The sequence below is a fragment of the Silurus aristotelis genome, assembly GCF_946808225.1.
Source record: "Silurus aristotelis genome assembly, chromosome: 24".
NCBI classification, from domain to species: Eukaryota; Metazoa; Chordata; class Actinopteri; order Siluriformes; family Siluridae; genus Silurus; species Silurus aristotelis.
Genome location: NC_139597.1, coordinates 10,605,819 through 10,749,997, shown reverse-complemented (window position 1 = coordinate 10,749,997; position 144,179 = coordinate 10,605,819). Strand labels below are relative to the sequence as shown.

Here is a 144,179-nt window from a genome sequence, read left to right as displayed (position 1 = left end):
TCAATAACCAAATTACAAGAGTTAGTGAGCACATTACGCTGTTTTCCTGAATGAAGTTTCTTTAAATAATGTGTGTCTCAGTGTGCATTTATGCAGTAAAAAGTGGCACACTTGGCTTAATCAGTATAAGTGAGAGTCAGTGTGGGCAAAAATGTGTGTTTGTTCTGGAGTTGAAGGCAGCCATTTTTGAAGGCTGCGGTTTCTGTTGGATATTTAAGATCAGTGAACTGCTGGTGAGGTCTTCTAGTATTTTGCGGGTTAAAATATAAAAATACAGAGTAACTCAACAACACAACATGATTTTTCATGTGAAGCCTATTATTATTATTATTATTATTATTATTATTATTATTATTATTATTATTATTATTATTATTATTATTATTATTATTATTTCCCTGGTTGTCTAGTGATTAGGATTCGGCGCTCTCACCGCTGCGGCCCGGGTTCGATTCCCGGTCAGGGAACCGACCCCAGCCATTAGGGTTGCACAAGCCAGTGCACTCTTAGTGCCGGTCCCAAGCCCGGATAAATGGGGAGGGTTGCGTTAGGAAGGGCATCCAGCGTAAAACATGTGCCAAATCAAACATGCTGATGATCCGCTGTGGCGACCACTAATGGGAGAAGCCGAAAGAAAGTTTTATTATTATTATTATTATTATTATTATTATTATTATTATTATTATTATTATTATTATATATCTTATTATTATTATTATTATTATTATTATTATTATTATTATTATTATTATTATTAAGTCATTTATTTGTTATCAAGCTAAAAGAAAAATTATGAATAATTGTCAGCATCACCATTATGGTCACCAAGTAACAAGTAAAGCAAATTGAATTAACTAATTAAAATAACAAAACTAATACAGCTAAGCTTTGGGCACAAAGCCAAAAATTTTACAGGAAGAAGGACAGCACATTACCTATTCGCCCTTATGCACCTTGCTATCAAGGACTTGATCATTTTGCCATGGCCATTCCAACACTTCCAAGATAAATGAGGCCATTTTTCAGAGTGGAATTTTCAGAGAGGAGGAGGACAGTGAAGGCATTAGGAGACTGATGATAGCACATCTGAGCCGAGGCCCAGATAATGGGCTGATGATCCTCTACTCAACAATTCCCAAAATGACTTCTTTGTCACAAAGTCATCCAAATTTCATCCCTAGGAAAAGGACTTTTTGGCACAGATTTTGCATTTGATTGCTGTGTATCAGAACCAAGTCACTTTTAATTATTGGTCATTCTTGTGCTGTAAATCTCTGCGCATATTCCAATATCTTTAATTGAAACTGTAGGAACTGAAAGATAGGTGCTACTTTTAAAATAAATTTCTCATTTCTCAAGATTTAAAAATATCAATGTGTGAGATTTGAATGTGTGAAGCCTTTTTCTGCAGTGACAACTCAAACTGTGTCAAGCTAGAACTCACAATATGCTCATTTATTATTAAAGATGAATACTGTTTAGGGAAAAAAGATTGAAATGATTCATTAATTAAAAAATAAACTTGAAAAACTAACTTCTTGTATTTATCTCGTCAAACTCTAAAGATCTTGCCATGAGTTAAGCCTGTTTTCGTCACTCTTGTAATTAAAATATTAAGAGAAATATCAAAAGCACAATGCTGTTATCACCTTTCACATCAGGTTCCCAGAATTTGAAAATTTTCTGAATTTCATTTATTTGGTTAGCATTAAATCTTCTCACTGACATATTGCAACTTTGTATTTTAGATCTTGTTTCTTTATGTCTCCGGCTGCTAAAGTGTATACTAATTGTATTATATTTAAGTGTTACATTTATGGCGTTTGGCAGACCCCCTTATTTAGTGCGACTTACAACTAAGCAGTTGAGGGTTAAGGGCCCTGCTCAGAGACCAAGCAGTGGGAGATTGGTTATGCTTTGATTTGAATTTGAACCTTCCAATTCAGAGTCCACTGAGCTATTTTTTCTGTCTTGGGGTGTATTCACACGAGTTTAGATAAAGCATGATAAGTATTTTAAAAAGTAATAATAAAAAAAAAAAAGAATGAAAACTATACAAACCATGCATCAAAGCTTTATCTGTAGTGATAGTAATTGTTGCTTTCTGTCAACTAATTCTGCATAGTCATCAGGCAAAATCCAATATACACTGAACAGCTTTAATAGCGCTGATGCTGTTAGATATTATTGGTCTTAGAAGCAAGGGACCTTTAACTTTCTCCCAAACCAAGCAATTAAGCAAAACACACTCGAGGACTTTTGCAGGTAAACAAGATTAAACTAGAAGAACATTATGACAGCTAAACTCTCACAATGAGTTAGTCTGAAGTTTTTAGAAAAACCCATTACTATAAAGCCATTTTTAAACGTCTGAAGTATAGGTGTTGTGGAAATGTTCCCATGTCCTGTCTCAGTGGTCCACTGCTGCCATTAATCACACACCAGTTGTGGATCTGCAGCACAGCCAGACTAACACTCACCTGCTGGTCTACAAGGTCACTCTACTTCATTAAGCAGGAGGGACCAAGAAGGGCACTTATATTGACAAGCAGTCTGTCACTATTTCTCATTTTGCAAAAATACAATAAGCCAAACTCTAAAACAGCTTGAAAGGTTAATATTCAAGTCACTTCATAAAAAAAATAGCAGTACATCACCTCTTAACTAAATTGGTGTGAAAACGCCCTTTATTTGCTGTTCATTCAAGTATTAGTGCTGAAGCGCTGATTTCTGAATTGTGCATTATGAAAAAGGATTGCATCTGTCCATATAAAATCACAGCTACTATTGTGACTGATTGTCCCCATCAGGTTTATTCATCGATGGAATACAGCCTCACTTGCTTCCTGTGGTATGTACAGTGGCTGCAAGGCTACATTTTCTCTCCACACACAACTTTGCTTACTCAGTATCTCAATATTACTTGATTATTAGTTGGGTTTTTGGAAGCAAGGGATATTAGAAATGAAATATTATGACTCACCCCTCTGGGTAATAGAGGTGATAGAAAAGATGGACTGGCTTCAATTTATTGTATTGGACAGTTGGGTGGCATTAATGCAGAGCGTCTCTGAGGAAGCTTGTTTGTTATTTTGAATAATCTAAGGCTTTATTTTGCTCAAGGTTATAAATGCATATGTATGTACCAGATGTATAATTACTGTTTAGGTCAGTGACACAGCATTCAGAGCCTATGACTAAACTGCTAAAAGATTTATCACATACTGAATATGTAAAAATAGGAACAGGAGTTGGTATGACTCTTAATGAACTCTGAGGAGAATGTTTAGAGACTGGGTTGACGTTAAGAACATTGAAATATACCCTGGAGGAATATACTGCAAGCCATCCAATCGGAATTGAATAAACTTAACTTGTGTGTACTTTAAAAAAAGATTTATTATAGAAAGTAAAAATAATTTGCTGCTTGTGTGCTCAGATCTCTGCAGGACCGGACTAAAAGCCCTTTAGTACTTCAACCAAACTCTTACATAGATACTTCTATAAATCCCCCCCCCCCGCCACAATTAAATAACTTCACGGTGATCGTCCAGGTTGTACAATACATTAAAGCCTGGCTAGGATATTAGATGGAAGGGCTGCAATCTAATCTCTCAACAGCTTACAATTGGGTATAACTAATAACTGAGCTACATTAAAACCAAACATGGAAAGAATTTTTTTTTAAATAAATAAAAAAAATTATTTTATTCAAACAATAAAAATAACAATAAGCATGTTTCTGTTTTCTGTTTTAGTCAATATGTGCTTATATGGGTTTTATTTTTATTTTTTATTTTTATTTTTTTTTACAAAAGCTTTTGTGGAAAATGTATCATAGACTTCAAGGTCTACTTTGTTCATGTTTATTAACACTGAAACTGTATTTTACACTCCTTGATCTAAATTTATAACATGTTACAGATGTATCAACAAAGTGGGCTGTAAATATTATGTAAAAGCCCAAACCAACAAATTTATACTAGCCTCCCCTGAGCATAATTCAATCTAAGTCTAAAAGGCTATTAAGATGTCTTCAGGGTGTGTTTTGGCACCAGGTCAACATGAATTCGCACATTTATTTTTTATAAAGCACCTTCTGGGGAGTGAAACCTCAGTCTAATGTCCAAAACGAGAAACATTTCTGCTTTGTGGTACGTATGGCTGGAATTGCTAGAGACCCTAGCACTGAATTACTGACTATTAAAGCTGTAGGTAGATTTATAATCAGTTATTTAGGAACTAGATGTAATTTTGGCACCAGTGCTGTTTTTTTTTTCCATATATATATATATATATATATATATATATATATATATATATATATATATATATATATATATATATATATACAGTGAGGAAAATAAGTATTTGAACACCCTGCTATTTTGCAAGTTCTCCCACTTAGAAATCATGGAGGGGTCTGAAATTGTCATCGTAGGTGCATGTCCACTGTGAGAGACATAATCTAAAAAAAAAAAATCCAGAAATCACAATATATGATTTTTTTACTATTTATTTGTATGATACAGCTGCAAATAAGTATTTGAACACCTGTCTATCAGCTAGAATTCTGACCCTCAAAGACCTGTTAGTCTGCCTTTAAAATGTCCACCTCCACTACATTTATTATCCTAAATTAGATGGACCTGTTTGAGGTCGTTAGCTGCATAAAGACACCTGTCCACCCCATACAATCAGTAAGAATCCAACTACTAACATGGCCAAGACCAAAGAGCTGTCCAAAGACACTAGAGACAAAATTGTACGCCTCCACAAGGCTGGAAAGGGCTACAGGGAAATTGCCAAGCAGCTTGGTGAAAAAAGGTCCACTGTTGGAGCAATCATTAGAAAATGGAAGAAGCTAAACATGACTGTCAATCCCCCTCGGACTGGGGCTCCATGCAAGATCTCACTTCGTGGGGTCTCAATGATCCTAGGGAAGGTGAGAAATAAGCCCAGAACTACACGGGAGGAGCTGGTCATTGACCTGAAAAGAGCTGGGACCACCGTTTCCAAGGTTACTGTTGGTAATACACTAAGACGTCATGGTTTAAAATCATTCATGGCACGGAAGGTTCCCCTGCTTAAACCAGCACATGTCCAGGCACGTCTTAAGTTTGCCAATGACCATTTGGATGATCCAGAGGAGTCATGGGAGAAAGTCATGTGGTCAGATGAGACCAAAATAGAACTTTTGGGTCATAATTCCACTAAACGTGTTTGGAGGAAGAAGAATGATGAGTACCATCCCAAGAACACCATCCCTACTGTGAAGCATGGGGGTGGTAGCATCATGCTTTGGGGGGGTTTTTCTGCACATGGGACAGGGCGACTGCACTGTATTAAGGAGAGGATGACCGGGGCCATGTATTACGAGATTTTGGGGAACAACCTCCTTCCCTCAGTTAGAGCATTGAAGATGGGTCGAGGCTGGGTCTTCCAACATGACAATGACCCGAAGCACACAGCCAGGATAACCAAGGAGTGGCTCTGTAAGAAGCATATCAAGGTTCTGGCGTGGCCTAGCCAGTCTCCAGACCTAAACCCAATAGAGAATCTTTGGGGGGAGCTCAAACTCCGTGTTTCTCAGCGACAGGCCAGAAACCTGACTGATCTAGAGAAGATCTGTGTGGAGGAGTGGGCCAAAATCCCTCCTGCAGTGTGTGCACACCTGGTGAAAAACTACAGGAAATGTTTGACCTCTGTAATTGCAAACAAAGGCTACTGTACCAAATATTAACATTGACTTTCTCAGGTGTTCAAATACTTATTTGCAGCTGTATCATACAAATAAATAGTTTAAAAATCATATATTTTGATTTCTGGATTTTTTTTTTTAGATTATGTCTCTCACAGTGGACATGCACCTACGATGACAATTTCAGACCCCTCCATGATTTCTAAGTGGGAGAACTTGCAAAATAGCAGGGTGTTCAAATACTTATTTTCCTCACTGTATATATATATATATAAACACTTTCATATTATGAATAGGTGCTTTTACTGTAAAATAACATGTACACTGTATATGTGGAGTGAATATATTTCTTTAGTAGATACAATGGGAAAATCTGATTTGTTTCTGGCAGGACACCAAAGAATGAAACATAGTTGTCTGTGCACAGCTGTGCTGAAGCCTTGGAGCTGTTATCATCAGACGGAGATAAGTTAGAGTCAAATATATTGCACCAACTGAGCCTTTTTAGTGCTAACATAAAACCTGGCTCATGTTCACAGGTGTCCTTGTCCACTTTATGAAGGGCATTACATAAAGCGTCTGCAGGAGCAGGCCTGTAGCTTTGAAACAGGCCTCCTGAACAGGAATTTTGTGCAGCATACAGATTGATTTTAAACACAGTTACAGAATAGATTCGTAATGAAAGTCATGGTACAATCTACATTCATATTCCATTTCTTCATCTTTAATAAAGTCTTGCCACGGATGATGAGGAGGTGATGAGGGCCCCTGCCTAAATTAAAATGCAATTAAATGAAAAGCAGCAATAATGAGAAAGTAATTATCATGTTTTTTTATATTGGGGTATGAAGAAATATTCCCCAGCTTCCTCAAAGACAAGTTACCACACACAGCACAGTCGAAATAAGCAGATCAGTGATTCTAATGAAGTCATTCATGATGGATAATCTAATCATGCTATTCATCAGTAGCCAGATATGCAGCTGATGGAATGAACCATTGCTACAGTAGATGTGCTTCCCAGTTGGTGGATTTACACCAAAGCTCACCGGTGGAATTATGTTTGGCAATCAGCACATCAGGTATGTAACCGATAGGATTAATTATTTGGATTTATATATATATATATATATATATATATATATATATATATATATATATATATATATATATATATATATATATATATATATATATATCTATATATATATATATATATAGATATATAGATATAGATATAGATATAGATATAGATATAAATATATTCGTGTACACACAAATATATATATACACAAAGAAGAGTTAAAAGCAGTATCTACTCTAGCTTCATCTCTTCATCTTGTATAGTTAAAATTTCTTCCACAGCAGAAAAAAAGAAAGTAATATACCTAGCAAGAAGGTTCCTAAGCTATATTTGCAGGTAAGTTGACACTAACTACACTCAATGATCTTTGCATCAATGAGTCACTGAGTAAAGGAGCCCAATGGGAAATAAATTGACAGACACTAAGTGGATGAATCCAGCCACACACTTAGCCGATTAGACACCATGAAGGGACCATCAGTGTACGATTTAAGTAATAGTACTGATTTAGTTCATGCTTCATATATGATTCCCTGCAGTACAATACAATAAGTGAAGACATATGACAAATTAAGTCAGGGATGCTCATTTGTTTCCACTGTCTCAGATATTGCTGCCAATGACAAGCATTTACACTAGTAGTATAGACTTTGTGAAGTGTTTCTGGGTTTCCCTTCGATTGGTGCACCTATTTAAATTTTGCTTGTTCTATCCGTTATCTGTTGTAAGCTTCAGGATATTTTCTTCATGTGTGTTTGTGTAATGTATTTTTTTGTGGTTACTTAAAATGTAACTTATAATTATGACTATTATTTTCTTGTTGGATGTTACCTCACAAAGGATAATATCTTTTGGCAAAATTAATAAATATAAATCTAGCAAAAAGCCACCATGTATTACAGCAGAGTTCGAGCTATAAATCATAATGAATGGGTAAAGTAGAAGTCCTCGTTTTAGCATATTTGTGAATCAATTCTAGATGACTCTGCAGTTTGACAGGCCAGATATGAAATCTGGATAATGTCCATCAGTCACTTAACACTATGAGCTTCTTATCCAGCAGTATAACCAAATTTCTGTTGGCTGTTTAATTTCCAGGAGTACTTATGTTTATGAGATCTGTCAAAATCCACTCTATAAAAATGTGAAGTCATCTGTATCCAAAAAAACCGCTGGAAAAGTGCGACTCCACTATAGTGTGTTGGCATGTATCTTGTGGTGGGCTATTAAGATTTCAATGCCACTCAAACAATGCAGTGATGAAACCCATCTACAAGGAACATTTGAAGTGTGATTGTGCATAATAGCCATTCAGGGTCAAAAGCATTTACTGTAAATGGTCGAAGTAGTTCAATGTGGGTGCCTCGTATATAGTGTATATTTCATATTGTCTGTTCTATTGTATACTATTCAGTGACAGTGTTGCATACTTGAGCTCCTGATCTTACCATAAATAGTAAAACTCATCGAAACCTAATTTTTCTAAACTTTTTCTTTTCAGAATTTCCCACAGACCATGAACATATGAATGGAAATGGAAAATGTGTTCATTCCTGTTTTAGCACCACAGATCAGTACAGTGACTATAATACTGCTTTCATGAACCTAGTTCACTTGTCAGTCATACAATTCTTTTTCCATCACTTGAGACTGAGATCCAAAGGTACCTGAATTCCACCAGGGTTAAATGCTTTTCTCTTACCTCAAGCACCCAGCACTGGACACCTGTGGCCTTTTCAGATTGATGCAGTTTCTGCAGTATTATATTACCAAACCACCAGATTGTTGAAAATGAAGCAATGATACTATTTATTTTCCCATTTAAGTATATTTGCCATTGCAGTATCACGTCTCTAATTTATAGATTTTATAATGCAGAATTAAATGTAAAGAATGGAATCAAAGCAATAAGAAGCCCTAAAACGATATTTGAAATATTTATGTCATATTAGCATGTTTTACGAGCTCATATATCATGCATGACAGTGTTCCAATACATTTCTGCCTCCACAAATTAATTTGTGATAGATGAATATTTTAAATGCTATTTAGTCATTTGTCATCACAAGGTGAAAAGCATATTATAAAGATGGATATAAAACAATGATACTACACTGTAGCGATTGAATAGAAAGCCTGACAGCTTTTATTTGTCAATGAAGAAGCTAGAAATGTATTCAGCAGTTTAGTTAGTAGACAGGAACTCTAAAGTAAACAGAAAACTCTTATGGGGCTTGTGTGGAACAGATGCATGAATCAAGTCTTGATGCTCTTCTAGAATGATATCTTGGCATTGATCACATCAAAGAACGAGATATCAGAGGAGATCAGAATCTGGCAGTATCTCTCTCTAATTGTTCTTACCTCTTGAGGCTGTAAGTGATGTGAAGGAACATGACTTAAGAAAAAGTGTCTTCTGTAATGTTCCTCTGAGGACCTGGTGGCTGATGGAGATGTTAAGCAGAAGGGCAGTGGAATATTCCCATTTCTCTTGCAGAAGCAAACAATAAATATTTTTTTATAATAATTTATAATTTTTAATAATATTTTATCATTTTATTGCTATATTTAAGGGCTAAGCAGATATAATGAACAAGGACTTTTCTAGCTTCCATTCAGTACTGTGGTTGGTGTTTGTGAAACAGAACTTGTCTAGTTATCTCTGATCATAGCACACATCTGAAGCAGATTAGAACGATTGATCCTCTTTCACTTTCATGTCACCATCACCACAGTTTGTAACAATCTAATGCCATATTACTGTCACCTCCAGCTCTATTTACTGCGATATCCCACTGTGAAGCAACATCAGATCGCTTCAAATCAAATAACATTCCTATTGCCACTGATGTGGCCATTCATCCAGTGGCATCTGCCACAGCACCTCATTTTGACTACTATAAACTGCCTCAGTTTATAGATTGGTACATAATGTTGTAAATTAATCATGTTCACGATCATATAGACATAGTCAAATACTAAAGGCTATTCAAATTGTACAAGTAAATGATGTAGATTATCATCCCCAATCAGTTTCCTTCTCAAAGCAAAGCTAAGTTACAATTCAGACTTGCATAGATCTTAAATGATTAAATATAAAAAACTTTGTTTGAAAAATTTAACTGATTTATCATTTAGCAAAACCTGTAGAATAAACTGTTGTGTTCTTAGTTATTAAGATACCTAATTACATTTATACCATATGGCATTTGCATTACTTCAGAAAGGTTCTAAATTCTGGCATAATTTTTGACATGATCTTGCTTTTAGTTTTTTGTGTCATGGACAATTTGCATGTGAATCAAATGGTGGACTGTGTGTGAAATTGCACAGTGTGAGAGGGAATCATATAATCTAAATAGTGGTCAGATAGTAAGTGATTTCTGCAGTGCATTAGAATATCATAAAACTAAACCCCTGCTTGAGAGAAAATGTGTAATTTAAGCAGAATTGCTCCATTTATGTTTTTAAATATCTATGTCATGTCATGCAAGAGAGTTCAAAAGTAAAACACAAATCTCAACTCAGTAAAAGTACACAGCATATACGAAAACACTATTTCTTAATGATCACAATAGTACTATTAATTGTTTCTAACCATAAGTAACACTTTAATGGGTATATGCACTTACATCAGCTTCATAAAAATGATACTGTAAAAACTTTCATAATACAAAAGTCGTAAGCCTCAAAGCCAACATTATACACTGAAAACAAACCTCTGAAAGTGTAATCGGTTTTAAGATCTACAAATAAATATGCAAACTGAGTTTAAAATCCCTTAACCCCTGTAGTGTGTAATTAGATCAAGTAACCCTTTCTGCCTGTTGATACCAGATAAGGGAGGAACCTGCAAAAATAACTACGAATCCATACAGCTGGACAAGTACTGCAGAGAACACCTGATGGATTAATTAAAACCAGGAGTATTTATCTTCTCCTCAATAGGATTGTGTATTTGCTTACAACTAAACAGGAACCACACCCAGGGTTGGGCAAAGAGACAGTGTTTAAAAATAAACTACAAAATACAACAGCCACATCATGTATGAAAATTAACTACTGTATTTTTCTATTATTAATAAAATACTAAAAAATACTTTTACAAGGAAGCATGAAATTTCTTCACACCTTCCATCAATTGTCCTATTTGATCTGTTCCTTCACCATTCCACTGACTCAAGCGATTAAGTAAAAAAGTTTGAAAGCAACAACTTTTCTCTGGACAAGTCACGCAATAAATCTGACATATGCAACAAATGAACAAATCAAATGTTCACATTCATAATCCCTGTGATCTCCCAGATCTTAAAGCAGGCAACAGGTTAATGTTTAACAGTTTGCGAATGACTCGATTATATACTAATTTAGTTACTTGGTGTTTTTTTGGTAATGAGGGGCTACTTCGCATCGGCAAAACTGACTCAATGACAAAATAATTATTATAAATTATAAATAATTACTCAAAAAAGTAATTCATAAGAAAACAACTGATGGCACCTGTATTCACAGCTACTATGATTATGCTGATCATAAATATAATAATATGCATGCAATGGTAGGCAAAATCATGATTTTACTTCACAGCTACTTCAATTAGGGTACAATATTCGGCAATCAAATATTTATTTATCAATCGTTAGACATCTATTTGAAAGCTGCATATTTCTTACCTTTACCATATGGATCATTTATACATGTCATCATGTAGACTTCTTACAAAGTATTTTACAGTATTTTTACACTACAAAAATAAAAAACACTAAGGTATTTTAATACAAAATATGAAACCATTTTCATTTACCTTATCAAATACAAATAACAAAATCCTGTATATTAAATTAAAGTATTATAAATACTGCTTCTCCCTGAGCACACCTATTTCCACTAGTTAATTAACTGGTTTTTCAATCAGCTATTACGTATGCTTTCTAACTGAGTTGAACAAAAGCCTGCAACCACAGTGGCTCTTTGTAGATAAGACTGAAAACCTTTAATCTAACCTAACATGATGGGTTGTTCATTTAACCTAGTATATTGTTTAACCCATCAAATGATGGTTATTATTATTATTTCTTTGCCAGGGTGGCTTTTATTAAATAGAAATGTATATACTGGCAGGTAAAGAAAACATATTTATATATATATATATATATAGTCCTACACTAAATTTAATATTAAATAATGCACATAATAAATGAACACTTGCCCAGAATTTAAAAGTGTGTAACTGACCATGATGTCTAGGTCAGAGGAGGATGCATCTCCAGGGATACACAGTTCTCTTGCTGAAATATAGTATCTGGTGATGAGCTGCTATAAAAAACATAGTCAATCAGACATGTTGAACTCCATGCAAAAACATGAGTATCTGGTAAAGGAAAGGTGAAAATGAGTAGTGTGTCATCAGTAGACACAAGCAGTGTCATTAAATGCAGTATGAGGGCATGATCTTACTAAGAGACTAGGTATAAAGATAAATAGTAGAAGACCAAGCCTTGTAAGACTAAAATGGAGTGTCTGCATGGAGCAGATGTGGGCGCCCTCTATCTCACCTGACAGGACCATCAACCACAAACAAACCACTACCATTTATCTTATTAATTCTCTCTTCAAAGGAAGTGGAAAAGACATCAGGTCATCAGCAGTTAGCGAGGACTTTGGGTGAGAAGAAGTAGTTTGGAAGTGTAGAAATCATTTTATGGAGCTTGCATCAGATACAGATGTTATTAGCTTTCACCAGAACAGTCCACACCAGTCAGGGAAGGTCTTTGATTAAAGAAGTGATATGGAAGAACAGCATCAAGTTGTGAGTTTTTCCTCTTTCTCTCAGCACCCTTTACTTTTCTCTGATTGCTGTGCACATCTGGCAGGTAGGTGGGGCAAGGTTACATCAATGTCTAAAGCTAAGAAAGGTCAGTTGATGGTAAGGTGCAAAGAGTTTCCTTCTATATGTTTCGAGGGCATTTGTTGAAGGTTATGTCGAAAGAATACTAGAGTTAAAATTTCTTGTATGAAGAACTTGAATGCGTAAAGCAAAAGTATAACATTTTATTCCTAAAAGTTTTATATAATTCATTTGGTTTTCTTATGAGTTTCTCATCTAATATGGATTTTCCTCTACAGTTTTAATATACAGTAGAAACACTTGGTTTAAAAAAAGAAAAAATCCATTTGGTTTTCTCTGCTCTCTCTATCATTGGGCACCGACAGCTTTCAAGCTAAAAGCATCAAATTCTGCAGCTGTACATGCATTACCACCACCACCACTCTCTTCATCACATAGATATTTAAATTAATATTTAAGAGCTTTGCTTTAGTGCCTTCAATAGCTTACAATTTAGTAATCACAGTGGGCATACAACCAAGTTTTGCTACTTTCTAAAGTGTATTATCATTCTTGTTTATACCTAATCTATATCTCACGCATAAAACCAAACCATGCTCCATCCACCCACATGCAGAGTCTGCAAATCTAGTCAAACATAATACATTTATAAAACAACTCTAATTTTCCATGACCATGTGTGGGCTGTGTTGTGCGGAGGCCTATTTTGTTCATATATCTTTTTAAGTTCAGTTACAAGTATTGTTTGAATAACCTTTGCATGTACTGCATTAACAGTAAGGAAAAATTATTATTTAGACAATTTGTTTTTGTATTCTTTTACTGCATTTCTTTGCAAAATGTCTTTTTACATTAAAAAAAACAAACGTTAGTGAAAAAGTATTCTAACACCATAGATTAACAAAACATTAGTACTTCCCCTCAAAGCTGTTTGTTGCCAATTACAGCTTTGAGATGTCTATTGTAAGAAGTAATTAGTTCTTTTCAGTGCTTTGATTTTGTGCCCATTCCTCCGAGCAAATTGACCCAACCCCCCCCCCCCCCCCCTTTTCACAGTATTGATTATGCTCATAGCATAATTGTTTGGTTCTTATTTACATATTACAACAGCCCACTTTAGCTTTAGATTTTTAAAGGTTAATTCAAAACCATATCTGTTCTCATTTAAAATGCAGGAGATGTTTGTAAAATAAAAAAAAAGTTAATAGATTTTGACATTTAAGAATGCACAATAATGCCACATAAATAAAAAGAGGAGGTAGAGACAAAGACTGGTGTATCCTAAAATTTCACCCAATAAGAATAAATTAACAAACAAAAATGTGTGCAGTACAACATCAATTATATCATTGTACAGAGACATTAATTTAAATTATCTGACACACTTGAACATAAGAAAACAGAAACAGTTAGAGAAATGCAAATGCAAAAGTGGTTTCTTGATAAAGCACATCTGAGATACTGGGTTAAATGAAAGTGAACTCTTGATTAAGATTGATCCATTTCCACTGGGCTGAGGAGAAAAAAAAATCTGTTTTCTGACCTAAGCTTGCTTTAAGCAATTGTTTTCTTTTGTCAGATTCTCTGTTGCAGCCTCTGGATTCTTGGAGTCTGCTCAAACTGACTGCTGGCTACATGTTATGTCACAGTTTTTCTTACTGTATGTTCTTTGTAAAGTCTTGTAAAGACTTAATCACAAAGAACACTGTTATTTAATTGAATTCGTTATTAAAACTGTCATTTTCTGTTATATTTTTACTTTAATGTACTGTTTTTTAGTTAAGATTGTAGCAATTGGATGTAGCAATAATACCACTGCCTGCATAGGTCTTGTTTTGCCTGTTCAAAACAACATCCATCTATCCAACAGAGCCCAACCAACCACCTCCAGATTCTATTGATTTCACACCTGTTCTTTTCAGTCCTGCTGTTCAAAAAGCTGTCCTAACAACAAGAAACTTGTTTTAGGTGCTTTTCAGTTTATACTTTGTTTTTAGAATACTATGCTTTCCAGACACATGTATACAGGAGTGTATACATCTGCTGGTAATGGGCTAAAATAATGTAGGGTTCAAAACCTACAAAACAAAAATCCTATATGGCAGATAAATGGAATACCCCAAAACTACAAATTGTATTTTCCATTAATGTAGCAGTAATATAAACCTTATAGTGATAAGAAACCTATGGCTCAAATACATTAATATAACTGGAATGAAATATGCTTTAAGGCATCATGAAGGTGTTCTTAGTAAAATCATATCAACTTACTTGATAGTCATTAAATATTTACTGTAACAATCTTTACAATTAGTCAACGCATTTTAATAACGGTGTGTTCTTCACTCTTCTTGTAGACTACACAAAAAACTGCTTTTTGCAATGTGTATTAATGTCTTATAAACATCCAATGTTGCAAAAATCAATGATTAACAGGAACTCTTTAATATCTTTGTAATGTAAGTCTGGGGTGTAATCACTCCAGGTTTTCCAACTCAGAATTCAGTACATTGATTTGATCTCATTTGATCTCATTAGTCCAGATTAATGAGCACAAATGTACACCCCACCCTGTGAAAGACTCAGCAAAATAAAACCCTCCATCACAACACATCTACATTTTCTACTATCTAATAGTATTCTATCCTGACAGACACATTCAACAAAGTCACAGATTAGCAGTCCAATATACCTTTCTACAGCTAGGACTGCAGACCCTGCTACACTATTTCCGTTGAGTGTATGGAAGTTCCAAAAGACCCTAGGGTCAAAAAAAGTCATTCTCCCTTGGTGTCATCTAAAACATGCCTGCAGTCTGCTTAATAGTTTGCATAGACTCTTACTATCATCCAACAGCAGTGTAAATGCCAATTTGTTAGAAGAATACTTTTTTTTAATGACCTATAATGCAAAAATGTTTTTAGTCTATGTTTGCTTGGGTGGAAATGTTTGCTTTCCAAATCACAAAATATCAGTTTATTTCAGTGTTTAGTACATAGTCGGGACAACAACAAAAAATTAAGCAGCTTAATAGCCAGCAATTTTTATTTCCACTGTGAGACGCTTTTCAACATTGTTGTGGTGAGTTGTCAAGGCCAATGTGGCTGGCGAGTGATTTCCAATTAGCAGTCAGTACAGCGTGGTAGTGCACTGCATGCCTTGAAGAACACAAATGTTATTCAATCAATTTCCTGAGCCCTGAAAAGCTCAGAGTGGTTATCCCAACTGAGGCACTAATCTGAAGGAAAGGTTTGCCCTGAGCTTTACAAATGTCTGAAACCATGAGAAAATGCTTGAGAAAGGAGAATAGGCTCTCATCGAATATACTCTTACAACTCTCATAGGGACATAGGAAGGACAAGGTGGTCTTTTTTAACAAAACATTTCTGATTACCCCCCGCCTTTACAAATTAGAAACAAAAGCAGTGGCTGAATAATAATGACACACTGAGAGTCAATGAATGTCTTTTACCAGCTTAAGCTTCAGTATATCTTACAGAATCAAGCAACAGTTACATGTGATTTGTTTTTCCAAGCAACACTCTCCAGCTTTCAGATTCTGGACACGTTTGCTTATTTCTTGAACACAAATGTAATCTTTCAAGGGATAAAATGGCAACCGACAGATTCTGCAAAATATTTTCAGTCACATAGGGGTCCTTGGGTCTGTCATCAGCTGTGCAGCTGTTTGCAGAACTTTAGGGTAAATTTGAATGATTAAATTGCTTTACACTTTGTATATATGTGTGGCACTGTTTTTGTCCAAACTCTGCAAGTGTCAAATAGAAACAGATTCATCAGTACAGTGTATTTTCATGTTTCTCTTCTAAAAGTGTGTGATTTTTTTTCCAAATAAAACCTGAAAATGAATTTCACACTACATTGTTTTACACATAGAATTTAGCTCAAGCAACCCAAATACAATTTTTAGGGTTGAGGCTACATTTAAGTAGACCCAAATGTTTTAGAAGATAAAGCAGGGGTCACCAACATGGTTTCCGCGGGCACCAGGTAGCCTCCAAAGACCACATGAGTAGCCTGCGGGCCTTTTCTAAAAATAGCTGTTTCCTACTTTGTTAAATCATTGTTGATATTTATTGTGAGAAATCATAAACATGATCGGTGTCTTCACATAGATGAAGATCATTAATTATTAATATTAACATATAATAAAAGGTAAATTTAGCAAATTTGTTATTTCAGATCAAACTGAAAACTGTGTGTATCAAACTGGTAGCCCTTCACATTAATCGGTACCCAAGAAGTATCTCTCAGTTTTAAAAAGATTGGTGACCCCCTGGGATAAAGTATGTTTATTCAAACTGAAAGGAATAATGTCAACTCACCTGCAAAGGTACATTAGAATTTAAAATTTTCCTTTGAGTAACTTAAACTCACATTTTAGTATTTCTGTATCCTCCTCACACCCATTTTCCACTTATTTCTCTCCTATTCTTTCTCATCCGTCTCTGTGATCTGTTTATCTTCTTCCTGTTGACATTGGAGCTTGTGGCAGTTACTTTCCAGATTGTCTTATATCTCTACCTCTGATGCTGAAAGTGATTCCACCCCCTCACATCACCTATGATTAATGACTCTCACTAGGATTCTGCCACTGTGGATTTATCAGGGTGTTTTTATTCTTTCATTCTTTTTTTGGTTATGTAAATTCACTATTGACATACTGTATAACAAGCACTTTCAATAGTTTATCAGACACTATAAATCAATATCCAGTTTAAAAGTAGACATTCTTTGTCTTGTCTTTTCTTTTAATGGAGAGAATGCCAAAGAGACTTATTTTACAATCTTTCTTATAATGTAAAGCAGTCATGCACAGCCAGAGTATTGGAGAGAACAGTGGACTCATCTAAAACTTGGTTCCAGCTCTAATTCAGATAACTTTATATGGTTGTGTGAATTGATGCAGTCTGATCTGAGAGCTGTTTATCACTATCTGAAAAACACAAAGTCAAAGCAAATAGGAAGTCAATAAAGCATGCTTATGCATTCAAAAAACAGCATAGTACTCTAGAACCCTAGACATTTAGATATGGATTTAATGCATTATAAATAAGCATAAATTGATATTTACACTCACTTTCATGTATCAGTGCAGTGATCTAAAATTAAAGTATAATGTAGAGAAAGTCTCTTTATATTATTATCTTTACTTATTTATTAAGTGTAAACATAGAATTTTAGTGATGAAAGAAAAATGATTAACTATATAAATATACAATGTTTTGCTTGGTTTTGGGGTAAATTCTTAATCTGAGAGGGTTTTATAAGAATATTGTGGCAGCGGGGGCGTGGCCGAGCGTCGGTTTGTGAATGGAGGGCGGGGCCGGGAGCAGGTAGGCAGGGGATTGCCTCACCTGAAGCTAATGTGACCTAATAAGTTGTGGCAGCGGGGGCGGGGCCGAGCGCCGGTTTGTGAATGAAGGGCAGGGCCGAGAGAAGATAGGTATGGAATTGCCTCACCTGAAGTCTATCTAACCTCATGTGTTCTGTATTTCAGTGATCAAAGGAGGCATTGCGTGCGGCATGAGCACAGTGCAGAAAAGCAAAACTTTGTGTAAAAGAAAATAAAGACGGCTGAATAGCCTTTACCCCTGACCTGTTGTGGTGTTCCTCCTTTCCCACCGACAAGCTCTCCCACAGTGGTGCCGAAACCCAGGAACCACCTTCAGATAAATGGGAAAAGGGACCCAGGTCAGGAAAATGACGGAGCCTTCTCCACTGGCCGAGCTCGTGAAAGCGATCGCTGAGCTCCAGCAGACGCAGCACCAGGCCCTCCTTCAGGTACGGGCCGAGCAGGAACAGCGGTTTGAGGCCGTGGTTCAAGCACAGGCGGAGGACCGAGCTGCGTTCCGCAGCGCCCTGAGTTCGAAAGAGGCACCGGAAAGCCCCCCCCCCCTCGCTCCCCGCCGGTCATCCCGCTGACAAAGATGGGCCCGCAGGACGATGCGGAGGCCTTTTTGGAGCTGTTTGAGCGGGTGGCGGCCGCCGGAGAATGGACCGGGATGGAACGAGCTCTCCGCCTGTTGCCGCTGCTTTCCGGGGAGGCCCAGCTCGCGGCCCAGCAGCTGCCGGCTGATCAGATGCTGGAGTACGAAGAGCTGAAGCGAGCTATCCTCCGAGTCGGGCGGACGCCAGAGCAGCACCGGCAGCGGTTTCGCGCGTTGACTCTGCGCGAGGTCGGACGGCCGTTCGCCTTCGCCCACCAGCTGAGATGGCTGCGAGACGGGGGCCGGAGCACGGAAGAGGTGGTGGATTGCATGGTGTTGAAGCAGTTCATCGCCCGTCTTCCGCCGCGGACGGCGGAGTGGGTGCAGTGCCAGCAACCGGAAACTGTGGAGAAGGCGGTACAGCTGGCAGAGGACCACCTGGCGGCGTATGCCGGGGCGGATGGATTCCTCGGATATCCTTCCGACTCTCCTCCTACCCGAACACCTGGTTCTTTCTCCGCTCCTCCCATTCCCTTACCCCGGAAACGGGGGCTGATTTCCCCGAAGCCAGTGCCTCGGGCGCGAGCTCCTCCCTCTTCCTTCTCTGCTTCTCCTCCTTCTGTTCGCTCGAATAACTCTTTGCCTCTGAATCCACAGGAGGCTGAGACGACCCGTGCGGGGGCGGAGCGGGCGCTATGTTCTCGGGGGAGGCGGCAGCGGGGGCGCCCGTTACGCGGCAGACAGACCCCGCCCCCCGGGGATTTCCCCCTCGAGCAATCGCGGGACGAAACGCTCCGACACGCTTTCAACCAGTTGAGAGCAATCGATGGTCGACAAATCCAACCAGATTGCGCGCTTTCCTATCCCTACTTCGCCGTGATTAATTAACCGGAGAGGAAACGACCCAGTTGTTGGTCCCGAAGAGCCGCAGGGAACTTCTCTTCCATGCGGCTCATCATAATCCGATGGCAGGGCACCTGGGCTGTATAAAAACACTAGACCGCTTAATGGACCGTTTTTATTGGCCGGGCATTCACGGCGATGTGCGTAGATGGTGTGCGGCATGTCGGGAATGTCAGCTGGTGAATCCGCCGGCCATCCCAAAAGCACCGTTGCGCCCTTTACCACTAATCGAGGTTCCCTTCGAAAGAATCGGCATGGACCTCGTCGGGCCATTAGAGCGAACCACATGCGGACATCGCTTCGTATTAGTCATCGTGGATTATGCAACACGATATCCGGAAGCAGTGCCCCTTCGCAACATCTCCGCACGTAGTGTTGCGGAAGCGCTCTTCAGCATTATCTCCCGAGTTGGGATCCCGAAAGAGATCCTGACTGATCAAGGCACGACGTTTATGTCACGAACACTTCGCGAACTGTACAAATTGTTGGGGATTAAATCGATCCACACCAGTGTCTACCATCCACAAACTGACGGCCTGGTAGAGCGTTTTAATCGAACCCTGAAAAACATGATTCAGAAGTTCGTACACGGGGACACACGTAATTGGGATAAATGGCTCGAGCCCTTGTTGTTTGCAGTACGAGAGGTCCCGCAAGCCTCCACGGGGTTCTCCCTGTTTGAATTATTATACGGCCGTAAGCCGCGCGGAGTGCTGGATGTCCTCCGGTAAAAATTGGGAGGAGGGACCTTCGAACGCAAAAAATGAAATTCAGTATGTTCTGGATCTGAGAGCAAAACTCCACACACTGGGACAGCTAACAATGGAGAATTTGCTACAGGCACAGGAACGGCAATCCCGGCTGTATGACAAGGGCGCGCGGCTTAGGCAGTTTTCACTGGGAGATAAAGTCCTCGTTCTACTGCCCACATCAAGCTCGAAATTACTCGCCAGGTGGCAAGGGCCGTTTGAGGTTACACGGCGGGTGGGAGATGTCGACTATGAGGTGCGGCGCACGGACAGGGGCGGGGCGCTCCAAGTATATCACCTGAATCTCCTAAAATTATGGAGCGAGGTGGTGCCGGTGTCTCTAGCGACGGTGATTTCAGAGAGGGAGGAGCTGGGACCGGAGGTACGACTAAAAAACGCGTCAGAATCCGCCTCGGTTCCCTGTGGAGACCACCTCTCACCATCGCAGAGAGCACAGGTCGGTAAATTACAGCAGAAGTTTGCGGACGTGTTTTCTCCCCTGCCCGGGCGAACAAACCTTATAGAACACCATATCGAGACATCTCCCGGTATTGTGGTGCGCAGTGGCCCGTACCGGCTGCCCGAACACAAAAAGAATGTGGTTCGGGAGGAACTTCAGGCGATGCTTGACATGGGGGTGGTCGAGGAGTCCCACAGTGACTGGAGCAGCCCGTGGTCTTGGTTCCCAAGAGCGACGGGTCGGTCCGGTTCTGTGTGGATTACCGAAAGGTCAACGCGGTTAGGCGTGGCTCGCTTTTATTCGACACTGGACTTAATCAAAGGATATTGGCAAATCCCCTTGACGCCAATGTCCCGGGAAAAAAAAATGCTTTTTCGACTCCGTTAGGTTTACACCAATTCGTTACACTTCCGTTCGGTTTGTTAAGGGGCCCCGCGACGTTTTAACGTCTAATGGACCGGATTCTCCGTCCTCATAACGGGTACGCCGCTGCCTATCTGGATGACATAGTCATTTATAGCAATGATTGGCAGCGGCATCTACAGCATCCCAGGGCGGTCCTGCGGACCTTGAGACGGGCAGGGCTCACGGCGAACCCGAAGAAGTGTGCGGTTGGGCGGGTGGAAGTACGGTATCTGGGTTTCCACTTGGGTCACGGGCAGGTGCGTCCCCAAATCGATAAGATGGCAGCGATTGCAGCCTGTCCGAGACCCAAGACCAAAAAGGAGGTGAGGCAGTTCCTGGGGCTGGCTGGCTATTATAGGAGGTTCATCCCTATGTTTTCGGACGTCACCAGTCCGCTGACCGACCTCACTAAAAAGGGAGCGCCAGATCCGGTCCAGTAGTCGGAGCCGTGCCAGCAGGCTTTTACGCGTGTCAAAGCCGCACTCTGCGGTGGTCTGCTTTTACATGCTCCTGACTTCTCTCTTCCTTTTGTTTTACAGACTGATGCGTCGGACAGAGGGTTGGGGGCCGCGTTGTCCCAGGTGGTGGAGGGGGAGGAACGGCCGGTGCTGTTCATCAGCCGTAAGCTGTCAGTGCGGGAAAGCCGGTACAGCACCATCGAAAGGGAGTGCCTGGCTATCAAGTGGGCGGTCCTTACCCTCCGGTACTATCTGTTGGGATGGGCCTTCACCCTCTGTTCGGACCACACCCCGCTCCAGTGGCTCCATCGCATGAAGGATACCAACGCGCGGATCACTCGGTGGTATCTAGCGCTTCAACCATTCAAGTTCGAGGTGGTCCACAGACCGGGGGCAGGGATGGTCATGGCTGACTTCCTCTCGCGCCGGGGGGGGAGTCGGTTGTGGGCCGGACGGCTCCTGGGCCTGAGTCGGGCGGTGGGGGTATGTGGCAGCGGGGGCGTGGCCGAGCGTCGGTTTGTGAATGGAGGGCGGGGCCGGGAGCAGGTAGGCAGGGGATTGCCTCACCTGAAGCTAATGTGACCTAATAAGTGTTCTCTATTTTCCAGTGATCGGGGGGTGCATTTAAGGAGGAGAGAGTGTGTGTGAGACGGGTGGTGTGTGTACGCACGTGAGCCAAAAGACGTACTGCCTGAGACACGAAAATCAGAAATAAAAGTGGCTGTGAAGCCTTTACACCTGACCTGTTGTGGCGTTCCTTCTTCCCGCACTTTTACGCTCTCCCACAAATATATTTCCAACACATTGACCCATGGTTAGCTGATGATTAGAATAGACATGTGGATATGGAGAGTTTTATGATATAATCTATAAAGCACAGATGGGTGTACATTCTCTTAGCTGAATCCATTAAGATTAAGATCTATTAAGAAATAAAATAATTGTCTTCCATATCAGTCACAACGACATTAGCATCCCTGAGGCTGAATGACCAAAAAATAGTGGTCAACTTGCTATACAGTTCTCGTTCCAGTCTCAATTCCAATCTTGGTTTTTGCAAAGACATTTAAATAATTTCACTGGGGAACTGAAGCTAAAACACAATTTATTCTGACTAGGATTGTTAAACAATGGAATTAAAAGTCAAATGCATTGGCAGATATGCAATTTAGCATTGGCAGATATTTCTGTTTTAGATTAACCATCTATCTATCTATCTATCTATCTATCTATCTATCTATCTATCTATCTATCTATCTATCTATCTATCTATCTATCTATCTATCTATCTATCTATCTATCTGTCTGTCTGTCTGTCTGTCTGTCTGTCTGTCTGTCTGTCTGTCTGTCTGTCTGTCTGTCTGTCTGTCTGTCTATTTATTTATTCAGCCAGAGTTTTGGCTGGAGAAAGTTAGACTAAACTTTCAGAGTACTGATAACGGCTTAAGCATGCTTACTCTTGGACCTCTTCTGCCTTGAGCCTTTGACACCTTGACTACAAAATGTGCATTCAACAAATACACATTGTTGCATTTTATATGTACTCTAAATGGTTCTTGGAGGACACAGGTTCACCCCCTCACTCCAATGTCCTGCAACTATGGCTTTGAAATGCAAGTACAAAGCAAGTGTTTTACCCTCTGGTTCCTTACCAAATGCATAACTGCATAAAAGCATACAGTATCCATGCAAGCAGATGTATTTGCAAGGGACTGTTTAATTCATGCCTAAAATGTTGTCCTAGATCCAGAGTACCTAATTAGATCCTGAGTTCAGGTTATCATCTGTGAAGTGTCTGTGCATGTCCTCTGTCTGAAACATGAGTCTCCTTTATGTGCTCTGGTTTCCTTTCTCTTCCCAAAAGCTTTGGACTGACTACTATAAATTACTCCTTGGTGTGAACAACTCTGAATATGTGGGCACCAAAGTGGTATAGAGTGGTATAGAGTGGCATCCAATGAGATTCATTCAGACGTGTTCAGAGAAAGAAAGAAAGAAAGAAAGAAAGAAAGAAAGAAAGAAAGAAAGAAAGAAAGAAAGAAAGAAAGAAAGAAAGAAAGAAAGAAAGAAAGAATTAATGTAGTTAGGTGAATGAGGCAATAAAACCTTTAAAAAACATTAATGGAATGGTAAAACAAAACATAAATACTACTACTACTACTACTACTACTACTACTACTACTACTACTACTACTACTACTAATAAATTAATAAGTAATAAATAAAAAAATTACAAATAATGATAATAATCTTCAGTAAATATTTGGAACATAGCTTTTAAGCATACCCAGGGTATTAAAGAAAAACACATATCAGTGTTATGGTAAAGAGGGTCCTGTGTTATAAAGAGAGATGCTCACAGAGCTCAGGCACATTTTTGGAGGATGTGAGGGGCATCTTGAAAGGTTATAAGTCTTGGCATTAAAACCCATTTCTTCCTTTCATCTGTTCCTCTCCTAACTTGGGTGTGTTGACACATGCCCTACATTTGCTTTAGTATGACTCTGAAGTCTCGGCTGATTATTTTCACCTATAAGCGGCCTCTGGTGGAATAAACAAAAATCACTTAATAGTAATGTGGCTTAAAAAAAGCCAATGTGTCACACCCAACTGGTTCCCATCTGTTGGATCTAATATCAGGTTAGTCTTTATTTTGTGTAATATTTCTAAGGGATAATTAATTATTAATACCTAATTAGGGCTTCAGGTGAGGGTACCACTGCACTTATAGCATTCTATAAGTATAATAAATTATACTAAAATTATTACAATTTAGGATAGACTGAACTATGGACACATTTGCGATTTGCCAGACTTTATGAAGATTAATCTATGTTTGAAAGTGAATTTAAGTGTCCAAAACAGAAAGCTAAGTCAAAAATTAATCTCAAAGGAAGACATTCATGCAGCCAATGGGAATTGCAAGGAAAAGTGCAAGGTTATCTGTGTTTAAGTCTCTTGTTTATACCTGCAATTAATCAGCGAGATACTGTCTATCAGTAGCATAGCAGCACTCAGATCGTCCTGCTGATTTGCAAGGTCACCCTGCTGCCTTGCTGTCACCATACACCTCATGTCACTAAAATTATATACTTTTTAATTATTCGACCTGCTATGCAAAAAATAGATTCACATGCTAATTAGCATTTCTGTGATTTGTAGAAGCATTCTAAACATTGTCAGGGCATTACCAGCATTACTAGCCGAGTGGGAGGAGACTTTAATATAGCTAGAAAACCAGCAAAGGGAGAACATGTGAAATTCCATAAAGACTGTAACAAGATTTTCTAATCACACCATAGGCCCTGAAGCTGTGAGACACAATATTTTTTTAGCAGAATCACAGCAGGTTCACAGGCATCCCTGTTGGTTCTAAAGTAAAAAAATTATGTTTGACATTTGAGACGCATTTTTTCCACCTGCTCAAGAATGCACTAAAATGTTTACTGCTTTCATATATCACATGTAAGTCAAAAAACTGACATTTTAGATATTCAATTCAATTAAATTTTTATACTGTTACTGTTTTATTTATTAACTCACTAAAGATGACACCTGACAGAAGATGTAGAAGTGTGAAAGAGCAAGTCAGACTTTTGTATTGTGGGAATGAGCACTACCATATACTTCACCTAAAAACATAGCTCTGCACACACTGCTGGAGGCCCCACATCATATGGTCATAAGTCAGAGAAAGCTGTTAGGAATAGGAGATATGAAATAGTGTGATTTATTACTCTGGACACCAGGACAGCTTGTGTTCCAAAAGCATGAGTGGTAATTGAGAGAGAGAGGCCTTGGCCCCTCTAAAATACGGATTTACTACAGCGAAAGCTCAGCTGTCTTAGGGAACATGCAAGGGACCACAATAAAATATGTCTGTGCCATAAGCATATATGCTGTAAATCAGTCTTAAATCTTAAGTATAAAATGTCTAGAAATCACACTGCAGTGCATGTTTTACTTTATTTGAGAGCATGTTCCTTCAAAAAAACGTTCATGTTTGAAATCTTGCTAACAATTTTTATTTGATCTAATACATGCACATTTAGGTATGCAGTGAAAGTGATTCCTAAGTAGTACTTGTGGAAATTGCTTCATTTAGCATGAACATTTTTTTCAGCTCACATTATGTCTAAAGGAGGCTTACACTACTCATTCAGTGGGTTATTAAGTGGGTTTGTAGTTATCAGCCGCAGTGGGCTGTTTGCTTAAAACTTTAGGGCAACTCACCTGTGCAGCAGAAGTGCTATTAAGACTGAGATGTGGTGTCCCAGATCAAGCAAAAAAGTTAATAAAGCACATATAACCCCTTAGCCGAATCCAAATGAAGTTTTTGTTGACTGTGTTTTTCCCTGATGGACCAAGACAGCCTGGAACAGGACCGGATGCACTGGCTTACAACTAGCCTGTCCATTTTCTAAGTGGGTAAATATTTATCTGAAATAAAGGCGTACAGGTATGTGTTGACCCTTCCCACATACCAAACAACCACTGATAGCATCTCATTGAGGGCTTATAACCTTATTTCAGACTATTGGAATATAACATGTTCAGCATAGCATGGCAGTTAACATTGCCTTGCTCTATTTAAGCTGACTTTTTGCTCATGATTACAACAACTGTACTGGAAGTACTGGAAGAAAGTATATGCCTTAGCAGTAAATTTGTATTGCATACTTTATGTTGGTGGCCAGACAAGGTGACCTTGTGAGCAAACCCTGTATGTCACTTACATTATATGAACAGAAGTATTGGAACTTCTAAACTTTACTGCCAAATGTGGTTCTTCTCCAAACAGTTACCACAAAGCTGGAGGCACACAATTGTATAGGATGTCTTTGGGTGTGGTATAATAAGATTTTGCATTCATTTGAACTAGGAGACCAAAACCTGCTCCAGTATCGCAATGCCCCTGTGCACAAAGCAAGCTCCGAGAAGATATGCTTTACATGGATTGGAAGGAGGAAGATTGTGAGTGGCCTGTTTTAGAGCTTTGATCTCATCCCTACTGAACACCTTTGGGATGATTTGGAACTGCACCCCATGACTCCTCATCCTCTATCAGTACCTGAATATACTAACCCCCTTGTGGCTGATGAACACAAATGTCCACAAGCACATTTCAAATTCTAGTTGAACATCGTCCCAGAAGAGAGGAGGGAATTATGTGAAAGGCAATGCTCGAAAAACACATACCATTCTTATGACCAGGTGCCCGCAAACTGTTGTCAATTTAGTGTATCACCATTTACTGTATCAGTTTGACTGACCCTGTAGTGTTCTATAAGTTGAACATATTTTCAGTTGGTGATTTTGTTTGAATGTCTCAGCATGTGACTGCTTTCTCACAAAAGAGTGTCCAGGTGATTCCATCTGGCAGTTATCTAGTATATAAAGTATATTAAATAAATAGAAAATGTTTTAATTCGTCCTGTTTTTATAATACCTGGATAATGTAGAATTGTGAGAGTTTAAAATGTGTAAAATTGTAATTGTGCCAAGTGTGTTGGAACGAAACGAACTTCTAAGTCAGATGGTTGAGAACACAACAATGGCATAAGTGCACAACAATACTGGAATAAGCATATTACTGTTGATATCTTTAGATACTGAGGTATAAACCAACTACAGCACCATTTATCAGTGTTGTGAGATACTTTTATGACTCTTTTGCAAGTGTATCTACTTTTAAGATGTATTAATTTGCAGATGCAATCTCTGTCCCTGTAGTGACTTTCAGGGTGCAGTAAATCTCCCTCTAGGTACTAAATTAATCTACTTACACTGATGCTGTTTTTTTTTTATTATAAACATGTTAGCAGAATTGACCTAAATTGGATCTTCATTAAGGTAAATAAGAGAAATGACATGCTACTTAGCTAATATGAAAGACTTAATCCTCCACAGAGCCTGTTTGTAAATTAGCTTCACATTGTGAGGGAGATTTTTCTTATGTTTTATTTAACCAGACTTTATGTAAATCAGTCACATTAACTAGGCACATGTTTTTTTGTTTCTTTTATTTGTTGATTTGTCATTTCCAGCCACTAAAATATTAGTGATCCAAATGTGAAGATTTCAACATAGTATAATTCAAATCAAAAGCTTAATTTTTACTGAAGTAACATACATTTTTCCTGAAATAGCACAGAGCGTAATTATGCCATCATCACTTAGGAGTTACCAAGCAACAGAAACCAGCCATCTGATTTTGGTGCTAGTATAAGGCCCTTAAACTCTACACGTTTTGTGTCTGGAACTATTAACTGTCTGAATTAAGCCACACTGGATTTAAAAATGTAAATGATGTTAAGGCAAGTGAGTACATGGTGTTTACGGTGACAAGTGAACAAAAATTTACTCACTTTTGTGTTTTGAATTGCATGTAGTAATTAATAGTGTTAGATGAGTGTATTGAACGTTGTGGGCTGCTTTGTGTGGCTAAGGATTTTCATTGCAACTCTGATCCCCAACAACCATTTTCACTAATTAAAGTTTCTCTGTTGTTAAGGAGCTCATTAGTCAAACTGGTGAAGCACAAGGTTGGAACAAATCTTTGCAGCCCAGTTTATCTGAGTTTCAATTTCACAGTGCTCTTTACTATTGTGTGTGGTTTAGCAGCATTCTTTCTTTCTTTCTTTCTTTCTTTCTTTCTTTCTTTCTTTCTTTCTTTCTTTCTTTCTTTCTTTCTTTCTGTCTGTCTGTCTGTCTGTCTGTCTGTCTGTCTGTCTGTCTGTCTGTCTGTCTGTCTGTCTGTCTGTCTGTCTGTCTGTCTATCTATCTGTCTATCTATCTATCTATCTATCTATCTATCTATGCTTGCTGCTTTAGCAACTACTTAATACTTTAAAACGAATGTGAATTCTATGTAGTCATACTTAAATAAATGAGACCCAATACAGGGTTCAGTTTTGTTTGGACCAAATAAAAGAAAGATCAAAAGATACAGATTTCCGCCCTTCATACAAAGCTAGAAATTCAGTATTAGACACAAGCAAACCCATTAGAACTCTTAATTATGAAGCAGGTGTTAATAAAATTTTAATCCAAAAAGAATGTAACAATTTTACACCTCAATGGCTCAACATGTAGATATAATTACAACCTGAATTCCAGACATGTTGGGACGTTTTTTAAATTAGAATAAAATAAAAACTAAAAAACTTTAAAACCCAAATGAGCCAATTTTCTATTCACAATAGACATTACAAATGTTTAAACTGAGAAATTGTAAACTTTTATGCACAAAATAAGCTCATTTCAAATTTTATGTCTGCTACAGGTCTCAAAAAAGTTGGCACGGGTCATGTTTACCATTGTGTAGCATCTCCTCTTCCTTTCAAAACAGTTTGAAGACGTCTGGGCATTGAGGTTATGAGTTTCTGGAGTTTTGCTGTTGGAATTTGGTCCCTTTTTTGCCTGATCTAGGTTTCCACCTACTAAAGAGTACATGGTCATCTTTTTTGTTTAATGATGCGAACACTGAACCAAACGCTGATAACACGCTAGAAGGTCTCCCTCTTTTTTAGCCTGGAGGACATGCCCTCTGTGATTTCCAACAAGAATGTCACATTTTGACTCGTCTGACCATATAACACTTTTCCATTATGAAACAGTCCATTTTAAATGAGCCTTAGACCACAGGACACAACGGCGCTTCTGGACAATGTTCACATATGGCTCCCTTTAAGCATGATAGAGCTTTAGTTGGCATCTGCAGATGGCACAGTGGATTGTGTTTACAGACAGTGGTTTCTGGAAGTATTCCTGGGCCTATTTAGTAATGTCAATGACACCATCATGCCGATGGTTTGATGCAGTGTCGTCTGAGGGCCCGAAGACCACAAGCATCCAACAAAGGTCTTCAGCCTTCCCCTTACGCACCAAGATTTCTCCAGTCTCTCTGAATCTTTTAATGATTTTATGTACTGTAGATAATGAGATTTGCAAAGCCTTTGCAATTTAACAATGTTTTTAAAATATTCCACAATTTTTTTATGCACTTATTCACAGATTGGAGAGCCTCTGCCCATCTATACTTTTGAGAGTCTCTGCCTCTCTAAGACCCCTTTTATAGCTAATCATGTTACAGACCTGATGTCAGTTAACTTGATTAGTTGCTAGATGTTCTTCCAGCTGAATATTTTCAAAATCTCTTTTCAGCCCTTTGTTGCCCCTGTTCCAGAGTGAGACCTGTAAAAGGCATCAAATTTGAAATGAGCTCATTTTGTGGAAAAATTTGTCTAATTTCTCAGTTTAAATTTACGTTGTATTGCAAATTAAATATTGTCTCATGTGATTTGAAAGTCTTTTAGTTTTTATTTTATTCAAATGAAAAAAAATGTCCCAACATTTTTGGAATTCGGGTTGTATATTGCCCAAAAATAATGACATTTATTTGAGAGCCATCAGCAATGCCAAAGAGCCATCAAAATCTTTTTATTCTTGTACATCTGAGTTCAATTGAAAAATTTGTAACTAAATGCAGGCAACTAAAGATAAAAAGCTTTTTAAATTTACATATTAAATATTAACCTTTCACAAACTTTTTAATTCCAACAAATAGAGATCCACTAACTGGGTGATTAAGCAAGCCATACTTTAGCTTCATCCACACACGCAAATATACTTTCACTAAAAGTCACTAAAATCTTCCAGCAAAACACCATACGATTACCTCCTCAAAATAGCTTAAATCAGTACTCTCCCAGAACTACTCGATGGGATGTTAAAATTGAGTTATATGTAATATCTAATTAATAGTAGTTGTTATGCTTTATTGTTAGGCTTTCGAGACCTAGACATTAATAGAACCATAAACCATGATCTCCAGGGGAAGAGGTCCAGCTGCAGGTTAAGGACTGTCTTTCTGTGCTCCAGGTGCAAGATAGTAAACATACTGTAGACTCTGATATCTGGTGTCTTCATAAAAAATATCTCTACACAACCAGTCTTATCTGAAGCAAACACATACATACAAGTTACTTCATTTATAACTCTTCATAACATTGACTCTGAGATCTGTAGCTTATAGTTTAAAACACTGAACGCATATACTGTTTATTACACAAAGTATGTGTCAATCGGAACATGTTTTCTTGCATTCATTGATACTAATTCTGAAAATAAAAAGAAAATCTTGGATTATAATTAAAAATATAATTTTGACTGTTTATTACTTCTTTATAACATTACATAGTTGATTTTAAATTCATTTCATTAGGTACTCTGGTTCGATCAATGAAGAAAAGCAGGCTGTGTTGTATTTCTGTACAGCTGTTACATATACCTCATTGTTTTCATTCTGTCAGAATCTCTCATTTTCAAAGATCACCAGTGGCTAAACATCAGAAAGAATCCAATGAGTAAGAGCTGTTATTTTTTTATTTAACTATTCTTGTTAATAGCTTGTTGCAGTGTTTCCTGGTGTCATGTGTTGCCAAAAACAATTTATGCCAAATTATTAAATATTATATTATGATAATATGGCATTGATGTTAATTGTTCCTTGACTCATTAACAAAGTGTAGACCCTGGAAGGAAGCTCACATGCCTCATCGGTTCTCATGATACTGATGTCCTCTTGCGTTTGACAGTCTTTCTGCATGTTAACTTTACTGCTGATATCAGGGTTGACGTTGAGAAATCCTTTGCCCTTTATTTGTGAGCCTATTAGGAGATGCGACAGTGGGTGAAATGGGTGGTTTGGGTTGCAGTTGGGTGTTAATAAGCCTTTTTCATGCAAATGCATGAGGTCTAAATAGCATATGGGAAGCCCTTTAGATTGGGTTAATTAGTCTATGTTTTTTTTTATTTAATCTTAAATGCTGAATAGACTAAACATTTTAGGCCAAAAGACACATGACAATTTCGAAAAACTTCCTTAAATCTGTATAACACAAGTAAGATTTCTAATAAAGCTTTACAATAACTAGCCAACACATAGAATCTCCTGTTCTGAAGGCACATGCATAGGCACGATCTACAGTATAGTACAAACTCCCATTTTGACATATGTTCCAGTTCTCTCACTGAGTATCTCTCACTGAGTGTGACATTAAGGGAGATGGGGACTTGCACACATACATTATGTATGCACAGACTGCAACAGTTGCAACACCCTGTATGCAAGCAAAATATGTATGCAAACAAAAAATGGTAAACTATACAAAACTAAATCAAAACCAGATTGTTAATCAGACAGTAAAACTGTATGACTGAGACTTGTGAAGCTCTCTTAGGAGTAACGGTTATTTACAGTGTATGTGTGATTGTGAAAGGGTATACTCAATCAAAAGTCGAGTGAACACTTAATGTGTGGCCTACACATTTTTAGAAAGCTAAGAATCTTGAATAGATCTTGAATAGAGGAGTCTGTGTTATTGCCTAATGTGGGAATTGTTAAGTTGCTACGGATATTAGGAGATAAGAATGCAAACAAGCTAAGTTTGCACAAGAACACTGGGCTTTTATCAAGAAAAGCCTGACTAGCAGTTCCAGATGATCATGATTCCAGAATCACATTTTATTAATGTGCTCATACAAAGGTCAGAAAAGACAATAGACGCTAAATGCCATCAACAGCTACAGCCCTAATAAGCCTCATTTAGAGCAATCTCTCGGCAAAAAAGTTGTACTTCACCACTCAGGAGCTATATGCTGACTCTCAGTACTCAGCAACAGCCAGAAATTACAGATTGAATAAAATACTGCATACATACTAGCACCATGGATAGTGACTTGCCGTCCTTTTATCATGGAATCTCACAACAATAAAATGGTAATTGGGTTGCCATGACTACAAACATACAATTCAATAATATACTGAAAAAATCACAGCCAGGTGATATATTTATTGTGCAATAACCACTGCCATACATCTCTTTAATGAATCACAGTGGGCCTGAGTTTTTGTGGAGCTTTGGAAGGCATTTGGAAAAGCCAAAGGATGTGCTAATTTACAACCAGTAAGGACAAACATAAACATTAAAAGCAAGGCAGTGGGACAATAAACGGTTATAGCATCAAACCAATGATGTAATATGCATTCCATATGTCCTGGATGATTGCTGCAGGTTTTTTGTTTTTAAACAAAAAAGGGCTAAGGCCTCAGACTGTGTATTGATTTTTGTGGCCACAGTCACAGTGAAGTAGAATTTTTCAGTCTCTCCCATGTCCTCAATTCTTAAACAGCTGATATATAATATATATATATATATATATATATATATATACATACATACATACATACATATACACACACACACACACACACACACACACACACACACACACACACACACACACACACACACACACACACACACACACACATATATATATATATATATATATATATGTATATACACATTATAGTTAATTCATTACAATAAATTGGTGATCAGGCATTACAAAAAATTATCAAGCAAATCAGTCTCTCCCATGTCCTCAGAACCTTGTCCAAACATGTCTAAAGATGGTTTTACTATGTCACACATTCGAAAATATTTTAGCAATAATTTTAACTTTATAATTGATGTAGATGTCTCACACCTTGCCCTGACAACCTCTAGGCTTAGATCACAGATTGGCACAATTGCCTTTTCCATCTTATAACCAGCCAACACAAGTAACTCCATGTCCTAATTAAATAATTACTGTCATTCAGCTTCCAACTGTCAAATTGTAAGTGGTAATGTAGTAATGTTATTCAGTCCAGGTGCTGAATAGCTTTTGTCAGCTTTTCCTGTTATAAAATTCATTAATAATAAAAATATATCAGTGTGCATTCTTTACATCCTACAGTTTACAGAGTCATGCATTATGAAAAGTATTGATTGAAATTCAAAGGTTAAGATTTGAAGTATTTTTTTCTCTTCTGTTTAGTCTGTTCAAAGGTAGTCAATGGGTTTTCCATTTATTATCAGCCATTTAAACCACAGACCACCGTCCTAAATTCACTTAGATTCAAACAATTAGTACATAAATCAGTATAGGCATGGACCAGATTGCATTATTGTATGACCATCAGATCAAGAACATAAAGACACATTATTAAGATTATTTTATTATCAAAATAGACATATTCATTTTAACAACATTGTTCTGTGGTATTTACCAATTCAGAAGAACCGCTTGCAGCTCTTCACTGGTGCCATAACATTGTTTTCATTATAGTATACAACACTATAGCATGATATTATGGGAGAAAACATTTGATTATCTTCATTAGTCTTAACTATCAAAAAGGTGTATGAAGATCAGCCTGTTTCTGATCTATTTGTTGAATGTATGAACACTGGCTTTTTTGTAGTAACTTTGTTCAGTGGTATCCTTCAATTAATTGAGGAATGATTTGTCCATATTAGGGTCAATCTGAATTTCTTTAATCTCTTAGGAACTGGGATGTTGAAATCTATATCCTATGGACTTACCTTGAAGCCTATACTTTTTTACATATTCCAGTCTTACACATACTTAGACTAATTGTACATAATCGCATTTTTTATTTTAACCCCGGAAAATATATATTTATCTATTAATATGATATTTAGAAAATAACAGTGTAATTAAATCTTTCAACAACCTAAAAGGTAAAGTTTGAAGTAGTTTTGTTACCATAATTCGTGCTAAAACAAAAATAGGAAGTAACCTAGAAAAAATATACAGTAATCCCCCACTTTACCGCAGTTTGAATCTCGGGCCCCCAGTTTATCCCAGAATTGCATTTGCCACATAACTAATTTGTTTAGCTGATTTTTTCGATCTCTCGCAGATAGCGCGATAGACCAAAAATGTTTGAATTTGAAATGTTTTATGTTGAAATAATAAAATTTATTAATAAAAATATCATAATTAATTGCAAAATGAAGTAAAATGGTAATACAGTACAGTACAGTATAAATAAAATTGCATTTTTGGGGTGGCGTCCAGAGGTGGTTTTGGAACATAATCACCGCAGTAAACAGGGGGTTACTGTATATCAAATGTTTAAATTTGCAGTTTGAAGTTCCATACAGATTCATTTAGCCAGATTGGGATTAATGGACATAAAATTTATTTACTTAAGTCATTTTCATGAGCGTACCAGCCGCTCTATGTTTTGAAGACTCCATCGTTCACTGCCCAGTTTTGCCGCTATTTTATGACCTGCTAAAGCAGTTCTGTCCATCACACATGCAGAATTTCAGTATGGCAAAGGTGCTAGCTGTTATTTTCTGCAGTCATGTATTTAAGTGCAGCGAATCCATAGCGGCGGGACATGTTTTGCTGAAACTCCTCTTTAAGGGTCTTGAGGCAAACGCGGTACTGCTCATTTGAGCGAAACTTGGTGATGTCAAAGCTAGGCGCATGAGGCATGTGGATCATATAGGCATTGGGTAGAACCACAAACTCGTACTCCTGCAAACATAAACACAACAAACATATTTAACAATAAAATATGTTTAAAGACACTATGCTGTCACACAACGTTAATATATTCTGTATATGTCATGGAAAAAGGAATATTTTTTATTGTAGACAGCCAGTTTGCTTAGTTCATGAGAGTGAATTTAAGGACGTACATTGGATTTAAAATAGAGTAAAAAACTGATGTGAAATGATGGATGATTGATTCATATGTTATCTTAATTTCTTATTTTTTTATTTTTTTAAACACAGGCAGTTAAAGTTAGAAATCAAATCAACTGAAATTACATTTTTTTTTAAGTTTAATTAAAAATATTAAGTTAATAGTTAAATAAATTAGAAATTAAAGCAAGTGGTATTGTAGTTATTGATCCCTATATATGATAATAATAATAATAATAATAATAATAATAATAATAATAATAATAATAATAATAATAATAATGCCTATTCATTGGAAAAGCATTAAAACACTTTTTTTTTCTTAATCTATATCACTTAATTAACCCACATGCGTTCTTAATAATGTAATTCTTTTAGTGGAGAAGCCTATTTTTTGGTCATTCATTTTATGTGGGCTTTATATACAGGTAAATGAAATAATGGGTTTATTAATATTTAATATCTTTTAAGTACAATATTAAATGTGGTTGAAAAAAAGTATAAGATCTTTTAAATCATTAAATGCAGCTCATTAATCTGCTTACCTGTGCATCGAGCTCCATTATGTGAGCTACTTTGTTCCAACCGAATCCCACAAATCTGCGGTCATATTCTGGACTTTCCCTCCTAACCATCACATACGGCTCGAAGTCGGCTTCCCACTGCACTCTGTATGGCGTCGTGGCTGTCCGCCATTTTGCAAAGTTGGTTGGAGCGTGTCCTTTTGTCCATACGTGATATCTGAAGTGTTAAAAGACATTACAACAGACTTGATAAAAAACTGACTTGAGACAGAATTGACCTTTTAAGAAGAGATTAAAAATCACACTTCTGTACACATAAGAGATGATATTCTGAGCCTTCAAGGACTTGCCCTAGATATAAAACTATAGATGGCTACAAAATACATTATGCATCCACCATGTTATTCTTAGTTCAGAAAACAGGGCACAAACAGTATAGACTATTTGCACAGTCTTGGGATAAGCATGGAGAGTAATTAAAAGTAATAAATCTATAGTCCATTAGTGACTTATTGACTCAACTAATATTTTAACATTGTGACATACAAGTGTCATATTTTATGTTTTTAATACATTCTGCCAGACCTGTTGCTGAGACAATATTCATCAAGAGACTTATTCATAGTTAGTTAATATAGAAACTGCAGAGCTCATCTATGTGTATATTTGTCTGGGAGTTATATATATGCAGAACAGTGTTTAAAGAAAAAAGTAGCACTATGTGTCATGTACATCACATGCTGACCTTGAAGAGAAATACATTTTTCATTGGCTTAGGCTGGATTCAGTGTTAATTCCAGGGCCTCTGTCTGATTGATTGTTGAAACCACAATATATAGCCATTAAATGCTTTAGGCTGTAAATACACGGAAAAAACTATTTAATCACATTATTTACCCACTGAAGATAAGATGTTATACTGTGTCTTATGCATAGTATAAGGGACGGACAGTAACAAAGTAAATCTAATTTGTTACTGTATTTAAGAATTGTTTTTCGCGTATATGTACTTTACTCAAGTATTTCCGTTTGGGGAGATTTTACTTTACCTTCATTACATTTCAAAGTCAAATATCACACTTTTTTTTCTCAACTACATTTTGTGAAATCAGGTGTTCCTTTTTATTTATAAGTGGCTAAAAAAAAGTTTTAAACTTGTTTTGATTGCTGCTCGGCAGTGGCTGATTGGGGGGCTGAATGGGGGGGGGGGGGTCCACACAAAAAAAACCCCCCACAGATTTTTACTTTCGGTAATGGCAGCCTTGTGTTAACCATGGACAATAAACTAATCTTTTATATAACACTGTTAAACTGGCATGCCTCTGTTGATTTTAGATATCAGAATATTATAGCCATATCTATTAACAAAGGAATAGGTGCTTCGTCAGTACATTGTCATTAGCAACCCTAGTGGAACTGCAATCATGGCAGGTCTACCTGTAAGCTCCATTAAACCTCTACAATAGATAAAAAATGATCTATTGCTAATGTATGACTTGTTTGCAACCTTTACATGTTCTCCAAAGCCACCGCAATGCTTTCCCCACTGGATTCCTTTAGCTGCCTGCATCAAATTTAGAACATTGATGCTTGCCTGGTAAGTGAAAAGTAGGCCAACACCTATCTACCTCTGAGTGCTTATCACACCCTGCACAGGATCTCACTCCTGACCCTCTAGCACTGCTTCTGTGGACTCACCATCACTCAGCATACATGACAGGCATGCATCTTTGTTATTTTCTGTTCTGGCACCTAGGTGGTGAAATTAAATTCCCCTACTCGTCAAAACAGCTGAGTCACTGGCTGTCTTCAAATGACAACTAAAGACCTACCTCTTTATGAAGCATTTTAAATATACTATATTAACCTCTCTAACATGAATTTTGGACCTAGTGAACAAAAAGGACATATTTATAGACCTCAGAGTACTTCTGTAGGTCACTTTAGATAAGGGTATCTGCCAAATGCCATAAATGTGAATGTTATTTAAGGTGCGCTGGCACCACAGCAGATGAATGCTTGGTCAGTTTATCTTTTAAATTGTGGAACATTTTTTAAAATAGAAAAGCACTTTAAGAATTAAACATTAACTAAAATAAATAAAACATGTACAGATGGGTTTTGCCCATATTTTTCTGTTGTTTTTTTCTTCTTTGTCAAAGGAGTAATGCAATATTTGGCAGAGTGAATTATAAAAAACTTTTATGAGATCCATTAAGAACAGCAAATACAGCGAAACCCAATTAGAGTCTCATTCTTAATTCTGCTCGCATGCACTTGGCATGCATCCATAATCTGACACTACACTAGCTCACAGTCACATCTTACATGGTCCAATTCACAGCCCAGTAAAACAAAGGATTTATTTTTAATGCCAGCATAATACTGTGTACCTGATTATAGAAATTAATTAATTTAGTTTAAAATATTTTCAGATGGCCAAAGTAATACACTTGTCTGCCTTTTTTTTTTTGTCATTTCACTGCTTTTTTCCCTTTTAGTAGGCTAGTCTATGCAACCCCTAGCATATTCTGATTTTATGGCCGGTCCTGTTTCTACTTGCAACAGCAAACAATGAATACAGAATTCTTCACACCTTTTCAAGCTTTACAATTTTTGCTGCTGTGTTGCTATTGCAAAAAATGCATGTGCTGGATCAAGTGCTATTTTATAAAACTACCAAAAGCTAACAATGAAAGCCTTAGAAAATTCCTTAGCTGTTAAAGTAATAATTATGTGTGTTTATTACTAGGATTGTTTAGACAGCACTTTATTAGCAATATACTATTATACTATTAGTTGTTTATATGAGTTTTACCTATTTTCCCAGTTATACACTATAAGGGTTGTGGACACCTGACCATCACACCCATATGTGGCTCTTCCCCAAACCAGCAAACAATTGTATAGAATGTTATTGTATACATTAACATTGAGATTTCCTTTCACACACTGAATCTGTTCCAGCATGGAAATTCTTCTGTAAAAAAAAAGTGAGGACCATAAAGACATACTGTAATTTACCAAGGCTTGTGTGGAAGAACTAAAATGTTCTTCACAGAGCACACTGGACACCTTTGGAATAAACTGAAGTGCAAACTGGGTCAGAGTCCTTAATGCCTAAAATAAGCAAATTCACACAAAATCTGTGTTTGCAAAATCTATTGGAAAACATTCCAGCAAAGGGAGGTTACATTTGGTATCGGTTGTTAAAAAAACATATACAGTACTGGAGTGATGATGCTCAAAAACGTTTTTCCATAGTGTGTATATTGTAATACTTTCTCTCTTTTTATTGATTTTTGGTGAATGTACTGTTGCTTTAAAACCTTATTAGCATCATCAATAAAAATATCGTAAAAGCTGCCAACTAAGAATGCATTTTCTCTCATTTGATTAAAGGCAGGTGCTTTAAGACTGTAAGGGCAGATGTCTTTAACAACATTAAAAAAACCTCATCTCAGCCAACGTATGCAATAAAACCAGGCAATTTTGTAGACATAACCAGGCATTTTTTGTAATCTGTATAGACTATACCAAAACTATCATAAGGCACTTGCATAAGATGAATCTGTAAAACCTTTTTTGAACTTGATTTAGGCTGTCAATTTTGAATATCACGCAAAAAAAGACACAATTTTTTTCATTTTCTTTCTTGAACAAGGACTAAACCTTTTTTACCTAAAAGTGAAGAGCGTGCCCATGTCCAACTGGGACAGAAGCTCAGCCTTGGATTTGGGGAAGGACAGCCGGTAACGCAGCGTTTCAAATGCAGGCACCACCAGAGCCTTTTTAGTGTGTGCCATGTCCAACTGTACAACAGATTTCCTGCAAGACAAACATGTTACCTGGCTTAGACTCTATAAAGCTCACAAATGAGTCCAATTCATATCATCTGTATGTCTATAATATTACATTTATGCAATGCATTTATTAATGTACACACTCCTAAGCCTGCTATCCACATCATCGTTTTATTTGTTAGGTTCTGAGTCCAGTGATCCAAAGAACTTTAGGTTTGATCTAGCTCATATCACACATATACTTTAATAAGGTGAGTGTAAATCTGGATCATATTGAACATGAATATGGATAGAGTTTTAAGGATAGTACGTTGAAGATTTGGAGCGTATCTTACCTGAGGTATTCGTAAAGTCCATACATTGGCAGGAAGTCAATGTCAGACAGGAACATGTAGGGTGTGTTGACTTGTTTCATGGCAACGTTGCGCAGCAGGTTGACTGGGTAGAACTGGCCCTCTTTGTAGACGATATGGTATCCCACGTTGCTCCTGCTCATGAGCACCTCAGAACCCTGAGCATAGCGCAGAAACTGCTGTGCCTCAGCATCAGACAGGTAGAGAGCCAGACTGATGGGTCCTTCCCAGTGTTTACAGATGGCCTCCAGCATCTGCAGCCTGAGGCATGCAAACAGCAAAAGAAAACACTTGTGTTAATGATCTACTCTGCCAAAGGGGGTTACTTTTTAAGATACAGATAAGTTACTCTGCAAACTTTTAGTTGGCTTCTGCTTTCCTAAAATAAAACAACTGTTTTAACAATAAACTCTTTAAAAAGTATTAAGACAGTATATATGAACAATAAGGGTCCATTTTATTGAATGGCATTAGGTTTGGAGGACTAAAAAGTCAATTAAGTATTAAAGCCGCATATTTTCTAATGGCATATTTTAAAAAATTAAAAAAACTTACTATGACCTACTATGAATGTAGGAAGGACATTACTCATCACACATTCCAGTGTCCATGAAATTAGCTATCACTCTCTAGTGTTCTGTATTGTTTAAAGATTTATAATCACACTCTTGATATCAACCAAATGGGGATGGGTTCCCCTTTTGAGTCTGGTTCCTTTCTCATAACATCAAGGCAGTTTTTCCTTGCCACATTCGCCATGGCTGCTCATCAGGGATAAATACACATCGTTCACCTTAATTGTAAAATTCTGTAAAGCTGCTTTTAGACTGTTGTGAAAAGCGCTATAGAAATAAACTTTTCAACTGGGCTCACATGAGGTCCAATAATTCAGTATATTTCTGAGACAGGAAAAAAAGATACCCTCAGAGCACCAAATCCACTCTATTCTCTCTATAAAGTGAGAGCAAAAGCAAAGGGCCCCACACACCCGTGTTTTTAAGATGTATGCAGGTGGCCCGGTCTTGCCTCATGTCCAGGAATGTGAGGACGCTTCCATATTTATATATATATTCCAAGGTGCACATAATTAATGACATGTCATCCTTTCTGGCCAATATTACTTTTCTCTGTGTTATGGTAAACTCTAAAAGCAGCTTGATTCATTGAGAATGAGACCTACTCTCACCCCAACATGCAGTGGACATTATTTCAGTCACCAGCTGTATACAACCAAGCCAGCATGTGTGATATCATCTTAGACTGCAGATTCTAGAGCTGGTTATGGCACCCACAGTGGTAAGTCCCTTGGGTTTGCTGAAACTAAAAGACAGAAATGTGTTTGCAGCCTGCAGTTGGACTTTAAATAAGGTACCAGAGACAAATCCTAGTCTTTTGGAGAAGGGCACAGGCTGACTAAATTGCTGCTAGTGCAAGACCTCCCTTACAATTGTTCCTTAACAAGATGGTCCTTAAGGCTTTGTTCCCACTGCTACTTTCACAAGTGGGTGGTACACCCTGCTGTTTCTTTCCTTAATAGAATCTGCTATCTCAGAAAGATGTTCCATGAATACATCAGAAAAAAAACGTGGAAGTACTGCATCTTTTGAAGCTGTCTCGAATCTTTGCATCCTGCACCTTTCAGGTGAGTCATAAGGTGGTTTACTTATTCATGCCACTGTTATCTATCCAGCTATATTATAAAAGTATCCAGATTAAAAGATGTAATTCCTGTATTTGGCATAGGTAATTAATAAAAAAAAAGACTACCAAACATGTTTACAAAGTAAAAACATTTACGATGTTTGAAATATAAATATCTTGCTCATGCCTGTCCATGGAGAGCTGGGCCACAAGTGTAACATCAGTCTGGTCTGTACTGGGCTCATACTCATAGTGTAGAAAGTAGAGGTGTGTGCGATGCACAGTAAAACGCTCCCTCCGGAACTCGTAACATGGGTCATCCTCATCAAGCTCCAGTAGAGTCTTTTGGAGCTGGAACACCACATACATGTCAGCAAGACAGCACCTGTAGTATATACTAAATACTATAAAATACACTTTATTAATTCCCAATGCTTAAAGTATTCCAAATCCTGTTCATACAAGCAATGTGTATCTCTTACTCTAGCTCTTGTGCTTAATTATATATCTACCTACGTTCTCACTATTGTGGTCAGTTTCACTTGGACACCCAAAGAGCTCCCTCCTCAGCAGGTTGCCATCATACTCCAGGAAGGTCAGATAAAGGTTCCTGAAAAACTCCACATGCTTGTTCTTTACCCGCAGCTTCTTAGGAGAGTTCCAATGGATCACCTGGACATTTAGCCAGCAACAAATATATTAGTTAGCAGGCAACATGTTTAGGCTTAGACGTTACACATTTTCTTGCGGGCTAAAATTACACCAGTGCCTGATCCTGATACATTTCTACTTCTGTATACTGTATCCTCTCACCCTCAAGACCTGCCTGATTCATCCTGACACTACTACTTCTTGGATCCTCTGCACATGTGACTCATCATCTGCTGTTGTGAATCATACCACATACAGTAAATACCCAAAAGATTTGCACTTTCCTAAAACAGTTTTCCAAGTCTCACCGTTGCTTCAGTGGATATTTTCACATGAATCCTTACAGATTTATATCTTTTAGGGACTGCTGCTGTAATTAAAAAGCTCATCCAAGGATTCTAATTACAACAATATACATTATTCTTTCAGCACACTTCGTATTGTATGCCTTTACTCATTTCCAACCAAATACTGTAATGATACATAATCTCACTATTACTTTCACCCAGAATTGAAATTATAAAAAAAAATTTGAGTAAAGAACTAATGTTTTTGCAAAGGATTTTAATTGCATGAACAGCTTGTAAAAAGTTTCTTTTTGAAATCGATACACAATTAACCATTAAATTATCTGTAAACAGTTAACAGTGTAAACTGTTGGAAATGTTAGTTGTTGCATTTATTCATTTCCTGCACATGCTTTCATTGTTGATCTCACTTGCCCCTCACCTTGAGGTCAGACACATCTCTGTAGCACTTCTCGGATCGTGTGTGATCAGACAGCTGAACATTCCAGAAACAGGGCAGCTGGTGCACTAGGAAAGGGTTTTGTTTGATCACAGCATTGAAGATATCCTGCAAAATCACAAAACACACTTAACATTCCATCAGCTACAAACAGCCCCAGACATCTGTGGACACTACTGAAGAACTCGTCTCTTTCAGTATGAAAAGCTGTTGCACAAAAGGCCTCCCAGACACCATATCACTTTGACTCACTCATTCAATTGGCTACATTAAGGACTATAATCCAGATAATGCAGCAAATGATAAAAGAGTGATGAATGGAAACAGTGAATGGCAATCCAATGAGACTTTGAACGAACATAGCGGAAGACTGAAAGAACTTAATATAGGCTTTTAGCATTTTTTTAGTATTAAGTTGTAGAATATTGTTTCTTTTTATCTCATGAAAAGAATTTGAAAGCTTTATTAGCAAAAACTTAATTGATGTGTCTTGGCATCATGAACATCCAAACAGGGGACAGCAGGAAACTGACTCAATAAATACCAGCTCATGATGAAAAAAAAGCAGCTCTAAGTGTGTGTGTGTGTGTGTGTGTGTGTGTGTGTGTGTGTGTGTGTGTGTGTGTGTGTGTGTGTGTGTGTGTGTGTGTGTGTGTGTGTGTGTGTGTGCATACCTGATCTGCTAGTGATGTAGATAGCATGCTCATCAGCTCTCTCTCTGCTGTCAGTCTCCACATCTGCTCCCATCTGAGCTTCCTCAAACGATCTAACAGCAGGAGAATCACACCTGTAGCACACACACACACACACACACACACACACACACACACACACACACACACACACACACACACACACACACACATTCTAAATGTGAATAAAATGTCTCTATGTTGAACACAAATGTTTAGTGATTAAAAATTATTTTTTAGGGCAGTTAATTTTTTTAGTATCTGAGTAAAGAAAGGACGTCATGAATAAATTACGTCCATTGTGATAATACAGCCATTTTTTATTGAGGGATCAAACTAATCTTTGTAGTAAGAATTCATTTAAATGACCTCAGACCATTGTTTATTGAAGGGGAATGAATTTGACTGTGCAACAATCTAGAAAGATTGTGGTGTAGCTTAATGTTGCAAGCCAAACCGCTGAGATTGTAGGATCTGTGAATAATTTTTTTATATTAATTATCTAATTGTCACTGCATTTAAAGGTTTATTTTCTTTTTGGAATCCATCCATGCAAAAAAGTATTTACCAGTGTTGAAGCCTCTGCCTAGAGCTGGCCATGGTCGATGGTTCTTCCATAGGTTTCCTAAATACCAATCACTCTGGTTCTCTACCAGTCCAAGGACCTGCTGACCTGAGAAATATACACACAAAAAGAGGGAAAAACTTGAATCATTATAGCTCTTGTGGCATTCTATAAAACCCAATAAGAATCAGATTTTTTAAAATCATTGTCTTGCCTCAATGAAATTCTCTTCCATTGATATATATGTATATATTAGGGCTTTAAAATGAATGCTTTGATAATGTGTTAAAGCAAATAAATTTTATGGCACATATTTTGAATTCCTGTTTGACAATTTTTATTTAAAATATAAATAAATATAAAAGAGGCAAAATGAAAACCTGCAAAACAACACACATTTATTCACAACGTACTTTCTTTACTCAGATATATAAAAAAAAAACCTAATAAAAAACTGTGCTGTGCCAAGTCTCAGATCAAGCACCAAAATTTGCCATGATGCACACATGCCGCAATTAAAACCGTCCATGTAGAAACATAGCAAAAGTTCTGTGAAGTTTTCTGATGATTTATGTCATTTAAAACACCATAACTACTTTAAAACATTTACAAGAATATTTTTTTTCATGTTGTATGTTGAGTTTGGTTTCACTAATAATAAACATTCGTTTGCATAAATCATCCATATTTGTCCATGTTGATTAGAGTTTAAAAAAATTGACAAATATTCATTATAGGTACATTAGGAACATTGCTGTGATGTGTTATCACGTTGCAAATAATCACATGTTAACTGACAATCGTGATAAAATAATTTATCATTAACACTTGACATTAGGGTTTCTATCTACCAGGAAATATATACAGTACAATTATAGGCCCAATTTACAGCTTGCACTGACAATATTATTGTATTTTAGCTATGATCCTTTAGGAGAGCTAAAACTGTTTTTAAGCACATTGCATTTTTAGACTTATTTGTGAAAAAAAAATGTTTTAAAAATGCAATGCAATATCTTACTTCGATATATTTTGATACATTTTATATATTACATTCTCCATTTACCCTGACAGAGAACTTGGGTGCCACATCAGCCCATCATTCAAGCAGGAAAATTGAGAGGAGAGGGACAGTTCAAAACGCCTACTGAACTGTCAATCATTCCAGATTTACATCTAGATTGACTTATTTGGCTTTTTTTATGAAAAGGGTGGAGGAAGATGTCTCTTTCTTCTTTTTGAGTGATAATTTATAGCAGCATACTCTAATATTAAAATAGAGAGCTCCTACACAGAATTTTATAAATGTCCACATTTTTTGCATTTTGCTTCTTGAGTTTTGCTATGAACTAAAATACATAAAATACTTTGAAGGCTTCATTTAACTGATTCACCTCTACTGTGTTTGGCAAGAGTTTGAAAAAAACTTGCTCAAAGGCATTTCCTCAGACTGACAGACAGACACATTTTGAAAGGGGATTAAATAAATTGCTCACAAAATTCAATATGAATTATTAACTAGTTTATTTTATTATAACACATTATTATAACACATTAATATAACGCTTTTATTTACTATGTAGATTTGTTGATTTTTTTATTGATTTTAAATTTCTGTTGTGAGTTGGCACATTACTGTAATTGTGTATTTTAGTCACATGCACTGTAAATGCAGAACATTTGCTGATGTTAAATGTCCATAGCTGTTAGACAGAAATCTATAGAAGTTTTCAGATTTGCAATACAGATTGCATACCTGAAGGATGCCAAGGAGACATACACTTATTTTTCAGGGCTTTTTCTATATTGTTTATCTCCTTTTTTTTCTGCATGTCTGTATGTGGAAGATTGTTATTCAATAACCATCCTAACACAATTTGGCAAATATATTAATGACACATCTATGGTATGTGTACAGGCTGTATTAAATAGAAAATTTTTGAATTGACTAGATAAGACTAGACTTATTTATTTTCAAGGACAGGACAATAAATGGTTTCAAGGACATAAGGCAGGATTTTTTAACCTCATAAAACTCATCATCATTAGTTTCTGTCTGCTTCATTTTTAAACAGCAAGGACAAAATGTGGTATGTTCAAAGGCAGAATTCTATATCCCTTTATTTTTTCAAGGCATGGCAAGAATATATCCTTACAAGATAAGGCAAATCTGCTGACTGTATAAATCTTAAACGGAAATCTTCAGTGACAGTTAGATGTAAGTGTTTGACTTTCTATAATGACCAAGTTATTGATCATTAATGTATGTCAGTGGCAGATATTCTGTATTACAGTGGCAGATTGATAGATCTCTCCTCGGGCTCAGGCCCTGATAATTATATTCATAGAATACAGTATAGTCCATCTCTACATACAGATATAAATAGCTGTTCCTAACAGGCAGTTGACTTTGCTAAAACCTAAATTTGGGTACAGGTTTTATGTGCCTGTAAGGCAGTGTCAATGGTGCATGGAATGTTTTACTGTTTTGTAACTGTTATAAATCTCCAAATTGCCTGTATTGGCTTTTGTCTGAGAGGCCAGACCTCTAGTGAATACAACGTTGATTTGAGGATCAATAAGAAGAAAAGCTAACAGAGAAAGTTAATTAGCCATTTCAAGGTCAGGGAGGTTACTGTTTGAGGCAGAATAGAGGACTCGGGTTTGGGTTGAATAGGCACAAAGGCATTTCAAATAAAGGTACTGTGGCTTTTCAACAAATTATGACATCTGAAATACATTACACAGAACATTCACCACACAGTGCATAACAGTACTGTTATGATCAAATATACATATTTATATACATATGCATAAATCTTTTTCCTCAATGAGTCTTACCAAATACATATTTGTCTATGTGTGGTGAGAGAATATCACTTGTTTTTAGTACCCTGTTAATAGTTATAGTTAATAGTTAATAGTTCCTCTGGAAAAATACTTATACACACTCATGAGCTGGTTACTCTACCAACAGCTAAAATGAAAAGGAGTGGATCTTGTGCTTAGCACCTAACTCCTAGGTTTCTTAGTAGAAACAATAATTTACACTCTGATGTACATTATTGAACTGTCCCTTTTTTAAGCATTAGGAATGGCATCTTTTGTACCTTTAATATGTGTATTTCACCTGCAAAGGTTGATGCAGTGAACCTTTTAAAAAGATGAGAATTTACATTGTTGGGTCAAAGTTTTAAGTAAAGTTTTTTATTTAGTGTATATTATTTTTACTGTCAATACTAAACACGTAGCAATAGTTACTGATAAAACACGTAAATGTGAATTATTAAATAATAAAATAAGAGTTTAACAGTATAATATAGGCTGATTTAGATTCCATAAAACAATATTGCTCTTAAACAATGATCTCATGCATTCCCTTTCTTTAATTTCCATCATTTTTATCATCATCATCATTATTATCTTTTTTTTTTTTAAATACACTGACCTGTTAAACCTTTTTTAATAGTAAAGGAAAAGATTTTGCAGAATAAAGTGCTGTAAGTTTTCTCCATGCTGTATGGGGATGTAAATGCAAATAGCCAAGGGTGTAATAGCATTAAAGAAATGTTTGAAGAACTGCCAGGCTGATCCCAGTTTCTCTCCATGATTTCCCTCCATAATCCTGCCAGTCTCTACATGGTTTCCTGAATGCTAGCTTAACCCTCCAAGCTGCTTGGCATGGAGTGTACTACCACTTTCCCTTAAAATCTTAAAGGGAAAAAAAAAGAAATTTTCATTTATGTTTTAAATGTACCACATAGAGAAAATGGATTTTAAAATAAATAAGAAAAAGAAATGTTTTTACCTTAATCTAGAGGATCACAGAACACATATAATGATGACACTAATGAGTGCAGAACATGTAAAACATCTTGAAGATTAGATAAAAGTGAAAGAAAAATAATATATACCTTTGAATTTGTGAAAGACAGCCCACAGCTCAGCAATGTCTGTGGCAAAGGTGATGTCAGTATCGAGAACGATGACTTTCTGCAGGTTTGATGGCAGCGTCTTCGTTAGAACCAGCTTCATTAAGCCATAAATACCAGAGTAATGTTTGTTGGGGATCCATGACACCTCAGACTAACAAAGATCCAGAGAGACAATGTTTATCATTTACACACATTTAACAATAATATGAGATTTTAAATAGGCTGGAATACTTAGGGTTTTTTTGGTTTGTTTTTAGAATAAGTAAGTCAATATAAAGCATCTTACACATATATTGTACACCGACCAGGCATAACATTATGACATTATAACATTATGACAGGTGAAGTGAATAACACTGATTATCTCTTCATAATGGCACCTGTTAATGGGTGGGATATACTAGGCAGCAAGTGAACATTTTGTCCTTAATGTTGATGTGTTAGAAGTAAGAAAATTGGGCAAGCGTAAGGAATTGAGTGAGTTTAACAAGAGCCAAATTGTGATGGCTAGACCATTGGGTCAGAGCATCTCCAAAAGTGCAGCTCTCGTGAGGTGTTCCCAGTCTGCAGTGGGCAGCATCTATCAAAAGTGTTCCAAGGAAGGAACATTGGTAAATCAGTGACAGGGTCATGGGTGGCCGAGGCTCATAGAAGTTAATGCTGTTAATGCTTAATGGGTCAGGACTGTTTTAGCAGCAAAAGGGGGACTAACACAATATTAGGCAGGTGGTCATAATGTTACGCCTAATTCGTGACTGTAAAGTTATGGATGGTTGGTGTATATCCCTGGAAGTAATTTAAGAATGCTTTGTTGGTCAGTAGAAACTGGAGCACCCAGAGAATACATACAGATACAGTATAACAAGAAAATGCAAAACTACACACAGAAGACAGTTTCTGAAGGATTGAAGCTTGCATCTGTAAAGCAGCAAAACCACTACCTGCCACACCAACATGTTATCAATCACTGATAAAGTGTATTCTTTTAAGAACAAAAAAAGTCTCAGTGGTCAGACTCACCTTTAATTCATCAGCATCATAAAAGTCTACTTGGACAGCAGGCACCATCCAGGTGTGGAAGAGGGAGGCCAGGATTTGCTGGGCAATGGCATCTGTAATGAAGTGGAAGTGGAGCGGGTTCCGTCTGTCATGCACACAAACAAATGTTAATCACACTGTAAGAAAGGATTCCTATTCAATTGTATTTCCATGCTTTACCACTAGAGGCAGACATACAGTTTACCAAGCAATGACAAGCTACCTATGACATCACAGTGCACCGTCCTCCATCAAGAGTATAAAAGGCCAGAACACCGAGCAGCAGTCATCATTGACCAGTGGCCAGCCGACATCGTGCAACCTGTCACTCAGCACTGACCATTCAGCAGTGGCCTTTTAGCATGCATTCTGCATCACGGAAACTTATGGAACAGCAGCTAACAGAAGACAGCAAGAATCACCTCATATACGATCTATTCTATACCCAGTAAAGTTGAGTGTTCTGAATCCTGTACGTGTTTTTACTAAAGCGCTGGGGCGAGTACAATCCCCTGATCAGTGCACACCAGATAGTGAAAATCCTTATATGGTCCTTCGAGCTAGAGAGGAAAACTTCCTTACATTTGGTCCTTCGAGCCGGATAGGAAAAACTTCCTAACATTTGGTCCTTCGAGCCAGATAGGAAAAACTTCCTAACATTTGGTCCTTCGAGCCGGATAAGAGTGTTTACCACAGAAATAGGATGTCAGAGCAACCTTCCAGCGAGTATCTGCGCCCACGACTCAGAACTCAGCCCCCATCCCACCTTAAAGACTATGAGGTGCAATACCCTACACAGCGTTCACAAGAACAAGCAGAGGAGACACAGCAAAACACAATGAGAGATGAATCTAGTATGTTAACCCTCGATTACAGTATTTCTCTTTCTTTAAGTTCACATGCTAAAGACATTGACGCAATTACGGGAGCTACTAACGCTCGGCATTCGGATGTTAACATACAACCAGATAGACCGTGGCTCACCACACAGCTTTTCGAGAGTGATGAAGAGGAGGAGCCTTCTTTACAAGAGGACGAGGCTGCCCTCACACCCATTAGGCATAAGTCAAAGATTCATGACATGGAGGAGGAGATTAGGCAACTCCGTGAAGATAAGGCAGCCATTCTGGAGGAACTCCGACAATTTAAGGTCCTTTACAAGGATATGCAGAATTTAACAGTAACTCTGCAGGCAGCTCTGCTAGCTCCCCGACCACAGCATGTCATAGAGACTCCAGTCACATTGCCCAGAACTATCTATAAACCACCTGAGGCAGTGGTGCCAGATCCAGTGCCCTATATTCGGTGGTCAACACCCTGCAGACCCCAAATGCCACCTAGTAAGAGTCCCTTAAAGTCAGAAGTAGATACATATGCCTACCTAACTAATCTACAATATCCTTCCCTGATGGGGCAGCTTCCAAGTGCTGTATCTCCGGACACGTCCTATAAGGGCCCGCACCCAACAATTCCAAATTTCACCAGTCCAGACCCTAGAGAGTTCACTCATCTAAAGTTAGCCCTCACTAACATCCTCCCTCCAGATGCAACTGAACTCTTTAAGTATCAGATTCTCCTAGGACACCTCAAGTTTACAGAGGCTTGCCTAATAGCAGACTCATTCCTGAATTCCTCTCGGCCATACACAGACACCATGACTATGCTTAATGAGAGATATGGACTACCTTTTCAGTTAGCTCTAACTAAGATAACAGAAGTCATGCATGCCCCTAATGTAGAGCCTGGAGATATAGCCAGTTTCGATCTGTTCGCCCTCCAAATTCAAGCTCTCGTGGGTCTCCTAAACTCATTAGGTTCAGAGGGAGATAGCGAACTACAGTGCACCTCACATGCAGCACGCTTACTCACTAAGTTACCCCCTGATTTGCGTGCTTCATTCAAACGACACCTTCCTCATCAGAATTCCTACACTCTACCGGATCTGGCAGAGTGGCTCAAGCTTGAATCCCGGTGTCAAGACTCTGTGAACTCGAATCAGAGAAAGGATCAGATAAGTAGGATGGTGCGGCCCAAACCAGGCCCAGTGGCGAAACATAAACTCGCTTCTGTCCTGCATGGAGCTGACCGCCCCCCAGAAACAGTTACTCGAGTGCTGACGCCCTTGCATCAGTCCAAGCCAGGACGGGGACCTGAACAGAGCAGACCTCTGTGCCCATACTGCCATAGTACCGAACATTATTTAAGCCAGTGTACCACTTTCCAGGCATTCAGTACACATCAGATGATCAAGTGGATCAAAGACAACAAGCGTTGTTGGAAATGTGGTCGATCACACTTGGCTAAAGATTGTACCCTAAAGAAGCCCTGTCATCTGTGCAGTGGGAAACATCTTCAAATCCTTCATGAGGTTAATAGCCAACCTCAAAGGGAGATTACCTGTCTAGTGAGTTCCACAAACAAAACCCTGTATCTAGACAGGCCAGATGGTTCCAAGCGTGTTCTGATGAAAGTGATTTCCGTTGTATTACAACACAACAATCGAGCCATGAACACTTATGCAGTACTCGATGACGGATCCGAAAGGACTATGTTACTCCCAGCTGCAGCTACGAAACTAGGGCTACAAGGACAGAAGGAAGATTTAACATTAAGAACTATTCGACAAGATATCAAGAAACTCAATGGGGCAGCAGTTTCCTTTAGAGTACGCTCTATATCGCAGCCCCAACAGAGTTATTGGATCCAGAATGCCTTTACCTCTGAGCACTTGGGTTTGGCTGAACACTCTTATCCCATTGCAACACTCCAGCAGAGATACCAACACCTAAAGGACATTCCTTTACAGCCTATTGATAAAGTACAACCCCTCCTTTTGATAGGAGCAGACCATCCTCACCTTATAACACCCGTTGAGCCTGTACGCCTAGGGCCCCCTGGAGGTCCAGCAGCTATCAGAACTAGACTAGGCTGGACATTACAAGGCCCAACACGCTTTCTGCAGCAACAGCTACAGCCTCAATAATGTTTACATATCTCTATCACTTCTTAAATAAAAGCATGCAGAGGGACTCTGGCAAGGTGATACTATTCCACACAGAAATGAGAAATTAGTCACGCGATCTTGATATACAGACATACAGTTTACCAAGAAATGACAAGCTACCTATAACATCACAGTGCACCGTCCTTCATCAAGAGTATAAAAGGCCAGAACACCAAGCAGCAGTCGTCATTGACCAGTGGCCATTCGACATTGTGCAACCTGTCACTCAGCACTGACCATTCTGCAGTGGCGTTTCAGCATGCATTTAGCATCACGCAACCTACCGAACAGCAGCTAACAGAAGACAGCAAGAATCACCTCATATACAATCTATTCTGTACCCAGTAAAGTTGAATGTTCTGAATCCTGTACCGTGTTTTTACTGACGCGCTGGGGCGAGTACAATCCCCTGATCAGCGCACACCAGATAGTGAAAATCCTTATATGGTCCTTCGAGCTAGAGAGGAAAAATTCCTAACATTTGGTCCTTCGAGCCGGATAGGAAAAACTTCCTAACACACACAATGAAATAGGGCGAGAGTGTGTACTACTGTCTTCTTTTCCGAACATCATTCACTCAAAAAATGACCCAAATATTTTTAAGAAATAAGGTTTTTTACATCTCTATGTATGTATGTGATTCTTGCCATTATAATAAGTTTATAATTTCTGTTAAACCCGAAAAATGGTTAAGTGCTTATCCAATTTGCATCCAATGAAGTTCTTTATTTATACAGTGACTATGACAGTTTATGCAGTGTGACAAACAGTTACTGTAGTATACTAGTATACAGAGCTATGTGTATGACATGACATGGTAAGCATTTAAAGATATTTAGATTTGTGTGTGTGTGTGTGTGTGTGTGTGTGTGTGTGTGTGTGTGTGTGTGTGTGTGTGTGTGTGTGTGTGTGTGTTGTCCATAAATCTTTATTTTTTAATTTTCTTTTTAATTTTACTGCAATAGAAAGCTTGTAAAGGAAGCACCCATGTTATTAATGTGTTAAAAAAAAAAAACAAACTAAAAAACAAGGAATGCCAGTCAGATGCCAGGCATTTTGACCTGAGGATTGTGTTTTTATGACATGAAAGACCTACCAAAATAAGAGTAAATTTAGTTTGCTTGAAGTTTGGCTATTTTGACCATAAATATGACATAGGTTAATGTTTAACAACACTAGAATTTTAAGACTGAATGGGATTTTTAATGCCTGACAAAAATGAAAAAAAAACGAAAAACACTGAAGATGTCTGTCATCTACAATCTTCCAGTAACATATTTCAAACAAACGCTGTGCACATCTCCATCAGCTGTCCTATCAAATAAAGCTATGCTGTGAGACAGACACATAATCAGACTGTCATGATGCTGTAAAGACATGGACACCGGTCAAGGTGATGATTTGGATTGAAATGTTATTCTATTGTCATTATACTGCCAATTCAGGCTAAATAACAGGACCCATGCTGTCTCCGTGATGCAGTAAGATAGAGAATCTCAGGGAAGGGTTTTAACCATTGAGCATCCTTACATATTTAGAAGGACTTTAGCTAGGGCACAAAAGCTAAATCAAAAGAAGCTTTCAGATGTAGGACGAATTTACTGATAGTATCAATGAACAACAACAACAAAAATGGTAGAGCAGAACCAGTTGATAATCCAAAGTCCAGTCAAATGAACATAACTAAGAGTGATAAACAATGCTTAGAATGCAACTAAAATGACTGCCATGAAAATGAAAACCATGCAGAGGTAACATTAGATCTCTACCATGAGCTGTACTGGCAGGAAAAAAAGCCTAAGGTGGTGTTACACATAATAAGCTCAAGAACATTATCTAAATCTTTTTCCAAATTTACTTTAAAACCTTTTTTAGCAAAAAATAAAATAAAATCCAATTCAGCAGATTTTCAAAAATAGCCAGCACAGGCATGATACGTCATACAGAATTATATATATATATATATATATATATATATATATATATATATATATATATATATATATATATATATATATATATATATATATATAGTTCATTGAAAATACTGTATGTAGTACTGAGGGTATTAAATATTTTACTACAAGGTTTAACAGACTCCTGCTTAACATTTGATCTAAATCTGAATTACTTGGACAGGCACCTCAAGACTTTTCTGTCAGTAATGAACATGATGAATATAACTTGCTAAATACTAATTAAGAATTAGCTAGCTAGTTAGCAAAAAAGGGGTATTTGGTAGTATATTTGATACCTTGTAAACTAAACGCAGATATTGGGACCAATTTCTGTTTTGTCTTCTTTTTTAAAGCAAAAGTTTTGGCCATAATTTAAAAGTATTATTAATAGGGGTGTAACAGTACATTTATTCATCCTGAAATTTTCCAATTCAGAGCTTTCGCAATCCTTTATACGTGCGAAACATAGTTACAATCTGAACTTTTGTGCGCATTTAAAAAATTCTATATTTTTCAACTTAAAAACATACACAACATGGGAAACACTAATGAATCAATAGCGCAATTGTTAGCCGCCAACTAGAAAGTGGCTAGCGGCTAATGCTATTGTTAGAGATTCAAGAGTCAAGATTTTTCTTTTTTTTTACTTTTTCATTTTACTGCAAGATTTATCCTGCATATAACTATGTTTGTGACAAATAAAAAATCTTAAATCTTAAATCCATAGTGCAAGCGTTAGCCACTAGCCACTTCCTGGTTCTTTAGTGTTTTATGTCCAGCTTCAAGAATTTATTTTAAAAGGATATCCGCATATCGAGGGAGTGAATGAATGAAGGATGGATGGAAGAAATGAAGACATTTGTTAAAGTATGCTGAAATAAGTAGATAATATCTTTAGAAAATTAAATATTAAATGTAAATAACACACACTTACACATCTGTATTACCCAAATTAGGTCTGACAAATATAAACTATTTAATATTTTAAAAAGTGTATTGCAATTATTTGATTTATTCTATTTTTTATAAAACATAATAAAATATGATTTTATATATTATTAAACCATTAAAAAAATGTAAACTGTTTAAATGTTGATGAAAAACCACACATACTGTAGATTTTACTCTTTGTGGTATAATGTTATGAGAAAAAAACTGGTATAGGCTACAGTATTTATTTGATGCAAAACTGACCAGGATAAAGTGGTTAATGAATTTTACTAATTTCAAAACACTGCAGAAGTATTAATTATGTCATTAACACACTTAATTGGTAATCTACTAAATAATTGATGCTGGTTGAAGGTTTTCTATTAGCATCACCTCTCTTTCCTTCTGTAGACAGTCTAAACATGACAATTATGTTTGATCGTCTGTAAATGGAAGAGTGACAGACTGGAAAGAAACAACAAGCTGCACGGAGGACTATAAATTGGGACTGCATGAAAGAGAGACAGCATAGAGAGGGACAGCCTTTAATTTAAGCAAACTTAAATTCAGAAAGCATGAATAACAGAGTGTAGTAAGCAGTTCATAACCTTCAACTAAAAAAATAAATACAAATTTAAATTTAAAGCCCCTCAGGAGTGCAGATGGCAACAGAAAAAAGAAGCTGCTCAACTGTACCTGATTTCTGGTACACTTTCTGATAAACTTTGCTTTAAAAGTGGTTTATGTGTAGTCGTAATCTCCTCTTGTAAGCTTGGCATCTGCTATGGCACATTAAACAACCTTAGCACATAATCACAACGTTGTTTGAAATGATAATGGCCAGCATCCTGCAAATTCCACAGAAAGAGCTTCTTTTTTTTCAAACCCTACAGAGTTTAATTACACACCAGTCTATAGTCGCCTATTTTCTCCTTACAGTATGTGCCATCTTTGTCTCTCTCTCTCTCTATTTTTTCTTTCTCATTGTTTCTCTTTCTTTACACTGTAGGACTTTGTTTGGGAGAAGAGAAGGAGAAATTGGATGTGAGCTGAAGTTCATAGAGGTTATGTTGCCTGGCAACAGTCTGCCGTCGTGAGAGAAGCATATTCAGATTTGTAAGCAAAGGACAACAACAAGGCCAGCCCAGAGAGAGACAAAGAATAAGAGAAAGCGCAGGAAATATAAATACAGTGTGTGTGTGTGTGTGTGTGTGTGTGTGTGTGTGTGTGTGTGTGTGTGTGTGTGTGTGTGTGTGTGTGTGTGTGTGTGTGAGAACTTGCTGATTTGACAGAAAAAGCAGGGACACTAAAGTGGTCCACAACTTATGGCATGACACCACATTTGGTTTTGGCTACAGGAGTTAAAAATAAGCCAAAGGATCCTCCTATATAAGTTTCAGAAGGTGCAGTGTGTACTAATGTATGATGAAATCCTTACCTGTGGAAAAGGACAGACTTCACCAGTGTTACCACGTCTCTACTGGCATTATATCCGGCACACACTATAGCCATATGAATTGTCTGGAGGTACAAGAGTGTTTACAAAAAGAGATAAAGATGGTTTAATGGTTGCATAAGTAAACGTAGGCAAAATGGTTTCTCTAAAGCAGTATTGCATTATAGGAGATCTCGCAACACTAAGCACCAATTTGTTTCTGTGAAGCTCCACTAAGGGAACACTTTATTACTGACTCTTTATCTAAACCTCACTGAGATTTTTTTGTATTAAATCCCTTTGAACTTTTTAATTCTCAGTGCATACATTATCATTACACACTCACACTCCCATTGCTTGTATTAGTCAATACTTAACTTAATACTTGTCATGGAATTTTATTAAATAATTACAGCAATGATGAAATGTGTTGTACCCAATCCTATTTTACATACAGTACTGCACATGGCGGTCAATTAACTACAAATAATTTAAAACACTACCAATAACTTGTGTTACAGCGTACATATAGAATATGTTACATATAAATAAAATGTGAACTTTTACTATGAGATGGAGATTAATAAAAAAATTCACCATGGCACCAAAAGGGCCATAAACATTTACAATATGTTAGACCCATAAAAAATAATAGGTTTTAGGGACGCACAATGTACTAAAACAGATTCACATAATATGCCTCGTCTTTGGGATTGTACCATAAGCATGAATAACAAATTTCATGACTAGGTGTTAGCCCAGTGGTTAAAGCACTGGGTTACTGAGAGGAAGGTCAGAGGTTCAAGCCCCAGTATCACTAAGCTGACCCTAAACCTCTGTGCTCCAGTATCTTGTCTGACCCAAGCTTCCTAACATTGCTGTGATATGTGAAGAAAGAATTTCACTGCACTGTACAAGTACATGTGACAAGTATAAACTCTCTTTAGAAGTGTATGTTCACATTTCTGTGAGCCACTGTTAAATTGTCAGCCAACTTAGTCATGTGAAACAAGCATTCACTTGTACCTGATCAGTTATTATTAATTATTTGGGCATAACAATTCATTAAAATGAATACAAATTATACAGTGAAGAAAATAATAAATATTTTCACCCAGCCACATTCTCTTTATCTTTTTCATACATTGTGAATAGAACTTAATAAAACTCTTAACCATGCTTTACCTCACACTTATCCACTTCAGGCTGAGACACACAGTCAGAGCTGTTTCCCAGTGTGATGCCTCTCTGAGCTTCTGCATGCCTTAAACCCTCTCTGCCAACATGGGACTGGTTGCCATGGCGTCCACTGCCATTCTGGTTGCCATGTGTGGGGCTTCTGGGTGGCTGACTCAGCTCTTTCCTGAGCGCACGGTTTTCCTCTTCCACCTCCCGTACCCTTAGTTCCAGGGCCAACGTAGAGGACTGAGGCTCCAATGGGGACAGAGGCAGTGGCTTCACTGAGGGTAAGAAGAAATGCTATTGCAAAAGCACATTTTTTTGAGAAACGTTTTTTTTTAAGTAAACTGTTGTAAGTGTAAAATATCAAAGATGCTTTAGAAAAATATTAACATTTATTAAAATGTTATTAAATATTAACATACTTTCAGGCTTTTATTTTTTTTATTAGAAATCAGCTCCACACCCAGGCAAAAAAGAATTGCTTGACTCTCTCCTCTTTTTCTTTGAAATTCAGAAGGTATGTGTAGTTACAACTGAATTAGTAGGTACAGTTGGTTATTAGAAGGGAAAGCATTGTTTGATGTTCCCCAAGAGACACAACGTAAAGAATCATTTAAAGGAACAGTCTGTACATTGTAAATGACAACAACGTGTTCAACCATCAAAGGGGAGCCTATTTGAAAATCTACTTCAATGTTAAATAAAGGCAAAAGGACCCATGTTCTTGTCTTTCACTTTCACACCAAAACACACCCACACACACACACACACACACACAATTGCATTCGTACAGCAGCAAAGTAAATGGGGGTGTAAGCTGTTATTGCTCTTATTGATCATAGTCAGAAGACAGATAGCTTTACTGTATGGCATCATCACTCATCTCAGCACTAAATCCTATGTGTAGTCTTCCTTAGGGATTGAACCAAGAGAACAGAAAATAGAAAAAATAAAAAAATATGGATACTGAGGCTAACCCCATTTATTACTCTAAGAACATTTTCAATAACCTCCTAATCTACCATTCTTTAACCTGAGAAATGCCTAAAGTAAACTCTCTGGTGGAAAGTCTTTATAGATACTATAGGTAAGCAGTTAAAAAGGATATCAAAGGGCTGATTTGGCTGTAATGTAAAGTCTAAATTAGATTCATTTATAATTTTGACATCAATGATCATCTGGGCAGGATAAAGCCATTAAAAAAAGATACATACATGAGAGACAATGCATAGCAGTTAATATGAATTAGGTGTCTTCTTACTGGTGAATGTGTGCTGATAGGTGACGTCGTAATTTTTGTCTCTCTTTCTTATCTGATTGAGCTTGAACTCAAGGCAGTAAAGGGTTTTAGAGTGGCTCTAATAATACTTATAGTCCCTTTAGTCAACAAAGTGGACGATTCATTCTGAACAGCTCTTACCCACTTGACCTCGGACACCCACTTTCAATTAAAAATAGATTACTGTTGGTTTGTTTTTTGATGTGCACAATTAATTTCAGATCACAATGAGAGAGGAAGAATTCCAACTGTGGCCATGTTGTGAGAGGTGAAATGGATGCAGCAGTAAATTCCTTTAGAGCAATGCATTGAATAAATGATCCTTGCTACTATGCCCTTTATCACTTTTAGAGGCTCTAATCAATTTGCAAGGAGTCTGTGGCTTATGTCCAGTCATAGTGAAGTGTGTCCTCATACATACTTATTAGCCGTGTAATGGAATGCCATTATCTGTGTGCGGATCTGTATCTGTGTAGTCCTCAAAACATTTGTCTGTTTTCATATTTGAAACTTATAATATAGTATTAATATAGTATAGTATCAAATCTGTCAGAAAATTGTAGGTTTGTTACGTTTCTGAAAATATCAATATAAAAACATACCATAAGAATCTACTATAAAGCTGGAATGCAGTGCTATTGAGAGTCAGAATTAGATTATGATATATTTCTTAAATGATCGAAGAATGATCATTTAATCCAAATGAAAAACAATGAAATAAAAAAGTAATTTTGGAAACGCAGCATACCAGTAGATGTGCTCATACAGTCTGCATGAGATTAATTGAGCAGCAGCTGTATATCTAAGTCTCTTGTTTGTTTGTTTTTATCATGGTTTAAATATAGTTTTTAAAGCTCAGTTATGCAGTCTATAGATCAGACAAAAATTAAAGAATGCATCCCTTATTATTTGTTGTTAAACAGCAACTCAGTCATGTACATTCACTACATGTACCTTCTTCCTTACAGAAATCCACATTTCCAGACTAGCTTTTGCCACCAGTAGGAGCCAGAGAGCACCAGCTTAATTGTAATCAGTGGAAATTGGTTCCACCTGTGCCCTGGTCTTTTTAAAGAGCGCTCTCCACTCACTCAATGCTCAAGCTTGAGTCGTTCTTGAGTCGCTTTGTGCTGGTGACCAATTTTGGTGTGTGTATAATTCTTTTGGGGGAAATCTTGTAATTTACTCCAGCATCTCTAGCCAGCTCTAAAGTCATGGATCTTGTCTCTAATAAGCACACACTATTTGCTAGCTGATTCTGGAAGGTGTTCTGAAAGGTCTTTTATTTCAGGGTACCACCAACAGTTGAATAAACACAGAAAGCTAATCACAACCCCGAAAAGGACTTCATTTCAGACTTCCTCCAGCTCCTCCTCTTGATGTAATCAAATATGCACAAGGTACACTGGAATGAGTAGAGGCAAACATTTGTACCCCAGGGTATAACAGAAAGATCCACAATTTTTTTAATTCTTATTAAATTCAATTTGGTTCTTGATATTGTATATTATGATGTACTAGGGCTGTCAAATTAATGCATTAACGCAAATTCATCTTAACGGCACTAATTTTATTAACGCGTGACTAATGCAGCGCACAGTTCTCTTTGACCATTTTTATAAAAAATATAAATAAATAAATAAATACGAGGCAAAATTAAAACATTCAACGCAACACATTTATTAATGACGTACTTTCTGTACTCAGATATTGAGAATTTTTTTTTTTTATCACTAAACATTTGTTTTACTGATAAGATGTATGTAATCTTTAAGAAAGTTACGAGGTACAGTTTCTCTGTTATCACCCCAAAAACATAGAGAATGTTCTGTTTGGTGTCCGGATGATTTACGTAATACGTAACACCACCAATTACTTAAACATTTACAAGAATATTTTGTCTTCATGCTCTATGTTGAGTATGATTTCACTAATAATAAACATACATTTGCATAAAGCATCTATATTTGTCCATGCACATGTTAGAGTAACAAAAACTTGAAAAGTACTAATTTAATGTTTAGAACATATAAAAATGTGTTATTAATCAAAAGTTAACTCATCACAATAGGATATTTTAATTGATTGACAGCCCTTTTGATATACACATGAGATTAGTCTTTTTTAAGTTAAATTAATTTAGCATCACATTGATTAATGGATTATTTTTCACTGAATGCAATAAATAATCAACTATTAATTAAATGTTTTTTTGCCACTCTAAAGATAAATAGCCTTTAAGGTAGCATTCACGTTCTTATTAATAAGCAGTGAAGAACTGAATTGTCATATGTGCTCACACTGAAACTGCAATAGTCAGTATTCTGCGTTAAAGTAGACATTCAGCTCAATCCGGTAAAATAAGGTACAGTGGAACCTCGGAGCTCGCGGCCTCAGCGCTCGTGACCTCGCATGCTCGCGACTTTCATTCCGACCGGTGACTCTCATTCAGATCGGCTCGTGAGCAACCGCGAGCTGCTCAAAACGCTAGTTTTAACATTTCTAATCAAGGTTTATCTCATTAAAATTGTCTAATAATTAAGTGTTATGGAGTGAAATAGTGTTATTTACTCATTTAAATCGATTTCGTATAGTGTTCTCTGGGTTTTTACTGGGTTGGAAGGGACGTATCAAAAGGTGGCGAAAAATTCAGAACTCGCGACTGGTCTTGGTCCCTAACCCTCGCGAGCTCCGAGGTTCCACTGTACCGCTTATATTTTTGGCCTTTTAATGTTTCCATTTGTATTCAGACATATTTACCTTTAACTTTTGGGAGGGGACAGAAGGGAAAGAGCTATGACCTTGGCATAGCATTACATCACCATTATCTCAATATTATTTCAATATTGAGTCAATGCTCCTCCATGGTAGGGTAAAGCAATTACTTTTTGGCTGTGAGCCAAAATTAAAATGTCTCGGAAAATGGCAGGGGGAATGATTTTGCATTCTTGTCATGCAGCCAGAGGGTAAACTGACTAAGCAACTGGGCCGCATGACAGTAAAGACATAAATACATTTTGTTATTTGTCAAAACACAAAGAAAGGTGCATTCTGACCTGTGTCATAGCAAATGATAAGACTATATCCTGTCTTATCAATTGCTGAAGAAGATTAGCTAGAGTTGAGTTCCACTCAGACTGTTGACTGGATCACAAAGAACTCAGCATGTACTTTGCAATGAACTTTTGCAATTGACCAATGAAATGGTAAAATGAAATCTAGAGAGAGAACCAGTGACAAGACATGGATGGTTCGAGGACATGAACTAAAACAAAGCACACAGCAATGTAAACAAACTGAAGTATACACCAGACCCTCTGCATGCAGCACTTGGCACAAGGAAGAAATACATAACCGAACCCCCTTTAAAAGCACCACTCCCCAAGGAGGTCTTGCACCCTGGATCCCAGGTTCCCAAAACAGGCATTGTTCAGCATGCTCTCTCCACATAGAGGAGCTGGTGAACTGACCTTGTACAGGCTGGCAGAGCAGAGCAGAGACCTTGCTGCCGGGGTTTTGGTGGTGGAGCAACAGTGTTCCTTCCAGAGACTGCTGGCAGAGTGGGGACATTCCTACTAGGGTGCACATGGCAGGACAGCCTGTCTGTTTCTAGTATGAGCTTGGCTAGAGATTAAACCTTTTTGGTCTCTGGCTTGAGCTTGGCTGAAGAGGTCTTCGTCAACCCCAAGTATGAGTGTAGCTGGACAAGCTGCCTAGTTGGCCCTTGGCTTAAGCATGACTTCAGGCGGCAGCTGGACAATGCCTGTCTTAGGAACCATTAGCATGGTATGGGGTATACCTCGTCTGCCTTTGACTTGGGCATGTCTTGGAAAGTTGACTTGTCAGCCTCTGTCTCTTGGAATGAGGCAAACTTGACAGCATCTGTTTTAAACTCAATGGGTGGCTGCCCTGTTGGCCTTCAGTTTAAACACTGTCAGGCTTTTGCTATTTATTTTTCTTCAAATCACCTAGTATAGCAGCATGCGTTGCTGCTGATATGATGAAGAATATATTTTCTAAACCTAAACATGCTGGCCTGGTTAAAAAATAGCATCAAACCAACACTTTTTGGTCCACTCATATAAATGCACAAGCTTTTACACTACAATGGGAAATAGCAACTAGGTGAGAACATTACCTCTTGTAATTACCAAATTCCTATGCAACCACAAAAACAAGAGCAAATGCAAGAAATTGCATATATTCTGAAAGTAACCAATCACCACACAAAATGAAAAAGCAGCAATTCTTTTTAGAATTCAAATTAAAATGCAAGTTCAAAATTTAATGATAAGACTTTGGAATTCAGTTTCGGTGTCATCACAAGATAAAAGTCATCTACTCGTAATATTAAAGTTTCACAAACTAAAAACTAAACAAAAAATATTTAATAGCTTAAAGTTTTTTTTTTTAGCTCAAAATAGATTTGCTTAAGCGTGTTTTGCTGATCTGAAACAGTGCCGCTCATTCTGGCCAATGAGCTTAGCCAATGAGTAGATGTAGATGTGTAGATGATTAAGAGCACAAGCACAACATTTCAGGAAACAGCAGCTAGGTCAGAACAGAAAAGCACTGGCTTATTCCCAACACATAATGTGGGGTTATACCATTTACACTTACATATGCATAAAAAATAGAGCCCACAAAAGCTTTTTAAAGATCTATATTTTTAGCTAATTAGGCAAATCATTTTGCATCTGTTCCAAAACAGTTTTGTATGTTAATTCCCTATCCATAAGGTATACCAATAATTTAGGCCAATGTTCGCTGTGAAAATGAATCAATAGCATAACTATATTATATTTCCAAAGAACACATTTTCTAATGTTGGACCGCAATGTAAACTGTTTGGAATTATCACATTTTCTGCATGAATGACTCTGCATGAATGTTCTAATTACATCATAATGAAAAAATAAATATGATTTAAAGAATAAATCATATTTTACTCTGTATTTTTACAGAAATTTGAACAATACAGTATTCCAAATTGGCAAGTTCCAAACACTAAACATTTATTGCCATCTGTAAAAATGTAAGAATCCATAGTCGGCTGGTAAAAAAAAAAGAAAAAAGAAATGCACATAAGGAGAGAGTAGGTTCAGCAGCCATTCTCAATTCTTCCAATTCTTCAATTGATAAGTATTTTGTCCTGGCTTATTGCTGAGTATAAAAAGTCTGCTTTCTGGGTCACTCTGATAAATATTGACTCTTTGGTTATGTAAATAACCAAAGTGCTAACAGTGCAAAAAAAACATGTTTTATGGAAGGTTTATTTTAGATCTAAATTTACATAATAAGAAGAAAGATAATGACCTTTCTTTAGAAGAAGCACAAACTTCCTACCTGTGAAATTAGTAGCAGACAGGTAGAGCCACGTGAGGGCCGGGATAAAGAGCAGGATAAGGGAGGCAGCCAGGAACTTCCTGCGCCCACGACACATTCCCAGCATCCTCTGCGCTGAAGAGGGGAGATGTTCAGGAGGCTGACAGACCTCTATGTGGACAGCAGGTGTTTGCCAGGGGTTGCATGGCATTGACTGAAAAAAAAAGAGATATGATTAGCAAATTTAAGATGTTAAGAAGTGTCCTGGAGGGAAAATGTCTTCTATTATTGGATTAAATCTTAGATAAAAACATTTAAATAGAAATTATTTAGTAGCTGAGCACTATTCCCTGTTTGAGCTTCCCACCTTAGTCTCTCCACAGGTACAGTACCTCCTGCTGTCAATCATTGTGGTTATTTGTTTGCATGCTGTCTTGTTTCTTTATATTTTTTTATTTGCTACTTTCTAAATCTACTTTCATAAAGTGACATGAAACATCTTTATGCTTGTCAGTAATTATCATATTTTTAGTCAACTGTATCGAGACGGGTTTGTTTGTTGAAGCTTCTTTTGCCAAATAAAGGTCTCTGATGGTCAAAAGTAAAGTCAAAACTGGTAAAAACCACTGGTAAAAAGTGGTCAATTATTTTTTTTTTTGGATATCCACACTGCATATTTAATATTTTTGTAATAAGAGGAAATAAATGGCTGCAATAACCCATGTCCAATAAACAATGTGTGTTGTATTTATCACAGCCTAAACATACCTATGAATGTTTGTAGGGATATTGTTTGTTTTTTTTATGTTGGTTAGAGCTTATAATGCTAAGATTTTTTATTTTATTTTATTTTTTGGACATTACATACCGGGTTGTTAGCCTAAACTTATCATAGTGCGCATTACACAGTGACTCAGTCACTACCTACCCCCAATCAGAGACTACTCACTGTGCACTCCCACAGCGATCGCTTATGTAGTGTGAATGTTGGAGCAAAGCTTTTTTTCAGTCTGCATTTGATCACCGAAGCTTTGATATTTTCAAGCATTTTAAAAATGGTCATTGTGTAAATCTGTGTGAATAGTTGCAAGTACAACAATAAGATAAAGGCAATAACATTTATACAAGAAATCTGATTCATCTACTGTCAAGCATAGCAGATCCTTGATCCTTGATCCTTGGTTTTTATTATCAATTTATTTAGTGGGAAAGCACAGGGAGTATGTAAGTGCAGTAAAATAAGTTATTTGCCATGTCCTGTCCAAATGGTTGATTTGAATAGCAAAAAATAAACACAAACAGTGCATGAGTCTTTGGTAATTTGGCACAGTATGTGCCTCCAGTTCTATTTGCAGAACAAATAATTGTTAGCAACTTCCATTTTTTCCACATTTTCTTTGCTTATACAGATGGTCCTTGAGATATGATGGTTCCACTTAGGATTTTTCGATCTTTCAATGACAATAGTTATATTAAAAATTGTAAAAAATATTATAATATAAATACATATATACTGTACAGTTTATAGAGTACAGTATTGTACATTGCTATGTTTTGCTAATGTATGTACTGTAATTTCTTTGTTGAATTATCAAGAAATTACAATATGCCACCCCATACTGATCATTCTTTAAGACTCCTGGGTAGGCTAGGCCAAGTCTTGACGATATTTTCCAGTTTCCAGACTTTCTTTTTATGTAGAAAAACATAAGAATTCACTAGTTTTTGGTTCATATCATTGAAAAGCTTATAGGCCATCACCACTAGGAGCTCTGGGCTGAGAGGCAAGTGCACTAAAATCATAGAAGTGTGTCATCCATGTAACTAAAAATGCCTTTGCCGTAAGATAAAATAGCCATATACATTTTCCTGACATCTATGTAGGTGAAAAAAAGAGGGCCACTTCTGCACACTGCAAACCCGCTGAAACTCGAATAGATACTGTATCTTTACAGCTTTTTATTGCTGTATTGTTGCATAGGTGTATAATCTGTAAATCCAAACAATCCAAAGGGCCTGCTGCACAGGCTTCGTCCAAATGAAGGAATTAACATTTACCCTCAGACCAGGCCAACTACTGTAAACTGACAAAATGACAAACAAGAATATTGCTGCTGCTGTGTTACTAAAGTTCAGGCATTCAATTAGTGGCTCCTTGAACAACATCAACCATATCAGTGGTATCGTTTTTATCTGTAGGAAGTATAAGTAATTCAACTGACCAAGGTGTATTTGAGAGATAGTGGAGGGCAATAAAAGTGAATGACATGGCTATTAATTTTAGAGTAGATGATAAGATGAATGGCAGAAACTAGGCTGACCCAGATACAGGTGCTTAGGGAATGTAGAGAGATAAATTAAGAAGTGTGGTCAGAGCCCAGAGCATCACAAGGAAAAAAAATGAAAGCACTACTTAGTCTATATACTAGCAAAACTCTATTTTAAGACATTTTTAATTGTAAAATAAAATTAATTTTCTAAGACAGAAATAAGGTCAGTATTGTCACTTCAACTGATTAAGGGTAGCTAACGAATACTAACTAATGCTAATATTTTATAGCCTCCTTTTTATAACCCTAAAAAACTCACTTAAGTTTGGCATATGTAATTGCAAATAACATAGGTTTAATAATTCTTACTTTAATATTGGTTTCTAAATAATTGTTTTAATTATACAATAATTCTCCTGTTGTTTTTCTTGTGCTTTAGATAGAACATTACATGGCTGAAGGATCTAGAATTCAGCTCTCTAGCTAGGTGGTGGTGAGAGTTTCAAATCATTTAAAATATTTTAAGTATATACATTAAACATGCAGTAATCCTACGTTAAACAGACGCAACCCAAAAAATTATATTTTATGTATACAGTACTGTACTGTTAACATTTTACTTCATTTTATAATTAATAATTATATTTTTATTAATACATTTTATTATTTCAACATAAAACTCCATAAAAAACAATTTCCTATAAGTTTTTTGGTCTATCCGCGAGAGACCGGAAAAATCAGCAAAACAAATTAGTTATGTCGCAAATGCAATTCCATGATAAACCGGGGGATTCAAGATTCGAACAGTGGTAAAGCGGGGGATTACTTTATACCAAAAACAGTCTACATTTTTATGTCATGGTAGATAGTTCATAAATTCCGAAGTCAGTAAGTGTTAAAAATATGGTTTGAAAAAATTTAAATGGTAGTGTCATTCTCCCGAATAAGGAGGAACAATTTCTCAGATGGCTGATGAAACCTATTTTAGGGTGGCCATCTCTATTGTAGTTGCTTCAGATGAATGATGGTACTATGACTCATCTAGTCATCTTGATGTTCTATATTCTGTGTGTTATAAGCTAATTGGGCCATTTCTGTTGCAAGATTTAAGTCCTTCTTGCAGATATATTCGAAGCAGAGGTTCATGCAAACATGCCAAGCTTGCCATAAGACAAGATGCTTGGCCTGATATGATCTTGCTACTTGTGCTGCCTGTGGCTGAGAATTTTGAATATTCTGTGGATGCCAACATACTGTAGGATGCCAGGTTGATTGCCATTGTCAGCCGAATTAATGCAATGTATAGTTGACTTCTCGGCATGAGGGACCTCTTTTGCAGCAGGCACTATTAGATCTTGTCCAGTGTGGATTTGCCAGCTTTAAAACTACGTTGTTTCCTGGATAAATCAAGGTGACTTGTGCATAGAACTTTCTTACTATGCTGAGACAGGAGATGGTAAGGTGAACGTTTCAGTCTTGATAACTACCATTTTTTTGCCTCTCCTATCTTGTGAGACATTGTGCTTCTTTCAACAGAGGCAGAGGAGCGTGGGAAGTGCAGAAGCAATGCAGTTTTCCCACCCTTGAGGAGATCACGTAGGATGCCTTTGTATGAAAGACCTTCCCACAAGCACAGCAGTCAATGGTTTTGTTCATTGTTGGCTGTATGTCTAACCTTGCCAGGACTAGCAGATCTGCAGAAGCATCCGGGGAAGTTCTGGTAATTCATTCTGGATGAAATAAATCTGAAATTGTAGATTTCAGAAGTTACTGGCTGTGGCCTTCTAAATGCCTCAATCAATGTACTTGCATTTCCGATCTCTGCTGCATTCTGCAAGTTTAAACTTAAAGTTTCTTTCCCTAGACTGACTGCCAACTTAGGTTAGAGAGCCCAGTTTGCATTTTGACCAGTTATACCATCAGGACACTCAACAGGGACACAGGCACAATGGGAAGGTTAGATAGAAGAGGCCATATGCTTGCGCCCTCCTGCCTGGTAAACCTGGTAAAACTATATTTGGAAGGGAGGGGCCATCCATATGAGATATTTCGTTTGCTATCCCACCCAGATCTATTACATTACAAAAACCTGGACCTTCACATTTATATTTATACACTTCCTCTACATATATTGTGCCTTAAATAGATCTGCACGAATATTTTATTCATATGTATGTGTATCTATATATACCTTACATACTGTACATCCTCCCTAATATTACACACATATGTATACATATATTTAGTTAACCAAGATTATCAGCTTTTGCACATTTATCACTAGCCTTGTAACCTTTTACCTTTTACAATAGTGTCTGCACATGTTTTCACTGCTATAGGCTTTATATATACAGTGAGGAAAATAAGTATTTGAACACCCTGCTATTTTGCAAGTTCTCCCACTTAGAAATCATGGAGGGGTCTGAAATAGTCATCATAGGTGCATGTCCACTGTGAGAGACATAATCTAAAAAAAAAAATCCAGAAATCACAATATATGATTTTTAAACTATTTATTTGTATGATACAGCTGCAAATAAGAATTTGAACACCTGTCTATCAGCTAGAATTCTGACCCATAAAGACCTGTTAGTCTGCCTTTAATATGTCCACCTCCACTACATTTATTATCCTAAATTAGATGCACCTGTTTGAGGTCGTTAGCTGCATAAAGACACCTGTCCACCCCATACAATCAGTAAGAATCCAACTACTAACATGGCCAAGACCAAAGAGCTGTCCAAAGACACTAGAGACAAAATTGTACACCTCCACAAGGCTGGAAAGGACCTCCTAAGGGCTACGGGGAAATTGCAAAGCAGCTTGGTGAAAAAAGGTCCACTGTTGGAGCAATCATTAGAAAATGGAAGAAGCTAAACATGACTGTCAATCTCCCTCGGACTGGGGCTCAATGCAAGATCTTACCTCGTGGGGTTTCAATGATCCTAAGGAAGGTGAGAAATCAGCCAGAACTACATGGGAGGAGCTGGTCAATGACCTGAAAAGAGCTTAAACCAGCAGGGGAACCTTCCGTGCCATGCATGATTTCAAACCATGACGTCTTAGTGTATTACCAACAGTAACCTTGGAAACGGTGGTCCCAGCTCTTTTCAGGTGTTTTGTTGGGGGTGTTTTTCTGCACATGGGACAGGGCTGCACTGTATCAAGGAGAGGATGACCAGGGCCATGTATTGCGAGATTTTGGGGAACAACCTCCTTCCCTCAGTTAGAGCATTGAAGATGGGTCGAGGCTGGGTCTTCCAACATGACCCGAAGCACACAGCCAGGATAACCAAGGAGTGGCTCTGTAAGAAGCATATCAAGGTTCTGGCGTGGCCTAGCCAGTCTCCAGACCTAAACCCAATAGAGAATCTTTGGAGGGAGCTCAAACTCTGTGTTTCTCAGCGACAGGCCAGAAACCTGACTGATCTAGAGAAGATCTGTGTGGAGGAGTGGGCCAAAATCCCTCCTGCAGTGTGTGCAAACCTGGTGAAAAACTACAGGAAACGTTTGACCTCTGTAATTGGAAACAAAGGCTACTGTACCAAATATTAACATTGAGTTTCTCAGGTGTTCAAATACTTATTTGCAGCTGTATCATACAAATAAATAGTTAAAAAATCATATATTGTGATTTCTGGATTTTTTTTTTTAGATTATGTCTCTCACAGTGGACATGCACCTACGATGACAATTTCAGACCCCTCCATGATTTCTAAGTGGGAGAACTTGCAAAATAGCAGGGTGTTCAAATACTTATTTTCCTTACTGTATATATATATATATATATATATATATATATATATATATATATATATATATATATATATATATATATATATATATATATATATATATATATATGTATAGATATACAGTACAGACCAAAAGTTTGGACACACCTTCTCATTCAAAGAGTTTTCTTTATTTTCATGACTATGAAAATTGTAGAGTCACACTGAAGGCATCAAAACTATGAATTAACACATGTGGAATTATATACATAACAAAAAAGTGAACTGAAAATGTCATATTGTAGGTTCTTCAAAGTAGCCACCTTTTGCTTAGATTACTGCTTTGCACACGTTTGGCATTCTCTTGATGTCTACTTTGAAGAACCTACAATATGACAATATTCAGTTCACTTTTTTGTTATGTATATAATTCCACATGTGTTAATTCATAGTTTTGATGCCTTCAGTGTGAATCTACAATTTTTATAGTCATGAAAATAAAGAAAACTCTTTGAATGAGCAGGTGTGTCTATAATATATATATATATAAACTTTTGGTCTTTACTGTGTATATATATATATATATATATATATATATATATATATATATATATATATATATATATATATATATATATATATATATACAGTGAGGAAAATAAGTATTTAAACACCCTGCTATTTTGCAAGTTCTCCCACTTAGAAATCATAGAGGGGTCTGAAATTGTCATCGTAGGTGCATGTCCACTGTGAGAGACATAATCTAAAAAAAAAAAATCCAGAAATCACAATGTATGATTTTTTAACTATTTATTTGTATGATACAGCTGCAAATAAGTATTTGAACACCTGAGAAAGTCAATGTTAATATTTGGTACAGGAGCCTTTGTTTGCAATTACAGAGGTCAGACGTTTCCTGTAGTTTTTCACCAGGTTTGCACACACTGCAGGAGGGATTTTGGCCCACTCCTCCACACAGATCTTCTCTAGATCAGTCAGGTTTCTGGCCTGTCGCTGAGAAACACAGAGTTTGAGCTCCCTCCAAAGATTCTCTATTGGGTTTAGGTCTGGAGACTGGCTAGGCCACGCCAGAACCTTGATATGCTTCTTACAGAGCCACTCCTTGGTTATCCTGGCTGTGTGCTTCGGGTCATTGTCATGTTGGAAGACCCAGCCTCGACCCATCTTCAATGCTCTAACTGAGGAAAGAAGGTTGTTCCCCAAAATCTCGCAATACATGGCCCCGGTCATCCTCTCCTTAATACAGTGCAGTCACCCTGTCCCATGTGCAGAATAACACCCCCAAAGCATGATGCTACCATCCCCATGCTTCACAGTAGGGATGGTGTTCTTGGGATGGTACTCATCATTCTTCTTCCTCCAAACACGTTTAGTGGAATTATGACCCAAAAGTTCTATTTTGGTCTCATCTGACCACATGACTTTCTCCCATGACTCCTCTGGATCATCCAAATGGTCATTGGCAAACTTAAGACGTGCCTGGACATGTGCTGGTTTAAGCAGGGGAACCTTCCGTGCCATGCATGATTTCAAACCATGACGTCTTAGTGTATTACCAACAGTAACCTTGGAAACGGTGGTCCCAGCTCTTTTCAGGTCATTGACCAGCTCCTCCCGTGTAGTTCTGGGCTGATTTATCACCTACCTTAGGATCATTGAGACCCCACGAGGTGAGATCTTGCATGGAGCCCCAGTCCGAGGCAGATTGACAGTCATGTTTAGCTTCTTCCATTTTCTAATGATTGCTCCAACAGTGGACCTTTTTTCACCAAGCTGCTTGGCAATTTCCCCGTAGCCCTTTCCAGCCTTGTGGAGGTGTACATTTTTGTCTCTAGTGTCTTTGTACAGCTCTTTGGTCTTGGCCATGTTAGTAGTTGGATTCTTACTGATTGTATGGGGTGGACAGGTGTCTTTATGCAGCTAACGACCTCAAACAGGTGCATCTAATTTAGGATAATAAATGTAGTGGAGGTGGACATTTTAAAGGCAGACTAACAGGTCTTTGAGGGTCAGAATTCTAGCTGATAGACAGGTGTTCAAATACTTATTTGCAGCTGTATCATACAAATAAATAGTTTAAAAATCATATATTGTGATTTCTGGATTTTTTTTTTTAGATTATGTCTCTCACAGTGGACATGCACCTACGATGACAATTTCAGACCCCTCCATGATTTCTAAGTGGGGGAACTTGCAAAATACCAGGGTGTTCAAATACTTATTTTCCTCACTGTATATATATATATATATATATATATATATATATATATATATATATATATATATATATATATATATATATATATATATATATATATATATATATATATAATTACCTGCTGTAAATATTCTTTCATAATTATCTGCACATTTGCATAATTGCTAATACTTTCACTTCTTGTAGATGCTAAACTGCATTTCGTTGCTTTTCGTGTACCTGTAAGTTGTAAACAATCTATTTGGGAAAACATTGAAACATGCAATCAAAGATTCTAGAAAAGAAATCAAGGATCTATGAGGAAAAAATCTAAATCTAGTCATTACAATTGTATATATTTTTTTGCAAGTAACTTCATCAGCCTGCTCATTGTTGTAAAAGTACTGATTGGTTCTCTTCTTTGCTTAATTAGCTCCTAAAACAAGACCACATGGAAAAAGCACAGGCTGTTTAAGTAGGTCATGCTGTGCTGTGGTGTCCTAACCAGCATATTAAGCCTGTCACATTTACTCTAATACAACACTTCCACCATCTAAAGTAATTGGAGAAGTCTATTAATCTCTTTCACAGTAGATAGAAGGAAAGACTTTGTGGTTTTCCTTGGCTTCAGAGAGCAGTTCTGTCATTTGACCAGAAAAAGAATCTCTAAAATCTGGAGTCTAGACTTAGGATCTTCTCCAGTAGCTGAGGACAAGAGACTTGTCTCTTTCTGTCCCATCCTAACTCCCTTTTCTCTCTTTCTATCTCTCGCTCTGTGTCGCTCTCTCTCTCTCTCTCTCTCTCTCTCTCTCTCTCTCTCTCTCTCTCTCTCTCTCTCTCTCCTGTATTCTGGGAATCTCCCCACCCCTATCCTCATCTATCTCTTCATCAAGTGGAGCCAATTATGCTGAGAAATGCTTAGGGAAAATGGAGTCTGGCTTGTCCAGAGAAAACGTATTGATCAGAAATGTAAGGTGGATCATTTTCCATTATTTTATTTATCCTACTTATTTTGCTTAACAGCCATTATGCTACCATCTAAACCACCCCAACAAAAGAAAATGCAGGATATTAAAATAGTACTTCACAAAAAACTATCAATACAATGTATCCTTTTTAAATATATTCCTCATGTAAGACTGTAATGATCCATATACATTTACAAGAGCCCTTTAAGTCAAACATGAAATGAAAGCATAAAAGCAACATGAGATATTAGTGAAAAATAACTACATATTTTAAATAGGCGGTGAGTGCAGGGAAACAGAATGCGTATTATTATCAGAATAATCAATAAGGAAAAGAAACCAAACTAGAAAATGGAATAATTAGAAAAGAAACTGTGGAATCTCTGTTCATATCCTCCCCACTATCACTATTATCACTATTGTTTTTTTTTTTTCGGTGGCATTATTTTTCCAAGGTGATGTGTAATAAACTATTTGCACTTCTAATTTGCAATAAAATTCATGCATTCAGATAAATGAAGTATTCATATTCACATATGAAGTTTCTGGCTGTTGTCTTTTTCTATAAAACACGTGGTGATATAATCACATAATTGTGTGTTCCAATGAATAATTCTGTATACAATCATCATATTGTAGCATATGCAAAAATAAAGGTGGTTATTATGATAGCTTGTCTGTTTTTTGCTTTGTTTGGAATGAGACAAAAATGATTTCACAACCACAGATGTGTATCTGCAAGAGGTTAAAATGTAAACAGAAACAGAGCGTGAGACACCACTGCCTTTGTCCCAGAAGCATAGTAAAGAGAAAAGGGGTTTATCACCACAATAAAATTAGGTTTAATTTTCAGCATTATTCTTTTCAGTTGTCTTCTGAAATGTACTGTGAAAGCTATAACAAACCCATATCTCTAGTACTATTTGCACAATCTAACAAAGTTATCCACACAGAGTAGATTTGTTGTGTGTTAATGGCAACAGAAAATGAACACTTCTACAGAACATGAATTTATTTATTTATTTACCACATGTAGATCGGCACACATGCATTTATTTTTTTATGTTCCTTAAATTACCAATAGAATTGTTTTATAAAATAGTTTCATAATTGGGCATTGGAATATTTTAGAACAGGCAATTTTGAAATGTTTTTAAAATAGTGCAAACAGTATTATAATTATTATTGCCACATTATTATTTGGTAATTAACTCCAGTATTTTTTGAATTTTCTCTATTACAAAAACATTCTTTAAAGCAAAAATGATGAAGTAGATGTCAAAGTACGTACTACTAAATTCATGATGAATCCATGAACATCCGTGCAAGCAAATAAAATGTTATACTTGAAAATTGTAAATCATTGAACGCTAAGAAAAATGTCAAAATTTTACAAAGCAAATGAAATAAATCAAAGCAACCATAAAGTAATTTAGTATAATTATATTGTAAATATTAAAGGAAAGAATGAGTCGTATAATGTTAGCTATTAGTGTAGTCTACTTCTTTCTCCTTCATTTAAAAAAATGTATGAGTTGCTCTGAGGATTTTACTGACTTGAAGAATTTAAAAAGTGTAACTATTATTAAGCCTTAACCAAAAAATTCACATAAATTGAAGACATAAATTAAAAAAGCTTCACACCATCTAAAATTCAAATCAATTTCAAATAATTCAACCATCTGTTGTACAGTCTGCATTCTCCCTGCTTCTGTTTCAAACAACAGAATTAAAGCACAGACAAGCAAATTCTGGCAGATCTTAGTTACCACTGCTGTAGAGAAAGCTGTAATTAAGGCTGATCACCAATTATAATTAAAATGTCTGAATTAACTTAGACTTAAAATAAGTTCAGTATTTTATAAACATTATACAGTACGTGTCCATCCCAATACTCCCCCCCCCCACTTTAACTTTTTTAGCTCTTGTCATTGTTTTTTATTGCTTTTTTTTTTAACAAGTTAGCTACTATTTTGATATGCATTTTATTTGATATTTCACCTTGATAGTGCTCATAAAAATGCTTAATGTACTTTTGAAGGTTCTTGAATTTCACTGAATAAGACCTCCACTTTGAGTCCTGCACAGACATTACACAGTATTTTTGACTGTACCTGTGTGATAAAAGGAAACCAAGTGTGATGATGGAACAAACTAATACATTTTTAGTCATATTACAGTGCATTGAGCCACAGCAACAGCAGAGCCCATTATGATTTATATAAACGAGCCAGTGCTACATTAAAACTCATTCCACTCATGCAAATCGCTCTCTTGGAAATGACACATAGGTCTACTTGACTGCTCAATCAAAAATGAGCACATTACACATCTGCATCCTAAAAACAGTGAATGGCCTATCTCATTTTCTATCATTGTTAAAATTTTTATGTATATTTACACATGAGTCTAAAATATAAGTCTACAGTTTTTGCTAAACTACATAAATTATATTATGACTTTAAATAGTCTTTGATGTGTTACTGTAAGGATATGGATGTCATAGTGCACCAGTCCCTGCAGCAATAAATATCTTCCCTTGCTTTCCATGCAATCTACAATGCTAGTGGTGTCTTTTCTGATCAGGGAAGAATCACACAGCACACAGAATGGTGCATATGTTTTTCTTCAGTTTAATGCAGATAACAGACAAGTATATACATACTGGAAAAATCTGAGCTAAAACTGTTCCTTATTGGGTAAGAAGACATGGTGAAAAAAAGATGCGGGAGCCCAGACAGACATTCTGTATACCTTATGTACTCGCATCGTAAAGATCCTATTGAAACTGAACAGATAACATAGGAATGTGTGTTTAGAGAACTAGTGTGAGGCACATCTTAACACTAACAGAAATTAAGTCATGCTAGAAACAAAAGAAAAATGCAATGAAATACGGGAAAATTATGGAAAAAATGTAGGAAGATAAATGGAATTACATAGAACAATGAAGAGATCTTATTTAGAGGTCCCCAACCACTGGGTTGTGATTAGGTACTGGGCTGAAAGTGGCTACTGCATCAAAATAAAATGTATAAATATAGGACACTGTATTTTGACCTTTACGAGGTCACGCACAACACGATTTCAGAAGAAGGAGAAAAATCACGTCAACACTTGCAATAGGTTCAGATAATTATTAACATGAGTGTTAAACAAACCTCCTATTTTTGTGAAAGAGGTGAAAAAAAAAACTAAGTAATGATAATGGAAAGACTACTACTACTGCAGCAAGGGAAGGGAAGGGGGAAAAAACAAAAGCAGCTTTTATTTGAAAATATGGTGACTTGCATCAAAAATACAGCTTCCTCTATAAAAGCAGTTCATAAAATCCAGAACAACTGCCAACACTGCCTTCCCCACACATACACCCCACCAACCCAGTCTGCAACAATATTTTTAAAACAAAACTGTTCTGTGGTTTAAAAATGAAGACCCCTGATTTCAATAGCCAAATACAAAAAATAGATTGTTATTGCACAGAACTGAAAGACCTCTATCTCTCCTCAGTTGCAAAAGGTTATGAAATGCTTCTTTAGAATATTTTTCTAAGAGAAGTGAAATAAATAAGATTTACACAGAGCCAATGTGAACAAGTTCTAAAGACTTAACCCATGCAAAATCATTCAGTCCCAGTTCTGACAAAATACAAAAGCCATACCAGAGAATACAAAATCTTTCACAAAGAAATTGCTTTAATAATTTGCTAATGTTTCCTTGAGTGATAATGGCTCTAATCTGGTCGGAAAAAAAATAAATAAAAAAAATAAATAAATATCAGCACTCATTTCTACCCCATGCATGTCCACCTCACCTAGTACTTATCTATTTTGTTATAAGGAGAGCAAAAATTCTAGACATTCTTAGCTGCATACACTGGTTCGGTTTCCAAGATACAGACAAATGTCTGTGTTGTCATGTACAGTAGATGAACATAACCAACGACAAGTGAGTCCTTCCTCACCTAGCCGTGAAAGAGAAAATGATCAAAACCTGAAATCACAGTTGTTGCTACCATCGAGATGCTCTGAACTGTGATTTGTGGAAAGGTCACACGCATGGAGAAATTAGATTTGTGACTCTGAATACCCCACTGGCAACATGGCATCAGACACAGCTGACTCATTCAACTAGGGGGGGGGGGGGGATTTTTCATACTGCCTTTGTGATTTTGTGCCATTTATATTAATTCTTTGTGTGTCTATATAATAATAAACACTTTTTTTTTTTCAGTGGCATGTGGGCACAATTATTTTTAGTCATTCATCCTCCATAGCTGCTTTTTCAGATAATAGAGTTACTGCATTTTAAAATAAAAAGAAACCAGCTTATTTTTACATTGTACATTATAAGTCTATCTTTCAATAACACTTAAAATCTAAACATGACCCCAATCAGATAATTAATTAAAATATATTCAGTTTGCCAACTGCAGTGTCAATAGTATTTGATTAATAGACACCGAAAATTGTGAATAAAATTCATTTCATATACCAAAATTATTAAAAAAATTAGAATGAAATAAAATGTGCAAGGGGGATTCAATTAAATCTGACAGAAAAATCTGCAAATGCTAACCCTTTATATAAAACTTACAATAGGAATTAATTTAGTAATTCATTGACAGAACTGAGAGGAAAAACTTATGGTTACAGTCATAGTGGATTCAGAAAATATTCCATAAACACTGGGTACAAAACTTGATGGTACAGTATGCCAGTTCTTCTTAAGGCACTCAATTTAGAGAGTCAAACCACCTGCAAGCATCTATCATGTTTTAGCAGGTATGAGGATACTGAAGTACCCAGAGGAATCACAGAACAAGCTAAATGCCACACAACTCAAGGATCAAACACAAAACCCTGGAGCTCTAAGAAGCACTGCTATCCACTGCACCAACAGGGTACCGCTGTAATAACATTGTTACACATTTTTATTGCTTATAACAAAGACCATGGTGTGTTTATGGTGGAAGTTAAGGAAGTCCTATAGAGAAGGTAAGTTCTGCATCTTTGAGATGAAAATGTAGTTTTCACTGTATTCAGTTCCTCTTCTACATTAGAAAACTGTACAAAGAAACCGTTGAAAGACATGTTGACTGAAATAGCTTGTGTCATGCAAATTGTAAAAAGATATTTCATCTTGAATAAATGCACGAAGAAACTAAGTGTTCTGCTTAGACTCTTTCACTGTGTGTGTGTACCTTGACTTCTCAGTTCTCTGAGTAACTCATGTGGGGTCACACTTAGATTAAAATGTGCATGCCTACTGTGCTGCCATTGAATTTATTTAGCTTCACTTATTGCTTATATATTTTGCTCTATATTGACGCTACAAGGTCTTGTCCACCGCACTGAATGCAAGCAAACACTGAATAACAGACAGATAAAGAAAAGTATTGGGAAAGAAAAAAAAGGCTAGTAAGGAAAAAGAAAGTACACAGAGTACCGCATATGCAGCCTACACCCCTTTTGTTCAGATTGCAGGTTTTTGTGATGTTAAAAGTAAAACCATATCTAAATATCTGATGTGTTATAACAATGGGCAATTCACAGAAAAAAACAAGTAGATAAAATGTGCAATAAGCTGGCTATATAAGTGTGCACACCTTGTGTAATGGGGGCTTGTGATGGTGCACACAATTAATCACTTCAGATTCATGTTTAAAAAAAAAAGCGCTCCCTGGACTTTGTAGTCTGCTACGTACATGCCGTTTCTCACAAAGAAACAAAAACAGTTAATAAATAAATAATCTCCTGCCACCTGTACCAAAAATCCTATGCCCATGTTGAAGCACGATGTTGGCAGCACCATGCTATGAGTCTTTTCTTTAGCTGGGACTGGGGAGATCAATGGAGAGGAATCATGGATAGCTCCAAATACATAGCGATTTTGGCACAAGGCTTGCAGGCCTCTTCCAGACAGCTGAAGATGAAGAAAAGTTCACTTTCCATCCCAATAACAACCAGGCACAGAAATCCATCTCATTCAAGAAATGGCTTCAGAAGAATTCCAGCTCTAAATCCTACTGAAAACCTATGGAACTTGAAGAGAGCTGTGCACAGAAGATGGCTTCTTAATTTAATAGATATAGAGCACTCTTACCACAAACAACAAAAAGTACAAATGCTTTAAGAAAGTACAGTATAAGAAGAGGAAAGTGCACACAAAGAAATTTTTAGATATGTAGCTCTTTTATATCCTTTATATTGTACTTGAGTTTTAGTATGAACAACCTAATGCATAAAATGTTTATTTATATAGGTATATGTTTTTTGGATGTTTGGTACTGTGGGCTCATTTTTCACACTGCAAAGACGCAAAGCAGTTTTTGTTGCCTGCTGCTCACAGGTTCCCACCTCTGTGAATCCCTGTGGAATGAGGCTTGGGAAACCTAAACACACATTTGAAGAGTCATGGCCTGCATAACAGTGTAAAACAGCAGGCAATCATGCAGTGCAACTGAGGAAAAACTGTGTCTGGGAGTAAAAATTTGAGAGTCTATTTCTGTACAGTGGAGTCAGCACTGTGTAAATGCAACACTAAGGAATAAAACTCAAATGCAGCACACACAAAAAAAAACATCTGGGGGAAGAGCTATAAAGATGCAAAGGCAACACAAAATCAACTGCTTCATGTGAATAAATTACAACTAAATCTCTGCAGCTCAGAGCAGGGGATTTTACATCTACATTGTGGATTCCTTTTTTTCAAAAGCCTCTGGCACAACTGACAAAGCAGCTTTATCCTGGTCAGAGTCAATGTGGCTATGGTGCTCATACCAATACACTAAACACCATACACTTATTCACAACTAGAAGCAATTTTAAGTAGCCACTCCAGGTGTGTAGACGGAAAAGAGAGAACCTGAAGGAAACCTACGCAGTATGGTTGGAACATGCGAGGTTGTATACAATCATGCATGAGACCTTTAATTTGTAAGGTGACAATACCACAAAATTTCACCTTTATGACCGAAAGGAAGCCTATTATTCACTCAAAGGTCATGAAAAAATAGCTCAGGGAGCTCATGGCAACCAAAGGATGGAAATAAGGTCATGGAAGTAGAAAATTCATTAAATTCCTCAGCTGCAGATAGAGCCTTTAGGGAGAATGATGCTTTCCTATTTTTATTCACGACGAGAGGAAGAAAAGAGCAAAGAGAAAGAAGTTTTAGACATATGGATAATGATCAGTTCGGCCACAGAGGCATTAGCTCATCTTAAGAATCTAACAATATAATTACCCATTCAAAGTGTTTAATTTCGATCTGGTCATTTTTTTCCTTATACATAAAACAAATAGCAAGCTGTCTTGTTACTAGTGCCAATCTGGAAATAAGTCAATTATGGTGCAATCACGTGGAGTAGACTCGCTCAAGTGTGACTTGCTCAAAAAAAATCCAAAATGTGTCCCTGACAGTGGCTCAAAATTACACATCATAAACAACATTTTGGAAAAATACTGGACCACCTGCTTATATATATATATATATATATATATATATATATATATATATATATATATATATATATATATATATATATATATATATATATATATATATATATATATATATATATATATGATATGAAGACACCCAAAATGCTGATTGTTGACTTTTGCTAATAGGTTCATTATCCTGTATAGTATTATTAAATGTATTTAAATAAAGAAATGTGTATATTAATGCATTCATGCCAATATACAGATTTTTGTATATCTGTCCTTCAGTAGCAAAATAATTTTATTTTGGGTTTGTAGTAATATTATTTGAAATAAGTAACAATAAGTAATGAACCAGATCCAAACTCAGGTCAATACAGCTTCCATGGACAATAAAAAGATCAGCGGTGTTAGGATACCTGTAGCTTCCTGAGTGAGACTTTATATGCCTTTGCATTTGACAAACTTATCTCGATATTGGTCATTCACAAACAGTGCAAAAAAAAACAGAAACACAATTTCCAAACTTTTAATTTACTTTAAATAAAAGCTACTGCTGATTTTACAGCATGAATATTGTAGACTTTTGATTATGAATCTGCTCATTTTCACAACATATTTAGTAAAAAATATACAGTCATATAATATGAAATAATAGTCCAATACTGCAGATCAAAATGAATGGATTAAGAAGCTTTTAGCTTTTATTCTGCACTTAAATGCACTTAGATCTGCCACAGAGCCTCAGAAGAGCTCCAACAGTAGTCTTTTTGTTAAGGAAAAGTTCTGTTGCAATTAGCTTGCAGTATATATATATATATATATATATATATATATATATATATATATATATATATATATATATATATATATATATATATATATATATTTAATTTTTTATGTTTGTCCATTAAAAGAAAATAATATTAAATGCTTTGTGTTGGGTTTTTTTAATGGCCTGTGTGTGTGTGTGTGTGTGTGTGTGTGTGTGTGTGTGTGTGTGTGTGTGTGTGTGTGTGTGTGTGTGACAGAGAGAAATAGAGAGATAGAGAGAGAGAGAGAGAGAGAGAGAGAGAGAGAGAGAAAGAGAAAAAGAGAGAGTTTTCACACTCCAAATAAAGCTATAAACTATAGAAAATCTCTGTTTACCTTGTGAGCTCACTCCGTTTGGCAGTCTCGACAACCCGTTTTGTGTGTGTGTGTGTGTGTGTGTGTGTGTGTGTGTGTGTGTGTGTGTGTGTGTGTGTGTGTGTGTGCGTGTGTGTGTGTGTGTGTGTGTGTGTGTGTGTGTGTGGTATCAGTTATTAGCAACGGGTGTAGCTCTGCGTCAGAACCCGCGGTAGTGGACAGCTCCGCTTCGGCACCGGTTCAGCGCGCGGACGGGGTTTCCGTCGACGATGCAGCCGTAGTAAAAAGCTCCTTCACTGAACACAAAAACATACAGCCTGTTTTTTTTTTCCAAGTCCCAGATAAATGTCCAAGATCATATGGAAGCCTCCGTGACTCTTTCTACCCTTTTAAAGTTAGATGATATTGAGAGATCGTTGTGCTCCAGGTCTGGTGCGCGCTGTATTTATTATGAAGCCTCGTGACTTCCTTCAGATAGCACGCAGTGTGTGCAATCTGAAACAGGCAGTCAATATTTGTTGTTGTCGAGGTTCTAAAAGTCCTTTGGTCTATAATCGGCAATAAATGTGGCCGTGTTCACACTCAGGCGATGCACCGACATCAGAAAGCCCTGAACAGGTTCTTTCTCCGCATTTAAACCTGTTTGTGAAGAAATCGGATCCGATTTTTTTCTGAATCTTTGTTAAAGCTCTCAAACTCCCACTCATACCACCCTGTAAATCTTTCAGGGCGATGTCCAGCTTGAAACTGTTTGACAGAAGGCAAAATCCGAGCAAGTTCAGAAGACGCTTTCACCAGGCATGTCTTATTTAACACTAGGGACATCCGCCATCCCGATTCATCACAAAAAGAACAGGATAGAGACAGGACCGAGCTCCCATAACTTCCCTACAATCATGGATCAGAAACTGGAGGACTTTCCTGACCTGTATATCAGGAGAACTGACTTACCCTAAATAAAGAAATATATTGCTAACAATTGACATCAGAGCATCAGGACACAATCAGGACGCTGTTTCAATGAGCAGCAGTACGAAAAAAAATCGAATCCGAACCAGACAGTATTTTACACAGCTCATGGTCTTTTATAAAACACACGTTTAGAGATGAAAACACAGCGCCGGCGAAGTTGCACAAATTCCGCATTAAAGCAAACAAATGCGATCATTGAAATTCCGCTCTCGTTCCGCTTGTCATTCACAGTCCCAACACAAAAAAGCGTGTGTGTGTGGGATCATTTTAAAGACTGGGGTCCGAGACCCGGTTCGTCCACAGCGCCAGGAATTAGTTCAACGCAAACGCGACATTTCTGCTCGCCATAACGTTTCCTTGTTCACAGATCATCAGCATCATCAGAGTGTTGGTGGTGACCGGCAGAAATCGCCGGCTGCATGTGCTGTTTGCCTGAACACAACAGCGCCTTCATCCTCCCAGCATCCTCCCAGCATCCTCCCGCTAATGTAAAGCATGGAGGATCCAATCCTCACCGCGCCACTGCGCGCTCGGTAAAACACGGTACAGCCGCTCGGATCGGACTGCCCTCATAAAGCCCTGTACATTAATCCCCGACATGTAAACGTACAGAATATTTTGTTTGACAATAATTTGGTTTGAAATTTTTGAAACAGAAATGTTTGTAAGTTAATCTGAAATTGTTGGAGCTGCCTTAATCAAATAGATTTTGTAGTCAACACACTTGATTTTGTAGACAAGCCTTTAAAATGACTGGCTACTCAATACAAAGTGACTGGAGTGACACACACACACACACACACACACACACACACACACACACACACACACACACACACAGACGTACGCCCACACAAATGAACAAACTCATGAACTGTAAAATTCTGTTTGCTAAAAAACAATTGCTGTTAAAACAATTCAGGGTTTACATGCCACTATTTAATATTTATGTATTATTTATTATACAGACAAATCCATTTGCCCTAATAAATCTGTACCGTACTGATTAGTGCTACAGTGTCATTTTCTTACTGTCTCACTGTTTAATGATGTTTTTTGGACTAAATATCAAACATGTGCACTTTATTTCAGTTAGTTTTGTCAATTTATGATTTCCTATGGAGCACCTTGGTCCTTGGGGAATGTTGTTTCATTTAACTGTGTACTGTACTGTATATGGTTAGAATGCCAATAAAAAGCCTATTTGATTTGACGGAAACTACTGAACACCTGAGATCTAACTGGATACCTCGGGGCTGTACCAACCAACACCACATTTTAAAACTAAACAAATTTATAAATTAATAAAACAGAAAAATGAGTAAACATCTGTTAGTGGCACAACACATTCGAGCACCACCAAATTTATTTCATGTAAGAGCCTGATTCGAGATTACAAATCCAGATTCAGTTGATAGAATGATTTTTCTTTTTTCACTTTTTAACATCAAAATAAAATAAAGCATATGATTTCTCATGCACAAGATTCAAATCCAAATCCCAGTAGCACCAACAATATTTCATAATAGTTATTCTAGCGTTTACATAAGTGTGGAACATTCAAACCAGACTACATTGCATGCACTCTAAAACCCTTATAACCTCTGAACATTAGACATCCTGCAAGCTGTTAAGTTCTCAGAACTTGCCTTTGGTCTGAGAGGGCCATCTTTTTATGTTTGACAGAGTGCCAGGTTTTTTTATTGTGTAATATCACAAGCAGATGGTTACTTGGAATTTGCTAGTGGTTTTCCTTATTAGCATTAAGATCTCTGTGTTAATTTTCTTCTTCATCATCATCATAATCATCTTCTTCTTAATTATCATCATCATCAGGAACACAGAATATGGTAGGTTCAGATCAGATCAAAGTTATTATGAGTGTACATAGCCACAGGGCAGCAATCGTCACAGAATCCAATGAAGGTTAATGAAGGTGTTAGGAGGTTATGCAGACGGTCACCACTACACAGAGCACCAGCAGTAGGGATAAAAGCATCAGACTAATTGCTTACCACATTAATTTATTTCTTCAAGAAAAGAAGTCACTTTATCAAGTTTGAAGGTTGCTGTTGTAAATGATGAGGTTGTTTTTCATTCCCCCCTCAACCTAGAAATCTTTTTCTTTTGTCACTGGAATTCACATTCATATTTTATTTCACAAGCTGAATATATTTGACCCTTTATTTTACTTTAGATAATGGTTGTTAGAATTGATATATATATATATATATATATATATATATATATATATATATATATATATATATATATATATATATATATATATATATATATATATATATATATATATATATATATATATATATATATACACACTAGCTGAAAGTACCTGTACTTCGCTAAGGAAGGCAGAACGCTAAGCAATATGCCAATAAGCAGTAAGCACTGAGCAGGACTGGATGATCAGAGATCAGAACGTAACGTCAACAAATAACGTACTACCCCTTTGTAGTACGGATACAGGGCAAACTACTTTGAAAATAATTTTTATCGTGCATCTAACATCTAATAAGAAACAATGTACTAAGTTTCATTAGGATCCTTAATGTTATTTCGAAGAGTTTACAATGCGTGAGAAATCGCGATTTTCGCGAGTTAGCCGCGATCCAGGGCGAATTTTTCAAAACCCTTTCTTAGTGAGCACCTAAGACCCAAGAGGAAGGTATGTTCCAAATTTCATTGCAATCCGTTCAGTGGTTTTTGAGATTTCGTGATGAGTGAGTGAGTGAGTCAGTGGTATTTGAGCTTTATATATATATATATATATATATAGATATTGCGAGTTAGCCGCGATCCAGGGCGAATTTTTCAAAACCCTCTCTTAGTGAGCACCTAAGACCCAAGAGGAAGGTATGTTTCAAATTTCATTGCAATCCGTTTAGTGGTTTTTGAGATTTCGTGATGAGTGAGTGAGTCAGTGAGTGGTATGTGAGCTTTATATATATATCGCAAGTTAGGCGCGATCCAGGCCGAATTTTTCAAAACCCTTTCTTAGTGAGCACCTAAGACCCAAGAGGAAGGTATGTTCCAAATTTCATTGCAATCCGTTCAGTGGTTTTTGAGATTTCCTGATGAGTGTGTGAGTCAGTCAGTGGTATTTGAGCCTTATATATATAATAAGAAAGGGGATACAGTACAACAGAAAATTTATATATTCAGTACTTTGGAAATATTTAGTCAGAGATTTGAGAAGAAAAAAAGTAAAGATTACAGAAAGTGCACAGGGTGTAGTCCTTATTATTTTCCCTCTTTATTCTGCCCCATCTGTCCCTCACACAGGTATTATTGTAATTTGACTGTTGCCAAGCCTTTTCCAAAACTGCTGCCAAGCCTTTTCCAGTATGACAATGTCCCTGTGAACGAAGCAAGCTCCATGAAGATGGTTTACATGACATATTTGAATAGTAAAGTGGTATAACATGAAAATAATATCCTGTTCAACTTCATTATACATAAATAATTACAATGATAAAATTACACAAACCAAATCTATAAATAACCAACCACAATAACCAACATTGTCAGTGGTGGTAGCTTAGAGGTTAAAGCGTTTGACTTTGGCTCAGAGGGTCATGAGATCAAATCCCACTTACACCAAGTTACAAACTCTTGGCCTCTGAGCAAAGCCCTTAACTCAATAGCTGGTTAATGGCATAAAACATTGTTATAAACAATTTTTATTTTTATTTTTTTTAAGGACACAACTGACTGGATAAAAATTTAAGTAAGAAATACTGTAATAAAATCTTTTGTAAAAGAGCATGAAAAAAATCTTCCAACCAACAGCAACAACCACTTTACTCTTAGGCTATAATTAGAAATCAGTAATAAAGGTCAGAAACATTGAGAAGCAGTGGATCAAGCTGGTGAAAGTCTCAGTGGACTTTCTTGGCAGATACAGTCAGAAGAGATAGACCAGACTTGAAAAGATGTGAGAAAGGATTCAACTGGGACATGAAATCCCATTCTTGAACTAATCATTGTAATAGAATACTGCCAGGATACTTTACAAGCCAACACCTGGTATGGTTTGTCCGTAGCTGTAGTATCAAGTGCATTAGCTTTCTGATGTCACTAGTTAGTCTCAGGAAAAGAAAGTTAATTACCTGTTTCTTTTCTTAAATTTGACAAGGTTGTAAACTCTCAGCTGCCTTTTACAGAGTGAGCAGATTTACTAGAAATGTATTAAAATAAGTAAATTCTGTTTTATTCTTAGAGGTTATGTTGTTATTATAGCCATGACCTTCTTCTAATCAGCAGCATTATTTTTAAAGATTGGGCTCTTATTGAGGTTTTATGTGAAATAAGTGCCACTCTGCCACTGTTTGAGAACGTATTTATTAGGGGCTATTTTTTTCAGCTGAAAAAATACTAATAAAATCTATTTGATTAATACTTTTAATCAATGGACATTTTGGGAATCTTAACACAGCGTGTCACAGTATAACAGAATAATGACACTTTTGCCCCGACCATGTTTTTCCAACACACATCGTTTATCCATGGTGGTGTTTTCATGCTACTCAGAGTACCTGGAGTATCTGCATGATTTGTTTTGCCTGTCACATCCTATAACATATGAATAATTGCTCTGTGTGAAGCAACAGGACAGAACAGAGAGCACATTTGTGTGAGTTTCTCCCCAGGGACTGGCCTGACAGCTCGCTCCAGGATGAAGATCCGAATAGAGTTCTCTCCATCTTCGCTCTATCTATGTGTTAATGAGACTCACATAGAAAAAAGGTGCCCTGTGCTAAGGAGAAATCATTGCAAGCAAATGAGAGAACAGCTTATACTTTGCCAACTGCAATGAATTGACTTTCTATAGGAATGCAGACAAAATCGCTAAAGCAGAATATCAGCAGGTCTCTATAATGCCAAAGACTGTCTCCACACAGGAGATTATAGGAGCTCAAGCACCAATCATATTTAACCAACTATGTTTAGCTAATTCATATGCTCCACTGCACCTTGGGAACTTCAGAACCACAAACCACAGGTAAACTGCAGCAACTTGGACAAGTCCTAGAGGGCACAGAGGCACACAAGATCAGTAGTCAGTGCATTATACTTACCAAAATAATCTAAAAATTAAAGGCACTAAATTGTACTTTTCCTTGCACTGCTGTAGCACAGACAAGCGTACAACTTTTGTATTGTAAGATTTAGCTTGTAAAATGTCTAAAGCTTAGTAAACTCTATATGGGGAAAAACATCAATGAGCTTGATATTTAGTGGTGAGTCAGTATTGGTTGCCAGTTACAGAAAAATTCTCTTTTGTGATTGATTTTATCATCATCATCATTATTATTATTATTATTATTATTATTATTATTATTATTATTATTATTATTATTATTATTATAATTTCGAGCACCAGTAAAAGGTTAATTGGTGTAAAAAAAACTGTGTCCGTTTGTACATAGTACTGAAATTTCCGGACTATAAAGCGCACCCATGTATAAGCCACACCCACTGAATTTGACAAAGATTTTTATTTTAAACATAAATAAGCCGCACCTGTCTATAAGCCTACATTGAAACTTATGCACTTTACACAGGCTTAAACGAAAGACAGTGTCTGTTACACGGTGTAACGGGTGAAATATGTTGCGCTTCCTTTAGGAGCATAGCGATATTTTGGGAATAGCCTGCCGCCTAATTTTTCCGCTATTACTGCATGTGTGGAGACCGAGGAATATGTCGGTATAAATATATATATAAATATATAAGTATTTTTTGATGCTTATTTTAAGTTTCTTTGACTAACCCGTAATGCTGTTGCCAAGAATAATAAAAAAGCACGAGTTTTGGAAACCTGTCTGTGCTTATATGATTTCTGTTGCAACTGGAGTTAGCGAGCTTTTCCTTGAACCAGACTCAACGCGTTACAACGGCTTGTATCTAAACAGTAGCCTACCAAGAAAGTCATTGTTCACTTTCTTCCTCCTTCCTTTCACAACTATTTCACTCGGGAGTTTATCTTTTGGCATCGTCGTGCGTTTAAGAAAAACGTTTTTTCTCCCGATGCCGTGCAGCTCAGAACTCAGGTGAGGTGCCTTTTTTTTTGTTTCCGTTCAGAAATTTCATTGGTCTAAAGTTATGGGGTTCGGTTTTTTAGCTTGAAGTTTGTGAAACCGAGAAAAACCCAGGAAAAATTCATAAATAAGCCGTTTCGTTGTTTAAGCCGCGGGGTTCAAAGCGTGGGGAAAAAAGTAGCGGCTTATAGTCCGAAAAATACGGTATTTCTATTTCTATTGTTTGTTTCTATTGTTCATCATACATTAGTATTAAGAGAGGAACCTATTTTAAGGTTTGAATGATAGAAACTAATTTGATGTGCTTACAGATGAGCAAACTCCTGATGTACTTATGTTGCTTGTACACTTTCTGTAGTGAAATATCGCTCTAAATGTATTACTCTTTGCCACAGGGAAGTGCAGCCTTTGCTGTAACAAGCCACATTTAACGAGTGTTGTGAGCACTGGTTTAATATTAATGATGTAATGTTAATTACACTGACTCATACAGTAAAAAAAGTTTAATATACCAGAAAAGTTAATGAGAGGTTTGCTGAAAAGATATGCATCTTTACAATAACATGGCAGAAAAAACTAATAGTTATGCATCTGTAAATTAGCAATTTAGCAAGTGTGGTTAAGTTACTGTAACACTAGTTACAGTGAATGTTCCTTGCTGTAAGTTACTATAAAAAGGAAAATATTTCTTTCTCTGTCCCTACAGTGATAGTCAATGCCACATATTCTTGTTATTGCACTTATGTTTATGCTGACTAGTTTACAGTATCATTTCCCCCTTAAAGCGCATACTTTATATGGTTACAAAAAACTGTTTAGTTTTTAGATCCATGCTGGTTCATATGGCTGAAAAATCCATCACAGAAGCTGGTTTTGTGAGAGCAGATGGTCTTTCTGGGCTCTCCTGAGTTCTGTGTGACAGAATGAAAAATCAGGTTATTGTTTATGGCTGTGAAGATGGAGCACCTCTGTTTAGCATAACAAATTAAACTCAAGCTGATAGGCACTGGTTCATAATTACACAGGGGGCCAATGCAATGGACACTCCAGCATTCAGCAGCACAATGGAACATGTTGTTCAATTCAGTCCTCAACAGGAGAAACATGAGTGGGAGGATTCAGCTGTAATAGAAATGGAGTCAGGTGCGTAGATACTGTATGAAGCCTTTTATGATGCTACAGATTATATAAAATGCACATGCAGAGTATACAGCATGGCTGGTGTCTTTAAATGCAGTGAGCAATTAGTGTTCATGTCTATGAGGTATGATGTGTGTTAAAGGTTAATATAGCTTTTCAGTGGAGACAAAAGAATAGTCCTGCATTAAAAGGATAAAGGTGAGCATAAAGTAGTGTGGTACTTGAAAGTATAAGTGCAACTGGGACTCATTTGGGAGGTCAGCTTTATCATCACTTGCAGGCTACAATAGGCTACCAAATTGATTTAATTAATCACTTGATTTAACATGTCATTCGCTATTAAATGGCTGATCAATTATAAAGATTATTCTGTAAATGAACATTCAAGCATTTCCAAGAGTACTTTGAATGAAGAGAGAAATGATGTGAATAGGAAAACCTAATAAGCCATAAAAAATACTATTAGGCTTCCAAATAATACACAACACAGTAACCAAGTCCCAGTGCAGCAGAAAGCATATCAGTTTTACATCTAGCACAAACAAGATGCATAGGGAGACATCTTTCATTCTATTCACATCTGTATTGAAATGAAAAAAATGACTACTGAATTTACCCATGTATTACGTGGGCTATAGATAGATCAACAGAATAAAAATACAGAATTACCAGTGTATATTTAGACGGTACACCTGTTTTGACATAGGAGGAAAGAAAAGTAGAAGACAACCTCCTAAAAATAGCAGTGACCAAATTGATAAATTTGCTGAGCCCACAAAATTGTTGTATTTAATAGATATTTGACTTGTAAATAAAAAGCATTACTTAACTTGGACTACATTAAACACAATGATATGGAGGGCTCGAATTTATCAACTAGGCTCCTGCCATTTCTAGCAGTTTGTCCTTTTTTTCTTAAGTTATGGTCGTCCCAAATCCTGTGAAGGCACAACCATTTCTTCTTGAATCAATTCAGATTGGCCACAGCTCCATGGTCCCCTAAGCTCTGGTTACTGGCTCATGTGGGTTTCCCTTACTATGTGATTGAATGCCTTAGGCATGAATGAGGTTGAGAAGGTGAATCCCACCTTACTTACCCCATCTCACCATCCATTTCCCTCAAAAGCACATGAGGCTTACTAAAATCTTATATGCCTTTGTATGTAAGCAGTAGAATATTGCTGCCGTAATATCTTATACATGAGTGATTTGGTTTACAATTTGGGATACCTAAAATAAAGTAAAGTCATTGCCAATTACAAACCTTTCCTTTCCTTTTTCAAATAACTGCAGATAAATAGTCATTTAATTACAAACAGATTTTGGTTGTTAATGGTTCAGTAAAACAAAGAGATTTGAATATCTTGAGAATGAAAAGAGGTTTTCAGCACTAATGCAATGTTGGCAATGCTGCAAATTGAATCCAAACTTTGCCCAGAGGTAAGACTCTACATTTAGTGGTCTGCAGAAAAGCAAACACGGCATTCAGGTGCTATGAGGTTTTAAAGTCGTTTGGATTTGTTTGTTTTGCTGTTGTCATTGTTTTTTTAGAGAATGAAGCTGGTGAACACACAATATAATATAATGAAATAAATGTTGACATAATTTTAAAGATGATTTCATAGAGAATGTCAAACATTTGGAAATTTCATCCTCAAATAATAATTGGATTGTTTTGTGAATTGTATGCAGCTTGTCTGCCTTTGTTTCAAGCTCCCGGTAGTGCGGAGTAAGAAAGTACAGTTTAAGGTCTGAAGGAAACATGCATATACTGCTTACATATTTTGCTTAAACTTTGTCAAAGTCACTGTCAGTTTATTTAATATAATGTGCTTTTTACTATTACAGAGGCATCTGTGGTGCATTTATTATCAAGTACAGACAAAAAAAAATGTTGGTCTGTCTCCCGATTATACAATGAATGTATTATATGCATTTCTACACTCCTTTTTTATGCATTCTATTGATATTTCTTATGATCATAAATTGCATTTATAGTGACATAATGGTGACACATAGATAGCGCATGATCAATCTATGTGGTAATCTCTTGGTGGGTTTTTGATGATGGCCTATTTATTGGAGAAAAAAAAAAAAACTTGCTTCCACAATCTCTATGCTTATATTGTTACAATTATTTTTTAGCTTGATGGTCACCCTCAATTCATTCAAAGTCTTGTGCTGTCCACTCGAATTTGTGACCATTTGCATAATGTGTGAAGTCTACTTTTTAAAACTTGTCTTAGGCCTCTAGGTTAATCATGAACCAATTTTTTCTTTTTGTCATTTGGCTTAACATTTGGACCATTTTTTAAATGAAAATGTGCATAAAATGTATAACATGACAAGAACTGGCCACTAGAGGTGATATTGGATGGGTGCTTGGACACCAATGATTGCCTCTTATAACTTACTAAACTATTATTTGACTATAACTATATTCATTATTTTAGTTTAGTTTAGTTTATTCAAATAACTGCCTGAATAACTTTAACAAAATCTTCATAAAGAAAATGATCAAATAATAACCAATTATCTTTGTTATATTGAATTTGTGTGGGAAAAGCATATTTAGATTTGTTTCCCACAGACACACTAATACAGAAGGCATAATTAAATATTTAAGGCAATAACCAATGGCTGGTTAATTCTAATGTAGCTGATACAAAGATATTGGAATTTGTTTTAGGTATTTCATTCTACTGTTCACTGATTCATTGATTTACTGCACTCTGAATTAGGCCAATGCAGTCTATTGTAATAAACTGATAAGTAATGTCATGCATGAATTGGACATTTTCCCTCCTTGAGAAGACACTTATTGTCCTTAACATTAAAGAGATGGTAGGGAAATGTGTTTTAGCCATCATGCAATCATCTGACTTGGCCTGTGGTATGGTAATCAGCCTTTTATGATATTTTATGTCTCTTTTATTTCGGTTATTTATCTCTGGAATCAGTCCAGACTCCATGAAGCATTGCTAATGGGTTGCTTTTATGTATGCTCAGCTAATTACCATGCTAATGATAATGTTAAACAGGCTGCACAAGCAAACTAATAACAATAGACATTGCATAGGTTGAGATATACAGCTATGACTTGCTTTAATTGGGCAAGTAGATGTCTCAGAAAAGTTCAGTATGAAGATGTGTGTAATTTAAAGTGGTAGCAAACACGCTACAATATGCTGCAGAGTTATTTGGTTATTTGGTCAAAATCTAACCTTGAATTTACATGTGATTCAATAGTAAATCTTTGATAAATTGTGTGTGTATGGTGTCCTTTTGTCTCATTCAGGATGTATCTTGCTCACAATGATCCCAGCATAGACTTCAGATCCACTGCCACTCTGACCAAGATAAAGCAGTTACTAAAAATGAAGGAATGAATTAAAGGATGGTTAAGTTTCCAAAAAAAAAAAAAAAAAAAAAAAAAAAAAAAGGATTGACAAAGAAACACTTCTTATAAAAGGACCATCTGCTGCAAGGTTGTACAGAAATCCTTGGATTTTGACAAAGGGCCAATCAACAAACCCCTAAAATTTCAAATATTTCTTACAGTAGAATGTATTCTCTGTTAAAGAATGCTAACTCAGACATGGAATATTTCTCCTACATTATTCAACTGTACTACAGCATCTAAAGGATTTGCCTCATCATAGTCACACTGAAGAGAGGCCAGTGCCTGTATTTAAAACTATATTACATTTATGGCATTACCGATAGAGTTCAAAACCATGACAAATATTAGTCAGTCAAGTCAAGTTTATTTGTATAGCACTTTTCACAACAGACATTGTCTCAAAGCAGCTTTACAGAAATCAACAGTCAAGGTAAATGGTGTGTATTTATCCCTGATGAGCAGCCGTGGCGACTGTGGCAAGGAAAAACTCCCTTAGATGTTATGAGGAAGAAACCTTGAGAGGAACCAGACTCAAAAGGGGAACCCATCCTCATTTGGGTGACATCAAGAGTTTGATCATAAATCTTTCAACAATATTACAACTAATCCGATTCCATTTAATAATTGATTTCAACACAGCAATATACAAATAGTCCCTCAGAAAAATAATAATTGCACTGACTGTTTAGTAAAAAGTGGATGCTTTGTGAATTTGCCTTCCTGTAATAAATCACAAACTTTAAATATTCGGAGCAACAAGCATTTATCCTCTTGGCAACGAACCTAAGATCATTGAAAAACAGTATTTGACTCATCTTACAAAAGCCAAAACATATACTTTAGTCGTGCTTTAGTCATAAGAAAGATGAACCCATGCATATTGAGTCATATCAGCAATTTTAAAGCAAACATTTACCTATGCATAAAAATAAGATAATTCCTGAAATGTAGCTGTCCTTACCTGCTGTATGCTGAATTCCTTTATTCTTGCACCAACACCCTGGAAGGGTATAAAGAAAATGTAGTTTCCAATCTCATTTCACAAGCAGAAACTCATCCTGACACACTGTAATATGCCTTGATACATTGTATGAGCCTCTGTAACAGCCGTTTGCTCAAGAGAAATGAAAAACTGACTTTATAGAAGTCGTATCTGCAAAATGCTGTAATAAAAACAGTACAGCATTGTGTTGCCCATTTCTGTCCATGTTATCAAGACATAGTATATTAAACTGTGCACTATGTTTGAAATAATGTTGGTATTGGTGGCATTACTTGGACAGTGTTTTGGAATAGTGAACACACTATATACAACATACTGTATACTAAGATACACTCAAGCCATATGTTTTAGACAAAAAACTACAGTAAGTGATCATAAAATAATATCCATTATTACCCGTGGTCTCAACTGCCAATGCTATCAGGTTAAACTGGAGTTTAGAATATGTAAAAAATATGTGGAGTTTAAAATATGTAATATGTTTATTTTTATTTCAGTCACTAAATAGACATTATTGTGAAATGTTTGTTTACAACACAAGACCTTGGGCTTATAAGATTTGTGAAAAATCTATATGCAATTTTGAGACAATAATCGATTTAGTTTTGCATCTAAATATGTTCAAAGTACTTTTATATTTTTAGAGCAGTTTTGTTTAGCATAATAATCAATATTTAAATAAAAGAAATGTAAACAAATATTTTGTGCCATTTAAATCACATACTGTATGTAAGTAAAACTGCATTAACAGAACATTTTAATAATTCTGAAATCAAAAGTTTTTTCTTTATGAAGAATGAAAATGATATTGCCACATTGCACTATATATTATGATTTATATTTCCATCAAATAACAATAGTAGTTGTAGTCAACTCTGTGTGTTGTTTTCATAATCCTATACCCTCTGCTTATTGTGATTGATGCAAAAATTATTCAAAAGATTATTTAGACTGTGATTTTTAGCATGTATTTATAGATAAATAGCTGTATTTGTGTTTGCAGAATCCAGTTTTATCAGCAAAGTCAGAAACCTGTTTCCTTTTATTAAAAATAATGTCTGATGTTGCCCTGAAGGAGATTTCTATTTTTGTTTAAGCAGCAAACTCAGTAAAGGTATAGCAGGCTATAAATTTCCCCTCCAAAGTAGAACTGCTATTACTCTAGAACTGCCAAAACTGATAAATACTTGGCCCAAGAATGGCAGATGCTAAATGCCTGGCCTAAAAAGAAACTCACCCACTGACCCCTGAGACAGGCATCAAGCCCAGGGCATCTTGTGGAGCAGTAGAGGTCATTGGAGTTAACTGAACTAATCAAACCCGCTGCCAAGTGTGTAAGTACAATCTTAGTGAGGTCATTAATTTTGACATCTCATAGACAGAATCAGTCAGAACATGTTTTCCATTTTAAGAAAACTGCAATGTAACTGATATATAAGGTGCAGTGAAAAAGTGTTAGGCAAACTATTTTTGGAGATTTAGATTTTTTTTTTTTTTCATTTACAGAAAAACAAGTTTATGAATAATAAAGAAAGTCTCACTAGATGATAATCTACTATTAAAAAAAAAATAAATGTTGGCTGTCAGAGTGAAAGTGTCAAAGTGTCAAGAGTCATAGTCTCCAGAAGAACTATGGCAGATTCACCAAGACCCCTTCAGAGTCGTTCTAGTACAACATGAAGTACACATTAGACTAATGATGCATTTTTACATGCAAATTGTTGTCATACCAAATATTGACATTAATTTACTGATGCTTACTGTTTGTCATAATAATTTTATAAGTAGAAAATATTTATTTTATTTATAAAGGCATTTGTGCATAATAGCTTTTATTCACATGTGCCGATGACGAATAATAAGTTCACCATATAACTTGAATTTAACTTTAATAGATTTTTAACTGTGTCACTTGGATGGAGAAGTAAGACTTAACAGCTAATAAGGATTAGAGGTTAAAAGGTTGGAAGTCTAAAAGTTCAGTCAAACTGCCTTGTCTGATATAATCTAAAATCACAAATGGAAATTGGAGGGAGCCCTACGGTTAAGGCTTATGTAACCTAGTGGCATTTGAGGCAGAGAAGCCTGACATGAACAATTTAGAGGGAAAAGCATTACATAACAGATGCTTGAAAGTCTTAAAATGTTGCAGTATGACCTTCTTCAGTAAAGGCAGGAAATAGCAAACAAAAAAACACGTCCTCCATTTCTAATGTAACAGAGAGTGCATTCAGCAAGGCAACCATTAGTGGTGAACATAATCAGCAATGGCTACAAATGAATATATGAAGAGTGGAAATAGTGTTTTAATAACAGTGCACAAATAAACACCAAAAGCCGAGTTGTTCATGTGTGCATTATGGTTCAGTAGTTTGTCTTTTTTTCTGCTCTTAGCTATAATAAGATCCACATATTCAAATCTAAGCAGTATATTGTGCCTTTAGACGTTAGTTGTTCCATTAGGTGTTTAATGAAAACTCCATAAGAAATGGCTTCATTTTTTGCACTGATCACAGTTACTGTTTGTTCAGGGAATTCAGAGCCAATCTTACTTTGTGAAGTAGAATCCTTTAAAAAGAGGCATTAGGTATCTGCAGAGTGTACGGTACCCTCGGTGCATTGCATTCAGCTGCAAAAATAGGATATGACAGATCGGAGTTCTGAGCACAAGCTTAACACTTTCTTTGGAATTGTTTTTTTTCTAAGGTTAAATGTGGGCTTCTGTAATAAAATTAATTTTTAACTTGAACTCAAGCCTATATTTATCAAGATTACAAATTATTTATCTGCGATCATTATCATTTTGTTTAGTTCTAGTGTTACACATGCAGTATGAATAAAATCAGTTTGACAAGATTTCTTATACCGCCATGAAAAGGAGAGGTCAAGAGGAGTAAAAAAAAAAAAAAAAAAGTCTCTAAAGAGATGCAGTGCATAAAACTTCCAACAGTGAAGAAATATTTTGCACTGCCTAAAGGATAAGCAAAAATAGTGACTATTTAGAGGAAAAATAAATTATTTTTTACTGTTACAGGACTCACTGCAGGACATGATTTGATTTTACTTAGTAGAAATAAATTAACATATGTTAAATAAAAAAAAAACCATGCATTAATATGTTCTACACACAGAATGGACAATCACGTCATTCTTCTTCTTCTTTCGGCTGCTCCCATTAGGGGTCGCCACAGCGGATCATCCGTCTCCATACCACCCTGTCCTCTATATATGCCTCTTTTACACCAACTACCTGCATGTCTTCCCTCACCACATCCATGAACCTCCTCCTTGGCCTTCCTCTTTTCCTCCTACCTGGTGGCTCCATCTTCAGCATTTTTCTACCAATATAATTCATGTCCCTTCTCTGCACATGTCCAAACCATCCCAATCTCGCCTCCCTCACCTTGTCACCAAAACATCCTACATGTGCTGTCCCTCTAATAAACTCATTTCTAATCTTGTCCATCCTCGTCACTCCCAACGAAAACCTCAACATCTTCAGCTCTGCTACCTCCAGCTCCACCTCCTGTCTTTTACTCAATGCCACTGTCTCTAATCCAAACAACATCGCAGGTCTCACCACAGTCCTATAAACTTTCCCTTTCATTCTTGCAGATACTCTTCTATCACAAATCACTCCTGTCACTCTTCTCCACCCACTCCACCCTGCCTGCACTCTTTTCTTTACTTCCCTAACACACTCTCCATTACTTTGCACTGTTGAACCCAGGTACCTGAACTCCTCCACCTTCTCCACCTCTTCTCCCTGCAACCGCATCACTCCACTGCCCTCCCTCTCATTCACACACATGTACTCTGTCTTACTCCTACTGACTTTCATTCCCCTTCTCTCAAGCGCATATCTCCACCTCTCCAGGCTCTTCTCAACCTGCTCTCTACTCTCACCACAAATCACAATATCATCTGCAAACATCATAGTCCAGGGAGACTCCTGTCTGACCTCGTCCGTCAACCTGTCCATCACCACTGCAAACAGGAAAGGGCTCAGGGCCGATCCTTGATGCAGTCCAACCTTCACCCTGAACCAGTCTGTCGTACCTACTGCACACTTTACTGCCGTCACACTGTCCTCATACATGTCCTGCACCACCCTCACATACTTTTCTGACACACCTGACTTCCTCATACAATACCACAACTCCTCTCTCGGCACCCTGTCGTACGCTTTCTCTAAATCCACAAATACACAATGCAGCTCCTTCTGTCCTTCTCTATACTTCTCCATCAACATCCTCAAAGCAAATAAGGCATCTGTGGTGCTCTTCCTCGGCATGAAACCATACTGTTGCTCACAGATGGTCACCTCTTCTCTCAGCCTGGCTTCCACTACTCTTTCCCATAACTTCATGGTGTGACTGATCAACTTAATTCCCCTGTAGTTACTGCAGGTCTGCACATCTCCCTTATGCTTAAAGATCGGTACCAGCACACTCCTTCTCCATTCCTCAGGCATCCTCTCCCCTTCCAGAATCCTGTTAAACAATCTGGTTAAAAACTCCACTGCCATCTCCCCTAAACATCTCCACGCTTCTACCGGTATGTCATCTGGTCCAACCGACTTTCCATTCTTCATCCTCTTAATCGCTGCTTACTAATCCTATTTACATTCTGCTTCACCAACTCCACATCCTCCAACCTTCTCTCTCTCTGATTTTCCTCATTCATCAGCTGCTCAAAATACTCCCTCCATCTTCTCAACACACTCTCCTCACTAGTCAACACATTTCCCTCTCCATCCTTTATTGCTCTAACTTGCAGTACATCCTTCCCAGCTCGGTCCCTCTGCTTGGCCAATCGGTATAAATCCTTTTCTCCTTCCTTAGTGTCCAACCTCTTATACAGTTCCTCATATGCCTTTTCCTTGGCTTTCGCCACATCCCTTTTAACCTGCTGCCGCATCTCCTTGTACTCCTGCCTACTTTTCTCATCACTCTGTCGATCCCACTTCTGTTTTGCCAACCTCTTTCCCCTAATGCTCTACTGCACTTCCTCATTCCACCACCATGTCTCCTTGTCTTGCTTTCTATTTCCAGATGTCACACCAAGTACTTTTCTAGCTGCCCCCCTCATCACTCCTGCAGTAGTTGCCCAATCATCCGGCACCTCTTCACCACCACCAAGCCCCTGTCTGACCTCTTCCCTGAACCTCACACTACACTCTTCCTCCTTCAGTTTCCACCATCTTATTCTTCTTTCAAACCTTACTTTCCTCCTCTTCTTCTTCGCCTCCAAAACCATCCTACAGACCACCATCCGATGCTGTCTAGCTACACTGTCCCCCGCCAACACCTTACAGTCTCCAATCTCCTTCAGGTTGCATCTCCTAATATATAATCCACCTGTGTGCACCTTCCTCCACTCTTATACGTCACCCTATGATCCTCCTTCTTCTTAAAATACGTGTTCACCACTGCCATTTCCATCCTTTTAGCAAAATCTACCACCATCTGCCCTTCCACATTCCTGTCCTTAAAACCATACCTACCCATCACCTCCTCATCACCTCTGTTCCCTTCACCTACATGCCCATTAAAGTCTGCCCCAATCACCAATCGTTTTTTCCTAGGTACACCATCTACCACTTCATCTAATTCACTCCAGAATCTTTCTTTCTCCTCCATCTTACAGCCAACTTGTGGAGCATAGGCACTGATGACATTTATCATCATCCCTTCAACTTCCACCTTCACGATCATCACCCTATCAGAAACTCTCTTCACCTCCACTACACTCTTACTGTACGCTTCCTTCAGAATCACCCCTACACCATTTCTCTTCCCATCCACACCATGATAAAACAGTTTAAACCCACCTCCAATGTTCCTGGCCTTACTCCCTTTCCACTTGGTCTCCTGAACACACAATACATCTACCTTTCTCCTCTCCATCATATCAGCTATCTCTCTCCCTTTACCCGTCATAGTACCAACATTTAAAGTACCAACCCGAACCTCTACTCTCCTACACTGCTCCTTTTCCTGCCGTCTCTGTAGACGCCATCCTCCTCTCCTTCTCCTCCTTCGGCCAACAGTAGCCCAATTTCCACCGGTACCCTCTCGGCTAACGATACCTGTGGCGGTCGTTGTTAACCCGGGACTCGACCAATCCGGTATGAAATTCTCATTTGTGATCCGCATATTTGATTTGGCACATGTTTTACCCTCCCCATTTACCGGGCTTGGGACCGGCACTAAGAGTACACTGGCTTGTGCCCCCCTAATGGCTGGGTTGGACAATCACGTCATTGACATTCTTAATTTGTATAAAATTTACAATATTTTTCAGAAGACACATATTGTAAATATATATATTTACAATATGTGTCTTCTGAAAAATATTGTCCATTTTTTATTTTTTATTTTTATTTTTTAACATATTTACAATGTTTTTTTTTTTTACTTTTACTTTTTTTTTTACACTCCTGGTTCTATTATATAACTGCATAGCATACTAACATATGTGTAATACATACTTTTTTTTACCAGTTTGGTATGTGCTACATGCAAAATGCCACTGACTAATTTTCGAAAGTTAGAACTAAGATGATTCAAGTTAAGGATCAGGAGACAAACGGATTTCATGCCCATGACGTTCAATTATAATCATTTAAAATCAGAGCTAATCAGCTGTCAGGATCTATAATTTGACCTAAATAAATGTAAATATTTTTTAATGCGAAGAGATGATAGATAGATCACATGATGCATGCAATTTACAGTATGGTTGACTTTTTTAGGGTTAGGGTTAGGGTTAGGGTTAGGGTTAGGGTTAGAACAGTTGAACAGTTTCAGTTCAATCCAGTCTGCAGAATGTTTTACTCATACACACAGTTATGTATATGTTATATGTTTTACATACAAAATTTCATTGTGATACCCTAATTTTGTAAATGTAAAACTATTAAAATAAATATTTCAATTCTTAGTTCAGAAACTTGTTGGTTTTCTCTCTAACAAGCTATGATTTTTATTTTAGAACAGAGAAAAGAAAGGCTAGTAAATATGGTAATCATAGAATTGGCAGATTTTAGTCATAGAAATAAGACACTTATGCTAGTTTATGTGTTTAATAACTTAATCCACTTCACTTACATGCAGTTTAGGGGCAATAACAGTAACTTCACTTTACACCAACCCGGAATAGATTTTTTTCCTACAAAGGGACAACTGGATTTATCTTTAATCCTTTATTTATGTATTACTCACAAATAGACTGCTATGTTGTTATATATTTATATGACCTCTGGAGAGGAAAACTTTTTTCTTAATAAAAAAAAAAGCATGCAAATAACAATGAATAGTCAAGTTAAAATGTGTATCACTTTTGTTTTCTTCAATTTAGGATCGGTCTCTCTGGAGGTTATCAGTTGCTGAATTTAGAGATTATAACCACACTGAAGCTAATAACAGCACCGAAGTGTTTTATATTAAATACTGAGTCATGACATATGTATAGGTTAATTTTTTTTATTTTTATACTTTTTAATCCTTTTTTTATGTTGTTGTTTTTTTTATTTTGGGTTTTCTATTGCTCTCCTTTATATGGTGGTGTATGCAAGGTTAAGCCAAAAAAATTATCACATCTGGATAATGGGAAAACACACACACACACACACACACACACACACACACACACACACACACACACACACACACACACACGTCCAACACGAATGACGCACTTTGTGCCATTGTCAGAGGACCAAAATGTTCCTGTCAGGAAATTGTGTGTAAGACATGTCCAACACAGTAAAGAAGCAGCATTCAGGACCATTCAAACTCTTCAATTTGCCCAAATATAGCCATGCTTCTGTTTTGCTTCCTTTTGTACCCTGGGCTTCAATTATGCTGGTTAGACATAATGTGTTTCAAAATATAAACAATCATTTCAGGAGACATGTTAATGGACAGTGGCCTGGAAATAATGAGTGCAGGTTAAAAGCAGATATATATATTTTTTTCCTTGGTTTCAAAGTTCAGAAGTTAATATGAGATTTACCTCAAATTGCTAGCCCTGTTCCATGCTATTACAATGGTTTATTTTTGTGTAAATGTAAAAGTATATTTAATTAAATACTATGTTGGACCATAAGATGATCTAATATCACAGTAATAAAAAAAAACAATAGGCAATAATATGACTAATTTTTATAACATTTAATAAAAACATTAATAAAATTTTTGTCATTTTCTGCCATACACCTTCAACTGAAATATCTACAGTATAACAAAAAAGTAGTTACCTGAAAATCTCTGGCTTTCTAATACAATGTATAATAATTTAGTTGTCAAATATGGATACTCGCTGCTGGTAATGTATTTCCCTCTAACTTTTCTTGTCTCAAAGTCAATCAGTGTGGAAAATGACCTCCATTCATTTTATAATTATGTCCATGGACCTTCCAATCAAAGCAAAATTAATGTATTTTTTAAAGTCACTCGTCTTGAATGCTTCAGAAGGGCAAAATGTACTCTCAATTTAATCACTTACATAATTAAACAGGAAATGTGTAAAAACTTTTAGTACAAACTAATGTATCTGAATGTAAAAAACTTTTTTTTCAATCAAAATTTAATTTCAATTGCTGCACAGTAATGCACTGATAGGGTGCTGCACTGCATGACTAAAAGTATGTGGACATGTGATGATCACACAGTTTTCAAGAAAGTCTTTATATAGCTTTAAGATTTCTCTTTACTGAAATTAAGGATCCTAACTAGTTTCTGCATGGCAGTGCTCCTGTGCACAAAGCAAGCATCAAAATTATTTGATTTAGGTTGGAGTGTATAAATTTGCCTGCAGACAGATCTGATTGTACACCTTTGGGGTGAATTCTGACTCTGCAGCACGGCTTCTTGCCCGACATCAGTACCAACTTCTCTAATACTCTTGTGACTGAATGTAAAGAAATTCCAAAAGCCACACTGTAAATAATTTAGAGAAAATCCTTTCTACACTGAAAACAATGAGGCTCAGTATAAAAAATAATGGGTGGTTCAGTAAATATTATAAAAACAAATCTGTGATTTTCATACAAATAATTAATTGCATTATAGTTAAATAATTTCATGTAAATAAGCAGCAAAACCCCAACTTGTACACTTTACTTTACTTTACTTTACTTACTTAGTTTTAAAGCTTAATTTTAATTTAGTTACTTGGTGTTTGGTTATTAGGTAATTTTGGCAAAATTGACTCAATGACAAACAAGTTATTCATATAAGAAAACAACTGATGGCACCTGTTTTTCTAGTTTAAAACTAATTAATCAATTGATGTTTGATCATAAATATAATAATATATTATGTGTCAGGATGTCATTCATGCAATTGTATGCAAAATTATGATCTAACTAAACAGCTACTTAAATTAGGGTACAATATTCTGCAATTGAATATTTATTTATTAATCCTAATAAGTCTGGACAGACTACTGAGTAGTCACCAATCAGAGGCTGCATTTGCATGATGTTATCATGTAGACTTCTTTAAGTATTTTACAATATTTTAAAACTACAAAAATACCAACAAGTTTTTAAAACAAAATATGAAGTCATTTTCATCAACCCTATCAAATACAAATGAAAAAAATCCTATTTTCTACTTGAAATACGTTTTTAAAATACATGAATCATAAATACTGCCCATCCCTGACCTTAATTAATTATTTAGTTTTAAAAAATAAATACTTTTATTACTATTGTTTTTGGATAAATTTCACTTTAATAATTAATTTATATTTATATAAATATTGTAATATATGTTTTATTTAAACTATTAGTCTACTAGTCCATTATAGTGTTATTGGTTTTTTTTTTCATATTTAATCAACTTTTATTAGTTCTTTTAGTTTCTAAATAAAATAAAAATAAATTGTAGGCTTCCTTATGTTTTTAAAAAACATCTCTCTTAGCTTTTGTATCATGTAAGATTTTAACCTATGTCAGATTTATTAATATAAAGTCCTCCCTCACATAGTGCAGACATATGGTTGAAGTCTGGGTTTTGGTAAAAAAAAAAAAAAAATTCATCTCTCTATTAAACCCACACTCAAATACTAAAACTGTCCAGCAGTCTCAAATGCAGCAGGTCTATGAGGCAGCTGTTTCATTTTATCCTCAGGGAACAATTAAAAAAATCTGAATCACTGCCCAGCTCTTGTAGGCAGTCAAATGCGTCTGATTAAAAATGGCTGCCAAAAATAAAACATAAATAAACATAAGCATTTATTTTAAAGTGCAGTAAAATTATAATTTAGTTTTAATATAGCTACATGGTTGAAGCTAAGCATGGTTGGCTGTATTATGGTATAAAGCTTCTTACCAATCAAATATGAGAATTTGAACATACTGTGGTACAAATGTATGAATATTTAATAAGCCGTAGGCCTTAAAGTAATGTGTTCAATAATCATTAAATAAGTCAATTAGAAGTTAAACAGCAACTTCAAATGTATTAAATATTACCATTAAACTTTACATGTAATAAATCAGTTTTTTTTGGCAACAACATACCCGCTTTAAAATCATGGAGATGCATGACATTGAAATAATTTTATGTTTTGTTCTTAAATAAGTAGCCTAAAGAAGTTGCCAATTGTTTTTCTGTATACATGTGGAAGTTCTAAACAAAATGGCATGATTTAAAAAATCTGAATACAGAACACTCTGCTGCACATACTTTGTAAAAGAACAACAACTTTTGCATTTTGTAGCATTTGTGACTCACAGATCCAGGATCCCCAGGTCAAGCCTAAACTTAGTGTTTGGTCTGTGTGTAATGGTCTGGGTTCCTATCCAGGTTGATTTCCTGCCTCTCCTTTAGTGTTTCCAGGATAGACTGAAAGTGAAAACACTCTGACAGACTATGATAGTGACCAGAATAAAGCAGTTACTAAGGATGCAAAATGTATTACTTCGAAGAAAACTTGTGTATGGGGGATGTGATGTATTTGTACATATATTGTACATGAACATGAAATTTTTGTCTTGTGTATAATGCCGTTTTTTTTGGTTGTTGTTTATATTGTATTAATCAGTCCAATACGCTTATTAGAGTGTGCTTTATTATTGGTCTAATACCTCTAAAAACACTTTTTTTAAGGTAAAAAAATGAAATGTACATACTTTTTTAAATGTTGTTTCCAACATCATTCTTTTCCTTTCCTACCAACACTCATTAATGTTCCTCATGAATGAAAATACTTTTTTTTTTTTTATAAGTTTCACTCAAATGTATTTGACCTGTTGTTAAACCAGAGTTTTCTTTTTTCTTTTTTCTTTTTTTTTTTCTGCAATCAAGGATTTAATATAAATACAGTGTTTGATAAATGCTTCTTTACTTCTAATTTCCTAACCTGTTAATACTAATGAACAGCAAAATTTCAAAATGTATATTTAGAAGGCTTCGTAATAAATTTGTTTATAGAATTTGTTGTAAGATATTCTCTTTAGTGTGGATCGCTGCTAAATTATTATAAAGGTAAAAGTAAAAGAAACTGAGTTGTTTGTGAGGTAAGATTTGTTGGGAAAGGCTTTAAATGAGTGAGAGAGCATCTTTTTTAAGCAATAGGTGCATCAGGATTCAGTGATTACAGAAAGGTGAATGTGTTATTAGTGAAGAGGTCATGTGCACATCCAGGGTCTATTTTGTTCACGTCCTCTAATTTTAGAATAGCAAGAGGGAGGGGAATGTTTTCTATGCAAAACATTCACTACTATTATATATATTTATATAATATAATGCATTATATAAATGCATTTGAATTGATTTTAAAGGACTGTACACATTAAAGGAATGGCAAGTAATTATGTGGTTTGTATAATACTCATCACATGAAATTAATCATTAACACATTGTTTTATGGTAGCAGCTTATATTGAAAGGTAAAACTATTAGTTGAACAAAAACATTATTAGAAATAATTACAGATTTCAACATTGTTTTAATAATATTTGGATGTCCATGTGCATTTTTAATGTTCAATTGAGAAATTCATACATTGTGCTAAATGGCATTCATTTTAAGATTTTGGAAAGGATGTTATCTCTGTTTAAATGCCCTGTAACCAGATTATTTACTCTATCAAAATTTACTTATTTACTGACAGGCACTCCACATATAAGCTTGGATGGTCACCTTTCTAGAAAATATCACAAATCCTGTCTTATCAGTCAAACCGGCCAACAGAAAAAGGCCACAAAGACAGTGTCCATCTTTCTATAGAACAATTCAGAGCCACAAGTGAGTCATCCTTAAGGTTGGCAACAACATGAGTTATGAAAAAACAGATTGATAACGTAGGCAAACGTTGACATCATCCAAAAATGATTCTATGTAATACAGTTTTGGGCATGAAAGTTTAGGCTCAGCAGGGTCTTGTCTTTTCTGTCCTTGTTAATGGGTGATGAAAAGGACAATAAAAATTAATGATGACTTACTCCACCTGACACGTCTCTTTAAACATTTGCAACTCATACTTTAGCTTGTGATTACAGTATAAACTTTGTATCTCTCAAAATGGCATCTTCTTTTTTAATAAGGTGCACACACCTATTTAGTTCATCTAATGTGAGCTATAGGCCAATCTTTACAAAATTGTCTGATAATGGTTTAATACAAGTACTTAATTTAGTTTAGTTTAGTAAAAAAATATAATAAATTCTACTAATGTTTTTCACACATAAAATTTTAATTGAAACATGATCCATCACAAAAATCTGATTTTATATTTCTGTCCTATTCCAGATACTGTCTCTGAAAAACAAGGTGAGGGTGCATGATGTACACCAGCTCCTGGGTAAAAAAGTTTTAGCCTTTGCTCATTGTTAAAAGGTTCACCATTTCGCCGGGGTATCCGAGTGGATTTCTTCCGGTTTTCTCTACACTTTGTCTATTTTACCTGCCATGAAACAATGATCATTTTCAGAATGTGTGTCCCTGAGATTTACATAACTAAAATCCTCTCATTCAAACCTTTGTACATGAGCTGTAGACACACACCTGACAGGAAAACAGCATAGCTTCTACCTACTTATTTAAAAACCTGAACCAAAAAAATCAATAAGAAAAAAATCCAATCTTTTTTTCAAACACAAAAACATCTGAGCTGAAGGTACATAGGGGCACAAAATGTGAAGCAGATCTTTAACTAGGACAAACGATTGAGCCCCAGCAATCTGTCAATCACAAAAGAGATTCAGTATGAAGCAGGATTTGCTCTCCCAGGTTTTGGGTTGTCATAGCAACAGTGGCTGTCCATTTCCTCCTCTGAGCTTTACAGGATAAAGATGTACTGCAGAGATTTGGGGGAATCAAAGGTATTTGGTAGGTACAGTTCTGTATGGGTGGGTGTTGGTGTGATAACAGGAAGAAGTGTCTGTTTTGGTGGGAGTGAGTTCATAATGCTATGTCTAGATGGATGGTTCCTAAAAGCAGAACAATCAAAGCCTTGGTGGGCAAGGATTATGCACACTGAGAGCAAATTAGGCCTGTGTCTAATGCGGTTTAATCTTGCATGAAAGATGAATGACCAGAGGGACTGATAAGAACGGGAGCTGTCACAAGGTCTACTACACATTTAACTGTGAAAGGAGGAATTAATATTAAATATAAAGTCAGAGAGTGCAGTGGATGAGCCACTCAGATTAGAGTGAAGCAGCAGGACTCAGAGTTGGTCATCTCACATGTCATCAAATTAAGTTACAGGTTAAAACGATCATATTGTGAGAAATGTTACAAGTGATACTTGGAAGTTTTCAGATTTTTGTAAAATAAATTTGAAATAAATAAAATGTACAGCATTTTTATTCTGTACAAACAAATTTAAACAAGCCATTAACTAACATTTTTCAGCAGCATCATTGTGCACACCTGCAATCTACTCCCTCCAATTCATAATCCACAATACTTCAGTTAGTACTTTTACTATAACAATAAATAAATAAATAAATAAATAAATAAATAAATAAATAAATAAATAATATAATATAATATAATATAATATAATATAATATAATATAATATAATATAATATAATATAATATAATATATAAATAAATTGCTTTTCAAACTATATTTTCTCCCAGCAAAGTTTAAACACTCGTGTGCTTCTTTGTCTGTATCATAAATTAACCAGTATTAGAATGTGGAAGTAGATTAAAAAGCAAAATAACATTTGTGTAAATGTTCATTATTTTTCTGAATCTGATCTGTATGTTTTTTGTAGTGTGAATGTCTTCCCTTTACCTTTATAACTACCTCCAATAAGCTTTTACACCTACTGTACTGGCTCATTCGCCAAGTTCAAAACAGCGAAAAGAATAGGCTTGGTTAGATTTTAGTTTGGTTTGGTTTCACACTGCAGGTAATTAAATAAGAAGCATGTAAAACTCATTCTTCTCATGTAATGTATTGGTCAAAAATAACTAAGGTAGATACAGTGGGGCAATAAAGTATTTAGTCAGCCACCAACTGTGCAAGTTCTCCCACTTAAAAAGATGAAAGAGGCCTGTAATTTTTATCATAGGTACACTATGAGAGCTAAAATGAGAAAAAAAAATCCAGAAAATTACATTGTCTGATTTTTAAATAATTTATTTGCAAATTATGGTGGAAAATAAGTATCTAGTCAATAACAAAAGTTAATCTCAATACTTATATATTTTGTTATATACACTTTGTTGGCAATGACAGAGATCAAACGTTTTCTGTAAGTCTCCACAAGGTTTTTACACACTGTTGCTGGTAGTTTCCTCCATGCAGATCTTCTCTAGAGCAGTGATGTTTTGGGGCTGTCGCTGGGCAACATGGATTTTCAACTCCCTCCAAAGATTTTCTATGGGGTTGAGATCTGGAGACTGGCTAGGCCACTCCAGGACCTTGAAATGCTTCTTACAAAGCCACTCCTTCGTTGCCCGGGTGGTGTGTTTATTGTCATGCTGAAAGACCCAGCCACGTTTCATCTTCAATGCCCTTGCTGATGGAAGGAGGTTTTCACTCAAAATCTCACGATACATGGCCCCATTCATTCTTTCCTTTACACGAATCAGTCATCCTGGTCCCTTTGCAGAAAAACAGCCCCAAAACATAATGTTTCCACCCCATGCTTCACAGTAGGTATGGTGTTCTTTGAATAAAACTCAGAATTCTTTATCCACCAAACACGACAAGTTGAGTTTTTACCAAAAAGTTCTATTTTGGTTTCATCTGACCATATGACATTCTCCCAATCCTCTTCTGGATCATCCAAATCCTCTCTAGCAAACTTCAGACAGGCCCGGACATGTACTGGCCTAAGCAGGGGGGCATGTCTGGGGGCATGTTTTGACCCCACGGGGTGGGTCTTGCGTGGAGCCCCAGATCGAGGGAGACTATCAGTGGTCTTGTATGTCTTCCATTTTCTAATAATTGCTCCCACAGTTGATTTCTTTACACCAAGCTGCTTACCTATTGCAGATTCAGTCTTCCCAGCTTGGTGCAGGTCTACAATTATTTTTCTGGTGTACTTTGACAGCTCTTTGGTCTTGGCCATAGTGGAGTTTGGAGTCTGACTATTTGAGGTTGTGGACAGGTGCCATTAATTCAGGTAACAAGTGGAGGACAGAGGAGCCTCTTAAAGAAGAAGTTACAGGTCTGTGAGAGCCAGACATTTTGCTTTTTTGTAGGTGACCAAATACTTATTTTCCACCATAATTTGCAAATAAATTCTTTAAAAATCAGACAATGTGATTTTCTGGATTTTATTCCTCTCATTTTGTCTCTCATATTTGAAGTGTACCTATGATGAATATTACAGGCCTCTCTCATCTTTTTAAGTGGGAGAACTTGCACAATTGGTGGCTGACTAAATACCTTTTTGCCCCACCATATAAGTATTTTGTGTATCAAATGTAACGTTTATTTTCTATTTTGTGTCAATAACAAACAATAAATAACAATAATAATAATAATAATTATTATTATTATTATTATTATTATTATTATTATTATTATTATTATTATTATTATTATATCAATAAGGCAAGCAAACTATCCACCATATCATTGCAACCAACAAACATCTTTTACACTGACCTCCTTTTGCGCTTATTGTAAATAAGCACAAAGAGTGTTACCCAAAACCTTTATGTGAACTTTGCAAGCATAAAAAGCGCACAGAACAGAACACAATAAACTATATTTTACCCAGTGGTAAAATCTAGACTTCCTCCCTCTGTGCACTGACTATCATTCTGGACTGCAGCCAAAAATGGAAAGAAAAAAAGAGGCCGTCAATCCCATAGGACTGCAATACAATAGACCATATTTACAGCAATGTGCTTGGAATCCGTAGGGTATATGGAGGAAAAACCTGTCCACCACCTGGTTGTACCAGATTTCCTCCCCCCATTATGTCATTTCTCCATAGTCTCAAAGCAGTGTGTGAGGAGGGCCTGAATATGCATGAGCATATACATCATAAATCATTATTTGCTGCTATGAGTGAGAAAGTGGAAGAAATTACAAAGATGTTAAATTAAAATATAACCTTCAGAGGCAAAATGTTATAACAAATTTACCTAAATAAATGACAAATAAATGAAATTATTTAATTATTTTTTTTATTCTGTTACATTCTATACATTATCTATTATAATCGTATCCAACAGCAATACAATATACTGTACTCTCTGCCAATATATAGTTGCATATATTTATAGATGTAAATTTTAAAAACTGCCTTGGCATATAAATGGATATGGATTGCTGTTTAACTGGTGAAAGGTTTGTTTACACACTTTAACCTTGAAAATGTAGATTAATTTGTTTTGGTGCCAAGATGTAAAAGTTCTCAAATCATACAAATTTTTTTAAGATGTTTCTCCTTCACTTCTACTGACACAGCAAGTTTGTGATTTAATTTAGAACATTTCAGAGGAAGATAATATCATTTACTTTAAAAGCCACATAAATAGTTGGTACACCAACTCAAATAAAGCTGTAGTAAGCAGAATTTTGATATTGATATTAATGTAAGTCTAAGTGACATTCTGGGTCATTGTCTAATAATCAATGTACAATAATATAAAGTCAGGAACTGTAATATGATAGCTCATTAAATCATATTACTAAAGAAAATGTTTATCTACAAACATTAGTTAGATTGGTTCCACAAGTACGGTATATATTTTATCCATCTGAAACAGAAGGTTGCTGTTTATATGGAACTGCGGTCTTAACTTTATTAAAACTGAGAATCTTTTAAATGGCACTTTTTGGGGAAGTTGTGCAAGTGAGTGATTTATCTGAAATAAACATCATCTTGAACTCAGTTAACCTGATTTACTCAACAGACTTAATAATCTTGTCTTTGTTGGTAGAAAAGTAGCCTGCTGCTTTAAAATGTCCAAGTGCCAGGTAGGTGGTACAGTGCGATCGCACTTTTTTTGTACTAGTTTAATAGTTTTTACTGCCATGTTTCCTATTTTTTGCAAACATTTCATTCATTCATTTTAGCAAGAACACCTGCTGGTATAGGGAATTAACTCAAATATAAAAGTAGCATATGCAAAAAATATGGGGTCTGGAATGTTCTTGTACACAAACTTTAATGCAGAAATCGTTTTGTATAAACACATTTATTGGGGAAATTAGCTGTATATTAATGGAAGTTTTGACCCATACAAAAAGAGATCCACAACATTTTAGAAACACCAGGAACTCTGTGAATATGTAAAGAATAACAAACAAATCACTGCTACCTGACATTACACTTTATGTTAAATTATGTGGCTTCATAATAACTGCATACATGTTAACTTGAGAAGCATTAAAGCATAACAGTGGTCCACGGATTTATTGATTTATTTATGTGAACTGATTGATTAGTCTGTTTTAATTTATTGATATTCATTGCTACAGTTAGCTTATTGCCAACTCTAAACAAAATGGTAAATTGTCATTAGCATTAATTATTATTTGTGTTATATTTATTAGTTACAAACATTTACTCTAATTAATCCCATACATTCAGATATAGTAAGTAGCTACATAATAGTTTAAATTATCTACAGAATAGTAGATTGTCAATAAAATGTACACTGCATAAAGTCTCCATGGGATTGTTGCTGCAATGGTTGACCTTCTGCAAGTGTTTATGATCTAGTGATGATTCTGGTTGAGTTCCACACACGATCTCTGAAACTCAATGAGAATGACCATCAGGTTCTAGGTCACCTCTCTCACCAAAGCCATTCTTCAGAATAACTCAGATGTAGGAAGATTTCTGTTTGTTTTAAGCCTCCTTCTATTGTGATGTGCCCCCTCTCTGTGCGTTCTTAAGAATATTCAATGCAGAAGATTTGTTTTTAGATCTTCCCCAGATAAGTATTTAGACAAACTTTTCTCAGAGCTCTGTAGGCAGTTTATTTGACCTTATTACACTTCATTTGACCCTATTTTCAAATGTTAGAATTTATATTAACAGGTATGTGCCAGTCCAAATCAAGTCAATTAAATGTGCATGGGGTGCATGCCCTTGATTTGTAATGAATGTAGCTTGATGCTATTTATAGCATTTAAGCGTAGAACTGCATCAAAATGTGAAAAATGTATGTACAGAGCAATTAGAGGTGTAATAGAATGTTCATAGTGCTTAAAGAGAGTTACTTCCTGTATAAAAAAGCATTTGGCATGCCATGACCCTTTTGTCAGTCTCATACATGTCTTGACTATAACCAAAAGTCTGTTTGTGAGGTGGTTGTAGTATGCAAAGCCTGCAACCTCCCCCCTGAAGTCTACATTTTAATGTGCTGTTGTATTGCTGACAGTTTTTGCATTTATGTCCATGCTCATTGCATGTTTCTTTACTGCATTTCAATGCGTTAAAGGCACATGCTTCTCTTCCTTGGGACTGATTAGTGAAGTTTTCTGCCCAATGCTGCTCCAGTTCCTGCAACCCAGCAAATGTGTGTTTTATTCCCAATGGATTCTGCTGCCATATCTTCTGCCTGCTTCCCTCCTTGCTGCAGCTGTGCAACACCAAAAAAAGATGAGACAATGTCAGCAATATTTCAATAGCTTTTGAGGCTTTGTGCAAAATATCACACTGTATTTAGGGCACAACTGTAAATGATTGTTGGAAATGTTTTAATTCCCCATACAGCTTGGTCATTAATCTCAAACTTATTAGAATGATCACATAGATAAATATAAAAATCACTCTATTCGATAGTGCAGATTAACAATATTTTTAAGGATTAACAAAATTAGCAAAAACTCAAGACTCACTCATGACCTCTAGTGACCTTTCTCTGAGCGCTGCCAAAGTCTTTTTGGTTTGTTGTTCTGGTTGCATTTAATAGAAAGCCAAGGCCTATACTTGTGCACATCCCTGCTCCTGCATGGCAATAAGTGATTATGAAGCATGTTTCATCATTTGTCGCACAACCTACATAAAATGAAATTGTTTAATAAAATTATTTCAATAAAATGGTTATTGATAAAATATTTGGCAGATTTTATTTATTTTTAAATCTGTAAAATAATAGAAGTGTTAGATAGAAATGCTGGTATTCTTAATGACCCAAGTTGAAACTGAAGCATGCATTAACTTCAAACATCCTGTAATGATTCATTTAAACCAGTCCATATTAATGCTTTTATACCTAGCCACAATACACAGTTTTTCCAAAGTGCTTGTCATCCAGAAAATCCTTTTTTCATATTGAAATTAATGTCAAAAGGTGTGTACTTCCAAAAGGATACAAATATGTTTTAGTGAAACCAGCCTTTTGCATTATAAAGTCTTATATACTACAGTGATGTCCTGCAGTGATGCAGGTTTAAACATATATGAGCCTTTCATGCCATTAAAACCTTCTATCATTATTATAGATTTGCTGTTTTAAAACTACATCACTTAAGTAAATGTTCAGAGGGGGAAAAAACATACATGAAAGTTACAGGTATGTCTCACTCTCTCACCTCCTCTCTAGCTTGCCCTTTACTTTATTACTGTGTGCTTTCTCATGCATTGCTGTTTGCATTAGTTTTTGCCCTCAAATTCACAACCTGGTTCTTACTCTAGTGGCAAAATAGATATTCATACAGTCATGATCATGATTCATACCTTTCCTGATCACATAATGTACTGCACTGCAGTGTGGAAGACGTTGTTAGTGGGGGAGAGGAAAAAAGAACATTCTTCCAAGGCTTACCATCTCCCTATTATATCATCTATCCACCCATGCATTCATTTATTTTATGTTTAAGAATATTTGATCTCTATTTTCTTTATGAGGTGCCAATAATTTTATATACAGAGCACAAAATTTTTGACTTTAAAACGACAGCGAGTGGAATAAAGATGACGAATTGCTGCTTGTACTGTCTCACAGGGCTGATAACGTATCTATTTTGAGGAACGGCAATGCAGTGTTTGAAATGGAAAAGCCAGCAGGCAGCTCAGACTGTTCTTCCTCTGCATGAACACAGTTGTCTGGCAGAATTGTTTAATTATTATAATTATCTCAAGCAGCACATTTATATTTAAACACTATTGTCAATGAAATATAAAGGAGAGTTAAAAGGAAATGCCATTAAAAAAAATCTTGATGCATTTTTGTTGAAACTGCTTCAAAATGTGTGTGCGTGCGTGCGTTGCGTGCGTGTGTGTATATACGTACAAACATGTTTAATGATCTATTTATGTATATTCATTCCTAGGGTCTTTTTACTTTCACTTGAGTGTACTAATGAGCTCTTGTTTTATCACTTTGTGTGCAAGTTGCACATTTAAGCAGCACAAAGATGTGTCTCCTGACAAACCAGCTCTTATTATTGCAGGACCTTTTTGTGGCATCTCCAGAAAATCTGACTTGCTTGATGGAGAGTAAAAGGGTTTTTGTCTCTCTTTCATTTCTCTCTGACCTTATGTCATGCTGGCTAGCGCTCCAGTTTTTTTTTTGTGGCTCTCTTTGGTCGGAAGATTGTTATTATTTTTTTTAACTGATATTGCTTTTCATCAAATTTTGTCGAGTCAAGTTCCAATCTGATAGAGCAGCTCCTTCTATAAACCCCACCATTCATTCAATACCCCCTCAGGGAATGCAACTGATATGGATTCAGTTGGTCCAAACACAATCTGTGTTGTTTGATGCTTCACTGCTTTATATGTGGTTTTACCAGTGATAGTTTTACTCACACCTTTAAAACAAACACCTCTTCCTAGAGCAATGTGGATCAAAGTTATTGATTGCTTTTCTGATGCAAACTTTTTCGGTATGTGTTAAATTCACTCACACCTTTAAAACAAACTGTGGTGTTATCGTTGAGCTTAACGCAAGTATGACAACTGCTCTCTGCTCCGAATGAGAGAAATTAATGAGTTACTTTTGCTTCCACAAGTTGTTCTCAGCAGCATGGGAATAAGCACCTTTGCTTTCACATGAAACATTAGGCAAAAATTGCTGTATTATCACAGCTTTTCCATTAGCAAGCACTATTTTGCATACCCAGAAACCTCAGCAGTGTCTTTGCTGTTTTAATGCTCAATAGGTTGTTAGCTATTTGTTAGCATGTTGGCTAAAGTACCATGTTAAAGTACCATGTTGTTTTATGTTCGTGTTCACTGTTTTGATGAGGCTTGTTGAGAATTTCTACCCCATAATTCTCCCCTTTTCTTAATTAAACTGAGCTGGCTAGTAAAGTAATGATTTCTATATGAGATTTCTTAATTCCTTAGAAAACAAACAATATCGCCATGCAATGGGTTTTCTCTGTTTAATGTAGCTGTTCCGAATATTTTCTCAGCCTAAGCAGTTCTTCAAAAGGCATACCATAAGGCATTAGTGAACTCTTTTCAGAGAGTCCAGTGCAACAGCAATTTGTCTTTAGAAATTAGAAGATGCTGTAAACATCATGTTTAAATTTCAAATTTAAAGTTTAGTTTCACTCTTTTTACTGAATACAGAAAATCACTGAAAAAAAAATGTATTGAATGTTCAGCAGTGAGATACCCCAACAGCAACAGCAACGAACCTCTACTTGAACCTTTCTAACAATGAAAAACAATTCTGGAATTTTCTATTAACATTTCAAATTAGCACATAGGTGTTGTAAAATTTGTCTTATAAACATACATTTAAATGATAAATAAAGACAAATGACAGAATAGTTTGTGTACTGTACCTTCATTTGACAGATAATATACTGAAAACAAGAAGTCCAAATCAATTGCAATTTAAAATAAAAAAAAAACCCTGTTAAGTTTAATCACTCAATTAATGCAGCAAGCTTGTTCTATTTATTTTATTTCAGTACTAAGTTTCTGCCCCTTTTTGCCCTCCTACCATTGTAATCCAATGTGTGAGAAAACGAGAGCCAAAGCATTCAGTCTGTTCACAAGGCAAAAATGAGTCTTTCCAAACCCTCACCAAATTCATTGCTTTTTGTACAAGCATCAATCCTTAAATCAATTAGAACATGTCACTGCCTTTTGCTGCCTGAAGTCTTAATCTCACCAACCCAGAGACAGCAGCTCTGGCTAATGTTTCAGTCTATCTCTGCCTCACAGACCCAAATTACTCCTGTTCCTTGACAGTTGAACTCTGTGTTCAAGAGTCTTCACAATTTATTAAATAGAAGTGATCTGTGCATTCCTGCAGTGGTGCACTACTCAATTTACATTCAATCATATTTTTTTTAACTTGTAATGGAGGATTTCTGCTGTGCTAGCAGTGGCATATTGCCATTAAATGCACAATATGCTCAATAGACGACTTCTATATTATCCTAATGGGAAGCATCATCAACTTCCTGCTTTACTTTTTTGGATTTGCATAGATATTACTTTTGTAGAATCAATGCCATCAAATTAGGGTTTGTAATACAAGTTTTACATTTGTTGTTAACACAAGTACTCTTGTTTAGCTTTTTCAGTATAGAGGACAGATCATGTTTTTATCAGTGTGTAGATAAGATTGAACATTAAATAAAATATATTAGTTTATAGCCTAAATGTCTACAGTGGCTTTATTTCTTTGCTGCATACAAGTATGGATCATATCTTGTTGCTGGAAAAAGGGTACGAAGACACAAAGTACATACAGTACAGGGAACGCCAAGGATGTTTATTATATGGGAGAAATAGTGTACATGAATAGATTGGCTTAATTGTTTTTTTCTTTTTGTCTTTATGTTTTCAGCTTGTCTCTCTAACCAAACTTTACCTTCTTTGTTAGCTTGGTACAATAGCTTTACTATTCTGAGAAGATTTTTTCACAGCAGCCCAGAGGACTGATAAAAAGCTGAAGCAGCTATTTAATCACCTTAGGAAGCTCACCCTCAGTATGAGTTTATGGTGCCTGGTTCTGTTTGCTTTTTTAAAGGAAAAGAAAAAAAAGGGAAGGAGCAAATTAAAGTGTTAGACATGTTTGACATTTAAGTTCTGGCTGTCTTTGTGATTAAAATGATACCCCTGTGTCAAGGTGATATTTTGCTAGCGGACATAGACAGATATCTTTCTAAACTGCTAAGGAAACAAATAATTATTTTGTACAAAATAAGCATGTTTGTGGAAAAAAAAAATGTGTTAAAGATGAAACCAGAGTAAATTCTGAATACAAACTTTGTACTGACAAATGCTTTAAAATAAAATGTATCCTGTTAAACAATTTTGTATTCCTCCGACAAAGACTTTAAATGAAGAAAGCAAACATTTGCACCCTACAGTTGTGAAATAAAAACAAGCTCACCAAAAATATAAGACAAAATCAAGAGGAAAATAATTATTGCTCTGACTCTCTGTCTCCTAAGTGATTTAAAGGAAGCAGGATATCACATCTTCCTGAGTTCTGATGCATATTTCTGAGTGTGTTGTCTTCAGGGACAAATATTTCAATGGTAAAGCTATTAGGTGGATATAAGGCCAGTATAAAGTGGTTTGAGGCCAATATAAAGGAAAATGTCAACGTTATAATGAGGAATTGAAATGCAGATTGGAAACACAGACTTTCCCAGGAACACAGGAGTGCAAAACCTTTATATCAAGTCAAGTCAAAAAGCTTATATTGTCATTTTAACCATATTACAATAGCTGACACAGTACACAGCGAAATGAGACAGAACTTCTCCAGAACCCTGGTGCTACATTAAACAACATAAAGCTACATAACAAAAATAAAAAAAACAGAGCTAACGACTAGTAAGTGTCCTCGCCACATTAAGTGCATCGTGTGCAACCTAGTGCAAACAGTGCAAGACAGACAGTGCAAAGACAACACAAGACAGTGTAAGACAACACCAATACACAAAACACAAAATAGCGCCACCAGTAAACCTACTGTATATTATACAGTGCAGTGTGCAGAGAGAAGTGCAGGAGTGTACCTTTAATTAAACAAAAATGTAAACAAAAGGGTTTGTGCAAAACAGCAATAGCAGCAGTCAAAAAGATGTGCAAAAACAGCATGTACACAGCATGTGAAACAGTTTGTAATAATGAGGTAATATAATATATAGGACACCAATCCAGTGTGTAGGGTACTATGCAACAGTTTAAACAGAAACCTAAAGGGAATTTAGAGAACCCTATTTATAAAACTCTATTTATAAAAAACAACCATATAAAAATCCACACTGACATAAAGAAAGCATACAAAACTGGCAACAACTCAACCGTAATTTTTGTCATCTTCATTTTTCTTACCAATATTCAAACCTCTGCACTATACTCCACTACTCCACTACAGTTTTACTCCAAGGTTTATCCATGATTCAAGGAGAATGAAAGTTTTTAGACTGTCTCTGATGAGGATGTGGCTAAATAAAGACAGATGAGGGAGGGTTGGGCGTCTGAGTCACCTCATTACTCTGATGACTTTAACATTATACAAGTGTCACATTCATACTGAAAAATCAGCCTTTGCATCACTTACCTTGAAGCTTTGAATTTGTGCCATTAATCAAGCAAAAAGCTCTGGAGGGTAACAGAGGAAGAATTTACTGTCCCAGATACTCATGCTCTCTTAACATTCACTCACACACACACACACACACACACACACACACACACACACACACACACACACACACACACACACAGACACACACACACACACACACACACACACACACACACACATGAGATACAATGCGTTCCTAAATGTGGTACATCCACACCCTTATTACTACTGTTATTATTACTATTATTAACATCATGCTCCATATCTGCTATCACCTCATTGTACATTTATATTATACCATTATAGCACAGAAACCTTACAAACAATGCATAAATGGTGACCTTTACATTTTGATTTCATATACTAAATATGATCGATTTACTGTGCAAAACCTGTGCATAATATGTTGTGTGTGTCTAATCCTGGCTGTTAAACTGCATTTCTCCTTCCATACCATCAAACAAAGTCCCACTGGACTATATATTATTTTGATTTGTGTTTTGATCAATCATTAAATGAATTCCTGGAGCAGAACGGAGATTTACAAGGTCAATTTCAGAGATGCTGAGCTGCATCTTGGAAACAAATTAGTTGACATAGGGATTTGAAACAACACACACAGATAAACTCAGAATACAGTCATAATCTGTGACAAATTATGAAACAGAAACCAGCACATTTTAGATTAAAGTGTCTGAATTTTGAAACGTATTTACCAAGATTTGTCACCTCTGCAGCTTTTAATAAATAAACTAAAAATAAAACAAAATAAAAAGCTAAAGTGAATTGTGCAAATTGTAAGATTAAGAGGTGACTAAGAAAAATGTCAACATTATAATTTTTCATTATGTTAAGAAAATCTATTTCATTATGTGCATTTTTGTTAGCATATTTTGCAGGTATTTGTATTAGTTTTATCTCGTTTAATGAATTGTTTAACAGCCAGTTGACTCTCTCAGTCCTCTCGCAGAATCTTCTAAACGTGTTCTATGGACAGAACAGAGAACATACCTACACAATTCATAATAGCCTACTCAATTAGACCTAGGACTACACTGCATTTAACACTGCTGCATCAAATATAGCCTCTCTTTCTATATGTTTGTATACTGTAGACACGTCTATATGCGACCTTTTGCCTGTCAGTCTCCCTTAGACACTTAACCTGCCTTCCAATGTGCAATATGTTTAAACAATAAAAATGTGAAAAATAAATAAATTAAAAAAAAAAGGGGAAATGGGAAATGTAAATTGATGGATCCTGAGAGTATAAGAAGTTTTAAATACATTCTAATAAACAATGAAAGCAAAATAAAGTTAGAGGGTTTTGTGTTGTGGGCCTTGATTCATAGTTAATGTTACAGATTAAGTCAGAAAACAGACAAGCAATTGGCAGTGAAAATAATTAATAGAAAAAACATTAAAAGCTAACAACCAACAAAGAAAACATAGACAGCTGTTCTGAGATGTTTTATCTTAAAAACAAATGTTGATTATACACAGGTTGACAAGACATGATTATATAGGTCATCAAGGTTATCAAGGTCATATATATATTTATATATATAGCACATTGGTTTGTTTACCTCCAAGACATTCAATAGACAGGACTTATTTTAGACCACGGTGAATGAGATGTAACAATGAAGTACATTAGGAGAGCAGTGTTCAGGAAGCTGCAATAGGTTCAACAAAGACTAAAGTGATTTAGCTCACTAATGAAGCATCATAAATTACAGAAAGGATCTGAGTGGATTTTCCCATCTGTTGCCCCTTTCAATAAAGGATTTTGTCTTTCTTTATAATCTATACTACAGCAAAATAAAGAAGTTTTTTTTTCCCCAAGCAAAGTAATATTTAGCTTTACACTATAATCTGTCCATTACATTAGACCACAATTGTCCTTCATACTGTAATGATGTGTAATTAAAATATCCTGTAGTCTATTTTTCCCATTTATGTACCTGCCTCCATTACATGTCATGCCATCAAAAGGGAGAGAAATCCACTTACTTGTGGTTTTTCTTTTCTGCCCAATCCGTTTTAATGACTGTGAAATGGCGTTTTTTAGTCTATACAGCTGTGTTAATAATACTGCCAAATGAGAACATAAGAATATTTCAAAAGCTTCATGTTATTCAAGATGTACCCTTTTCCACTAAGCTCAACATTCAGACTCAACATATCCCTTTAATGACCTTTAAAGTATTTGTGTGAATTATATATATATATATATATATATATATATATATATATATATATATATATATATATATATATATATATATATATATATATATATATATATATAAAATATATATATAAAAGAGAGAGAGAGAGAGAGAGAGAGAGAGAGAGAGAAAGAGAGAGAGAGAGAGAAAGATGACTACATTAAAAGGTACAATTATTGATTTTTGCGGCCAAAGATTTACATGCAACTTCTCTTTAATGGGGTTCTTTTTCTAACTTCGCTCGGTGTTTCACTATGGGAATCGCTTTGGGCGTGACCAACTACGGAAGCTCTTATGACACCACGTCTGTCTTGACAGACAGGTCGACCTGAGATCAGGCTCCGCCCCACCTTTATCCCTCAGGTCGACCCATCCTAACATCATTCGCGCTTTCTTCCCGTGAGGGACTACACTAAGCTCTCTCAGCCCTTCCAGTTCTCGGCTGGTTTCGCTTAACTGTTCATCGTGTGGGCCGTCATTGGATTCCGCCACCGAACGCGAGGTCAGTCGTACGGAATCGTGCTGAGCGACGTCACGAAATAGCGTCCGCGTCGGGGCGAGCTATTCCTATTCCAACCTGCTGGGTATTAAGTTACACGGTAGGGACGTAGTAGCGTCAAGCTATTACAGGCTTAGCGCGTCAAGGCGAAGCCTTCGGAGGGCTAACTACCCTGCGAACATCGGCAGACTAACGTGTTGTGACGAGTCTAATATTCCCCGTACTCAGCCATGTCAAGGATCACCCCCCCCCCCCCCCCCCCACCAAAGGGAATGAGTCGAAGTTCAGGGAGATTGCATCCCGCCCGTGTCCATCATCATGTGGAGCAACCATCTCGGGCAGGGACCCTCACCCGATGTGCATCACGTGCATGGGCCCGAAGCACGCTCAGACGTCGCTCGCGGACCCGCAAGCACGTGCTCACTGCGCGTCGATGCCGGTGAAACATTTGGAGAGACGGCTGAGAGTAGCGGTGGCTAACCAACAGGACCCATGTCTGTCCGGTGCCGCCGCGAGGTCTACGGCCGTCGAACATCAGCCGCGAGTTACCACGAGCTGGGCGGACCTGATGGAGGCCAAATCGCCGGTCATGCCGCCTCTGTTTGATAACCTCCTCGCGCAGGATGAAGAACGACCGTGCGACGAGGACGCAGATGCAAACTCAGACCTACTCGACTTGGATATGGAGGACGAGGATGAGGACGACAGTGGTCCCTTCCCGGCCCAACAGTTGAGATTCCAGAGCGTGGGCGATGCAACCTCACAGGCTGAAGGTAACCTGCACGAGGTATGCAAACGAGCCGCAGTGAAGCTGGGACTAGCTTGGCCCGCGGCCCAGGACGCGGGCGGGAGCGGTGAGAGACCTTTACGACTGGAAAAGGCTGCCGCCTGCTCAACCCGCTGCTAGACAGCTCCTGCCCGCCGTGCCAGCTTGCATGAAGGAGATGTCTCATTACTGGTCTATCCCCTTCAAGAGCAAGCTTCCCGCAAAAGGGTGTCCAAGCTGGAAATTCGAGGGATGGAGGAGCTGGGGTTGGCCGGACCCCCAGCTGTGGAGCCTTCGGTGGCTTATCACCTCCATCCGAACCGGCGCTCGATATCCGCCTCCTCTCAAATTGCGCTGCCTGGGAAAATCGAGGATGTATAAATACGCAGCCCAGTCAGTGTGCTCGCTAAACGCTGTGACTTTGCTGTCCGCGTACCAGGCGGAGATTTTAGAGGAAATGGGACGACAGCTCGACACGGGAGTACCTAACCCGGTACTTTGGGACGAGATCTGTGTGGTGAACGACCTAATTCTCCGCTCTTCACGAGGCGCAGTTCAGGGCTGCGGCCGCGTGATGGGCTTGGCTGTGTCAGGTGAGAGAGCGTTGTGGCTTAACCTGTCAGGCTTGGGTGACACACAGAAAGCGGAAGTCATGGATGCTGCCTACGACCCCGCTAAAGGTCTGTTCGGTCCAGCTCTAGAGAAGATGAGAGAAATCAGTACTTTTAGGAAACAGGAGGACGAAGCATTCAACCTCTGTTTGCCTCGTAAGCTGTCTCAGAACACGCCCCCTCAGCCAGCACGACGGAGTTTTGCCGCGGCTGCGAGAGGGAGACCAATGAACGTGAGGAGCACAAGATCAGCTCTCGGCGGACAGCAAGCTGGTCAACGCCCGAGATCGGATGGCTCGGGACCGTGGGGAAAGCATTCATTTGCGGCCGCGGCGGCTAAAAACCGTCCGCCCCACCCCGAGGAGCGGAAGAAGAAGCGCTTTTATATATATATATATATATATATATATATATATATATATATATATATATATATATATATAGAGAGAGAGAGAGAGAGAGAGAGAGAGAGAGAGAGAGAGAGAGAGAGAGAGAGAGAGAGAGAGAGTCTTATCAGTTTGGCTGTTAAGAGAATTAGATTTCCTGTTTGTTTTCTACAGGAGAAACTACAGAGTGGTGGACTGATTTCATCTATTCCATATCAGCTGCCTCCTGCTGCTACTGCTAATATGATACTTACTGATAAGCAAAATCAGCAGTTCCAAAAACAGAGAAGTGTTTCAGTGTAGTTTCATTAGTCTGATTAGATGGGAATTGGTCTGAGTATAAAATGTGTTTACAGAGGCAGCTTAGGAACAATAGGATTGCAGTGAAATGCTGCAGGGTCTGTGGATATAGTCTAATGGTGATTATTTCGATGTCAACTGAAGCAAAGCTTTTGTAGATTGCTGAAAGTTATTAGCATTGTGAAATGAGAGGTTTTCCAATACAAATGGGGATCAAACATGTTTGTTCTGGAAAGCAAATATTAGTTTCACTTATATGTATTCATATTTGCTATGTGTGGAAAGGAGTCTGTGTGGAGACCGTTAAAAACAATAAGTTGTTTTGGCTTACATACATGTGCTTTTTATTCAACTGAAAATAAATTATTACATGTTTTGACAATACCCCTAACTTAATTTGTTTTATTAGTCTAGAAAGGGTTTTTATCACTGAATGTCACAGAATGAAACCTTATCCTCTCTATACTGAGTTTTGACATGTTTTCCAAATGAAGATTAAGATAACTTTTGTTTCCTTTCTTAATTCTAAAGATATTAATGTTTAAGGAGGTTAATGTGAAGAACAACAGAATTAATTCAAGTCACTTTCCCAATTCTATCCAGTACATTTCCTTTTCTCCCCTGTTTGCAGACCACTGTAGCATAAAGAACAGCAGCTGCTGCAACAGTCACTGAATTCATGAGCAGCTGAGATGATTAATATTTCACTACATATTCTTTTCCCTTCTCCCTTTAACACTGAGTGTTAATGATTAATTGCCCTTTTTAAAATGGCAACTTCTATATGTCTTGACACTAGAAGCACTGCTCTTCCCTATTGTTAAGCTCTTTAGTAAATATGGGCCGAAATATTTGAACTGGAGATATGTAAATATCAGGGAGGCTCTGTTTCTACCCCCTGTTTCAGCATTGATTCTTCTCAGTTCTATGAATTTGTAGAGTGAATGCAGTTGTTTTATAATAATATTATTAGGTATCACGTATCCACACTATAAATATACAGTATGTACAATTCAGACATCGTCAGCCTTTATAATCCTCTTGTAAGGTATGCATTGCAATACCAATCATTATGTTGGATTTGAACCTTATACTCTTGTGTGCTACATTAAAGAGGGCATAAAAAGGACAAAAGCTTTTTTTATTATTATTCCAAGGGACTATTATTTTAGAGATGTTACCTTTTTAAAGTCCAATTGCTAAGGATGTAGTTATTAAAATAAAATTTGCCAACCAGAAAAATAAATTAAAATATAAAAAATTAAACATAAAAAATATAGAAGTTTAGATAATAGATCAAATACGTGCATATGTAAGCTTATTTCTATTTTAGTTTATGTAATCATGTTCTAACCTTATACTCTAGATTTATCCTGTTGCTACTTAATAACTACTTCAATAACTAATATTTATACTACTATTAAGAGTATTAAACGGTTTATTTTTTTAGTCTTTATATCTTTTATTTGTTTTGCAAAATACTCAAAATTTAAATCTATACTGCATATTATATATTTTCTGTATGTAATGTATATAACCTGGTCAAATGGGTGTCATTATAATAATAATAATAATAATAATAATAATAATAATAATAATAATAATAATAATAATAATAATAATACATACAACTTACATTTGCCATCTTCATCCCAAATCAGCATTCATAATAAAAATCAGAAATGCTTCCTCGATGCACAGTGGTGAATTCACATTACATTACACTCCATGAAATGCATGGAACAATGACATGTGCCCTGCAATCCAGGGTGAATTACCACCTGGCACCCGGTGTTTCTGTGATAGGGTCTATATACACCATAACCCCCACCCCAGCCAAGACAAAGCAGTTACTAAAGACAAATAAATTAATATCAGCAAGATAGAGGTGGTAGGCTAGCCATGATCTACTGCACAATAATTACATTTATGGTCATTGCTTTCAATGATGTCTACGTTTACTAATTCAAAACTTTATTCATAAATTAGTCTCAATTGTTTTTGTCTGAACTCTGCTTACCTTAAACTGTTATAATTTTAGCATACTTGACACTTACAAATAAGTCCTGGCTGTACTTTCTTTCAACTCATTCACAAGTTCATATACTAAATTTACAGTCAAATAGGCTTTCAGTAACCGAATTTCAAATTAGTATCTCTGATTATCTTTTTAGTGAATTTAACTTAACATTAAATATAACATTCCTGACACATTTTTATCATTCCTTTTCTTTTTCTTCACCAGCATAATTTTGGTATTTTGACTATATATTTTCTGCTAGTATTACTCTCCACTATCCCACTACCTACCTACTGTAATCACCTTATGTATTGCACATGCAGTAGCTTTGCTCCTCTTGCTCATCTTATGACTAAACTAGTCCTATTTACTTTTGCCTTTTGTGGTTCTCCCTTGAACTAGGGCCATGAAAACTATTTATATTCGGCAACTATAAGTGAACAATGGCCTTTCTAAAACAATTAAACAACTAAAGGAATTTTTCAACCCCAGTTCTTATTTCTCCCTTATCATTTGGAGTAGAAGTAAGCCAAAATCCTATTCACCTCATTAACAAACTTCTTAATTCACATATTGAAGTCAGAATTATGGTCGCTCAACTGATAAATGTCCGAGTGGTGCTACAAAAACAAAGTGGACTTCATAGATAATTGGAGCAATTTTGAGGGCAAGGCTGGCCTGTTAGGGTGGGACCCATAGGAGGGTTACATTAACATTTGGATTCAATATAAAAAATATATTCACATACCCACAGTTTGAAGCCATTTCAGATCATTACCTTATTTCTTTTAAAATCTGCCTCAGTCAGTACATTAGTACCTCACCACATTACCGTGTTAAGCGTACATTCACGTCAACTACAGCAGCGAGTTTTATTAATAATCTTGTTGTCGACATTAATTAGATCTCCGTCTGACACCGCAAAGCTCAACTGGGCCACTGAATGTCTAGAATCAACGTTCCATTAATGTAGCTCCCCTTAAAAACAAAATGATCAAAAGGAAAAAAATTTGCACCATGGTATAATGATCATACACACACTTTTAAAACAGACCCCTTGGAAATTAGAATAACATCAAACCAATTGACAGTATTTTAAATAGCATGGAAGGAGAGCCTCCTGAGTTATAGAAAAGCTCTTAGTGCTGCTAGATCAGCATATTTCTCGACCCTCATAAAAAATAACAAGCATAATTCTAGATTTGTATTGAGCACGGTAGCAAAATTAACAGGAAATAAAAGCACTGCACTAGCATGCACACAATCAATAGGTAGTAACGATTTCATACTAGATGGGTGAAAAGATCCTGGGTTCCTGTCTCAGGGCCCCATGCTGGGAATTCCCGATCGTCAGGTAATGCTAACGATGGATGATTGCCTCACGGGCTGGAGAGCAGTCATGAGTGGCCAGTCTGCCCAAGGTCTTTGAGGAGGGTTCCATCTGCTGTGGCACATCAATTGCCTAGAGATGCTGGCAGTGCTTCTAGCTCTGAAACACTACCTTCCGGACCTCAGAGGCCATCATGTGTTGGTCCGTTCGGACAACACCTCTGTGGTCTCTTATATCAACCACCAGGGACATCTGCACTCATGCCTCCTGTACAATCTGGCATGTCAGATCCTCCTGTGGGCCCAGGGGAAGCTGCTCTCCTTGAGGGCAGCATATGTCCCAGGACATCTAAATGAGGGAGCAGACGCCCTTTCGAGCCAAGGGCTGAGGCCCATGGAATTTTCTTTTAGGCAGGGGGCACAATAGTCCACCCCCGCCCGTAGCTGTCAAGACTGTGACTGTGGCCCCTGAGGGGGCACAGCTCCTAGCCTCCAGTCTCTTCACCAAGCTGGTTCCTTCCACCCTAAAAGTCTATGCGTCCGCCATTGCCCTTGCGGGGCAGTCAATGGGTAGCATGACCTAAAGTGCCTGCCTGGGGCTTGGCCATTGTATTGAAGGCCCTGTCGGAGCCTCCCTTTGAACCGTCGGCCAAGGTGCGTTGGAGGTTTCTCACAGTTAACAGACTGTGTTTCTCCTGACAATTTCCTTTTTCAAAAGAATGGGGAATCTTCAGGCCCTCTCTGTGGCCCTCTTATTTCTGGAGTTCACTCCAGGAATAGCCAGTGCCTTTCTTTACCCTAGAACAGAGAATGTTCACAAGGTACCCTCGGTCGTCCCAAGACCTGTTATGCTCCACTCATTCCTTCCTTCTCCTTTTTAGGCCCCAGACCAGGAAAAGTTAAACTGACTGTGTCAACGGTCCTGATTACACACGTGATTCAGTGGACAACGAGAAATTGTTCCCAAAGCATTGTTGAAGCAGCGTCTCGTTCCCTCAGGGAACCATGGTTACAAAGGTAATCTGGAGACGGTCTGTGTTACCTTCTGGCTCTCTCTTTTAGTTATACTGTCAAAGTGATTTTGTGGTGCTTATTCTGTGACAAGCTATGCAGATGTTAAGGGTTAAAAGGAATGCCTGGGACATGAAGTCTAAAAGATACTAGCCAGATGCTACAGTATCAGCCAGATGCTATAGCCTTTCACATGCTGTAAATATGCTACATATTTATCTGCACTATTTGCATGATTGCTACATTTTGCACTTCTGGTAGATGCCTAAGGATGTCTATCTATCTAAAGCAATGGAAAAGGATGAAATGAAAATACCCCTCAATAGAATCTAATGGAAGTGCCCACTTTTGTCAGGATAATGTGCCCTTCCACATGCCAAAAGTGGTTTGGTATGGTTTGAACATGAGAAGGTGTTCAAAATGTTGACTTGGCCTGCAAAATCCCAGATCTCAATACAAAAAACCATCTAGACAAATACATTTTTAAGGAGTTGGGTCACAATTTACAGTACAGATACCACAAACTTGAGGGATCTTGTGAAGTCAATAGCTCAGAGGTGTCTTGGCAGCAAAAGCGGGCTCTACATGGTGTGTACAGTATGTTACATTTTGACCAGTTGTTTATATACACTGCTTTGTATAAGAAACACTTTAGCCTCCTCATTTTCTGCACCTTGGACAAATTCCATGGTTGTCCAAACTTGTGTTGCATTGTGTACAGCAACTTGAATGACAGCTTAGTTAAGTTGAGTGAAAATAAACACATGCAGATTGACTACACCAAAGGAATGTCTCGCTAAACAGATCTTAACCTAATTTTACCAAAGCACATAAACGTATCCCGTAGTTATTACTGATATTAGTTACCTTTTTTTCCTATGACGCATGGTAATGTGCCTCTGGCAGTATTAGGGATCATATCGGTTAACCTCATAGAGATTAAATCAAAAGGTAAAAGGTCAGTATTCGAGTCTTTTAGTCCTTCATTTATCTCTACCCAGTACAGTGTTCTTTTTCATTACAGAACTCAATTTTTCCATCCAGTTACAGGTTTGAATTAAAGTAGCAGACGGAGTGAGTTAAATTAATCAGAGTTTATTCAGAGAGGATGAGTCCCTCTGCTACATTCAAAAGTACTTATGAATACCTGCAGCACAACTGTCATTTACTTCCCTTGAGTTTCACACAAATTGAGTGTCATTTTTCTGCAGTGTAGAATACTGAGCTGATATGTGGCAGATTATTGAAGCAGGCCCTCAAAGTGAATTAGCTGTTTTCTCATAGTGTCAGTACTGATTTTTAAATGTATATATATATATATATATATATATATATATATATATATATATATATATATATATATATATATATGCATGAAAATATATTGTTTTCATAACATATATTGAGAAGGGTGGCAGTTTATTATTATTTAGTAAGACCTGCTGTGACACATCTGTGACTCAGACCATGCTGTTGCCACCTCACAGCTCCAAGCTCTCCAGATTGGTCCTAATCTTTGGTTATGTGTGGAGTTTCCTCCTAAAAACATGCCAGTACATAGACGAGTGACCCCAAATTGCTCCTATTTGCGAATGTGTGTGCCAAGTCACACATAAGGTCTGGCATCTTATCCAGGGTGTTTTTTTTGCCTCACACTTGGAGATCCTCTAATAAGTTCCGCAATCTTGAGTAGTATGTATTGGTTACTGAAAATGAATAAATGACTGATCAGCTGGATCAACAATGCTGGCAACAGTAAAAATTTTAACTAAGGCATCATTTCAGAGAAAAAGAACCGATGGACAGAAAATAACAAATGGAAAAGCCTAGACTGAGATTCTTCATAAATCAGGCCTGATGGTGTCTGCCCTAATTAATTCTGTGCATAATGTAACACAGCATTAATGATGAATGTCTGCTGGGACTGAGAATGGGGCTGCAGCTGTCATTAGCTCTTTCATGCATCTGCCTGCAGAAGTCAAACTGAAAGCTTAGTCATTGTGCCTTTCGCTTCTCATCTTTGTTTTAAAAAGACAACACTCTCTGACACACATTTATTGTTCTGTTATCAAAATGCAATGTATCATGATATCCTCTTTCACTATTATTATAGACATTGTGCATATTACATCACTCTAATGCTGAAGGCCACCTTCTTCAGTGGCCTTTTTGCACATTGGCAAGATTTACAGTCATGGCAGTCTATAATAATACTGCAAACATTTCATGCAATAATATTTGCAAGATTTACTTGTTTACTTCCACACATCAAGCCAATGAATTTTAGAGCAGTTTTCATATGTTTAGTGTCCACCTCTACAATTCAGACATTGACAGACTCTCAATATTCATTCTATCAAAAGTGGGGCTGAAAAGATCCAAAGGCTTTTCATCTTTGTAGATTATTGCAGTTGTCTGTTCCCTTGCAGAAAAGCAACTCAGTTAAACTTCATGACCTTTACAGCCCTTGGCCTTAAAGAAAAAGGGCAAAATGTCAATTTGGTAGGTGTACTAATGGATTGCATATACCAGGCAGGCCGAAAAACAGGTGAATCATGTCAGCCATCAATAAAACAGATGCCAGCATTGGAAAAGCAACTGGAGTAGATGTCTCTATGGCAACACAGGCCTACAGACAGGCTTTGAAAGGCAATGACAATTAAATCTAATTACAAATGAGTACATTTTGAGCAAGCAGTCATACTGGACACTGAGCTGTTCTACACCAGGTCTGAAGGCGGAAATGTGAGGTTATATACAAAATCACATTGAAATGTTAATTCTAACACTTCAGGTAAAGATTTGTTAGGCCTTATTAGCAAGTAGTGTATAAGATTTAAAATAAGAATTCTATTTCAACTGGCATAACATAACTGTCAGCTTAAAGCAATTTCTTTATGCTTAAGTGAAATTTGGGCAAAGTAAACTATGATGAACTATTTAAAAACTATAGTGAAACTATTAAGAAAGGTATATAGTTACATGAAAAGTGAGTTAACTAAGAAGTTGATGTGGTTTTAGAAAGAAGAATAGGCAGATAAAATGATGTTGGCAGCAGCAGAGCCTCAGGTGGTGTGATTGTCCTACAGATGCCAAAACCATCCATAGAGGGCTGCTAACAAACACAGCTCTGGCCACTTTTGTTTCACTAAAGAACCCAGCAGACTCACTGAGAATATATAGCACAGCTTGTCATGCATAAAAAGCAGAAGGTGTCTGGGTCAAGGGGGAATGTTCCAGGGAGGTCCTTTAACCCACAGCTGGGTGTTCAGTAATATTAAAATAGCATGAAGTATGATTGTCAGTAGCTGTTGTTTATGGAATCACTGCTGCACCTAAGGCTCTCCTGCTACCAACACCATATTTAAAAAAAACTTCTAATCACTCTTAGTAATTAGTAATTATGCTACCAAGACTTTCTAAATTAGACAAATACTTTTTTTTTTTAATTATACATTTATATCCAGTAACCACTGGATTCCTGCAGCATGACATTTTTTACCCAGTGTCATATGACAAACATTTCTGTTTCGATATTGAGACCACTTTTGTTATATATATATATATATATATATATATATATATATATATATATATATATATATATATATATATATATATATATATATACGTATATACAGTGAGGAAAATAAGTATTTGAACACCCTGCTATTTTGCAAGTTCTCCCACTTAGAAGTCATGGAGGGGTCTGAAATTGTCATCGTAGGTGCATGTCCACTGTGAGAGACATAATCTAAAAAAAAAAAGCCAGAAATCACAATGTATGATTTTTTTTTACTATTTATTTGTATGATACAGCTGCAAATAAGTATTTGAACACCTGAGAAATTCAATGTTAATATTTGTACAGTTGCCTTTGTTTGCAATTACAGAGGTCAAACGTTTCCTGTAGTTTTTCACCAGGTTTGCACACACTGCAGGAGGGATTTTGGCCCACTCCTCCACACAGATCTTCTCTAGATCAGTCAGGTTTCTGGCCTGTCGCTGAGAAACACGGAGTTTGAGCTCCCTCCAAAGATTCTCTATTGGGTTTAGGTCTGGAGACTGGCTAGGCCACGCCAGAACCTTGATATGCTTCTTACAGAGCCACTCCTTGGTTATCCTGGCTGTGTGCTTTGGGTCATTGTCATGTTGGAAGACCCAGCCTCAACCCATCTTTAATGCTCTAACTGAGGGAAGGAGGTTGTTCCCCAAAATCTCGCAATACATGGCCCTGGTCATCCTCTCCTTAATACAGCGCAGTCACCCTGTCCCATGTGCAGAAAAACACCCCCAAAGCATGATGCTATCACCCCCATGCTTCACAGTAGGGATGGTGTTCTTGGGAGGGTTATTGGGAGGGATGGTAGGGATGGTGTTCTTAGGTTTAAGCAGGGGAACCTTTCGTGCCATGCATGATTTCAAATCATGATGTCTTAGTGTATTACCAACAGTAACCTTGGAAACGGTGGTCCCAGCTCTTTTCAGGTCATTGACCAGCTCCTCCCCTGTAGTTATGGGCTGATTTCTCACCTTCCTTAGGATCATTGAGACCCCACGAGGTGAGATCTTGCATGGAGCCCCAGTCCGAGGGAGATTGACAGTCATGTTTAGCTTCTTCCATTTTCTAATGATTGCTCCAACAGTGGACCCTTTTTCACCAAGCTGCTTGGCAATTTCCCGTAGCCCTTTCCAGCCTTTTGGAGGCGTACAATTTTGTCTCTAGTGTCTTTGGACAGCTCTTTGGTCTTGGCCATGTTAGTAGTTGGATTCTTACTGATTGTATGGGGTGGACAGGTGTCTTTATGCAGCTAACGACCTCAAACAGGTGCATCTAATTTAGGATAATAAATGTAGTGGAGGTGGACATTTTAAAGGCAGACTAACAGGTCTTTGAGGGTCAGAATTCTAGCTGATAGACAGGTGATCAAATACTTATTTGCAGCTGTATCATACAAATAAATAGTTTAAAAATCATATATTGTGATTTCTGGATTTTTTTTTTTTAGATTATGTCTCTCACAGTGGACATGCACCTACGATGACAATTTCAGACCCCTCCATGATTTCTAAGTGGGAGAACTTGCAAAATAGCAGGGTGTTCAAATACTTATTTTCCTCACTATATATATATATATATATATATATATATATATATATATATATATATATATATATATATATATATATATATATATAGTGAGGAAAATAAGTATTTGAACATGTATTGAACAAGTGTATTGAACAAGTATTTGAACATGTATTTCTCCATGATTTCTAAGTGGGAGAACTTGCAAAATAGCAGGGTGTTCAAATACTTATTTTCCTCACTATATGTATATATATATATATATATATATATATATATATATATATATATATATATATATATATATATATATATATATATATATAATTTTATTTTTTATTTTTTTTCCTTGCTTGTTCTCATAGACATTTTCTAACATGATGATGTTAGGAGAGCTGGTATATAGCACTTGCCAACTAATAATTTATATTAATATATATTATATTAATTGTAACAGTTGGTAAAGCATTGCACCTTTCTCCCACATATATATTTGTTATAAACTCTGCCAGATGTCATTTGAGCTAATTTAAATCAGGCCTTGATATGTCAAACAAAAACTTTTTATATGTGCTATTTATTGATTTTTCAATTGCTGTCTTGATACAATATGCACAAAATGTCTTTCTTTTTTAATGTAAAATAGACGTACATATTTTTTTACATGAAGCCACCCCGCACTATATCACAGTGCAGCTGAACATACATGGGGGTAAGCCCTCACTGCCCTTTTCTCTATATATAGCCAATTATGAATGGTTAGTCTCACTCTGATTAACTGTCATTTTATTTATTACCTAAGCCTGATCTTATACTTCTTCTTTCAGCTGTTTTCATTAGGGGCACCACAGCGGATCATCTGTCTCCTTACTACTCTGTCTCTTTCTGCCTCTTTCAAACCAACTACCTGCATGTCTTATCTCACCACATCCATAAACCTCCTCCTTGGCCTTCCTCTTTTCTTCCTTCCAGGCAGCTCTATCCTCAGCATTCTCCTACCAATATACCCCATGTCCCTCCTCTGCACATATCCAAACCATCTCAATCAGGCCTCTCTCACCTTGTCTCCAAAACGTCCTACAGTACATGTGCTGTCCCCCTAATAAAGTTGTTTTTAATGTTGTCCATCCTTGTCACTCCTAATGAGAATCTCAGCATCTTTAACTTTGCTACCTCCAGCTTCACCTCCTATCTTTTAGTTAATGCCACTGTTTCTAAACCATACAACATCGCAGGTCATAGCCCTATAAATTTCCCTTCTATCACAAATCACTCCTGCTATCACTCTTCTCCACCCACTCCACCCTGCCTGCACTCTTTCCTTCACTTCTCTAACACACTCTCCATTACTCTGCACTGCAAACAGGAAAGGGCTCAGAGCTGATTCTTAATGCAATCCAACCTCCACCTTGAACCAGTCTGTCGTTTTTACTGCACACTTCACTGCTGTCACACTGTCCTCATACATGTCCTGTACCACCCTCACATACTTCTCTGCCACACCTGACTTCTTTATACAATACCACAACTTCTCTCTCCCACACCTGACTTCTTTATACAATACCACAACTTCTCCCTCCACCCTGCCGTACCTTTCTCTAGATCCACAAAAACACAATGCAAATCAACTCTTCTCTCAGCCTGGCATCCACTACTCTTTCCCATAACTTCATGGTGTGACTGATCAACTTTATTCCTCTGTAGTTGCTGCAGGTCTGCACATCTCCTTTGTTCTTAAAAACCGATACAGCACACTCCACCTCCATTCCTCATCATCTCACCTTCCAAGATTTTTTTTAACAATCTGGTTACAAAACTCCCATCTCTCCTAAACATCTCCATGCTTCCTCTTAATCGATACTCTCACTTCCTCTTTACTCATTCTATCCACTTCCTGCTTCACTAATTCCACATCATCCAACCTTCCCTCTCTCACATTTCCCTCATTCAGCAGCTGCTCAAAATTCTATCTCCATCTTCTCCTCCTCTCTCTTCACTATTTTCCATCTTCTTTCTTTATTGTTTTAACTTGTAGCACATCCTTTTATTATTACTACTTTATTATCTCTCTGCCGATTCCAATTCTGTTTCGCCAACCTCTTTCTCCTTATGCTTTTCTGCACTTCCTCATTCCACCACCAAATCTCTTTGTTTTCCTTTCTCTTTCCAGATGTCACTCCAAGTACCCTTCTAGCTGTCTCCCTTATCACTTTCTCAGTAGTTGCCCAATCATCCAGTAAATCTTCTTTTAGTTCTCACTCTCCTCCTCTTCTTCTTTACCTCCAAAGCCATCCTACAGACCACTATACAATGCTGTCTAGCTACACTAACCCCTGCTGTCTCTATAGACATCTTCCTCCTCTCCTTCTCATCCTTCGGCCAACAGTAGCCCAAGTTCCACCAGTACCTTGTTGGCTAACATTACCTGTGGTGGTCGTTGGTAACCCGGGCTTTGATCGGTCCGGTATGAAATTCTGGTTCGTGTTCTGCATATTTGATTTGGCACGTTTTACGCTGGTTGCCCTTCCTAACGCAGCCCTCTATATTTATCCGGGATTGGGACCAGCACTAAGTGTGATAAATAAGATAAAAAGCAGGGTCCACACACACAAACTATTGTCATATCATAACTTAGACATAATGCAGTAATGTGTTTATGACCATTTGTGATATGTAGTTTCTCCTGTCGGGTGGCTGCAATCTATTAAAAAATGTCAGGTATACTGTCAGAATCTACCCAGGAATGAGGAAACACATCTGCAGTATCCGATTTTATGTGCATCTTAGCTGTAAAGAGAAGAGTTGAAATTGCTTTGGCGAACATGGTCACTGAGTGAACCTTGCCAAAGGGAGGAGCATGAACTCTTATATATACAGCAGCTGACAGACTGTGTACCCGATTATCTTCCAACAGCCTGCAGGCACAGCTGCATATTATATATGCAAAGGTTGATGTTTCCAGTTCTCATTGTTTGAATATATTAATTTCATGTCTATTATTAATGTACAAGGAGTATTGGGCTGTCCAGTTTTCATAGTGTGAGGTGTTTCATTTAGTTGAGTGCGAATATTTGCATAACCCTGGGACAAAATAAAATATATAGCAATAAGATATTAATTGTGATATTTTTCAACTATGATCAATCATTAATCTTAAAAAAATATTCTCTCAACATACAACTTTGAAGGTAAAAGACTACTAAATTGCATGCTTGATAGTAAGCAATTTAAGATAGTAGTCAGTGAAATAGTGAAATATTGCCTAATTATTGTGTTTGAATATTACAGCAATTAAGCAAAAAGTTAATACTTTGCATTCCTCTTATTTATTAATTTTATTAAGCATTGTATTCATTTGTTTACCCACTTTTGCCTTTATAACTGCTTGCAATCTTATCCATATCATTGGAACAGTTTATTGAATCCTCTTAACACTGCCAAATCACTTGGCAAATCTTTGCAACATTCTGCCTCGTATTTGTTAGAAACTCTGCCAAATGTCTTATACCACTTCTTCAAATAAATGGAAACCTCAAATCAAAATGTATTTATTATTGATTTACATGTAATTCATGCATACATTTCCTTTGACATTTAGCCTCCAAGGCACATTTTTTCAAAATTTCTTCTAAACCTACATCAACACTGAACCTGTGGGAAAGCAATAACTGCTGTCTTCTGCATACACATCCACCCATGACTGGTTATTGCCACACTGACAGGAAAAAGAGAGTGCTATGCCGCTTGCTGAGAGAGAATTTTTGTCACTGGCCACGGATGGCAGTGGCTTGGAATTATAGATATGCCATAAATGTTAAGGAGAAACCTTAAGAAAAGTTAAGATTGATTTAAAAAAAAAAAAAAAAAAACAGCCTACATGATCTACAACATGTCCAATAGAATAAAACAGAAGACAACTTGTAGTTATTTTGTCTGATGGTATCACAACTCCGGTCAAGTTTAATGGAAAAAGAGAAAAGAAAAAAAAGAAATAGCAGAGAATAGACTGTTCAAGGACAAATCTGCAAAAGACAATGATAGAATGAGGAATGTCTAAAGAAATATTAATAGCTAATGATCCAAAGCATCCTATCTCATCTGTAAAGAATGACATTGGCATGGGACTATATGGCTGCTCAAAAAACTGCTTAATTTTAGAAACTTTTATTTAATGTATTATTTATTGCTGTTTGAAATAATATTTCAATATTTGTACTGTATAAAATTATCTTCAATAACCAAAGCACCATGTTGCCTTGTGTTTTGGCTTCAAATAATTAACTATGCAAATGTAGTCTTTAATTCCTTTTTTTTTTCAACTTGCCATCCCATAACACAGTCAAATGAGCAGAGCTGTACAGGAATAAAGACCCCTGGGTAAGTGTTTGATTATTCTATACTGAAAGGCATACAAAATTGACACATTTACATTGTTCATGCTGTTAGAACAAAAGCAAGAAAGAGGTCTATGCTTGTATATTCAAGCGAATGTCAAATTTAAACTTGGCTGCCTTGCCATTCTTACTTAATATCTGAATTATCCCTTATCATCATAAGCTATGTACAGACGATCACCAGAGAGAAAGAAAAAGAAACTCTGGGCTTGGAAGCTGAAAGAGAGGGTGGAACTCCCAAGAGATTTATTAGTCCAAAATTCACCATGTTCTATTGAGACCTAAATAAATCTTAATTAGGAGTTTGGTTCTGGAGGGCAGAATGTTGTATTAGTCTCCCACCCTCCAGCACTGTACACATTCTCTCCTCATCGATCAACACCCAGTTCTATATAGAATAACATATAAGAGGCACATTTCATAGTTAAGTTATATACACTGTATATCTAGATTTAATATAGAAATTACTTCATTTTGTTTTTCTTAAATTACATTTTTATTCATAAAATTATGGAGAACACTCATTAAATTAAGCTGTAATCATAGCAGAAAAATTTAAGTTTATGCTTAAAGTCATGCATTACTGTCATTCAGTAACTCCAACTACATCCTGTGTGAACAATTACATTTTATGGCGTTTGTTTTGTATCTTCTGACTTCATTAAGACCTAAAAATAAAATGCTATTTACTAGGATATGTTAGATCAAAGTGCTATTTTTATACTGCTGAATAATAAGGCTGGGAGCCATACTGTTAAATATGGTTACAAATTGTCAGACAGTACCAATGAATACAGCTTGCTACCTGAATTGATATTGTCCAATATAAAAACCGCCATAAATTCATTGCCACAATCGAATGTAATGAATATTGTAACATTTTGTAAATACTGAGTTATAATACAAAGTAATACCAATGTGTATTACAATTCAAAGTGCACGGTTTCCTCACTATGAACACGTAGCTTATCTTTAAAGATGGCTCTATGTCTGTGTTTACACCTATGTGGCAGATAATCCACAATTTCATTCAGGGCTATGGTAGCGTAATTAGAGCCGCCAGCTTGTTAACAATAAAAATCCCTAGAGACTCATAGCACGCTGACGTGCATAAACATAAGTATAATAGGAATTTTCCCAGTATTAGTGGAAACAAGAGCAAGTGAAAGAATGATTAAGCTGACGAAGGGCCCTGTTCAAATAACATGTACTGATGTGAAACTCGTTTACAATAGAGCTATTTTCTTCTTTTGGAAGGAGATTGGGAATTGGGAAATAGGAGGGGGTTTTTGTGTAGAAACAGTCTGGTCTGGTCTGTAATGCATTGCTTAAGCTATACAGGTCCATTTTCATGACCAGGACACTGCCTAAAGCAAAAACTGAATACACTAAAGAAAGCTGGATTAAATAGAGCTAGAGACAAGGTATCAATAGTCACACTTCATTTAAAAAAAAATCATTTATATTTATATTTAAATGGTTTATATTTTAGAATTTTGTCAACATTCACAATCCTCCAGTGTGAATGCTAGAAACACATCCCATCTACAGGAGTGAGTACCTTTGTGGCTTGGAAAGAAAAAGGTATTGATTTTATTTTCATTGCTTCTCACATACAAGTAATGCTTCTCTGACTTAAAATAAAGAGCGGTATTAATTTTTTTTTTTGTATTCTATATTTGCATTTTCCTTGTGTTGCTAAAGAAGGTTTTTAGCAGACACAAGTACAGCAGTGTTTCACATCCACATCATGTGTATAAATAAAATAGCTGTCAGTCGCTCTGGATAGGGTCATCTGCCAAATGCCATAAATGTAAATTACAGAGGAAGTTTTTGAATATTAAAAATAAATAAACTACTGCAAACTCTTGCTCAATAAGGGCGTCAACTTTCTTCATGTGGTATGAAACCACTAGACCAGCGAAAACAAAGCACTTCTCGAACATTAGCCTTTGGTTCCTTTAGATGTTTTTTAATCACTTTTTTAAAAACTCAAATAATATGTAGAGAAGAATGCAAATGCCATTTAAGATCATTTAAGATCAAATCCAAAATTTCAAACAGAAAACAGGCAAAGGTCAGGAGATAAACAAACACAATTTTGGCAAAACAAGAACATTAATGTGTAAACCAAACATGAGATCAAAACTAAGAAATCTACACATGAAAAAAAAAAGCTTGGTATTGACATTCAACTAAATGTAATAGCTTGCATTGAGTCTGTCTAAAAGAGTCTCTTTTGTAGTAAATACACTACAAGTTATATGCAATGACCATATTTTGAGGCTATTGTGGAGTTCCCAGCTGGCTGAGATCCAAAAGAAACATTCTCTAATGTTTATATGCCAAAGGACATTTAAATGTGGGGTTTAGACACTATTTTATTGTTGTATTGTTGTTTAAAGAGTATTAAAATGTTACACAAGACATGTAGGGGAAAAAGAAATTCTGGAAAACCATACATGTTATTGTTCCCAGAACATTCATGCAACTAAGTAAGTAAATTGAATAAAACTTAATTTTAGAGCAAGACAGTTTTTTAAACAATAAATATATATTTTTTTTTATATATAGAAAATAGACTTAGCGGAAATATAGATATAGATCAATATAGAAGAAGGACTTCTGGATATTATATTTATAAAATAGCTTTTTATATATATAGATTTATATAGATTTGTGATTCAGGTCACTACATTGTTCTTTACTTGTTTAAAGTCATGCAGTGTGTTTTCCACACTTTTTGGGGGGGAATAGCATAATCATCTTACTTAATAGAACCCCTTACTCGATCTGTTTTACACTTTTCTATGTACTCCATCACTGTCCATAGTGTTTTTGCTATCTATGTAATTGAAACTGCTTTTCTGCTTCTCTATCACTTTGCTGCACTTAGGGTTCTGAAGCATCCAGTACAACTCTAGAGTCACTGTGCACCTCACAACAAATAGCACTTGCCCTCTGCAAAAACAGGATCACCCTACTCAATTTCATGGGAGATTAATCTGGAAGCTTGTACGTAACCTGGAGCAATGTGAAGAGACTACAAGGAAAACACAAATTGTGTCGCCCACCAGTTCTCATCAAACGTTTTACACAGAAGGCCACCACTGATGTTGTGGTGATTTCACAAATGTGCCAGGTTTACTTTAAAACTTAATTGATGGGGCAAGTGCACCAATCAGGAACCAGTCTATGTAACCTTTTTTTTTGTCTTATAGTCTAATATTTAAATTGCAGCTATATTTGTGCCTAAAGGTTTCAATTTGAACCAAAATTCTGACTTTAAAATATTGAATACTGTTTAAATATCTAATGTTAATTACAAATTATTTATTGAAAAACATAACCAAAGTTTTGATTAGTTTGTAGACTGTTTTACATTTAAATATAATTTTCTGCTCACTATTGTTGTAAAAATTATTCTTTAAATTATCCTAATTGCCAAAGTAGTCTGACCATTCTCTCTTACCCATGTAAACAAGGTGTTTTTGTCTGCAGAACTTCCACTCACTACAAGTTTCAGTGTAGTGGCTAAAAACATTGTGTGTAAAAATTCCTGAAATACTGAAAGTGCAGCATTTCTCACCAGCAACCATGTGCCTATTGTAAGTAGTGATTAAGTTAACTAGGTCTCTGCTCATTTGGAAGCACTGCTGTGCATTTCACAAACTGAGGTCATTATGCAAAGTACTTTCTGTTTAAGTAAAGTTACAAATGGCTAATGGGAAGAATCACAACTTGGTAATCATAGTTTAACATACTGAAAATATGTCAGTCTGCTACTGTGAAGCGTCAGAGAAAGTGATGAATTATAGTTAGGGTTATTTAAATGATGTAATTTGTGTTGATGGGAACCCGGTACATAGATGCCACAAAGAACAGGGTGCTGAACGGACAGCGACCGTTTAGCACCAGTGTTTTGGAAAGCTGGCAAGCACATGACAGACAGGCGGGACAGAGGAATGAGACACAGCTGGTGGCTGATCAGACATACAGCTGCATAAAAGAATGACATGCATAAAAGGAGACAGAGGTGTGCAAGGGAGAGCTCGTTCTCAAATGCACTAAGAGATTGTATGTCTGTTTTCTCCCACTGGCAGCAGCAGCTCCTGCAGCGAGGACGACAGAACCCGCCAAGCCCAAACACACATCTGGTTTGGACAACTCCCCTCCAGGTCCTTCTGTGTTTTCCACCAACTCCTCGAGGGCATGGACCTTTTCACACCACATCACATGCCCACCTTCACTTACACGCACAGATACATTTTCACTGTACAGAGAGACAACAATAAACACTGCACCCTATTCCATTTTCCCGTCTCTGTGTCAGTCCGATGCAGTCACAAGGCACTACAAATTAAAAAAAATTCTTTTTCACTTGATAATTAAATAAAAAGTGTTGGACATCATATCTTACCCAAATTAAGCCCATGTTGCTGCAGGTTTCATTCCAACCAAAAAGGAAGCACAGAGTCAATTGAAAGCCAACTCATTAAACAGTCAGATGTGATTCTTGCTTGGTTGGAATGAACACCTGCAGCTGCAGTGTACCTGCTCATTACAAAAAACACTGGCCTTCCCTGCATTTTCCTTCAACAGCAAGAGCTTTTCTTTTTTTCTCCTAAGAGCTTTCCATTTCCTAGAAGTTGACAGAACCACATTAGGTGCAAAACATTACTGACAGCTGGGCAATGAAGCCGTACTACTCTCGGTCTATCTCCTGTGTTATGGCATTGTTTATCCAGACACTAGCTTTCGGCTAAAGCACATGTAAGTGTAGTTTAGTGATATATGAAGCTGCCACCTTTAAGAATGGCTGGGTGTGAAATCAGTAAGGGGACATGCACATCCAGTTTTACACTGTGGTGTAAATTAAATCTTAAATTTTTTTTTAAGTGTTCTGTGTATCCAATTACCTAAAGTTATATGGCTTTAACTGGATAAAGAAATTAGGCTAATTAAACTTTTTTTTATTTTTCCATTTGTTAAGGCTTACTGTAGACAGATAACCAAATTGTATCTCAAATGTTGTGCAATTGTAAGTGTTAGAAGCAAAACAGCTTTTCTAACTAATATCCATTGAATTTTGCTAGTTTGCCTGTAGAATTTAAAGTGGCCTTGTGGAGATTTGTGCTCAATCGGCAACAAGGGTGTTAGTAAAGTCAAATACTGATGTAGGATGAGAAGACCTGGGATGTTTTCAGTGTTTCAATTCATCCCATAGGAGTTCAATAGGGATGAATCCAGAGCTCGATAGCAAGCCACTCAAGATTCTTTCACTCCAACCCATGTAAGCGTCCTGGAGCTTGCTTTGTACACAGGTTTATTGTCAGCCTGGAACAGGTTTGGTGTGAAAGGAAAATTTTATGCTACCACATCCAAAGCCATCCTATACAGTTAAGTGCCTCCAACTTTGTGGTAACAGTACAGAACATATGGCTGGAAATGTCAGGTGTCCCAATACATTTTTCCATAGTGTATAGTGAAATATGTAACAGCACATTTGGAGTGCATTATTTAACAGCTACCTTGTGGGTTGTTTCATAACTATATGTAATATATGTCAGAGTGTAAACAATATGATTTCATAAACTCTATCATTGCAAACACAGCTGCCAGGTCTTAAGCTTTTATAAAATAATTAAATTACATAGATTTTTATTTTGTTCTATCCTGTCTGCTATTCTGCTGCAATAAATAACCTGTGTGAATGCACTCTATATCTTCCGAAGCATATGCATGGAGTTGAGGAGGTGGATGAACACAAACATCTCACCTACAAAAATGTGGCAGTCCTCTTATCTGCATGAGATAACCAAAATAAATAAATATACATTTAAAAAAAGAAAAACAATAAACCTTTTTTCCCATTGCACATTCCTTTTTTTATGCTGACTTTATTTTGTTTGCATAAATGTTTCCTGCTTTAATTTGTTTTATAGGGAATCTTGAATTATTTTACACCATAATATACGTATTACAAAAAAAAAAATATCCAAATTAATCCAAATTAAAATAGTATATATAGTACATAAC

At 36.7% G+C, this 144,179-nt stretch overlaps 1 protein-coding gene across 1 annotated transcript; it reads right to left on the bottom strand.

The window, feature by feature from the left end:
- Positions 1–33,613: 33,613 nt before the first annotated feature.
- Positions 33,614–83,739, bottom strand: LOC310719075 (xylosyl- and glucuronyltransferase LARGE1-like). The gene is made up of 15 exons (XM_083528396.1): positions 81,982–83,739; positions 64,218–64,410; positions 57,596–57,870; positions 56,414–56,496; positions 49,066–49,189; positions 48,025–48,196; positions 44,114–44,218; positions 43,528–43,640; positions 42,836–42,961; positions 41,972–42,127; positions 41,643–41,806; positions 39,797–40,075; positions 39,340–39,486; positions 35,680–35,875; positions 33,614–34,963 (listed from the first exon to the last, which is right to left on the bottom strand). Exons 2-15 carry the CDS (start codon positions 64,405–64,407, stop codon positions 34,766–34,768), a joined length of 2,328 nt encoding a protein of 775 aa, XP_083384522.1. The 5' UTR covers positions 64,408–64,410; positions 81,982–83,739; the 3' UTR covers positions 33,614–34,765.
- Positions 83,740–144,179: the final 60,440 nt, after the last annotated feature.

Bases quoted from the DNA above. Each gene is read 5' to 3' on its own strand.
- LOC310719075 (XM_083528396.1), bottom strand. From the start codon at position 64,407: ATGCCATGCAACCCCTGGCAAACACCTGCTGTCCACATAGAGGTCTGT. The intron at 57,871-64,217 runs GTAGGAAGTTTG...TCTTACCCTCAG, and splicing joins GTCTGCTACTAATTTCACAG to TGAAGCCACTGCCTCTGTCC. The intron at 49,190-56,413 runs GTAAGGATTTCA...TGTGCATGACAG, and splicing joins AAGTCTGTCCTTTTCCACAG to ACGGAACCCGCTCCACTTCC.